The sequence below is a fragment of the Leucoraja erinacea genome, chromosome 15 (assembly GCF_028641065.1).
Source record: "Leucoraja erinacea ecotype New England chromosome 15, Leri_hhj_1, whole genome shotgun sequence".
In the NCBI taxonomy this organism is placed as follows: domain Eukaryota; kingdom Metazoa; phylum Chordata; class Chondrichthyes; order Rajiformes; family Rajidae; genus Leucoraja; species Leucoraja erinaceus.
This window is the reverse complement of record NC_073391.1, coordinates 41,955,321-42,079,598: the sequence shown is the minus strand read 5'-3', so window position 1 is coordinate 42,079,598 and position 124,278 is coordinate 41,955,321. Positions and strand designations below refer to the sequence as shown.

At 41.8% G+C, this 124,278-nt stretch overlaps 1 protein-coding gene across 2 annotated transcripts; it reads left to right on the top strand.

The window, feature by feature from the left end:
* The first annotated feature begins 64,410 nt into the window (after window positions 1-64,410).
* On the top strand, window positions 64,411-124,008 carry sgms1b (sphingomyelin synthase 1b). Of its 2 annotated transcripts, XM_055647256.1 has the most exons (7): window positions 64,411-64,498; window positions 83,233-83,299; window positions 95,292-96,182; window positions 98,337-98,454; window positions 115,295-115,448; window positions 120,862-121,028; window positions 122,433-124,008. In XM_055647256.1, the coding sequence occupies exons 3-7, from the start codon at window positions 95,557-95,559 to the stop codon at window positions 122,616-122,618; spliced, it is 1,251 nt and encodes a 416-aa protein (XP_055503231.1). In that variant the 5' UTR covers window positions 64,411-64,498; window positions 83,233-83,299; window positions 95,292-95,556; the 3' UTR covers window positions 122,619-124,008. The 2 variants fall into 2 exon arrangements, with proteins under 2 accessions (XP_055503231.1, XP_055503230.1); XM_055647255.1 differs by lacking the exon at window positions 83,233-83,299.
* Window positions 124,009-124,278: the final 270 nt, after the last annotated feature.

The following is a 124,278-nucleotide window of genomic DNA, read 5'->3' as shown; positions in this document are numbered from 1 at the left end:
ATGGAGAGAAGGCAGGTACAGGATACTGAGTTGGATGATCAGCCATGATCATATTGAATGGCGGTGCAGGCTTGAAGGGCCGAATGGCCTACTCCTGCACCTGATTTCTATGTTTCTATGTTTCTATGTTTCTTCTTTGACAACTTTGTTCAGGATTGCTATATAATGGTTTTGTCAGTTTAATTCAGTTTGTTTTTCCTACTGTTACCTTTCAGTTTATACTGTAAAGAAACTACCAGCAATGTTACAGAATAAAATTATGCCTTTATTCTAAAATTGGCATTTATTCTAAAACTGCTTATATCTGAAGCAATTTCACTGCTACACTGATGCAATTCTGCCATTCGTTGCAACGTAATGTTTCTCCACAATGTCATCCACAGAGACCCTTTCATGCTTCTGCTTTTGCAACCTCCATCTTTCACCTGGTATGCCATAACATATATTGCAGTACCAAACCAAAATTAAAATTGGGTAAATACTTTGCATTTGCATATGGTATTTATCTTCTAATTAAGCCACTTTAGTTTAGTTTAGAGATAGAGCACGGAAACAGGCCCTTCGGCCCACTGGGTCCGCGCCGACCAGCGATCCCCGCACATTAACACTAACGTACACCCACTAGGGACAATTTTTATATTTGCCAAGCCCAATTAATCTACAAACCTGTACGTATTTGGAATGTGGGAGGATACCGAAGATGTCGGAGAAAACCCACGCAGGTCACGGGGAAAACGTACAAACTCCGTACAGACAGCACCCGTAATCGGGATCGAACCCGGGTCTCCGGCACTGCATTCACTGTAAGGCAGCAACCACACCGCTGCTCCACCGTGACTTCTATTAAGGTTTAATAGAAACCTTAAACATATAGGGGCGGCGCAGCAGTAGAGTTGCTGCCTTACAGCGCCAGAGACCTGGGTTCGATCCTGACTACGAGTGCTGTCTGAATGGAGTTTGCATGTTCTCCCTGTGACTCCGTGGGTTTTCTCTGGGTGCTCTGGTTTCCTCCCGCATTCCAAAGTAGACACAAAATGCTGGAGTGACTCAGCGGGACAGGCAGCATCCCTGAGAGAAAGAATGGGTGACGTTTCTGGTTGAGACCTTCAATGCCTGAGAGTACAATCCAGTTGATGGATTGTACGGAAATTATAGGGAAATCAACAGTGAAGGAGCAGACAGTTGCTTCTGTACCTGCTAACCCAAGTCTTATCTACTATAAACCTACCAACTCACACTGTTATCTGGACTACACTTCCTCCCATCCTGCCTCTTGCAAAGACTCGATTCCCTATTCCTCCATCTCTGCTGCATCTGCTCTTAAGATGAGACTTTCCATACTAGGACATCTGAGAATGTCCTCTTTCTTTAGTAAACATGGTTTCCCTCCTGTCATAGATGGTTCCATCACCCTCATTTCCACTGTGACCTGCAGTTCTGCTCTTGCTCCCCCTCCCCAAACACAGCAAGGATAGCGTTTTCCTGTTCTTCACCTTTCACCCAACCAGTCAGATCTTTCCACCTCTACACCTTTCCATTTTCTGCTGAGGCCGTTCCTCTCAAACGCCTTGGTTCATCACTTCCCACACAAAGCGTCGCCTATCCATGTTCTCCAGGGCCTGACCGGCTGAGTTACTCCAGCACTTTGTGACTTTTTTGATAAACCAGCATGGGCAGTACCTTGTTTCCACACTAGTTCGATGTTACACACTAGAGACCCAGGGAGCTGTTGGTGAGAGGGGAGGAGTACCTGCGCTGTAAGTATAAAATACACCGCGGGGCTTGTTTCCACAGAGGCCCAGGGAGCCGTTGGTGAGATCGCCAACGCCAACGTTCCAGAGAAGGAGTCTGGGGGAAGCCTCTGATTGGTTTACATTTTTACATTTCTGCCTTTAGGTTAAGGATTCTGGGAGTTAAAGGGTACAGTATTTATTAGTAAAGTTTAACGGATAAAGTTTTGTGTTTTTTAATATTTAATATAGTTAAATTGGGAGTAGGATATGTCGGTGGAGATTGGCCCCGTGGTTTGCTCAGCCTGCAACATGTGGGAGATCAGGGATATGGTCGGTGTCCCTGGTGACTACGTTTGCAGGAAGTGTGTACAGCTGCAGCTCCTGGCAGACCGCATTGAACGATTGGAGCTGCGGTTGGATTCATACTGGAGCATCCACGACGCTGAGAAAGTCGTGGACAGCACGTACAGTGAGTTGGTCACACCGCAGGTAAAAGGTAAGAGGACAGAAGGGGAACGGGTGGCCAATAGTCAGCAAAGCAGTAGGCAGGTAGTGCAGGAGTCCCCTGCGGTCATCTCCCTCCTAAACAGGTATACCATTTTGGAAACTGTTGAGGGAGATTGCTCATCAGGGGAAGGCAGCAGCAGCCAAGTTCATGGCACCATGGGTGGCTCTGCGGCACATGAGGGGGGGGGGGAAAGGGTGGAAGGGCAATAGTAATAGGGGATTCAATTGTCAGGGGAATAGATAGGCGTTTCTGCGGCCGCAAAAGAGACTCCAGGATGGTATGTTGCCTCCCTGGTGCAAGGGTCAGGGATGTCACTGAACGGCTGCAGAACATTCTGGAGGGGGAGGGTGAACAGCCAGTTGTCGTGGTGCATATTGGCACCAACGATATAGGTAAAAAAAGGGATGAGGTCCTACAGGATGAATTTAGGGAGCTAGGAGATAAGCTTAAAAGTAGGACCTCAAAGGTAATAATCTCTGGATTACTACCAGTACCACGGGCCAGTCAGAGCAGAAATAGGAGGATATTGCAGATGAATACGTGGCTTGAAAAATGGTGCAAGGGGGAGGGATTCAAATTTTTAGGGCATTGGAACCAGTTCTGGGGGAGGTGGGACCAGTACAAACAGGACGGTCTGCACCTGGGCTGGAATGGAACCAATGTCCTTGGGGGAGTGTTTGCTAGTGCTGTCGGGGAGGATTTAAACTAATGTGGCAGGGGGATGGGTACAAGAGCAGAGGGGCAGGGGGGTGTAAAATGAAGGTAGAAGCAATAGGTAGCAAGGTGAAAAGTAAAAGTGGCAGGCAGACAAAACCAGGGCAAAAATCAAAAAAGGGCCACTTTTCAACATAATTGTATAAGGGGTAAGAGCGTTGTAAAAACAAGCCTGAAGGCTTTGTGTCTCAATGCAAGGAGTATTCGTAATAAGGTGGATGAGTTGAACGTGCAGATAGCCATTAATGATTATGATATAGTTGGGATCACGGAGACATGGCTCCAGGGTGACCAAGGCTGGGAGCTGAACATCCAGGGATATTCAATATTCAGGAGGGATAGAGAGAAAGGAAAAGGAGGTGGGGTAGTGTTGCTGGTTAGAGAGGAGATTAACGCAATGGAAAGGAAGGACATTAGTTTGGAGGATGTGGAATCGGTATGGGTAGAGCTGCGAAACAATAAGGGGCAGAAAACGCTGGTGGGTGTTGTGTACAGGCCACCTAACAGTAGTAGTGAAGTTGGAGATGGTATCAAACAGGAAATTAGAAATGCTTGCGACAAAGGCAAAGCAGTTATAATGGGTGACTTCAATCTACATATAGATTGGGTGAATCAAATTGGCAGGGGTGCTGAGGAAGAGGATTTCTTGGAATGTATGCGGGATAGTTATCTAAATCAACATGTAGAGGAACCAACGAGAGAGCTGGCTATTTTAGACTGGGTATTGAGTAATGAGGAAGGGTTAGTTAGTAGTCTTGTTGTGCGTGGCCCCTTGGGCAAGAGTGACCATAATATGGTTGAGTTCTTCATTAGGATGGAGAGTGACATTGTTAATTCAGAAACAATGGTTTTGAACTTAAAGAAAGGTAACTTTGAGGGTATGAGACGTGAATTGGCCAAGATTGACTGGCAATTAATTCTAAAAGGGTTGACGGTGGATATGCAATGGAAGGCATTTAAAGACTGCATGGATGAACTACAAAAATTGTTCATCCCAGTTTGGCAAAATAATAAATCAGGGAAGGTAGTGCATCCATGGATAACAAGGGAAATCAGGGATAGTATCAAAGCAAAGGATGATGCGTACAAAACTAGCCAGAAAAAGCAGCATACCGGAGGACTGGGAGAAATTCAGAGACCAGCAGAGGAGGACGAAGGGCTTAATTAGGAAAGGAAAAATGGATTATGAAAGAAAACTGGCAGGGAACATAAAAAACTGACTGCAAAAGTTTTTATAGATATGTGAAAAGAAAGAGATTAGTTAAAACAAATGTAGGTCCCTTGCAGTCAGAAACAGGTGAGTTGATCATGGGGAACAAGGATATGGCGGACCAATTGAATAACTACTTTGGTTCCGTCTTCACTAAGGAAGACATAAATGATCTGCCGGAAATAGCAGGGGCCCGCGGGTCAAAGGAGGTGGAGGAATTGAGTGAAATCCAGGTTAGTCGGGAAGTGGTGTTGGGTAAATTGAATGGATTAAAGGCCGATAAATCCCCAGGGCCAGATAGGCTGCATCCCAGAGTACTTAAGGAAGTAGCTCCAGAAATAGTGGATGCATTAGTAATAATCTTTCAAAACTCTTTAGATTCTGGAGTAGTTCCAGAGGATTGGCGGGTAGCAAACGTAACCCCACTTTTTAAGAAGGGAGGGAGAGAGAAAACGGGGAATTACAGACCAGTTAGTCTAACATCGGTAGTGGGGAAACTGCTAGAGTCAGTTATTAAAGATGGGATAGCAGCACATTTGGAAAGTGGTGAAATCATTGGACAAAGTCAGCATGGATTTACGAAAGGTAAATCATGTCTGACGAATCTTATAGAATTTTTCGAGGATGTAACTAGTAGCGTGGATAGGGGAGAACCAGTGGATGTGGTGTATCTGGACTTCCAGAAGGCTTTCGACAAGGTCCCACATAAGAGATTAGTATACAAACTTAAAGCACATGGCATTGGGGGTTCAGTATTGATGTGGATAGAGAACTGGCTGGCAAACAGGAAGCAAAGAGTAGGAGTAAACGGGTCCTTTTCACAATGGCAGGCAGTGACTAGTGGGGTACCGCAAGGCTCAGTACTGGGACCCCAGCTATTTACAATATATATTAATGATCTGGATGAGGGAATTGAAGGCAATATCTCCAAGTTTGCGGATGACACTAAGCTGGGGGGCAGTGTTAGGTGTGAGGAGGATGCTAGGAGACTGCAAGGTGACTTGGATAGGCTGGGTGAGTGGGAAAATGTTTGGCAGATGCAGTATAATGTGGATAAATGTGAGGTTATCCATTTTGGTGGCAAAAACGGAAAGCAGATTATTATCTAAATGGTGGCCGATTGGGAAAGGGGGAGATGCAGCGAGACCTGGGTGTCATAGTACACCAGTCATTGAAGGTAGGCATGCAGGTGCAGCAGGCAATAAAGAAAGCGAATGGTATGTTGGCTTTCATAGCAAGAGGATTTGAGTATAGGAGCAGGGAGGTTCTACTGCAGTTGTACAGGGTCTTGGTGAGACCACACCTGGAGTATTGCGTGCAGTTTTGGTCTCCAAATCTGAGGAAGGACATTATTGCCATAGAGGGAGTGCAGAGAAGGTTCACCAGACTGATTCCTGGGATGTCAGGACTGTCTTATGAAGAAAGACTGGATAGACTTGGTTTATACTCTCTAGAATTTAGGAGATTGAGAGGGGATCTTATAGAAACTTACAAAATTCTTAAGGTGTTGGACAGGCTAGATGCAGGAAGATTGTTCCCGATGTTGGGGAAGTCCAGGACAAGGGGTCACAGCTTAAGGATAAGGGGGAAATCCTTTAAAACCGAGATGAGGAGAACTTTTTTCACAGAGAGTGGTGAATCTCTGGAACTCTCTGCCACAGAGGGTAGTTGAGGCCAGTTCATTGGCTATATTTAAGAGGGAGTTAGATGTGGTCCTTGTGGGCAAGGGGATCAGAGGGTGTGGAGAGAAGGCAGGTACGGGATACTGAGTTGGATGATCAGCCATGATCATATTGAATGGCGGTGCAGGCTCGAAGGGCCGAATGGCCTACTCCTGCACCTAATTTCTATGTTTCTATGTTATACCACTTTCTAATCCACTCCTTACGCACTAGAGACAATTTAGAGGCTACAAATGTCATGTCATATGAGGAAAGATTAGGAACGACTGTGCTTGTATTCACTGGAATTTAGAAGGATGAGAGAAGATCTCATAGAAACGTACAAAATTATAAAAGGACTGGACAAGCTAGATGCAGGGAAAATGTTCCCTGTGTTGGGGGAGTCCAGAATACAGTTTAAGAATAAAGGGGGTGCCATTTAAAACTGAGATGAGAACAAACATTTTCACCCGGAGAGTTGTGAATTTGTGAAATTCTCTGCCACAGAGGGCAGTGGAGGCCAATTCACTGGATGAATTTAAATGAGAGTTAGACAGAGCTCTAGCAGAATCAAGGGATATGGGGAGAGCTTTTACTATTCTTGGCTTTTGGGTTTTGGGTAATTTAATACTTAATACTGGAAGAGAATGGGCTAATTTGGGATAGCGGGCATGGCTTTGCACGCGGTTGGACAGGTCTCACTATCGGTTGCATTTTTTGAGGAGGTAACAAAGGAGATTGATGGAGGTAGGGTGGTGGATGTGTCCCTCATGGTAGGCTGATCCAGAAGATTAAGATGCATGGGATTCACAACGACTTGGTCGTATCGATTCAGAACTGTCTTATTCATAGAAGATAGAGAGTTGTGGTGGAAGGAAGATATTCTGGCTGGAGGTCTAACCTGTGGTGTTTGTGATATTTATAAATGACTTGGACGTAAATCTAAATGGGTTGGTGAGTGGGTTTGCTGACGACACGAATATTGGATGAGTTGCAGACAATGAGGAAGGCTAACGGAGGATACAACGGGATATTTTATAGGGGATAATAGATCACATGCAGAAATGGCAGGGAGCTGAAGTTTAACGAACGAGCAAGTATGAGGCCAGCAGGATTATTGTGCACTTTGGGAGGGAAGAATGTCAGGAGAGAGTATATCAGTTAACCCATGGCAAGATCCTCAACAGCATTGGGATGAGCATTAGCTGCAAAACCAGGGATCTTGGAGTCTTCCCCACAGTTCATAAATGCTCATTAAGTATGCGCAGCACAAGCCACTGTTGTGCCGCTGAGGGTGTTGAATTTTAGAAGGTATTTGATATGCTTGCCTTCATTGTTAGGGGCATTGAATGTCAGAGGGAGAGAGAGAGAGAGTCTTCATGCAGCTCAATAGGACTTTGGTTAGGCCACATTTGAAATATTGCATGGAGTTCTGGTCACTCCAATACGGAAAAGATGTGTACGCTCTGGAATGTGTGCAGAGAAGGTCCATCAGAATGTTGCCTGGATTAGAGGCAATCAGCTACAGGGAGAGGTTGGACAGACTTGGATTGTTTTCTCTACAACATCGGAGGTTGAGGGGAGACTTGATAGAAGTATCTAAAATTATGAGATGCATAGATAGGATAGGGAGTCGGAACCTTTTGTAGTAGGCATTTAGCTTAACTCAGTATGTTATATCGGCCCGAAACGTTGCCTATTTCCTTCGCTCCATAGATGCTGCTGCACCCGCTGAGTTTCTCCAGCTTTTTTGTGTACCTTCGATTTTCCAGCATCTGCAGTTCCTTCTTAAACACCTTTAAACTTTATCTGCCTGTAATTATGTGGGTGGGATTTAATACATAGTCGGGGGCGTGTTTGCGGCTGGGATTCTCGCGCAGATGCCCTAGTAGTTTTTAGTTTAGTTTGCATGAGTTCGACCATGCACGAGTTTGACTACGAGTAAGATCAAAATGTACTTAAACACGAAGAAACTACGACAATAAAGAAACTATTAATTAAGAGACTGTGTTTTGAAGCTTCATCTTTGAACGGCATTGAATGTCTCGTGGAGAGCTCGTGAATACATATCGATTATTATCTCCTAACCCCTGTCTTCAAACATAGTGACGAGAGGAAAGATTCCTTGAACGATAAGAAAATCTGTCAATACACCTTTTTCCCCCAGGGTGGAAATGTCCAACACTCGAGGGCATAGATATAAGGTGAGAGGGAGAAAATATACTGAAGATGTGCAGGGCAAGCTTATATTACAGGGCATGGTGATGGGGGCTTGGAATGCATTGTCAGAGGTGGTGGTGGAGCCAGATATGATAGTGGCGTTTAAGAAGCTTTCAGCTCTGCACATGGATTTGCAGGGAATGGAGGGCTATGGATCACTAGCAGGCAGTTTGGATCAGTTCAGCTGAGCATCATGTTCAGCATAAACATTGAGGGCTGAAGGGCCCATTCCTGAGTGTACTATTCTATGTTAAGGTCATGGGCTCCGGAGATTTACCATCAGGTAAGTCACACGCTGCATGCATATATTAAGCATAATGATTATAATTGGTAATAATTAAACAAATGTATTTCAGCACTATGGCCTGCGGTCCTATCTTAACAACTGCACCTGTTATGTTGCTGTGTTAATAACACTTGCAGTAAAAAATTGTGTCTGGATTGAGTCCAAAACACATCAGAGTTCAGCGTTTGGTGCAGGTTCAGAGAACATTATTTCAGTCAGCTGTGATTTAATGACCCTGCCTTTGAAACGCAAAGATCTCTACCTAACTCACACTCACCAATCTTCCAACACCCGCAGTCTTTTTCTCATACGTGCTCCAAAACCAAGATCATAGTTTTGTCTAATTTTTTTGTTTTAGACACACAGCGTGGAAACAGGCCCTTTGGCCCACCGAGTCCAGCAATCCCCGCAATTTAACACTATGCTACACACACCAGGGACAATGTACACTTATGCCAAGCCAATTAAACCTACAAACCTGTACGTCTTTGGAGTGTGGGAGGAAATCGGAGCACCGGGAAGAAACCCCATGCATGACGTCACGGGGAGAGCGTACAAACTCTGTTCAGATGGCACCCGTAGTCAGGATCGAACCCGGATCTCTGGCGCTGCGAGGCAGCAACTCTACAGCTGTGCCACCATGTCACCCCAGCTTCAATCCTGACCTTGTTACTACTGTCTGTGTGGAGTTTGCATTTTGTCCCTGATAAAGCGTGGGTTTCCTTCAGTTTTTCTAATGTCCTCTCATCTTTACAACATAAGATTATAATATCATAAGACACAGGAGCAGAATTAGGCCGTTCGGCACATGGAGTCAGCTGTCATTCGATCGTGGCTGATCTATTTTTCTCTCAGCCTTCTTCCGTAAATATTTGACATAATTCCTAATCAAGATACTTTCTATATCTGCTGTAAAAATACTCAATGTCTTGGCCTCCACAGCTGACTGTGGCAATGACTTCCACAGAAAGCATGCAGATTGATTTGCTAAATGGTGTCTGTAAAGGGCCTGTCCCACTTGGCGATTTTTTTGGCGACTGCCGGCGTCATATCAGTGTCGCCAAAAGATTTTGAACATTTCAAAATCCAGTGGGGACAAAAAAAATGTTGAGGAAACACCGTGCATCAAACGTCATCACCGCCGCGAATTTTTCAGTGACCGATACATCAGTCAATTATACCGGCAGTCGCTAAAAAAAAATCGCCAAATGGGACAGGTCCTTAAATACCTCAGTGTATCTTAGTCAATGTCCCACAATTTCTTCCCGAGCTTCCCACAATGTCCAGGGGTTCATTTGATCAGGTTTTGGGGATTTATCTACCTTTAAGCATCAAAAGTAGATGGGACAGGGTTGAGTGAAATATCTCAGTGTGATCTTATATTTAGTCAGATTCAGATCCCATTCAATTTCTTCCAGTACAGAGCTTCCTCACAATGTCCAGGGATTTCATTTGATCAGTTGTTTTAGGTGATGTTCCTCGACCTGGTTCGGCAACGCAGAGGACCTGTAGCGCCTCCCGATGGTAGGAGGGTAAACAGTCCATGGTTGGGGTGGAGCAGTCCTTGGCGATGCTGAGCACCCTCCGCAGACAGCGCTTGCTTTGGGCAGACTCAATGGAGGGGAGCGTGGAACCGGTGATGCGTTGGGCAATTTTCACCACTCTCTGCAATGCCTTCCGGTCGGAGACAGAGCAGTTGCCATACCATACTGTGATACAGTTGGTAAGGATGCTCTCGATGGTGCAGCGGTAGAAGTTCACCAGGATCTGAGGAGACAGATGGACCTTCTTCAGTCTCCTCAGGAAGAAGAGACGCTGATGAGCCTTCTTGATCAGAGTAGAGGTATTGTGGGTCCAAGAGAGGTCATCGGAGATGTTGACTCCCAGGAACCTGAAGCTAGAAACACGTTCCACCTCCGTCCCGTTAATGTGGATGGGGGTGTGCGTGCCGCCTCTGGACTTCCTGCATTCGGAGGGTGGTTACTGTGGTCTGGAGATCAATGTAGACCTTATCGCTAAAGGAAAGGTCATGGACAGACCTGGATAGGAATAAGCCTCCCTCCTTCCTCCACTCTCTCCCTCCACTCCCTATGTCCCCCTTCTCCCTTCATCTCTCTTCCCTCCCCCTCTCCTCCCTGCCCCACACTCCCCTCCCCCTTCTCCCCTCTCTACCCCTCCTCCCCATCTCCTCTCCCTCCCACCTCCTCTCTCCCTTCTCCTCCCTCCCCCTTCTCCCCCTCTCTCCCCCTCTCTCCACTCTCTCCCTCCCTCCACTCCCTATGTCCCTTACCCCCTTAATCCCTCCCTTCACCACCTCCAGTTTAAATTCCATTTGGAATAATTTGGAGGACCAAGAAGAAACAAGCCCATTAGTTTATGTTTAGAGATACAGCACGGAGACAGGCCGTTTTGCCCACTGAGTCCGCATCAACCAGCGATCCCCTCACACTAACACTATCCCACACACACTAGGGATATTTGACAAATTTACCAAGCGAATTAGCCTACAAACCTGTACCTCTCTGGAATGTGGGAGGAAACCGGATCTCCCGGAGAAAACCCACACAGCACCGGTAGTCAGGATTAAACCCTGGTCTCTGGCACTGTTGGGCAGCAACTCTTACCGCTGCGCCACTGTGCCACCGCTTTATGTCAGTAATGAGAAATATATTTAAGGGTGCCAGGAGGAATACAATACAGAAGTGATATAATCGAGATGGACATACTGGAGTCATACGTTCATTAAAAAGGTTTGATTTTTGATGTGCACCTTCCCTGGCTGACATTGGGCTTACCAGGCACCTAAGATAGAAGCAAAATGCTGGAGTAACTCAGCGGGACAGGCAGCATCTCTGGATAGAAGGAATGGGTGAAGTTTCAGGTCGTGACGCTTCTTCAGCTCTGCCTGAGATCATTTGTGCCGACCTTCATCGGTTCTGGTCATTTCTCGCCTCCAACCCATCAACCCCCACCCCCTACGTTCAGTCTGAGGAAGGGGCCCGACCCAAAACATCACCCGTTCTTTTTTCTCTAGAGTTTGCTGCCTGATCATTCTGAGTTACTCCAGCATTTTGTGTCTATAATTGTGAGGTTGTTCAATAAAGGAATGCTAAATGCCTACTGTTCCAGATTGGCTGCTGGTTAATTTAAAATTCTCATCCTTATTTTTAAATTCCTCCACATTCACGCCTCTTCCCACGTCTGCATTCTCTTGTGCCTCCGTAACCCTCCACAATAATCGCACACCTCCATTCTGGCCTCTCCAACGTCTCTGAATTGAATTCAAAAACTGTAAATGCTGGAAACACTCTGTAGTTCAGGCAGCAAGTCGAAGCAAAACAGAGTTGACATTTCAGGTACAAATCCTTTAGTCAGAGCTGTGAGAGAGACTTCAATATTAACTACAGTAGATTCCTTTCCCAAGATACCAATGCTGTGCTGAATGTTTCCAGTATTTTCTATCAGCTCATAATTCCAGCATCTGCATTATTTAAAATTTTGTTTCCAAATTTAATTCCACCAATACAAGCTGCGTTTTCAGCTGCAAATTTTCCAGCACTTTTCTTCCCTATCTCCTTTGGGGCAATGCTTATAATCAGACACTTTGACCAATTTTTAGGTACTCTGTTCTAAAATATCTCAAAGCAGCTCTGCATCTTTTATTTTGGTAACGCACTTACAAATTTCCTGCCATGTTAAATTCGCTCTATGTGGGTTTGGTGTAGAAATCTTTGGAGAAGATGACTCTTCGCCCATAAGACATAGGAGCAGAATTAGGCCGTTCGGCCCATCAAGTTTGCTCTGCCATTCGATAACCGCTGATCTGTTTTTCCCCTCTTAGCCCCATTCTCCTGCCTTCTCCCTGTAATGTTTGACACCCTTACGAATTAAGAACCTTTCAATAGACAATAGGTGCATGAGTAGGCCATTCAGCCCTTTGAGCTAGCACCGCCATTCAATGTGATCATGGCTGATCATCCACAATCAGTACCCCATTCCTGCCTTCTCCCCATATCCCCTGACTCAGCTGTCTTTAAGAGCCCTATCTAGCTCTCTCTTGAAAGTATCCAGAGAACCGCCCTCCACCGCCTTCTGACATGGAGAATTCCACACTCACAACTCTCTGTGTGAAAAAGTGTTTCCTCATCTCCGTTCTAAATGCCTTACCCCTTATTCTTAAACTATGGCCCCTGGTTCTAGACAGACCCAACATCGGGAACATGTTTCCTGCCTCTAGCCTGTCCAAACCCTTAATAATCTTATATGTTTCAATAAGATTCTCTCTCATCCTTCTAAATTCCAGAGTACACAATCTCCAATTTAAAAATCCCAATGACTTGGCTTCCAATGCCCTCTGTAGCAATGAATTCCACAGATAGGCCATGTGCCAAGCCCTGAAATTCTTTCATTCCATGATCCACCTCTGGAAAGTACTTTACTCTACTTTTAAAGTCTTTTGGACATGATGCTGTTAAAGGACTAGAATGTTCCCATGTTAAAAAATTTGGACATTCGTGAGAAATTCATGTAAAATGGGGCTAAATTTCTTCCCTGGGTCAAGTACAAGCAGAAGCCAACACACAGATGATGATGGCATAACTGACCAATCAGGAGCACTGTATAAAAAGGAACACAGGAATTGGCCAATCAGCTTCTCTGTGACAACAGAGTGATAACATGGAGTGCTGGATGCACTGAGTGGTCTCTAAAGATACTGACAGAATTGTTATTTTTTCTGAACAAGTTAGGAAAAATTCAGTGGAAATATCTCAGGTCCACAGAAGGGGAAATTGTCAAGAATGCCTTTGAAAAATTTTATTTGAGTTTGGTTTTGGCACAAGAAATCCTTGATGTACCTCCAACATCAGTGGGTTATCACCGTGCATGTTTCATGCGTTTCAGGGACAAATCGACGATTGAAAGAGCCCAGAAGAAGCAGTAAAGGGAAAATCAGGCAAATTAAGGTAAGTAGATTTACAGAGAATATATTTTCCTTGATTATTTACACCCTCCTACATAAACAGTGTAGCCTGAAACAGTTTTTTTGTGCATGTTCCACACACCTGCGGGTTCCTAAGTACAGCCCACACACACTGAAATTCGTGTGGCCCAATGAATCAATACCATGCCTGCCTCAGTCATGTCAGTGTCTGTTTTGCCTCTCTACCTCCCTCTCTCTCTCCCTCTTTCTCTCTCTCTCTCTTCTCTATCACCCTTTTCACCCACTTTCTCAACAATTTTATTCAATTCGCAGCATAACGCAATTCAAGTGCTATTAAACATAACTTTTACTTTCTCTTACTTGGGGCCTTATGCTTCACACCCCCTCAAAAAAAAAGAATACCAAATCATGATGCAGGGCCTAAGTAAAAAGAGTAAGACCTCGCTGACATTATGTTGACGTAATCATGTGTGTTTTTTTCTAATCAAATTGGTCTAGACTTTGATTTATGTTCTATAGAATAGGTCTTATTTTTATAGGTTTTGATCTAGGTTATTGGATGTAATTTCTTGCCTCGTATTATCGTCATAAAGTGTGGACTGGGGTACTGGTACATGTCATCATCTTGGCATTATTGTGGAAGTTGACCCAACGATAGCAGCAATATTTTTTTCTTTTGTGGCACTGAATGGTTGGCAACCTGGGTAGAGACGGTATAATTTTTAAATTTAACTCATGATTGGTACTAACTACTGAATGACCTCCATCAGCAAAATGTAATAACAAACTTAAACACTGTTTTATGTGCCTCTATAAAGGGCTTTATTCTTTATTAATGGTTTTAGAAATTGGGGGTTGAATAAATTCTGTGACATTGCACTTATGATACTCTTATCATTTTGTTTTGTTCAAGTATTGACAAGTACAAATATTGTTCACATGCACACACAAAATAGGTAGTTACGATCAGAGACAACCCTGTCATTTTGTATCGAACATCAATGAAGTATCAAACAATGAAGAGACAGTAGTAGTGACTAGTAATTGCACTGTCACAAATTGGAGATACATTTTGATACGTCCATCCCAATTCTTGAATTTCTTTGCAAATATTGATACAGAAGTGAAGATATAAACAAGAATGATCGCAACATAATGACAATATTGTGAAAGTTGTCCACTCATCCACGCCTAATGGAATGGAATCATAATTTTGTTTTCCTGTTATCTTCTTTGATATTGAAAAAAATAATTACCTCGGGTTTTTTAATTTATTTAACCCCATGAGAGCTGAAATACTTTTTTTCAAATGACATAATTATCCATCTTCATAGGTCACAACAGAGTCTTTAATCACTTCTCTTATCTTTGTACAATCTTTGTATTTTGCTTTGTTATTTTTTATATTTCAATCCAGCTGCGACCACCAGTCGAAGAAGAAGAAGAAGTTCCCTCCAAGGTCAGGGTTCAACGCGTAAAGGGATCTGATCCTCCTGTTGCATCCTCTCACCGCAGATCTGCCCACCTTCTGCCTCCTCAGTGCATCATATGCAGAAAGGACAAGACCATCACTGAGCGGTACTCAAGAAAAAGGAAAAGGGAGAAACTGATACAATGTGAAACTTTAACCGCTGGTAAACTTCTCCTTGCTGCAGAAATGCGAAAAGATGAGGGAATTCTCCTGCACATTCGGGGGCAGGATCATGTTGCACTAGAAGTAAGATATCATTTAAGTTGTTATCAAAGCTACACAACGTTTCTTAGTAGGCAGCAAAAAGAGAGTCCAGAGAAAGACAACAGAGTGATAACATGGAGTGCCGTATGCACTGAGTGGTCTCTAAAGATACTGACAGAATTGTTATTTTTTCTGAACAAGTTAGGAAAAATTCAGTGGAAATATCTCAGGTCCACAGAAGGGGAAATTGTCAAGAATGCCTTTGAAAATTTTCATTTGAGTTTGGTTTTGGCACAAGAAATCCTTGATGTACCTCCAACATCAGTGAGTTAACATGCGTTTCAGGGACAAATCGAAGATTGAAAGAGCCCAGAAGAAGCAGTAGAGGGAAAATCAGGCAAATTAAGGTAAGTAGATTTACAGAGAATATATTTTCCTTGATTATTTACACCCTCCTACATAAACAGTGTAGCCTGAAAGTTTTTTTGTGCATGTTCCACACACCTGCGGGTTCCTAAGTACAGCCCACACACACTGAAATTCGTGTGGCCCAATGAATCAATACCATGCCTGTCTCAGTCATGTCAGTGTCTGTTTTGCCTCTCTCCCTCCCTCCCTCTCTCCCTCTTTCTCTCTCTCTCTTCTCTATCACCCTTTTCACCCACTTTCTCAACAGTTTTGTTCAATTCGCAGCATAACGCATTTCAAGTGCTATTAAACATAACTTTTACTTTCTCTTACTTGGGGCCTTATGCTTCACACCCCCTCAAAAAACAAGAATACCAAATCATGATGCAGGGCCTAAGTAAAAAGAGTAAGACCTCGCTGACATGATGTTGCCGTAATCATTTGTGTTTTTTTCTAATCAAATTGGTCTAGACTTTCATTTATGTTCTATAGAATAGGTCTTATTCTTAGAGGTTTAGATCTAGGTTATTGGATGTAATTTCTTTTTTTGTTTTTGTTTATTTTATTAGAAGTTAATACAGCACAAAACAGTACAGTGGAACCTAATTTTAGGTGCCAACTATGTAATACCGTAATCCATTCTATGTACAACCTCTAGTTTTATGTTATGAGAAGGAAGTAAGCAAGACAAGAAAAAGAAAACAATAGAAAGAGGAGTATTGGATGTAATTTCTTGCCTCGTATTATCGTCACAAAGTGTGGACTGGTATCATCTTGGCATTATTGTGGAAGTTGACCCAACGATAGGAGCAATATTTTTTTCTTTTGTGGCACTGAATGGTTGGCAACCTGGGTAGAGACGGTATCATTTTTAAATTAAACTCATGATTGGTACTAACTACTGAATGACCTCCATCAGCAGAATGTAATAACAAACTTAAACACTGTTTTATGTGCCTCTATAAAGGGCTTTATTCTTTATTAATGGTTTTAGAAATTGGGGGTTGAATAAATTCTGTGACATTGCACTTATGATACTCTATCATTTTGTTTTGTTCAAGTATTGACAAGTACAAATATTCTTCACATACACACACAAAATAGGTAGTTACGATCAAAGATTATAGATCCTCTAGGATCTTTGGTTACAATCAGAGACAACCCTGTCATTTTGTATCGAACATCAATGAAATATCAAACAATGAAGAGGCAGTAGAAGTGACTAGTAATTGCACTGTCACAAATTGGAGATACATTTTGATACGTCCATCCCAATTCTTGAATTTCTTTGCAAATATTGATACAGAAGTGAAGACATAAACAAGAATGATCGCAACATAATGACAATATTGTGAAAGTTGTCCACTCATCCACGCCTAATGGAATGCAATCATCATTTTGTTTTCCTGTTATCTTCTTTGATATTGAAAAAAATAATTACCTCGGGTTTTTTAATTTATTTAACCCAATGAGAGCTGAAATACTTTTTTTCAAATTACATAATTATCCATCTTCATAGGTCACAACAGAGTCTTTAATCACTTCTCTTATCTTTGTACAATCTTTGTATTTTGCTTCTGTTATTTTTTAATATTTCAATCCAGCTGCGGCCACCAGTCGAAGAAGAAGAAGAAGAAGTTCCCTCCAAGGTCAGGGTTCAACGCGCAAAGGGATCTGATCCTCCTGTTGCATCCTCTCACCGCAGATCTGCCCACCTTCTGCCCCCTCAGTGCATCATACGCAGAAAGGACAAGACCATCACTGAGCGGTACACAAGAAAAAGGAAAAGGGAGAAACTGATACAATGTGAAACGTTAACCGCTGGTAAACTTCTCCTTGCTGCAGAAATGCGAAAAGATGAGGGAATTCTCCTGCACATTCGGGGGCAGGATCATGTTGCACTAGAAGTAAGATATCATTTAAGTTGTTATCAAAGCTACACAACGTTTCTTAGTAGGCAGCAAAAAGAGAGTCCAGAGAAAGACATGTATCAGGAAGGGTATACTCGAATTTGTGAGTCAGTTGTAGAGAGTGGAATAATTTGAAATTGAGAAGTGTTGAGGTTAAAGAAATTACTAACCTTGTTTCGGAAATGTGTTCAGGATGTAGAGGGAGTAACCATTCCAGGGTATAAATCATGGAATTTGAAAAAGAGGCTGCAAAAGACGTATCAATTTTTGAGATTCATGAAATCCTCACTTAGCAATGAGAGTGATTTGGTGTTTGTAGAAGATTTGAGTGCTGCCGAGGTTAAAGCACTGACTCAGTAAAATGATCTTGGCTTATTTTTGAAAGGTGCTTATTTCAAGCTTTACGTATTGGTATTTTTCCTAGTGTGACTTGATATTGAGACTGGTGTGTAAATGGTAGCAAACGTTTTTGCTGAGAAATTGTATGAGAAATATAGCATTTGGAAATGTGTGGATGGGGGGGGGGGGGTGGGATGTGTGTGTGTGTGTGTGTGTGTGGGGGGGGGGGTCATTTGTTGTGTAAACACATTTTTGCTGAGAAATTGTATGAGAAATATAGCATTTGGAATGTGTGGATGGGGGGGGGGGGGGGGGTGGGGTGTGTGTGTGTGTGTGTGTGTGTGTGTGGGGGGGGGGGGGGGGGGGGGGGGGGGTCATTTTGTTGTGTAAACACATATCTAACAAATTTAGTACATTTTTAGGTAATTTTAAGGTACATATGTTACCGTTGCTAAGGAGAAATATGTCCTTAGCAACCAAATTTAACTTTTTCTTTATTTTTGACCGTTAATCCTTAACGCCCAATTTTCAAACGTGGGAGCATTTTATGTATCCTTGATATACCCTTTTTTGACACATCTAACACATATGTAGGTACTTTGCAGGGGTGTATCACGAAACTCAAAAACTAAGCCCTAAATCCTGCCTCGGCCCATGGTCTAAGATTCACCACCCTCTGGTCTCTTTGAGGCAGAGTTGAGGCTGACCCTGGGTGCTTTTTAATCTGTGTTGTCTCCAGTCAGCAGTGATGACCTATAGATATCAATGTCACAATCGTTGGTCATGTGTGATGCCCTTAAAGATCAGGACTGAGATGTGGGAATCACATCATCCACATTTGGAGAAGATGTATGGGTCGGTGTATAGGGTGATTTCACCAAATGTCAAATGAGCGTAGATCCCCCCTCACGTGACCAAAAATTTTAACTGGAGGACATATGTCACTTCGGTACATGTTAGTGAATGGGGAAACACGCACTTTCACACCCGTTAAAAACATGGAAAACGGCCGATTTTTGAGCTGAAATTTTATGTGCTAGTCGGGGTGACCGTGAAGCACAGCGACCTAAATTTTCAGGCAAAAAAAAAGATAGAAAGTAAGGTAATTACAAGAGGGAACTGAAGGTGGAAAACAGCGGAAGTGAACAGCAGACATTTGCCGTGGAGATTTAAAGATCCAAAATATCGGGAATTATCGCGTTTGCTCGCTGAATTTCATCAAAAGTAAGTTAATAATGCCTTACTTTTGATGAAATTCAGCGAGCAAACGAATGGAACTAATCAAAGTCCTATAAAGCAGCTTCAGGTCTTCATGACTCTTATATTCAATTACCTAACCTATGAAAGCAAGTACCTGAAGAAGGGTCCCAACCTGAAACATCATCTATCTATTTTCTCCCGAGATGCTGCCTGACCCACTGAGTTATTCCTGCATTTTGTGTCTATCAAGGATAGGCACAATGACAGTGTTTGAATGAGATTCATACAGGTACATGGTTAGGGGAAAGGTATGAAGGGAAGCAGGGCGAATGCATCGATCAGCATTACAGACGGCATGGGCAAGTTGGGCCAAAGGGCCTGTTTCCGTGCTCTGCCATTCTATGACAGTGTACAGGCTGGAGGGGGGGGGGGGGGGGGGGGGGGGGGACTGAATCTTGCTCCCGTCTTTCACATTGTTCAGGCGAGTGACTCAGGATTTGCAGACCAGGACATGCGTGCACATACGGGTGGTGAACGCATTTGCAGGCCAGGACTCACGTGTGCACGCGGGTGGTGGTCATGTTTACAGAACGGGACACGCGTGTACACAAGGATGTGTTCACATTTTTGCCTGCAGAAATTGCCAGAAAGCAACACTTCGGGCCTTACAGGTAAAGCATGGGTCGTGGAGGTCACCTAATTGCACCCAGGCAACTCGCTCGGTGCAAGCATATATTTAGCATAATAACTATTAATTACAATAATTATGCATAAATATGTCAGCAATATCCCTGTGTTACTATATCAACATCAACACCTATTATGTTTCTATGTTAACAACACTAACATTAAAATCTTGAGAGTCAACAACACTTTACAGTTCAGGATTCGGTGTGGGATCACTGGTATTATTTTATCCCACACTGATTTAATGGCCCCACCTTTGCAGTGTACAGTCTCCCCCTCCATTTTAACACATACTCGTCAATTTTCTGAGTCTGTGGTCAGATGTTTCTTCTCTGCGATTGATGAACCCTGTGGTGTTCTGCAGGGGACTTCCCCATGGTCTCCTCCACCACCCTGCTGCTCGTCTATAACTATACCTCACGTCCCTCTGGGTGTGGAAGGTTCCCAAGAGGAAGTCCCAGCGGAACACCACAAAACCTCACCCTGAATGGCAAATAGTGACTCAGTGAGAATTTAGCTTTAGTTTAGAGAAACAGAGTGGGAAACAGGCCCTTTGGCCCACCGAGTCCACGCCGACCGACAACAGTACTATGTTATCCCAGTTTCGCATCCTACACACTCGGTACCTAGCATAGTACAATCGCAGTTCCACACCCTACAATTTCATAGAAGCCAATTAACCTCCAAACCTGCATATCTTTAGAGTGTGGGCGGAAACCGGAGCACCCAGAGAAAACCCACATGGTCACAGGGAGAATGTGAGAACTCCGTACAGATAGCACCCGTGGACAGGATTGAACCCGCATCTCTGGCGCTGTGAGGCAGCAGCTTTATACCACTGTGGCGACAGATAGATGCTTTTTTTCTTGTGTTTCTCGACGTGTTGCCAGGACTAGGGGTCTGAGCTACAGAGGTTGAAGGGGTCTCTTCACTTGAGGGGTGTCTAGTTTATAAAATATGAGAGGAATAGATCGGGTAATGCACAGAGTCTTTGCCCAGAGTGGGGATCGAGGACCAAGTTGAAAATTATTAACAGGAATTAGCCTTTTCACACATTTGTATGGAACAGATGCTAGAGAAGGTAGTTGAGGCAGGTACTATTACAACGTTTAAGGAACATTTGGACAGGTACATGGATAGGACAAGTTTGGAGTAAAATGGGCAAACGCATTCAGGTGGAACTAGTGTAGCTGGGACATGTTGGCTGGTGTGGGCAAGTTGGGCCGAAGGGCCTGTTTTCACTCTGTATCACTCTATGATTCTGACTAAGTATACTAAATTGTAGCTCCAAATGCAGACAAAGTGAGCCCTCCTACCACCACACTGCAGTCATGGCAGATGCAGTTACTAATTTCTTTTAGTCATGGATGGTGCTAAATGTGAGGTTATGTTCAAGATCACAATGGGCAACCACCACAATCACCTGTGAGGAAATTCAACATATTCATGTCAAAGAGACGGTAACATCGAGTGCTGCTGACTCTCCCACTAGCGTCATCAACTCGGTCCACTCTATCCAGGCCTTTCAAGATGGCAGGTTTTTGTGATCCCCCCTGATCCCGAGCGTTGTTCCGTCACCCAGACAGAGCGTGATGTCCGTCAGGGAAACAATGTTTCAGCGGTTACACAAAAAAGCTGGCCCGCTGCAGACATGGAGCGAAGGAAATAGGCAACGTTTCGGGCCGAAACCCTGAGGGGATCGGGGGGACGGGACAAGCACTGAAGGCTGGGGGATGCAGCAGGGGGGCTGAATGCCAGCAGGCTAACGGTTCGATGGGGAGGACCACAGTTCTAGGATCCCTCCGCTGCTGGACAATGGGGGAGGTTATTTTAAATTGTATGGAGGTGGAGACGAGTGCCCCTCGGTGAAAGAAGGGAAGGGAATGTATCCCACTGCCAGGGGTGCCACATTAGTGGCAAGCCAAGTGGGGGGACAGATTTGGATGAAATCTGAGAAATGTATATAGACTGGATTGAACAATTTGTATAGCCTCCGAAAATGTCGGATGAATTTTTCGCACGGTTCATGTCTTGTATATATTTATTACCTGAATAAAGTGTATTTTGAAATTAAAAAAAAAAAGCATTCTTCACTGTGGTGGAAGGCAACAAAGTTTAGTCAGCCCAATTGTTAGATAGAACTCTTAAAAATAGCAGAGTTAGGGATATGGGGAGAAGTCAGGAACGGGGTACTGATTGTGGATGATCAGCCATGATCACATTGAATGGCAGTGCTGGCTCGAAGGGCCAAATGGCGTACTCCTGCACCTATTGTCTATAAGGGAGGTGTGATGGGCAGTCGGAACCAGATGGGAAAGGTGACCAAAGATGGAGAAACCCAGGGATATATGTGTGTGGGTGATGAGCAAATGGAACCAGGTGGGGAAGGTGATGATTCTATGTAACAATAGGGGGTAGAGTGTATTTGCTTACACTGTAAATGGATCGATTGTACTAATCATGTTTTTTTGTTGTTGTATGCGTGACAATAAACTAAACTGAACTGAACTGAAGGGAGGAATGGAAAACACAAAGAAAGGGAGAGAAGCCCCGGAAGAACTCGTGGGATTGGGAGAGGAGCACAGGGGGAGTGGGCTACCTGAAATTTGAAAATAAAATGTTTATAATATAGGGCTTCTATTTTCTTCAGTGACCAATCTTCCCGTGGTGGTTAATAGACACAAGGAAGTACAGATACGGAAATCTTGAGTAAAGGGTCAGACATCATCTGTGGAATGAATGGATAGGAGATAGTACAGTCTGAATAAGGGCCCCGACCTGAAACGTCATCTGTCCATTCCTTCCACTGTCGCCCTCTTTGCAAATTTCCTTTCAGAACTCAGCATCTATCAGGAGCGTGGGATGTTAGTGCAAATTAAACGTTGCAATGCCCTCTCTCCCAAACACGAATTCTGAGGCCCACATTTGAGTTACGTTATGGTCATTGAACAGTGGTATTCATATATTGGAGTCAGCACAGGCATCCTGGTGAGTTAGATTTAGCTCTTAGGGCTAACGGAATCGAAGGATATGGAGAAAAAGCAGGAACGGGGTACTGATTTTGGATGATCATCCATGATCATATTGATTGGCAGTGCTGGCTCGAAGGGCCGAATGGCCTACTCCTGCACCTATTTTCTATGTTTCTACAGTAGTGTGTGTCAACTATTAATCTTTGCTTAAAGCACAAAGTGCTGGAGTAACTCAGTGGGTCAGAGATGCTTCTTGACCTGCTGAGTTTCCAGGTTCAGAAGCAGCTTCTTCCCTAACATCATCTGGCTGTTAAACAGGCACTGAACTATATAGGGTGATTGCACGAAAGGTCACTGGGTCATAGGGCTCGATGCATGGAGCCGCTAAATCCAACTGGAAGACATCCGTCACTTCCGGTATATGTTATTAATGCTAGAAACGCGTACTTTCCTACCTGTTAAAAACCGCCAAAATGTTGAATTTTTGCGCTGAAAAAAATTGTGGGAGTCAGGGTGAGTGTGAGAGACATGTTCCCAACTTTAGAATTCCAAACGTGAAGCGAAATGAAGGTATAGAGAAGCGAGAACTCAAGGGACTACAGCAGCTAAAGTGCTTGGTAAACATTGAAAATATTGGGAATTATCGCGTTTGCTCACTGCATTTCATCAAGTAAGGCATTATTTGTGTTTTTTCTTGATTCCTTTGGTATCTAAAAATTCTCAGAAGTGATAAATCTGGCTGTAAATTTTTCTTCAGATGCGTTTTCATTTTGTATGTAAAAACCCACGGGAACCATGGGCGATTTATACAAATTACAGCCAGATTTATCACTTCTGAAACTTTTTAGATGCCAAAGGAATCAAGAAAAAACACCTTACTTGATGAAATGCAGTGAGCAAACGGCCAATGTTCGCCAAGCACGATGTCTGTTGTTGTCCCTTTCGCTTTCGCTTCTATCTGCCGTCATTTCTCCTCACTTTTGGAATTCTGAAGTAGGCTAAATGTCTCACACGCTTATCCCGATTTCCATAATTATTTACAGCGCAAAAATTGACAATTTCAGCGGGTTTTAACGGGCCCGCTACGCTGGAAACAATGGTAAGTGCCTACCTGCAGTTCATCGCGTGTAATCCATTTGGAGTAGCGTAGCAACAGTACGGGTCATGGGCCGTGAAACCTCCCTATAGACTTGGGGACGTTATGTCCACCAAACAATAATTCTAAGGACCACATTTGAGCAGTGGTATTCATATCTTGGAGCCATCACAGGCACCCTAAAGGTGATACACTGGCGTGAGTCAACTATGAACCTTGGCCTAAAACACAAAGTGCTGAAGTAACTCAGTGGATCAGACACATCTTCCCAGATTCCGCTTGACCTGCTGAGTTTCTTCCCGAAATTAAGTTGTGAAGAGGACAAAAGGAAGCTACTGTGGAAGGAATGGATAATTGACGTTTAAGGTCGGGGACTGCTTCAGACTGAGTGAGACGTTACCTGTCTATTCCCTCCACAGATGCTACCTGACCCAAAGAGTTCCTCCAGCACACAATTTTACAACAATTTTCCAAGTGGGACATTCCCCCAGCACACATGCAGAAGTTGCTCAGTCGAACGGGTCCCAGGGGCTCAGCCGGCAAGCTCCACGCGTGCCCCAGTAAGGAAGAGTCAGGCTGCAAATTAAAAACAAAAACCACCCCCGTCTCCGGTTCACCTGGCGTCGCCTTTGCAAAGCTGGTAAACCGCCCACACCACCTGCGTTGTCCTCAATGAGAGAAGCGCGTCCTGCAACCTGATACTGGTCCCTAGGGGCCGAGCGGCTTCCTATTCACACATATACACACGGGGGGGGGGGGGGGGGGGGGGGGAGGAAGAGAGACGCACACGTGCTAGGGAGATGGACACATGCACATGGGAGGGGAGGATGCACATGCATGTGTGTGTGAGGGAGATAGACACATGCATGTGTGTGTGTGGGGGGGATAGACACATGCATGTGTGTGTGGGGGGGGGTAGACACATACATGTGTGTGAGAGGGGGGTAGACACATGCATGTGTGTGTGAGGGGGGGTAGACACATACATGTGTGTGAGGGGTAGACACATACATGTGTGTGAGGGGGGGGTAGACACATGCATGTGTGTGTGAGGGGGGTAGACACATACATGTGTGTGTGAGGGGTAGAGACACATACATGTGTGTGAGGGGGGGTAGACACATGCATGTGTGTGTGAGGGGGGGGGGGGGGTAGACACATACATGTGTGTGAGGGGGGGTAGATAGACACATGCATGTGTGTGTGTGGGGGGGTAGACACATGCATGTGTGTGGGGGGGGGGTGTGTAGACACATACATGTGTGTGGGGTAGACACATGCACATGCGGGTAGGATGCACATGCATGTGTGTGAGGGGGTAGACACATGCACGGAAGATACAGCGCGGAAACAAGACCCGCTAGCAAAAGCACGCACGAGTGAGTGAGTGAGGGGGGGGGGGGGGGGGGGGGGGGGGAGGTAGAGAGAGGTGAGAGAGAGAGGAGGAGTGAGGTGAGAGAGGGAATGTGAGGGGGAGGAGTGAGGTGAAGAGAGAGGGAGGTGGCGGCGGCGGCAGAAGCGCGTGAGCTGGTGTGAGGGGGGAGGAGCGCGCGCGCGTGCACGAGCCAGGCTGAACCAACTGGCGGCGGCGGCGCGCGGGCTCTGGGGGCTCTGAGAGCGAGAGAGAGAGCGCGCGCGCTGAGCCGAGTTGAGTTGAAGGGAGCGGGTGGTCAGGCAGCGCGCGCAGCCCCCGGCTCCCGTGGAACATTCGCGACCGACAGACAGACAGACCCGGCGTCGCTGCACCGCCCGCCGACGGTGAGTGGGTGAGTGAGTGAGTGAAGACCGACCCACCCACCCTGTCCCCCGGTCAGCGGGAGGGACGTCTCTTCCCCGTCCTCTCTACCCCCACCCGCGGTCGGCGGAGGTTGCGCAACAGGGGGATGTGGAGGGGAGGCAACTAAACTAACACTGAGTGAGTGTCTCCTTCACCGCGCTGGCCCTGGGAGGATCCGGGGTGGACGACCCCACGTCTGCCCGCCGCCCGTGACGGTAAAAGTTTCCGTCCACTCCCCGCCCCAACTCCACGGGGAGGACGGTGACAGCCCGGTGGTGGGGTTCACCAGCCAAGTTGCTGCCTCGGGAAGCTGAAGCCGCTCGTCACTTTTCCCTGGGATCCAAATTCTCGGCGACTTCCATCGCGGACGCAAGGTTTGCAAAAGTCCGCACGCAGTTAATTAAACACACGGCGAGTTAATGCACGGCCAGCCCGCGTGTACAAATATTGTATTGCCAAATTATTAATCGCCTTCCTGGAAAGTGTGTGCGAGAGCGAGAGAGAGAGAGAGAAAATATATTGCAAGGCACACTTATTAACGTCTTCGTGGAAAAGTGTGTGTGGAAAATTATACAACGCCAAATTATGAATCACCTTCCTGGAAAAGTGTGTGTGTGGAGATATTGCAATGCACAATTATAATCACTTCCCTCCAACAGTGAAAATATTGCAATGCACAAATATTAAGATTCTCATTCTTGTGAAGCAAGACCCTCACCCCTCGCTCTGCCTGTCATCTCCTCGATTTCTGGTGACCCCCTGAAATCTCTGCCCGTTGATGTTCACGATGTTGGTGGTGCTGCATAAGTATTGTGTTCAGATTTACTCACCAAGCTATAGGAAAGATGCCAGTCAGATGGAAAGAGTGCAGAGGAGATTTACACGGGTGTTGTCCGAACCTGAAGGACTGAGATAATCGGTGAAATTGGACAGGAACTTTATTCCTTAGATTGTGGAAATCTGAGAAGTGGTCTTCGAGATTTATAATATTCTGAGGGACGTAAAGAGAGAAACCCCACATAGTCCTTTTGCCACGGTATGGGAAACTGGAGGGCATGGATTTGAGGTGAGACGGGAAAGATTTAATAGACACCCAAGTGCCATTGTTTTACATGGAGGGTATATGGAACGAGCTAACTGTGGAAATAGTTTAGGCAGGCACGATCATAATAGTTAAAGACATTTTAGGACATTTAAGACATATGGGCATTTTCTAATTTGAGGAAGGACATTCTTGCTATTGAGGGAGTGCAGCGTAGGTTCACATGGTTAATTCCCGGGATTGTGGGACTGTCATATAATGAAAGAATGGAGCGACTGGGCTTGCATTCACTGTCATTTAGAAGGATGAGAGGGTATCTTATAGAAACATATAAAATTATTAAGGGATTGGACAAGCTAGATGCAGGACACATGTTCCCGATGTTGGAGGAGTCCAGATCCAGGGGCCACAGTTTAAGAATAAGGAGTATGCCATTTAGAACTGAGATGAGGAACAAACTTTTTCACACAGGGAGTTGTGAATTTCTGGAGTTTTCTGCCGTGGAGGCATTCGCTGGATGTATTCAAAAGAGAGTTAGATAAAGCTCTTAGGGCTAGCGGAATCGAGGGATATGGGGAGAAGGCAGAAACCGGGTACTGATTGTGGATGATCCGCCATGATCACATTGAATGGCGGTGCAGCTCGAAGGGCCGAGTGTCCCACTCCTGCACCCATTGTCTGAAACTATGTATTAATTTTCTTCATGCAAAAGTGTGTGCGAAAATATTCCAATGCACAATTATTAATCACCTACCTACAAAAATGCGTGGAAATATTGCGATGCACAATTATTACCTGCAAAAGTGCGTGGAAATTTTGTGATGCGCAATTGTTATCTTCCTGTAACGATGTGTAAATATTGCAAGGCACAATTATTAATTGCCTTCCTGCAAAAGTGTGTGTGGAAATATTATAAGATACAATTGTTAATCGCCTTCCTGGAAACATGCGCTTTGTTGTGGAGTGGGTGTACGGCATGGTCACTGGTTGCGTTCACTGGGACAAGTCGCTGACGTGTTGTGTATGTGCAATCTCGGCCCTGAACAGGGTTGGGCTGAAATCACTTCCATATCTTACCATTTAAGTAAATCGTTTGAGCGTGTGGACTTGCGGGTCTGGGTGTCGACAGATTAGGTTACAACCTACATAGATGCAGCGGTTTGGTTAACTAATGAAGTTCCTCCCGATGAAGCAAATTTAACTTAAAAAGCCGATTTTTTTTTCTTCTGATTGCTGGAAAGTGGTAAAATCACAACTATAGTGTTAGCTGTGCCTTCACGCGGCCGAGGTAAGTTATTTTAATGTAATGAAAACAGTTCACTTCGCCCGGACATCGGTTAGTTGATAATTTTAAACTTGTAAACTTGATGCTGTTGTGTGCGGAAACCAGGATGTTGCCGCTGTCGTTTGACCCGTGCTGTGGGTGTGGTTGATCGCCGTGGTGTATATCGTGGCCAAGCAGCTGCTAATTTTGTCAAGCTGCCACTTAAAGAAGCAAACGGACAATCATTGCCATTAAGGCTTAGATTTTCTTCGTGATACTTTAACTTGGTAGTAATTACACCGTTCTGAACCTTTACTACAGCAAAACAGTGCCAGAGATTTTATTGTATTTAATCATAGAAACATAGAAAATAGGTGCAGGAGTAGGCCATTCGGCTCTTCGAGCCTGCACCGCCATTCAATATGATCATGGTTGAATATCCAACTCAGTATCCTGTTCCTGCCTTCTCTCCATACCCCCTGATCCCTTTAGCCACAAGGGCCACATCTAACTCCCTCTTAAATATAGCCAATGAACTGGCCTCAACTACCTTCTGCGGCAGAGAATTCCAGAGATTCACCACTGTCTGTGTGAAAAAAGTTTTCCTCATCTCGGTCCTAAAAGATTTCCCCCTTATCCTTAAACTATGACCCTTAAATTATAAACACATTATTGTGAAGTTTATGGTGATACTATTTGATAGCTGTTGTCCTGGTCCTGATAGAACACCAATGAGGGGAAAAAAGATACATGTTCCATTGAAAGATTTAGTGTCATTTGTCTGTAAAATGCTTGTGTAAAATACTTGCATGACAAATTGTCAACAAAAACTTAATTTCTCATCTGGACTTTTCTGTTTACCATTTAGGTATGCCTTTTATGCTGTATATGTAAAATATCTCCTCAGTTCATCAATATCCCTTCCTCTGCCTTTACATTTCACTCTTCTTTCCTTATGTGATACTTTGATTCATTTTCACCTCTAGCCTTTGTCACCATGTCCAGTCCCCTTGCCCTCTCTCCTTGGCCCCTTTGAATCCCACCCCTTCTCACCCATGCTCCTTCCACTCATCTCTCACCCTTCCCTCTTCAGAATCCCCTTTTCCCTTCTTTCCCCTTAACCCAGCTCTCTTGCACTCATATTCTGCCCTCCCTCCCAGCTTTACATTTACATAAAGCTTTTCACTGTACTTCAGTACACGTGAAAATAAAACTAGACAGAAACTGAAAAGTTTTACTCCTGTGTTTCTTGTGCAATGCCCTTTGCCTTCCATTTCACTTTAAATTGGGGCATGCAGTTCAACCCTTCCAAATGTGAAACTGCGTGTCACCAGAAAGAGGAATCCAGGCGAAACATCTTACAAAATACTTGGTACCACCCTTGAAGAATCCAAACAAACCAAGTATCTTGGCATCAAATTGCAGAATGATCTGCGTTGGAATGGTCAGACTCATCATGCAACGGTGAAAGCAACAGGTGTCCTAAACTTTCTGAGGTGCAACTTTCATCATTGTTCAACTTCTGTCAAGGAGAAGCTATACTTCACCCTCGTTAGACCTCATTTGGACTACGCAGTTGCAGCATGGGACCCATACACAAATAAAAACATTCCTTCCATCGAACGTGTCCAAAGACAGGCAGCTCGATTTGTTACTTACACCTATGAGAGAGAAGCGAGTGTCACCAAACTTCTGAATTCTCTGGGGTGGAACCTTCTCCAAGACAGACGTGAAGCTCACCGTTTGACCTGTTTTTACAAAATGTTAAATGGTCAGCTCGACATAGACTACAAGTCCTACACCAAACCCAAACCAATTAGGAGTGGACGAGGGCATTCGATCCAATTTGTGATCCCAGCTACAAAGACAGATGTATACAGCAATTCGTTCTTCCCCTGCACAATTAAAGCATGGAATAATCTCCACCCAACTATAGTTACCCAACCAGATGCAACCAAATTTAAAGTAGCTCTTTCTTCCCAATAACCCTTTCTGGCTTAAGCCCTCCCTTCACCACCTCCAGTTTAAATTCCATTTGGAATATTCAGGAGGCCCAAGAAACCATGTGCTAGGAACTACCTGGGGATTGAAGTTGCCAACCTGAGAAAATTTGTGGACGTTATATTTATTATGTATCCAAACTGTGCTGCAAATTTACTCAACAATAGACAGCTGCATTGTAAGCTCCTGGACCTAGATTGATCTGTTAACTATATATAGCGATGTATAATTCTTCAGCCTTGTTTTTTTGGCATTTGCAACGTTGGCAGATTCGTGATTAAAGATTATGGATTAAAGTAAATAATGGAATCACAAGACCTGACCCACTTCACATTTTGCATGCATTATGAAGGACATTGAGTTCTACCGTAGAAGTTCTCATTGTTAGTAAATTTATGAAATTGTTGGCTGTTGCACACTTTTGTTTGAAATGTTTATCATTTGTTTTTGCTGCATTTGATATAGGTAGTTAATCTCTGTTACTGTGTGAGCAAAATATGCATGTGACCTGGGTTGATTGCACCATATTTTCTCTATTTGTATGGTTCACTGGTTTGGCTCAGTAAAGATGCTTTTTGGCACAATGGCTGGGGTGGAACCTATTGTTTCACTGTGCAGTAACGTTCTATTAAAATTAATAGGAATCATTGAAAGTCAGAGTTTCTAATCTATAACGAAAGCCACCTGTAATTTGGTACTAAGTACATTTTAACTTTGTCTTTACCTGTGCTTGCTGGCTTATTTACTCTTGGTTCATATTTTCATTCCTGGGCTTTTATTTCTTCTTGATTGATTGATACTTTTCTGGCTTCACCTACCACAAGATTTTGCACCCCTACATCAGCTAACCTTCTATATCCTGAACTCCTTTGCCTCTATGCTCCTGTACTAATGAAGGAGTGCAGCGTAGGTTTACAATGTTAATTTCCAGGATGGCGGGACTGTCACATGCTGAGAGAATGGAGCGGCTGGGCTTGTACACTCTGGAGTTTAGAAGGGTGAGAGGGGATCTTATTGAAACATATAAGATTGTTAAGGGTTTTGACACGCTAGAGGCAGGAAACATGTTCCCGATGTTGGGGGAGTCCAGAACCAGGGGCCACAGTTTAAGAATAAGGGGCAAGCCATTTAGAACGAAGATGAGGATTCAGATTCAGATTATTTAATGACCACACAGTCAAGCTGGTGGAATTCAGGTTCAGTACAGGACGTTACACAATAAGCTGATTCCCGTCAAACATAACATAAAACACAACAACATACAGTATACAGTACATGCATGAGGTGGCTATGTGATGTTGTCATAGAGTGTTCAGAATTCGAATTGCATGTGGATAGAAACTGTTTTTAAATCGTGATGTTTTGGCGGGCAGTGAGCTGAAGCGCCTTCCTGACGGCAGCAGGTGGAAGATGTGGTGAGCTGGGTGGGAGGGATCAGAAATGATTTTCTTCACCCTTGACACGGACCGTTTGAGATTGAGTGATTCTATTGATGGGAGGGGAGTGCTGATGATTTTGGATGCTTTGTTGACTATGCGCTGTAGTTTATTACGGGAGTGAGTGTCTAAACTGCTGTACCAGACTGTTATTGATGTAGTGAGCATGCTTTGGATGATGGCTGTGTAAAATCGGATTAGGAGATGTTTCCTCACTCTGAACTTCTTGAGCTGGCGGAGAAAGAAAAGCCTTTGGTTGCCTTTTTTATAAATGTGATCTGAATTGATTTTCCATTTGAGGTTATTGCTTATGTGAGTGCCAAGAAATTTGAATGAGTTGTGAGCCTGTGGAATTCTCTGCGTCAGAGGGCGGTGGAGGCCGGTTCTCTGGATATTTTCAAGAGAGAGCTAGATAGGACTCTTAAAGATAGTGGAGTCGGGGGATATGGGGAGAAGGCAGGAATGGGGTACTGACTGGGGATGATCAGCCATCATCCCTTTGAATGGCGGTGCTGGCTCGAAGGGCCGAATGGCCTACTCGTGCACCTATTGTCTATTATACTGTTTTTGGCTCAACATTGGTAACAATGCTTTAAATTTTGATATTTTATCCCTTAAACTTCTTGAAAACTTGCTTCTGATCAATTACTTGTCCCTTTTAATATCTGTAGTGACGGTGTAAGTTTTTGTTCTTTGAATGTTGTGTGAAGGGTCTTGGGCATTTTCTGTTTATAGATGTATTCAAGAAATTGTAATTTAGTGTGTGAAAATAATGACTGCAGAGATATCCATTGTTTAAGTATGTTGTGGGTGGTGTTTGACACTGTTCAAATTTTGATTTAATAAATCATTTCATCATATCTGGCTTCTGAATTAGATCATGTGGCTTGAGAAAGTTTTATGCACTATTGTGCAGAAGGGGTCACAATGACAATTATAATTTTGGCCTGATAATAACCTGACAATTATAATTTTGTGCATTTTACTAGAATTGTGTGATGGTGGATTAGAGGAGAATGGTGTTTGACATCAGGATATTCCTTTGCAGTAACATTACTTTTAATGGGTCTGAGAATCAGAGTGGGAACTTTTGAATTTGTTCAACACACTTTGGAGAAGTTTTCTGTTTCGGAGCATATGGATGTAGGAGGAAAAGTGTTTGTGCAAAAGACTGAAGCCATTGTTACAGTTCTGACTCGAGCATGCTGCCTAGCCTCTTGCAGTATAACTCTTCCTGACCACTGAGTGGTTGAACTAGACTGTCTGTGACCTTGATGTCTTAATAATGTATTGAGCCTCTGACCCAATATCCTCCCCAGTACATGAATAACGTCCATCTTCATTGCATGTTCAATTTATAACTTGAACTCACCTGCTATCTAAAGACCTTCATATGCTCCTTTTAATTTATTTTTCTCTCTGCCCTATGGTGTAACAGTCTACCCTTGCAAATATGAGCTCATCGGAAGTAAAAAAACAGTGGGTCAGCCAGCATCTGTGGAGGGAATAGATAGAACCAAGTACAGGAACAAGCCATTAGCCCACGATGGCAGTTTCGAAGATAATACCAAATTTATCTCCTCTGCTTGCAAGTAATCCATATTCCTCCATTCCCTGCATATCTATGTGCCTATGCAATATCTGCCTCTGCACCACCACTGGCAGCACATTCCAGGCACCATCGTGCTCTGTATAAAAATAAACTTGTTGCTCACATCTACATTAAACTTTGTCCCCCTTGCCTTAAAGCTATGCCCTCCAGTATTTGACATTTCCACCCTTTAAAAATTGTTCTGATTGTCCTCCCTAAATGTGCCATAATTTTATATACTTCCATCAGGTATCCCCTCATTTTCCAATGTTCTGGGGAAAACAATCCGAGTTTGTCCAATCTGGAATACAATGTATTACAGCTAATATCCTCTAATTCAGGCAGCCTTTTTGCTGATCTGGTAGATCAGCACCCTCCTTTAGACTGATGGAATAGGGGAGAGAAAGCTGGAAAAGATGGGTGGGACAAAGCCCGGCAAGTGATATGTGGATTCAGATGGTTGATTGGTAGGCGGGTTGAGATAATGACAAGAGCAGGAAGTGAAAGAGTGTCGCATAAGGAAAGAGGAGGATTGAAATATAAAGCCAGCAATAGGGATGTAGGTGGAAGGGGAGGAGAAACCGAGGATAAAAGAAAATATGGGCTTGGGAATGGCAGATAGCATGAGGGGAGAGAAAGAGCAGTGATTAGAGTTGTGGGAGATGTAGGTTCACATGGGAGAGTAGCGGGGAAAAGCCGTGGTGGGGGGGGGGTTAGTTGAAATTGGAGAATTCAATCTTCATACCATTGAGTTTAGGCTCTCCAAGTGGAATATTGAGGTGCTGTTCTTCCAGTTTGCATGTGGGCTCATCCTAGCAATGTCAAGAGAGTTTATTGTCATGCGTCTCAGATAGGACAATGAAATTCTTGCAAGGGGCAAAGGACTGAAAATTACGCATGTGAATGGGCTGGGGAGCTCGGAACTGTGTGCTCCAGAAGGCCAAGGTGGACTGAGCGCCTGTTCAGTGAAATGGTTGCCTTGTTTATGTCTCGTAAACCTCTCATCTGGAGGAGCTGTTGGATTCCCTGGATGGAAGTGACCGAGAAGAGGTGTTGTACCTCTTGTAGTTGCAGGGAAAAGTAGCTGGGGAGGGGGTGGGAAGGGATGAGTGCACCAAGGAATTGTGGAGTGTGTGGTCTCTGGAAAGGGATGAGAAGATGTGATTGATGGTGGGATCATGTTAAAGATTGTGGAAATGTTGGGGAATGAGATGTTGGTCACAGAGGCTGAAGGGGGGGGGGAAGAGAAAGGAGAGGATTAACAAACTACTATCATTCCATCTGGAGAGAGGGCGAGCGAGAGCCAAACTCTTGTTCTCTGTTTCTTCGCTTCCGCCACATGTGCTCTCAAGATGAGCCTTTCTTCTCTCGGCCAGGGGTCTCCAATCTATGGCCCGAGGACCACATCCGGCCCGCCACAAGATTTTTTTCCGGCCCGCAGCAAGCTCTTAGCATAATCTGTGCGGTGGGCTATTCAGCGGGTTCTGTGGTAGCGCAGATTTAGAGATACAGCATGGAAACAGGCCCTTCGGCCCATCGAAACTATGCCCGTACACACTAGCACTATCTTGCACACACTCGGGACAAATTCAATTAACCTGCAAATGTGGAGTGTGGGAGGAAACTAGAGCACCCGGAGAAAACCTACGCATGTACAAACTCCGTACAGACAGCACCCGTAGTCGGGATGGAACCCAGGTCTCTGGCATTGTGAGGCAGCGACTCTACTGCTGCACCACCATGCCACTGCTCCTGTGCTGCAAAGGCAAGTTGTGTGGGGTGGTAGCATACGATGGGGAGTAGAGCTGGGGTGGGTGGAGGGGGGGAGCTAGTTGGTGTCGGGTAGGTGTGTAATGGTCTCCCCCCTCACGGGGGCAGGGAGACCGCTATACACCTACTATGCCGTGAATTGAGCCCCCCCCCCGTCTCTCCCCATATCCCTCCCTCCCACCTTTACATTGAACTCTTCCTTCCTTATCTGACACTCTTTGGGCTCCTATGTCACTTCCTCCACCCATCTGTCAATCAAACCTCCATCACTTCTGAAGAACGATCTCCACCCAAAACGTCACCCATTCCTTCTCTCCAAAGATGCTGCCTGTTCTGCTCAGTTATTCTAGCTTTTTGTGTCCCCCTATCACTTGGAAAGTTTTGTCCTACTCTTTTCCAGCTTTTCTCCACCCCTACTCCATCGGTCTGAAAAGGGCCCTGACCCCAAAGGTTGCTTGTCCATTCCTTCCGCAGATCTGCTGAGTTCCTCCACCACTTTGGTTTCTGCTTATGATTCCACCATTTGCAATTTTGGGCGTCTTTTACAACTCAACTGAAACTGTTAAGAAAATTAAGATAACATCACATCATTGCTGTTGACTTGCCTGGACTTCTGTCAAATTCCATATACTTTCCTTCGGATCCCTCATTCTTTTCTCCCACCATGTGTCTGTGAGCTCCTCTAACTCGACAATCTTCTTGGCACTATCTGCCCCTCCAATTCTTGCAGCGTTCTCATTTCTGATTCTAGTAGTTCTTCCATTGCTGACTATGGCATAAGCTTTGTGGCCCATAACATTTGCTCAGGATCCTAAAATATCTCCTTTTAAGGCATTGCTTAAAATCAAATTATTTGTTTTGCCCTGATATATTCTTGAATGACTGGAATCAGTGATGCTTGATGAGCTTTGTGATGCTTCACTGCATTAAATCTAGCAACAGTCCTTTGCGAGCAGCCATTTCATTGAGAAAGCGTCTATATAATGTAAAACCGACACAATTAGTAGTTTGAAGAAGTCTGAAGAAGGGTCTCGACCTGAAACGTCGCCTATTCCTTCTCTCAATAGATGCTGCCTCACCCGCTGAGTTTCTCCAGCATTTCTGTCTACCTACAATTACTAGTTTAATTTGTATTGTTAATAATTGTATACTGATTATTGATTGTGCAGTCGTTAGTTTTGCACAAAGCACATGGGACATTCTCTATCGAACTGATGTGCTACAATGCTATGGGCTAAATTCTGCACTGTATCTTCCCTTATTGTACTTGGATTTGATTTGATTGTAATATGTTTAGCATAATCTAATCTGCTTAGATAGACAATAGGTGCAGGAGTAGGCCATTTGGCCCTTCAAGCCACACTGCCATTCAATGTGATCATGGCTGATCATCCACAATCAGTACCCTGTTCCTGCCTTCTCCCCATATCCCCTGACGCAGCTATCTTCAAGAGCCCTATCTAGCTCTCTTGCTAGTATCCAGAGAACCGGCCTCCACTGCCCTCCGAGGCAGAGAATTCCACATACTCACAACCCTGAGTGTTTCCTCATCTTCGTTCTAAATGGCTTACCCCTTATTCTTAAACTGTGGCCCCTGGTTCTGAATTCCCCCAACATCGGGAATGTTTCCTGCCTCCAGCGTGTCCAAACCTTTAATAATCTTATAAGTTTCAATGAGATCCCTTCTCATCCTTCTAAATTCCAGAGTATACAAGCCCAGATGCTCCATTCTCTCAGCATATGAGTCCTGCCATTCCAGGAATTAACCTTGTGAACCTATGCTGCACTTCCTCAATAGCAAGAAAGTCCTTCCTCAAATTTGGAGATCAAAACTGCACTCAATACTCCAGGTGTGGTCTCACTAGGGCCATGTACAACTGCAGAAGGACCTCTTTGTTCCTATACTCAACTCCTCTTGTTATGAAGGCCAATATGCCATTCGCTTTCTTCATTGCCTGCTGTACCTGCATACTTACTTTCATTGACTGATGAACAAAGACCCCCAGATCCCGTTGTAGTTCCCCTTTTCCCAACTTGACATCATTTAAATAATAATCTTACTTCTTGTTTTTGCTACCAAAGTGGATAACCTCACATTTATCCACATTAAACTGCACCTGCCATGCATCTGCCCACTCGCCCAACCTGTCCAAGTCACCCTGCATTCTCATAGCCTCCTCCTCACAGTTCATACCGCCACCCAGCTTTGTGTCATCTGCAAATTTGCTAATGTTACTTGTAATCTCTTCATCTATGCAAAACAAAGCTTTTCACTGCACCTCAGTACACGTGACAATAATAAACCGAAACCCAGACCTAGGATTGAGAATTTGAAACTCTCTTGTACATTGTTCTGTGGATGTTAAATTGATTATATAAATACCTGAGTATAGCAAGATGTAATATTTGCAAAGCTGAAATAAATTTGAAATGCCCTAAAAGAAATCCATGATAGAGGATGTTTTTCAAGATGGTAGATTAAAAGCTGATGTAAATCGCCATCTGTCTGTCTAAGAGGAGGATCAGTTTAATTGTGCTGTCCTCGAGGCATAAATATTTTTCTGAGCTGTGGCTTGATGCTGTAAAACTAATCACAAAAATGAATCTGCATACCCAGAGCTATTCTGTTTTATAGTGTTGGCAGCTGTATTGCAAATATTTTTTATTGATTTCATTTAACATATTTAAGTACTTCACTATATACACAAGTAAGATGAAAATGTGGGAGGAGAAGACTGAATGGATTGAGCTGTACAAGTGTAGAGGCTGAAAGGGTTAAATTCACAGACAGCCGTCTTAATCACAGCTTTGCCATATTACCAGAGCATAATCCATGTCATCTATAGTGACCTGCCTTTTGCTGAAGCTTGCATTCATCCTGCTAAATGGGGATTGGATTTCAGGATGAACTAGTCTTTTTATTTTGCTCGAGGGCTGCTTTGTGCTGGACGTGGCATGCCACCTGTTTTGCCTGACCACCCACACAAATTGATCTAGATATGGATGGTGACTGAGCTGACCTTCTTTATGCTAGAGTTGTGCGGTGAAGAGGACTAAGCCATGTGGGGTAACTAAGGCTCGGGCATCCTAAACTCTGTCGTGGAATGCACTGAAAGCCTTTTGTCAGTTGATTGCTGCCAGAAACTTTTGCACTATTGTAGTAGATTCTAATCGGAGTAATTGCCTAAATTCAAATCTTTTCAGATAATTTGCTGCTGTAAATGTTATGTGTGAGAAATTAAAATGTTAAGATAAAGACAAGAAAAATAAACCAACCATTTGCTGCTCTTTTATTGAAGGATGGTGACTGCTTGAAATTAATGGGTTGTTGCATGCATGCCTCTCATGACTGGCATGAAGCTGAGGGACGAGAGACAAAATACATCTGATTCCCGAGTACATCTCTGTTCTGCCTCTAGATTCAACTGTGGTATATGAGGTCAGATGGGTCAATTAATGACTTCTGCTTTTTGCCATGCAGGTTTGGAAGGGACAGATGTGCTTGACCTCTGAGGAACATACTGCTGGCTTCTCTAACTACTGCTTAATTAAGGCAAGTATGATCTGGTGCATAATTTCGAAAGTTTCAAAGTATCCCTGCACCAAGGAAATTTGTATTTGTTGGTGGAAAGTCAACGGAGTTATAATGAATATTCTTTTGTTAATAAATCTTAGAGTAAGTAGAATAGGGGGAAAAACTTTTTCACCCAGAGTTGTGAATCTGTGGAATTCTCTGCCTCAGAAGGCAGTGGAGGCCAATTATCTGGATGCTTTCAAGAGAGAGTTAAGTTCAAGTTCAAGTTCGCATTCATTGTCACATGCACCAATTAAGGTACAGTGATATTTGAGTTGCCATACAGGTAAAAAGAACACAATACACAATAGAATTTAACATAAACATCCACCACAGTGGAACCAGCATTCTTCACTGATGGAAGGCAATACAGTTCAGTCATCTTCCTCCTTTGTTCACCCGTGGTCGGGGCCTTGAACCCTCCGCAGTCACCATTGCTACAGATGTTCAGGCCCTCTCGTCGGGATGATTGAAACTCCGATGTCGGGATGGATCGGAGCACACTTCCGCTTGGAGTTCCCGAATCGGGCACTTATTACCGGAGACCGTGGCTTCACGATGTCCACAGGCCCCGCGGTCGGAGCTCCAACACTGGCGATCCTCGGCAAAGGATCGCAGCTCTGCGATGTTAAAGTCCGCGCCGCGCCCGCGGCTAGAAGCTCCGCAGACCGCTGCTCCACAATGTTAAAGTCAACAAGCACCAACACAGGCGATCCTCGGCAAAGGATACTATCACCTGCTCCGCGATGGTAAGTCCGCGCCATGCCTGCTGCTTGAAGCTCTAGGCCTGGAAAGGTCGCACCAAACCAGTTGGTCGGCCATATCAGACATACTGAGAAACATTAAAACATTAAAAGATAGAGCTTTTAAAAATAACGAAATCAAGGAATATGGGGAGAAGGCAGGAACGGGGTGCTGATTGTGGATGATCAGCCATGATCACAGTGAATGGCTCGAAGGGCCTACTCCTGTACCTATTGTCTATTGTCTATAGAATATCATTACAAGTCACAATCATTTTTCTTCATGGCAGTCCCTTAAGTTAGGCTGTGATCCACTTGGAACATTTTCTATATTGCTTATCCAGTTTGGTTCTGTGCCTTACGGATGCTAATAAAATATAGAGAATAATCATGGCACTGTAAATGCTAATCATAGCTTCAAGTTGATCTTGTGGTTATTTTTATGACCTCTCTGAATAAGAGCAATGTTGCTGCATTCTGTTCTTTTACAATGTTCTTTTTGAAATGGGTGTGTATAGAATTTCAGTATTTTTGCCTGTTAGTAAACATAGATCAGGTTGCCAAATGTTGTGTTGAAAGGCTTCCTACTCAGTTATGGTTGACTCTTGCCTCAGAGGCACTTTTCTAAATTAATCCCATTTAGCTTAATATTATAAAATGCATTGATCTCTATCTTGAATATGGATATGCAGGGGATGGAGGGATATGGATTCTAGGCAGGTAGACAAGAGATGGTCTTGGCATCATGTTGAACATGGACATTGCGGGCCAAAGAGTCTGTTGATGCTGTTTTATGATTGAGCTTCCCCAACCTAAGGCTTTCGTTTTCTTCTTTGAGACACGGATCTTTGGTTCTCGACACTTCAGCCAGGCAAACATTATTACATTATCTACCCTGTTGCCCTTAGATAGCCACCCGTTCTACTAAATTCCAGTATCGATAGTGCTTAAGTTCTCAATTGGACAGTCGTCCCTATTCCAAAGCTTATTGGGGTGCCTTTTGTTGCATTTCCTCTAACATAAGTATTTATTTTCATAGATGGGGCAAATATGGGCTGTCACATCAGACCCCTATATAATTTAACTGACATTGATACTCTTGCATTCAATTATATACTGATATAGTAGTGGCCAGAGGATCTGGGGTGACAGAGGAACTGAAGGAAATCCACATTAGGCAGAAAATGGTGTTGGATAGATTGATGGGACTGAAGGCTGATAAATCCCCAGGGCCTGATGGTTTGCATTCCAGGGTACTTAAGGAAGTGGCTCTAGAAATTGTGGATGCATTGGTGATAATTTTCCAATGTTCTATAGACTCAGGATCAGTTCCTGTGGATTGGATTATAGACCAGTTGGCTTGACATCGGTGGTGGGGAAGATGCTGGAGACAATTATAAAAGATGAGATAGCCGAACATTTGGATAGCAGTAACAGGATCGGTCCGAGTCAGCATGGATTTACGAAGGGGAAATCATGCTTGACTAATCTGGAATTTTTTGAAAATGTATCTAGGAAAATGGACAAGGGCGAGCCAGTGGATGTAGTGTACCTGGACATTCAGAAAGCATTTGATAAGGTCCCACATAGGAGATTAGTGGGAAAAATTAGGGCACATGGTATTGGAGGTAGAGTGCTGACATGGATAGAGAAGTGGTTGGCAGACAGGAAACAAAGAGTAGGGATTAACGGGTCCCTTTCAGAATGGCAGGCAATGGGGTACCGCAAGGCTTGGTGCTGGGACCGCAGCTATTTACAATATACATCAATGATTTGGATGATGGGATTCAAAGTAACATTAGCAAATTTGCAAATGACACAGAGCAGGGTGGCAGTGTGAACTGTGAGGAAGATGCTATGAGAATGCAGGGTGACTTGGACAGGTTGGGGGAGTGGGCAGATGCATGACAGGTGAAGTTTAATGCGAATAAATGTGAGGTTATCCACTTTGGTAGCAAAAACAGGAAGGCAGATTACTATCTAAATGGCGTCAAGTTGGGAAAAGGAGAAGTACAACGGGATCTGGGGGTCCTTGTACATCAGTCTATGAACGTAAGCATGCAGGTACAGCAGGCAGTGAAGAAAGCGAATGGCATTTTGGCCTTTATAACAAGAGAATATAGGAGCAAAGAGGTCCTTCTGCAGTTGTACAGAGCCCTGGTGAGACTACACCTGGAGTATTGTGTGCAGTTTTGATCCCGTAATTTGAGGAAGGACATTCTTGCTATTGAGGGAGTGCAGCGTGGGTTTACAGGTTAATTCCCGGGATGGCGGGACTGTCATATGCTGAGAGAATGGAGCAGTTGGGCTTGTACACTCTGGAGTTTAGAAGGATGAGAGGGAATCTCATTGAAACATATAAGATTGTTAAGGGTTTGGACACGCTAGAGGCAGGAAACATGTTCCCGATGTTGGGGGAGTACAGAACCAGGGGCCACAGTTTAAGAATAAGGAGTAAGCCATTTAGAACGGAGACGAGGAAACACTTTTTCTCACATAGAGTGGTGAGCCTGTGGAATTCTCTGCCTCAGAGGGCGGTGGAGGCAGGTTCTCTGGAAGCTTTCAAGTGAGAGCTAGATAGGGCTCTTGAAAATAGTGGAGGCAGGGGATATTGGGAGAAGGAAGGAACGGGGTACTGATTGGGAATAATCAGCCATGATCACATTGAATGGCGGTGCTGGCTCGAAGGGTCGAATGGCTTGCTCCTGCACCTATTGTCTATTGTCTATCTTTCTGACTACTTGCTGCACATGTTAACTTTTAATGAATTATGCAGTTCAAGGGTGGTCAGGTTCCTCCAAATGTCAACATTTTAAAATAATTTCACCATTTAGAAATTGTTCTGGTTTTCTGTTTCTGTCCACCCAAAAATGTAATACTCTGGAAAGTCTGATCCCATTCCCACCTTGAACTGTTCTGCCACTTTTGCATTGCATATAGGATTCTTTGATAATGCAAAATGGTGGAAAATAACCTTTTAAACTGTCTTTGTAATCCTATCAATGTTTGTAGTGTATGGTCAGAATTTTTAAATTAAATTTGTCAACAACAGAAAACATAGCCTTTATGAAATCCATTGTTGAAAAATTAAGGATTATTTGAAACTATGCCATATGATTAGATAGAGATTATAGATTTGTCAACATTGCAATGTAAGCTTTGAGAGTTCATTTCAGCTATAAATTGATTGTAAAATATATATTAAAATTTTTGTTAAATAGTTCAGTAACCATACGTTTAAAAAATTTTAAAGAAGAATTAACTTTTTATTTCATTCGTGGTTATCCTTAGGAATTATCTAGGGCAGCAGGAAGGGTACCAGGGTTAGCCTCGAGTTCATGCTCTTAATCTGAAATGCTGTTTGTCCATTCCTTCCCTAGATGCCCGATTTGCACAATTTACTTTGTGTTTGTGTAAGATTCCAGCATCTACATTTCCCTGTGTCACCTAAATTATCGATCTGCATTGGAGCTAAACACTGAAAATGAATTGGTAAAACTGGTTTGGAATTTTTTGAGTATAGAAAATGGAAATGGCTTGATGCAGTTGGATGAAACCTTCGATAGCAAAGTCAATATTTAGGAACATTTTCAGGATAGTGCAGTGGGCTTTTTGTCAAAATAGCAACACCATATAAGTGAATCCACAGTCATACCAAAGACTAATTTCTGTTCCTTTGCCTATTTGAGGTGCTCATTACTGGCTATTGATATAACCTGGAATCTGGTCAAGCCCACCTTGATCATGGCTTTCCTCTTGGAATGTAAAATAGAGCCACAAGACCGAAATAGGCTCTTTGGCGAGTCATCTATGCTGACCAAGGTGCCTTCTGGGTTAATCCGCTTGCTTGCATTTGGCCCAGATCCCTTTAAACCTTTCCTATCTACGTGCTTTTAAGTATTGTAATTGTACTTGTGACTACCACTTCGTTAATTATTGTCCTGTGCACAGAGACGCATTGAAAAACTTCTGTTTTATGTGTTGTCCAGGCAAATTATACCATACATGTGTATAACAGTGCAAAAGAGAAAATAAATACAGGTGCACAACCTTTTATCGGAAAGCCTTGGGACCAGACACTTCTCGGATTTCGGAATTTTTCGGATTTCCGAATGGAAGATTTTTAACGTAGATTAGGTAGGTAGTGCGGGCGGCTTGAAAAGTCTGGAGCGGCTGCCTCCTGCCCGGAGACCGGGGAATCATTGTAAATCATTGCTTAAATGTTAGTCAGTTAGTTTGGAGGGATTGTATGTGGTGGGGGGGGGTGAAGGTGGAAACTTTAATTCTTAGCCCCCTACCTGGTCGGAGAGGCGGGGAGCGGGCAATGCCTTACCGGGTCGCCGTGCAGTAAGCTCCGGAGTGCTGTGACCGCCGACTCCCAACATCGCAGAGCTGGGGACTGCGGGCGTCTGGCCGCGGGTGGCGCCGGTTGGAGCTCTGACCCTGGCAACTCTACCCCTGGCTGCGCGGCGCTCCAAATCCAGCACCGCCCGCGGCCGGACGCCCGCAGCCCCAGCTCCGCGATGTTGGGAGTCGGCGGCCACAGCGCTGGGATACCAGCAGGGAGCGGGCAATGCCTTACCGGGTCGCAGTGCGGTAAGCTCCGGAGCGCTGTGGCTGCCGACACACAACATCGCGGAGCTGGGGCTGCGGGCGTTGGGCCGCGGGCCGCGCTGGATCTGAAGCGCCGCGCAGCCAGGAGTAGAGTTGCCGGGGTCGGAGCTACAACCGGCGCCGCCCGCGGCCGGACGCCCGCAGCCCCAGCTCGGTGATGTTGGGAGTCGGCAGCCACAGCGCTCCGGAGCTTACTGCACGGCGACCCAGTAAGTTATTGTCCGCTCCCCGCCTCAACGACCAGGTAGGGGACTAAGAATTAGAGTTTCCCCCTTCACCCCCCCCCCTTTACATAAAAGCCCTCCAAACTAACTGACTAACCTTTAAGCAATGATTTACTGATGTTTATGTGTCTCCCCAGTCTCCGGGGAGGAGGCAGCTGCTACAGTAGTACAGACCTGGGTTGACAGTGGGTCGTATCAGGTCAAGTTTGGCGCCAAACACGAGCTTTGGTGTGCAGACGACATCCTGGAAAAAATGTCTGGTTTTCGGAGCTTTTCGGTTTCCGGAACTCCGGATAAAAGGTTGTGCACCTGTAGTATAATATCACGTTATAGCTGCACGTTATAGAGCAGATATAAAAAGATGCAAGGGCCACGACAAAGTAGATTGGACCTCCCGGCATTATGCCTAACATGTAAGAGATCTATTCAAGATCTGATAACAGCAGGGAAGAACTTGTTCTGAAATCTGGTGGTCTGTGCTTTCAAACTTTTGTCGTTTCTGCCGGACGGGATAATTGGTTGTGTTCTTCCTCAAAAGGAATTATCTCCCTCATCAGGATGACCGTTCCAAAGATGCATGATGCTGCACCATATCTTTGTCAGATTAACAGGAAACTTTATTATTTTTAAACTACAATTAAACTAAATTGAAGACTTGCTTAAGCAAGATCCAACTTGCAAGAAATCTGCTTGATTGACATAAACTGACAAGTACACATCTCTTTTACTGTCTAGCTGTATCATAAAGGATATTTTGTATTTGAGTGAGACTATTGTAATGCCAGATGGCCTTTATTTTGACTAATCAAACAACTCTGAACACTTCTGTGTACCTTTGTTTTATGTCTCAATGATGCACTGTCAAATCTGCTTTTAAACAAAGTTGTTGCATGATCATTGCTGCTTCTTTGTATTTTACATCTTTACAAAATATTTTGAGGTAAAGCCTGCTGTCCAGAAGATTGGGTCCTTGATGTGCTGGCTGCATTCACGAGGCAGAGTGAAGTACTGGGCATTTGTGCAATGATCCCACAGTGCCTGCATCCAAGCCAATAATGCCATACAAATATACAATATAAATGTTTGTGGATGATACCAAACCACCTATGACTACACCAGGATCAGGATCAACTTGAAAAGTGGGCCAAAGAAAATGTGGCAGATGGAATTTACCTCCAAATGCAGAGCGATGAATTTTAAGAAGTTGAACTAGGGCAAAAAGTACATTGTCAATGATAGGGCCCTGGGGAGTGTAGTGGAGCGGAAACTTAGGGGTACAAATATTTAACTGAAAGTGGCAACACATGTGGACAAGTTGGTGAAGAAGGTATATGATTCACTTGTCTTCTTTGGACAGGTCATTGAGTACAAGCAGATAGACACAAAGTGCTGGAGTAACTCAACGGGTCAGGCAGTATCTTTGGAGAAAAATGATGGGTGACGTTTTGTGTCGGGACCCTTCTTCAGACTATACAAGAGTTGAGGCATCATGTTAGGGTGGTGGAAGACATTGGTGAGGCCACACTTGGAATATTGTCTGCAGTTCTGGTTGCCATGCTATGGGATTGATGTGATTAGGCTAGAGAACACTGAGAAGATTCCCAATTATGTTGCTGGGGCTGGTAGGCTTGAGTTATGAAAAGACTGGGCAGGTTGGGACTTTTTATTGAAGTGAATGAAGCTGAGCGGTTATTTTATAGAGGATTTAAATCACGAGCGTCATTGATAAGATGGATTGTCACTGAATTTTTTCTCGGTTCGAGAGTCTAAAACTGGAGGACGGACACAATCTTAGAACTAGAGGTAGTAGGCTTGGCGAGAGGGTGGAGGTGGGGCAGATATGGGCCAAGTGCAGGCAAATGGGAGAAGCTCAGAAGAGCACCTTGGTCTGCATGCACAACTTTAATTCAATGCTGATAATACCTGACTAAGTGGTCTACCCGTGATCCCTCTTTAAAGACATTGATCTCCAGTCAATTTAATTTATTCCTTGTGATATCAGGAAACTGCTGAGAGCACTGTATCCAGCAAAGGCTACGTGATCAGACAACATCCCAGCCATAGTGGTGAAGATCTGTTGTCCAGAATTAGCTGCATGTCTCAGAAGTTATAACGTCTGACAATGTGGAAGATTGCCCAGCTGTGTTCACAAAAAGCAGGACTAATCTGATCTGGCTAATTACTGCCTTATTGGTCTCCTCTCAATCATCAGCAAATTGATGTAAGTTGTCAAATGGCTATTAAGCCTGCTTTCTATCAATATCCGATTTGGACTTTACCAGGACAACTTGGTTCCAAAATTGATCACAGCACAGAATTTGAAGGCTAAAGTGAAAACGACAGTCCTTGGCAGCAAATATAAATTTGATTCTGTGTACCATCAGGAACCCTGAGGTTGGCTGTGACCAGTCATCGCAACAGGAGTTCCTCAGAACAATATCCAACACCCAGCCATTTCATGAATTATTTTTTAATATGGTCTGGGGAGGGTACTGATGATTGTGGAATATTCAATTACTTTGTCAGCTCCTTGCCAAATAAAGCAACCCATTCCTGCACACAGCAAGAACTAGACCACATTCAGGCTTGGCCTGTTAAGCAAAATTGTCCAGCGAGATTGTCTAAACACCTACCATTGACATTCAGTGGCATTATCATGACTAAATCTCCCTTGAATATCATGGGTGACACCACGGACCAGAAGCTCAACTGGACCAGCCACTTAAACTTAACCATGTAAGCAGCATGGTTACTCGAGCAAATCATTAACTGGCTCTTCTGTGACAAGTGGCTCATGTCCTGAACCTCCAAACCCACTCCATGAATTGCAAGGAAACAAGTCACTAGTGTGATGGAATGGTCTTGTTTGGATTAATGCAGCTCCAATAGCACGCAAAGTCCTAGCCAGTCCTAACACGCTAGTCTGATACCAAACGCAGGCTCGGCGATCGTTTTGCTGAGTCTCAGTCTGCCTAAACCTACCTGATCTCCCAGTTGCTAATCACTTTAACTCCCCCTCCCATTGCCACACTAATCTTTCTGGCCTGGGCCGCCTCCATTGTCAGAGTGATGCCTAGCACAAATTGGAGGAACAGCACCTCATATTTCACTTGGGCAGCTTGCACTCCAGTGGTATGAACATTGACTTCTCTGACTTTAGGTAACTCTTGCTTTCCCTCTCTCTCCATCCCTCCGCTTTCCCAGTTCTCTGACCAGTCTTACTGCCTCCAACTACATTTTATCTCTGCTTGCTTTGTTGGTACCTACTTCCAGCTAACAATGATCTATTCTACATTTTTCTTGACCTCCATTCCCTTTGTCCTATTTTCACACCATGCACTTCCTAATCTATGTATCTCCCTCTCCCCTGAGTCTGAAGAAGGGTCTCAATCCAAAAAGTCACCCATTTCTTCTCTCCAGAGATGCTGCCTGTCCCACTGAGTTACTCCAGCATTTTGCGCCTTTCTAAAGTTCTACAGCATCCTGGACAACATATCTTGTTTCTTTAAGAAGGAACTGCAGATTGAAGGTAAACAAAAATGCTGGAGAAATCAGCGGGTGAGGCAGCATCTATGGAGCGAAGGAAATGGGCAACGTTTCAGGTCGAAACCCTTCTTCAGACAGGTGAGGGTGGGGGGGCGGGGTGGCGGGAAGAGGAAAGGAAGAGGTAGAGCCAGTGGGCTGAGGGAGAGCTGAGAAGGGGAGGAGAAAGTAGGGATTACCTGAAATTAGAAAAGTCAATGTTCATACTGCTGGGGTGCGAACTGCCCAAGCGAAATATGAGGTGCTGCTCCTGCAATTTACGGTGGTCTTCCCGCCACCCCACCCTCACACCAGTCTAACATATCTTGTTTGATGGACATCCCACCAACTGCTCCAAACCTTCATTCCCACCATCATTAGTGGTGCAGCCTGTATATCTGAACTGTGATTACTGGCCCAGACAACTCTGATAACACCTTCCAAACTGGCAATCTACCCAGAACATGGCAGTAGATGCATAGAAACATCAGCATCTGCCCGCTTGTCTCCAAGTCTCATGCCATCCTGACTTGGAAATGTATTGCCTGTCTTTCACTGCTGTTGGGCCTAACTATCAGAAGTCCCTCCTAACGGCACTGTGGGAGACTTTCAGCTGAATGACTTCAGTGGTCCAAGAATGTGTCTAATCACTGCCTTGAGGGCAGATACGTATAGGCAATAAATTCTGGGCTTGCCTGTAATTTCAGATTGGCCCGATCCCAAACATTGTGTAGGGGGAGCATCGTCTAAAATTGAGTTCATCAAAAATTTAATATCTATTAATCAATGGCACGCATGAATGTAATATTGAGTGGCTTATAGGTTTGAAGCAATCATGGCTCACCAGTAAATCCCTGGCTTACACAGTGATTGGAACAAACAGTCATGCAATGAGTTGACCTTTTGAATAGTCCTCCTGCTTGCTGAGCAGGGCAGTATTAATGCGTATTGAGTTGTTGACTAGTTCCTGTAACTTGGTCATAACAGCTGAAGGATGTTGCTTCACAGAGAAACTAGGGAAACGAAACGAGAACAAAATGTAAAAACCTGTTTGATTTTGCAACTTTCATACTTGCCTGTGTAAGCAATTGGAAGTTCATTTCAAGTTATATGTTTACTGTAGTATTTTTCCTCCAACTTGCAAAATAGCTTTCCTTCATTTATAGTAAAGTTTTATTTTATACTCTCCTGTTTTTATTGGGCAACACTTTTTATTGGATATCACACATTTAAAGTCTGACTAAAGTTATCACAGTCTCTTATTTGGTAGTTAACGTTATTGCTTGGGATATTCTTCAAAAAACAAATTTGATTGTAGCGTTAGCAAGATGCATTGCATTGAAAAGCAAAACAAGATTGGACTAATTTGAGCCACTTGATCAGGAGGAGTTCATTAAAGCTGCAGTGTGTTTAATTGCCATTGTAGATAGTTATACCATTGGAACTGAATAAACCTGATGTTTGTATCCTATTGAAACAAAAAACAGCAAAGTAGATTGTTTTGATAGATGAGATGTGTGTAATAGAAAGAGATTCATTCAAGCTCTGCAACACTTACAATTTCATGGGGAAGGGAAAATATATGAAATCTGCCAGTCATATTCACATGAGGTTAGTTTCAAGAAACCAGGCTCTTTTACCCTCTTTTACCCTGTGATAGCTGACACTTAACTGTGCTTTAGTCAAACTAAGTAGCTCTGGATTGAAAGTTGAAAATGTATTTGTGGTGGTGTTATTCATGTACTGTAACATACTTAGGGGGTCGAAGGAGCTGAGAGGATTGGATTGATAACTGAATGATGTGCTATAGTTAGTTGAGACCAATAGGGTCAAATTGACCAAATCAATAGAACAAATATTTTAACTTTTGAAAGATTTAAAGCTGGATACTACATTTCAAGTTTACTCAAGAGGCAGAAAGTTTGATTATCAAAAGATACCAAATCTTTGGTCTGATCATTAGATAAAATGATTAAATTTATTTCAAAACTGAGAAGCTATCCTTAAAGAACAGCACATAACATGGCAAAGCTTCCATTTCTGTACATGATATTTTTTTAGGTAATGCATGTGTCGTGAGTAATTACTCGGGGTAGGCAGTCAGTCGGCTTTTTAAAAAAAAAGTCTTAAACCGCGCATGCGCAGATTGTTCTCCTCTCCGTAAAAATAAAAAATAAAAATAAGTAACAATTCAATTTGCCCGAGGCTTCCAAATCTCCTTCATTTTGAATTACTGAATGGGTGGGGAGTGGAGGATGACGGCAGGTGGAGAGATGGTGGGATAAACGGGAGCACACCGGGACAAGTTGAATCAGTTGTGATCTTATTGAATGACAATACTAGTTCAAGGGACCAATTGGGGGGAGAGTTCCTTTCACGGCGTGTTGAGAGTCTAGCCAGGGGTTAAAGTTGCGGGGAGGGCAGGAGTTGAGAAGGAGTGGGTTGGGGATCATACCAGTAACTCTCTCACCGCTACCGCGGCACTCCAGGCACGGAGCCACCGCATTGTGGCCGGGGAAGGAAGCAGCTCAGGTGGCTGCGAGCAGCCGCCGGGACCTCAGCGCTTTCTGCCAGCCCGCTTTCCTCAGGCAGTGCTCTCCGTCTGAACATCTCTCACCTGCCGCTCGCCGGCTTCGCTCATGTCAGCCGCTTCCCGCAAATCATTAAATTCTGACAGACGAGTAACCTCAATTGGTCCCTTGATCGTGCTGTCAGCAGAAGGAGCTGTCTGGTCCCGGCGGCCGCTCGCAGCCACCAGAGGTAATTCACTCCCCAGCCTCAATGCGGTGGTTCCGTGCCCAGAGCGTCGCAAGTGGGTTACTGGCATGATCCCCGATCCCCTACTTCATAACGCTCCTGCCCTCCCCGAAACTTTACCCCAGGCCAGACTCCCCAAACGCTGTGGAAGGAGCTCCCCCCACCGCGGGAAATATGGTATTTAAAAACATATAGCACCAAGAGATTTACCTACCACATTATTGGTACACAAACTCCATTCTTCTCTCTTCAACCCTCACCCTGAACACCGGCGTTCCACAGGGCTGTGTGCTGAGCCCCCTCCTCTACTCCCTCTTCACCTATGACTGCACACCTGTACATGGTACTAACACCATCATCAAGTATACAGATGATACAACGGTGATTGGCCACATCAGCAACAACGATGAGTTGGCCTACAGTGAGGAGGTCCAGCACTTAGCAGCATGGTGCGCTGACAACAACCTGGCCCTTAACTCCAAGAAGACCAAGGAGCTCATTGTAGACTTCAGGAAGTCCAGAGGCGGCACGCACACCTCCATCCACATTAACGGGACGGAGGTGGAACGTGTTTCTAGCTTCAGGTTCCTGGGAGTCAACATCTCCGATGACCTCTCTTGGACCCACAATACCTCAACTCTGATCAAGATGGCTCACCAGCGTCTCTTCTTCCTGAGGAGACTGAAGAAGGTCCATCTGTCTCCTCAGATCCTGGTGAACTTCTACCGCTGCACCATCGAGAGCATCCTTACCAACTGCATCACAGTATGGTATGGCAACTGCTCTGTCTCCGACCGGAAGGCATTGCAGAGGGTGGTGAAAATTGCCCAACGCATCACCGGTTCCTCGCTCCCCTCCATTGAGTGTCCCAAAGCAAGCGTTGTCTGCGGAGGGCGCTCAGCATCGCCAAGGACTGGTCTCACCCCAACCATGGACTGTTTACCCTCCTACCATCCGGGAGGCTCTACAGGTCTCTCCGTTGCCGAACCAGCAGGTCGAGGAACAGCTTCTTCCGGGCGGCTGTCACTCTACTCAACAACGTACCTCGGTGACTGCCAATCACCACCCCCCCCCCGCCACTTATTATTATTTATTCAAATCATTTGCTATGTCGCTCTTCCAGGGAGATGCTAAATGCATTTTGTTGTCTCTGTACTGTACACTGACAATGACAATTAAAATTGAATCTGAATCTGAATCAATCATGAAGAAATTCTGAATAGCATGTTCTGCCTAAAAAGATTTTGCAATGATGTAAAATGTAACGAAACAGCAATGATCATACAACAACTTTGTTTAAAAGCAGATTTGACAGTGCATCATTGAAACATAAATCAACAAAGGCACACAGAAGTTCTGGCATTGTCCAGAGTTGTTTCATTTGTCAAAATAAAGCCTGTCTGAGATTTGAAAATAAAGTAGTACGTTAGTCTATTCACGCAAATACAAAATATCTTTTTGATACAACTAGACAATAAAAAGTGCTTCTTGTTAGTTTATGTCAATCAAGCAGATTTCATATGTAAGCAAGTTGAATCCTGCTTAAGCAATCACTCAATTTAGCTTAATTGTAGTTTAAAATAATAAAGTCTTCTGTTATTCTAGCAAACATATGGTGCAGCACCATGGATTTGTGGAATGGCCATCCTGATGAGGGAGAGGATCCCTTTTGAGGAATGCAGACAGGCCTAAATTTATAACATTGTGGGTACAAATAGAGAGGAGAATGGCCAAGAGTAATAGCTATTGAGCATTTCCATCGTCAAAAGAGCAGATGTTGGATGTTTTGTAGTCTATTAGTTGGATGGTATGAACTCCTTAATCAGCAATGTTATTACTGAGCTGCTATGATAACCTCAGAAGGGAAAGGATGAACAACATGAATCCTGGCCTGTATGTAAACCAGTGACATAAGTGGAAAATTCTGAGTCATGGAATGCTATGTGCCAGTGGGTAGAGAAATAGAAGGATACACATGAGCCTTTAGTTGGAGGTGATGGTGTAGGAGCTCTTAGATTCTTGTGTCATTGACGCTGGTCTTGGCAAAAATGGAACCCATTCAGTGGTGTTTGGATCAATATCTTTGTAGACAACTTTGACAGAGTGTCTAACCTAGTTTGGCAGCTGGACGAGAAGCTGAGCAAAGATTGTGAAGAAAGAAGAGCAGATCTGAGAATACACAACAAAAAATACGAGTTTGAAAGGCTGGGGAGAAGTTTGACCAAAATGTTTTAGACCGGAGTCTGCCTACACTCAATGGTACACACCTAAAAGCAAAAAGGAGACAGATGAGGTGAAAGGACATGAATGTGTAATTGTAACTATTGTGGAATTGTGGCTCGCAAAGGAACAAGAATTTGTAAGTTTCCAGCCAAGAGGCAAAGCAGTAAGAAGATTTAAGATCATTGTCAGAAAGCTGAGCTAGTGCATTTCTAGCCAGGAGGCAGAACAGAACAGTTGGAGGGAAAGCCCACATTTGTTAGGCGTTGAGGAAACCTATCTGATTGGTGGATTTGCTTCATAATAAGCCAGGAAAATAAGGCAGGGTGTAGCAGAGTGGCTGTGATCAAGGCTGAAGTGCTTGTTTTGAGGAATAATAGCTGATGCTTTGGCTTGTGAGTCTTTTGCGAAGCGGCTGAGCAGAGCTATAGATAGGGCCTTTTAACTTTTCAGACTTGGTATAGTCGGGATAGCAGTGATATGGTCCTTCTGCAGGAGATAGAAGAAACCCCCAGTGTCTCTGATGACTACATCTTCTGGGAAGTGTAACCAACTGCAGCTCCCAGGAGCTGGAATTGGCTGCACTCGGGATCATTGAGGATGCTGAGGGCATCGTGGATGGGAATTTTAGGGAATTTGGTCACACCAGAGGTACTGGCTGCATCACCAAGGAAATAGACAGTCAGTGTTGGGTTCTCTTGTACTCATCCCCCTCAGTAGCCGGTATGCCTTTTTGTTTTGGAGAATGTTGTGGAGGGAGGGGGGATTGATGATGACTTTCAGATGGTAACGGCAGCACTGCCAGATCTGTGGAACTATGACTTCCTTTAAGGTTCGGTGGGGAATAATGGAGATGGTGAAAAGGTTCAGTTTTTAGAAGAGCTAAACCAGATTGGGGGCAGGATGGTGAAAGTTGTCCATCTGGGCTTTATTAAGGCCTTTACTTCAGCTTTTTTGTCTACCTTCGATTCTTCCAGCATCTGCAGTTCTTTCTTAAACAATCCTACACATTAGGGATATTTTACAAATTTTACCCAAGCCAATTAACCTACAAACCTATACGTCTGTGGAGAGTGGGACGAAACCGGAGCACCTGGAGAAAATCCACGTGGTCACAGGGGGAACATACAAACTCTGTACAGATAGCACCCGTAGTCAGGATCGAACCTGGGTTTCTGACTCAGCACTCAAGGCAGCAATTCTAGGGTGCCTTTAACAAATTCCCCCACAATTGGAAAGATAGATTACCTGATGAGATTTGGGGAGAGCTAGCTAGTTGGATACATACAGTGGCTTGCAAAAGTATTCATATCCCTTGAACTTTTCCATATTTTGTCATGTTACAACCACAAACGTAAATGTATTTTATTGGGATTTTATGTGATAGACCAACACAAAGTGGCACATAATTGTGAAGTGGAAGGAAAATGATACATGGTTTTCAAATTTTTTTACAAATAAAAAACTGAAAAGTGTGGCGTGCAAAAGTGTTCAGCCCCCTTTACTCTGATACCCCTAAATAAAATCCAGTGCAACCAATTGCCTTCAGAAGTCACCTAATTAGTAAATAGAGTCCACTTGTGTGTAATCTAATCTCAGTATATATACAGCTGTGCTGTGAAGGCCTCAGAGGTTTGTTAGAGAACATTAGTGAACAAACAGCATCATGAAGCCCAAGGAACACACCAGACAGGTCAGGGTTAAAGTTGTGGAGAAGTTTAAAGCAGGGTTATGTTATAGAAACATAGAAATTAGGTGCAGGAGTAGGCCATTCGGCCCTTCAAGCCTGCACAGCCATTCAATATGATCATGATTGATCATCCAACTCAGTATCCCATACCTGCTTTCTCTCCATACCCTCTGATCCCCTTAGCCACAAGGGCAACATCTAACTCCCTCTTAAATATAGCCAATGAACTGGCCTCAACTACCCTCTGTGGCAGAGAGTTCCAGAGATTCACCTCTCCCTGTGTGAAAAAAGTTTTTCTCATCTCGGTTTTAAAGGATTTCCCCCTTATCCTTAAGCTGTGACCCTTGTCCTCGACTTCCCCAACATCGGGAACAATCTTCCTGCATCTAGCCTGTCCGACCCCTTAAGAATTTTGTAAGTTTCTAGAAGATCCCCTCTCAATTTCCTAAATTCTAGAGAGTATAAACCAAGTCTATCCAGTCTTTCTTCATAAGACAGCCCTGACATCCCAGGAATCAGTCTGGTGAACCTTCTTTGCACTCCCTCTATGACAATAATGTCCTTCCTCAGATTTGGAGACCAAAACTGTACGCAATACAATATGTGGTCTCACCAAGACCCTGTACAACTGCAGTAGAACCTCCCTGCTCCTATACTCAAATCCTTTTGCTATGAAAGCTAACATACCATTCACTTTCTTCACTGCCTGCTGCACCTGCATGCCTACTTTCAATGACTGGTGTACCATGACACCCAGGTCTCGCTGCATCTCCCCTTTTCCTAATCGGCCACCATTTAGATAATAGTCTGCTTTCCTGTTTTTGCCACCAAAATGGATAACCTCGCATTAATCCACATTATACTGCATCTGCCAAACATTTGCCCACTCACCCAGCCTATCCAAGTCACCTTGCAGTCTCCTAGCATCCTCCTCACAGCTAACACTGCCCCCCAGCTTAGTGTCATCCGCAAACTTGGAGATATTGCCTTCAATTCCCTCATCCAGATCATTAATATATATTGTAAATAGCTGAGGTCCCGGCACTGAGCCTTGCGGTACCCCACTAGTCACTGCCAGCCATTGTGAAAAGGACCCGTTTACTCCTACTCTTTGCTTTCTGTTTGCCAGCCAGTTCCCTATCCACATCAATACTGAACCCCCAATGCCGTGTGCTTTAAGTTTGTATACTAATCTCTTATGTGGGATCTCTTATATTATAAAAAAATATCCCAAGCTTTGAACATCTCACGGAGCACTGTTCAATCCATCATCCGAAAATGGAAAGAGTATGGCACAACTGCAAACCTACCAAGACATGGCCGTCCACCTAAACTGACAGGCCGGGCAAGGAGAGCATTGATCAGAGAAGCAGCCAAGAGGCCCATGGTAACTCTGGAGGAGCTGCAGAGATCCACAGCTCAGGTGGGAGAATCTGTCCACAGGACAACTATTAGTCGTGTACTCCACAAATCGGGCCTTTATGGAAGAGTGGCAAGAAGAAAGCCATTGTTGAAAAAACGCCATAAGAAGTCCCGTTTGCAGTTTGCCACAAGCCATGTGGGGGACACAGCAAACATGTGGAGGAAGGTGCTCTGGTCAGATGAGACCAAAATTGAAGTTTTTGGCCTCAATGCAAAACGCTATGTGTGGCGGAAAACTAACACTGCACATCACCCTGAACACACCATCCCCACTGTGAAACATGGTGGTGGCAGCATCATGCTGTGGGGATGCTTTTCTTCAGCAGGGACAGGGAAGCTGGTCAGAGTTGATGGGAAGATGGATGGAGCCAAATACAGGGCAATCTTGGAAGAAAACCTGTTAAAGTCTGCAAAAGACTTGAGACTGGGGCAGAGGTTCACCTTCAGGGAGGACAACAACCCTAAACATACAGCCAAAGCTACAATGGAATGGTTTAGATCAAAGCATATTCATGTGTCAGAATGGCCCAGTCAAAGTCCAGACCTAAATCCAATTGAGAATCTCTGGCAAGACTTGAAAATTGCTGTTCACAGACGCGCTCCATCTAATCTGACTGAGCTTGAGCTATTTTGCAAAGAAGAATGGGCAAACATTTCAGTTTCTAGATGTGCAAAGCTGGTAGAGACATACCCCAAAAGACTTGCAGCTGTAATTGCAGCGAAAGGTGGTTCTACAAAGTATTGACTCGGGGGCTGAATACTTTTGCACGCCACACTTTTCAGTTTTTTATTTGTAAAAAAATTTGAAAACCATGTATCATTTTACTTCCACTTCACAATTATGCACCACTTTGTGTTGGTCTACCACATAAAATCCCAATAAAATATATTTATGTTTGTGGTTGTAACGTGACAAAATGTGGAAAAGTTCAAGAGGTATGAAAACTTTTGCAAGCCACTGTAATTGGCTTGATGGTAGGAAATAGTTGGTTGGTGGAGGATTGATTGTTTCTTGACCTCTGACTAGTAGTGCGCCACAGGGATTTGTGTTGAACTTGTTTCTATTTGTCAATTATATAAATGATTTTAGATGAGAATGTGCAAGGTATGGTTTGTAAGTTTGCAGATGGCACTAAGATAAGTGGCATTGAAGACAGTGTAGGAGACTATAACAGGTGGTGAAAAAGGTGTTTGGCACACTGGCCTTCATGTCAGCATTGAGTATAGAGGTTGAGAAATTATGTTGCAGTTGTACAAGATGTTGACTGCACTTGAAGTATTGTGCAGTTTTGTTACCCTGCAATGGGAATGATGTAATTAAGCTGGAACGAGTGCAATGTAGATTTAGGAGGATGTGTTATAGGGAGAGTTTAGGCAGGCCAGGACATTATTCCCTTGAAGCGTAGGAGACTGAAAGATGTTCTTGGCGAAGTAAATAAAATCATGAGGGGCATAGAAAAGTTGTATAGAAAGTGATATTTTCCCAGGGGAGGGGAATTAAGAACTCGAAGGCGCAAGTTTAGGGTGAGGGGGGGAATGTTTTAAAGGGGACCCGAGGAGCAACCTTTTGCACATGCATGTGGTGTTTATAGTGGAATGAGTGCCAAAGGAAGTGGTTGAGGCAGGCACAGTAACAGCTAACTTAGATGGGTATCTTGGTCAGAATACGCCTGTTTCTATGCTGTTTTATTCTAAGTCTCAACTGTAGTTTAACATTCAGGCTTGCAGAATTTTTGTTTGAGATGGGGATTCTAAAAAGAGGAAGTGTGTGGTATTGATTCAAGATGATAAATCAGTTGTGAAAATCAATCATATGTTGCAAAGATGAAATTAGATGATCTTTTTCAACATGTCATTCATTCTGAGTTAAAGTGAAAAAAGAAGGTACAGTTGTGGTTGGAAATGTGGATGTGGGAAAATTGATGAGCAGATGTGCAAGAGTGTATTTGACGAGTGTAACTATACTAGGATAGAAATAGTTGGTCAATTGTATGTTAACTGAAATGCCATTAGTACAAATGATATATAGGGCACATGGTTGTGCACATGTACTTGAGAGAATGCTATTTGGCAAGCCCAGCCATGAAGTGGCTTTGGAATGGAGGTGGGTTCAATTGTGGATTTAGTTTTGGGGGGAGAAAAGGATGGGTGTTCCCCAAAAACTAAATATTATCAACAAAATAATGTTTTGAGTAGTGTTGATAATTCCATTCTTTTCAACACAATTATGGAAATTTAATAAGATATAGTATGGGATAAGTTCCTATCCGGGATACAGCTTTACTAGACTGAAGTGATTGAGCAAAAGTAAGCTGGAACCCTCAAGTTGCCAGTGAATCAGTCTTAGCAAGGAAGGCATTTAGAAAGGAATTCAGAGGTTCAGGCTAAACAATGAAAAAATGTGGGTTTGCCAAATGTAGAGTCCTTGGACAAAGAATTCCATGGAACATGGCAAAGAAAAAAGGGGGCTATTTATACAAGATATCAGTAACAAAATACTGTAGAACACAAAGAAGAATATTGAAGGTGTAAGATTGAAATTAAAATGTAAATTATGAGAGCAAAGAGGTCAAATTAAAAAAATTAACGGGTAAAATTGAAAGAAATCCAAGAAATTAACATAAAAAGCAGGAAGTTATATAGGGAAGGAGAAGAGCATGTTAGGAACCAAATGATATATGAACCCTATGGCGAGATGATTATTAATATTTTTCAGTACTTTGCAGCTGTTTTTCTGGAGAGGGTGACCGTTGATGTAGTTAAGGAGGAAGTGAAAGAGATGTTGGAATGGATAAGTATAGTAAAATTGGAGGCAGTGAAGGGTTTAACATCTTTGAAAGTAAAATTGCTACTGGACTAATCTGATCTCTTTGTCAACCAAACCTTTCAGCAGCACAAATAGATAAGGTTGTTATTTTTAAAAAGGCACATGTGAAACTTGCTTTTATTAAGTGATCAGAATGCAAAACTAGTAAGTGTCTGAAGAAGGTTCCCCACCCAAAAAACACCTTTCCTTTTTCTTCAGAGATGCTGCCCGACCTGCTGAGTTACTCTAGCAACCATTTTTTTGGAAGGCAGGATTTGCTTAGGTAGATTTGTTTTTTTGACTGGCACAAGTCCAATCAGGTGAATGGTCTTCTGTGTCAGCATTTTATAAGTGTGCGATTCTATGATTTAAAAAATGCAATTAGTTTTAAATTCCTACCTTCCTCTTATTTTGCAATTTTCTTGCACTCAATGTAGTGATATCGCTCCACTTCTGGCCTCTTGAATTCTGAAAACCAATTAATCTATATGCAATCTTAATATCAGCAGTCATGGTGCTGAGCTCTGGAATTTCCTCCTTGAACCTGTCTGTTTCCCAATTTCTACACAGGGCTATCTCTTTGACGAAGAGTTTGTAGGAAAGAGCTGCAGATTCTGGTTTAAATCGAGGATAGACACAAAAAGCTGGAGTAACTCAGCTGGACTGAAGAAGGGTCTCGACCTGAAGCCTGACCCGCTGAGTTACTTCAGCATTTTGTGTCTATCTTTGACCAAGAGTTTGGTTGTGTCCAACCATCAACAGTTTGATGTCAATTTTTGTTGCAAGTGCAGTAGGTCTTGGAGTCATAGTTATACAGCATGGAAACTGGCTTACTACCCAACTTGACACGCCAACCAACATGCTCTATCTACACTAGTCCCACTTACCTGCGTTTGTTCCATATCCTTCTAAACCTATCCCATCCATGTACTTATCCAAATTTTTTTTAAACGTGATAGTACCTGTCTCAGCTACATCCTCTGGCAGCTTGTTCCTTATAACCACTATCCTTTGTGTTTATATATTTTTTTAAAGTTGCCCCTATTACAACTTTAAATCTGTCATCTGGTTTTTGATTCCCATACTCTGACTAAAAAACTGTGTGCTTACCCTATCCATTCCTTGCTACTTTAAATATGCTATTTTGCTAGAAGCTATTGTTGCTAATAGATAAACCAGAACTTGGCACTCTGCACACTTTGCCACTAAAACAAAAACCTATGGAATCTGCCTATGGAAGTTGAAGATAGACACAAACTGCTGGAGTAACTCAGCCAGACAGGCAGCATCTCTAGAGAAAAGGAATAGGTGATGTTTCGGTTTGAGACCCATCTTTGTTGTAAACCAGCATTTCTGCAGTTCCTTCCTATGCATTTGGTCTCCTAAAAAGCCTGTCTTCAATGCAGCATTCCCTCAGAATTGCAGTGTTGGAGGGGCAGAATTTTGGATGTGATCGTTTGGGATAAGACAAGAATCGTAGGCACCATCTCAAAACAGTCAGGGAAATTCTCCTGTGCCCTGACTAATTATCGCTCTGCCAACATCCCAAAATAGGCTAACTGGTCATTAATCTAAATGTTGTTTATGCAATGTGCTGTGTGGAAATTAGCTGCTGTCACTCAACATTACTCCACAGTGATTCCATTTCAATGGTAGTTCACTGGCTGTGAAGTGATACAGGCTCCCCCAAAACACTTGGCAGCCAGTCAACTACTTTTGAAATGGAATCACTGTTGAGTCATGGCTGTAATGTTGAGTGGCAGCAGCTAATTTGTACGGAGCAAACTCACATAAACACACAGATTAATGACCAGATAAACTATAAACATAGAGTAGTGGGGAGAGATGAACATCAAACCACACTTTAAAAAGAAAAGTGCTGAAATAACTTTGGGTTGGGCAGCATCTCTTGAGAACATGGTTAGATGATGTTTCAAGCCAAGACCCTTCAGTCTAATTGTAATGGGGGTGGGGGGAGAGCGGGGAGCTGGAAAAGGTGAAGTCGAGACAAAGCTAGGCAAGAGACAGGCTTTGCACTTGCCAGGCTTTTTCCACCCCCATCTCTTTTTCAGCTTTCTTCTGCCTGCTCAAATTAGCCTGAAGAAGGATGCTGACCCAAAACATCCCCTATACTTGTCTTCCAGAAAAGCTGCCTGACCTGCTGAATTACTTAACACTTTTAAAAATATAAACCAGCCTCTCCACTTGTTTATGAAGATGCTGCAGATGCTGGTCTAAACCGGAGATGGACACAAAATGCCGGAGTAACTGAGGGGGACGGGCTGCATCTCTTTAGAAACCCATTCTTTCTCTCCAGAGATGCTGCCTGTCCTGCTGAGTTACTCCAATATTTAATGTCTGTCTACAATTGGTCGTGTCTATATTTTAAACCACATTTGTCTACTTTTTAGGAGCATGCTGTACTTGGAAATATTATGGGTTTTATTTCTTTTGAGAGCCAGCTGGTGTCCCTTTTTCCATCCATCCACCAGAGTGACACTTGGCAGTGTGGGTGGAGACGGGCTGATTTATTCCCCCTCCCTAGATCTGCTGGGGAAGGTGTGGTTCCTGCACACAACACTCTGCAGACCTAGGAGTAGGTTCAACCATTGGCAGCTCTTTGCCAGAGGGCAGACTGACTTCCCAAAACCTTCACATGCAGGCCACTAAACCCCAACTTTCCTTGCTCTCTTAATTGTCACATCAAATGATCTGATCAAACCATTCTGCTTCTGGCCAGCACAAACAGATTTTGTCATGCTTGCCTACTTCTTGCCATTTTTATTTTCACTGTCTCTCCCTTTCTCACATTTTCTGACTAAGGTCTAGGAGGGTGAGTGTGCCAAAATGTGTTGAAGGCAGGGTGGCACTTGGCATTACTGGCTCAGGCTAACAAGTTGCAGCAGAATCGCAATGATGCACAATCTGAAATTTATACAAAATTCCAGTTACTTTTACTTCTGAGTGCTCTGTGGAAGATTGAGTTATAAAATTGGTATGCAAATACTGCGAGTAATATTTTAGATAGAATGTTGATCTTAACTGGGTAAAGGGAATTAAGTAAGTATGAGAGCAAGGAAATCTTTGTTGCACCTCTACAAGGCGCTGTTGAAACTAGTTCTGCTGTGCTCTGCATAGTTTGTCTCCTTATCCCCAGCCAACTGCATTTACTTGAGCTGAATGAATTTGGTTAGTAGGTGAGGTATTGTGTGTCGCTTCCTGTTAAAGCTGGGAGATGTTCTAATTGTTTGTGAATTTCTGATGTTCAGAGACGCTTACAATCTGAAGAGGGTTTGACCCAAAATGTCACCTATTCCTTTTCTCCAGAGATGCAGCCTGACCCACAGAGTTACTGCAGCATATTGTATCTAGTTTACAGGTGCTAGTTTACACCAAATATGGGTACACAATGCTGGAGTAACTAAGCGGGTCAGGCAGCAAATCTGGAGAAAAGGAATAGGTGATATTTCGGGTCAAAACCCTTCTTCAGTCTGAAGAATATCGCACTTCTCGAGAGTCTGAGAAAGTGGAGAGTATCCTCTCGTACTCCTTTCTTGTGACTTGTAAATGCTAGAAAGGATTTTGTTGTTGAGGTAAATTGCTTGCCATAAGATACCTAGGTTGTAAATGTTGTAGCCATAGTACTGTGTGGCTGTTCTGATGGAGTTTCTGTTCAGTGGTGGCATCTGAAAGGTTGATATTTGTGAACTATTGGGCAGCATAGTTTTGACACACATGTCAATTGCTTTTTTTTTTAAAGCATTTCTCTGAATAAAACTATTAAAAATTATATCAACATTTTAAATCTTCTGTACTTTTAAAAATGGACAAATCTCCCAAACTGCTTCAAAACAAAGAATTATTTATTAAAAAATAAAAAACATGTTCGAGCAAGTGCAAATTATTGAGCAAAATAAACTTTTATTTGCAGCCCGAACTAAAATGGTCATTGAAATAAATATGCTCATGGATCCCGAGTCAGATTTAAATGCTGGTGAAATCTCAGCAAGGTCCAGCTGTTGAATTCTGTGGATTCCTGTTGATGAATGCAGCCACTGTATTATTTACAGCATGGAAGCTTATTTTTGGAAAATAATAGGAGTTGATTGCTTGTGAGGCTTTGTGAAGATGCTGCATACAGGATATGGACTTCACTTGTCTTGCAATGTGACTTTCTGGTGCGCCTTCCTCCTTCCTTCCTTGGAACGTGCGCCTTCCTCCCTCGGAACATGGACCCGTTACAGTTCGCATACCGTCCGAACAGATCCAATGACGATGCGGTCTCCCAGGTCTTGCACACCGCTCTCTCCCATCTGGACAGCCAGAAGGGGGGGCTACGTGAGGATGCTGTTCATAGACTACAGTTCAGCTTTCAACACGATAGTCCCCACCAGTCTGGCCGGGAAGCTAATGGAATTGGGACTCAACACCTCCCTGTGTGCCTGGGTCCTGGACTTTCTCACCGCCAGGCCCCAGGTAGTCAAGATGGGAGGGAATACATCGAAGTCCCTCACCCTGAGCACAGGATCGCCCCAGGGTTGCGTCCTCAGCCCCCTATTGTACTCCCTGTACACACATAACTGTGTGGCTAGGTTCAGCTCCAACTCAATCATTAAGTTTGCTGATGACACTGTGGTGGTGGGCCTGATCTCAGACAACGACGAGAAGGCCTACCGGGAGGAGGTGGCTGATCTAGCACTGGTGCCAGGATAACAGCCTCCTCTTGAACATCTAAAAAACGAAGGAGCTGATCATGGACTTTAGGAGGGCACATCATCCGAGGACGTACACTCCATTGAGGATAAATGGGGATCCTGCGGATAGGGTGAACTGTTTTAAATATCTGGGAGTCCACATCTCCGAGGATATGACATGGGCATCACACGCCTCAGCACTCGTGAGTAAGGCAAGGCAGCGCCTTCACCACCTCAGGCAATTGAGGAAATTCAGAGTGTCTCCGAGGATCCTCCAGTGCTTCAAGCAGCGGCGGTGGAAAGCATCTTGTCCGGGAACATTACCATCTGGTTTGGGAATTGCTCTGCCAAGGACAAGAAGGCTCTGCAGAGAGTAGTGCGTTCGGCCGAACGCACTATGGGAACTTCACTTGCCCCCCTGCAGGAACTATACATCAGGAGGTGCAACTCCAGAGCGAACAATATCATGAGAGACCCCTTCCACCCTTGCAACGGACTGTTCCAGCTGCTACGGTCAGGCAAACGCCTCCGTTGCCATGCGGTGAGAACAGAGAGTTTGAGAAGGAGTTTCTTCCCAGAGACCATTCGGACTGTAAACGCCTATCTCACCAGGGACTAACTCTACTGAACGTTTTTCCTTCCATTATTTATTATGTAAAGGCATATGTGTGTTATGATTGTGTTTATAGTTTGTTTGGTTGTTTGGTTATTTGTCTTTTTGCACAAAAGTCCACGAGCATTGGCACTTTCATTTCACTGCACATCTCGTGACAAATAAACATGACTTGACTTGGTTTAAGAGGGAACTGCAGATGCTGGAGAATCGAAGGTTACACAAAAAAGCTGGAGAAACTCAGCGGGTGCAGCAGCATCTATGGAGCGAAGGAAATAGGCAACGTTTCGGGCCGAAACCCTTCTTCAGACTTGACTCAATGACTTGACTTGACTTGGTGCACTTTCAATGAGTGTCTGGCTGCTTATTCTCTCGGACTTGGCTGAAAAAGGAGCTCGATCCCTGAAAGTGACCGGTCGTGGCTCCTGAAATACTTTCACAGCCAGTTAAATTATGCCCCAATGTTTCTAACCCCAAAGAAATGAAATGTTTGTGAATGTTTCTGACATTATCAAAGGTTGAAAAATATTCAAAAACTTTTATTTTAAAAAAAAAGATAGTATTCAAATGCTTAGACAACACACAAACAATGATCTCTATTGTGGAAAGATTAAAATTGCTTGAAATTTTCTTACAATTCCATTTTGTTTGAAATGAATGAAAATGCTGAAGATTCAGCACCCAAATATCCAATGCAACTGTTGGGAAACTAGGATGATGTTGTTCTGCCACATTGTAAGGCAATTAGAAGAAAAGTGGTGAGATTGGAGACCTCCACTTTTGCTTCAGTTTATCATTGCCTCTCCTACACCAAATTGTGTACCATTTATTTAGCTGATCTTAGTCGATGATTAGATTAAAGCTCTCTATGTATAAAATGAATGAAGAATAAAAAAGCTTCATGCAAGCCTTTCAATTATCCTGTCATTTTTATAGCATGGTAGAAAGACCAATAACATAGGAGACAGACTTGCAGAAATCAGAAGTGATTTTATTTTTGGCCAATGAAGGTGCCGTTGTCTTAAAGAGAATTATCGGTGAACCTCTCGCTGAAATTACTATGAAACTAAAATCCTATTTTTATGCTATTTCAGATCTGCCATTTGCTGGATTCAAGTTGCAGTTCAAGAAATGTTCATCCACTAGTACCAAACTGCAACGGTAGACATTGTTTTAGGTATGTACATGTGTGTGTTTATTTCTATGTAAATTTAGGTTCTTTGAGTTCCAAGTTTGTTGTGCTATTAGTCAATGTTTCTAAGCAACCCAGGAAAATAAGAAAGATTTTTCTCCAGAGTTGAGATTCTGGTGAGATCTTTATACAATACCTTTTTAATAGATTAAAATGTATTAGCAAGATGTAAGCCTCAGAAGAGATTGGGAGGGGGACAAAAGCATGGCTGAAGTTTTTACGAGCTCCTAATTTTGTGGCAGGAAATTAAGCTGCATTCTAGATTTTTCCAGAAGGCTACGAAATAATTCTACATTTTGGATCTGGAGGATGAAGGCACAATTGGCACCAGAGGAGTGATGCAGGGAAACCGAGATCTCAGAAAATGATTACACAGAGGGATGGGGGGAGGGGGTTAATATAAAAGATTGCGAGGGGTGCTGGCATCAAGGGATTTAAAAGGATGTTTTGCCAGACTAAGACTCAAATTTATGTTTGCCAGCAAAACGGCACCGATAAACTGAACTTAAACCAAATTAAGGTACAGATAACCACATTCTGGATAAACTCAAATTTATAAATGTATTCCAAAGGGAAGATGGGATTAGTCATGTCTAAATGTGACAAACTCAACGATGAAAACACGTTTAAAAACAAACTAATTTAGAAAAGTGAATTCCTAAATACCTCCAGAGAAGATATTACGGTATTCACTTCAAAATTGAGCTTTTACCTCCATCACTGTAATAAATAGGATAGTAATTTATCAGTATTCGGATACATTGGGAGGAACGTTGGTTGTAAAGTCTTGGAATTATCCATTGAATATAGTATTCGTATGACATTGGCACACAGCCTGACTGGAAATATGCACACAATATTTAGAGCCAGGTTTGGCAAGAACAGTGACTGCAATTTGAATTTTTGTTAAAAAGGGCATTGATTATTTGTAGGCACTATTGTGAGGATAATTGTCTTGGTAATTCAGTAAAAAATAGTCTTATTTGAGGTTATGGTGATTAGACAAAAGCCACAGAGAATCTTTTGAGGCTTGAAAAGATTGAGGCCATTAAAGACTGAATTAGGACTGAATTAGGTCGCTTGCAACAATATAATTCATCAAAAGCATGTGCAAATTCTCATACTATCTCTAATTTGTATTGCTCCTCGGCAGAATACAAGTACAAGGCATGTGTTAAAATGGCAATCGTAAATTTGTTGCCAAGTATTTCAAGTTAAGAGTAAAATCACTTGCTGAGTGTGAGCCTGTGTTGAGCCTCAAAAAACAGTAGTATTTGTGTAATGAGTTCTGGTTGGAGTGGACCATTGGAGTTGTTTGTGAATTTCAGCAGTTGTCAAAATGAAATATTGTCTTGTGACTAAAGCATTTTAAGGAACGATCGGTTTAATCCCACTGATATCGAAATCATGCAGTAATTTTATAATGTTTTTTGCAATGTTTTTCAAACTAATACATCTATGCATTCATAATTTGTTATATCCTATTTAAACCTGTTTTTAAAAAAAATGTGTTTAATGTATTGTAATGTTCCATGTTTTGAGATTAAATTTGAAGCAAGAATTATAATGTACTTTTTTTGTATTCTGGTGTCCTTGTGTATTTTATCTATTTTTTAATGGCTCCAGCCACGTAGGTTCTATATTGACCTCCTGAGCTGCCTGTGCAGAGTTTGCATGTTTTGCATGTTCTTCCTGTGATCATGTGGGGTTTTACTGAGTGCTCCAGTTCCTTTCCTATCCCCAACCAAGATGTGGGGGGAGGGATGGAGTTGGCGGCAATGTGGAAAGCATAAAATGGATTTGAGTAGGATTAGATATTAAAGGGATGTTTGGTGTTCTTTGCGGGCCAAAGGGCCTATTTCCATGCAATATCTTTTTGACTAACATTAAGTGATCGGGAATTACATCCCTTCAATTGATCTTGTGGCACAATCAATCAAAAAAAACTTGCATAACTTGATTTGCGACCCTTGCTGTACAAAACTTCTGAACATTTAGTGTAGTAAACTGGTTAATAGCCCCACTAAACTAACAAGTAATTGTGTGGCCTGTGGCAGTATTGTGGGGAGGATGAAATGAGGCAGATATTGACAGCAATGTATACTTAATTACATGTTCAGTTTCACTTCTAAGATAACCAAGGGAGTAAAAATCGGTCTTAGATTACATTCAGTATTTAAATCAATGGTATCAAATATCTGAAGCAGGTTTAAGTGTACATATGCAATTATATTATACAATACGTGCATATGACCAAGGAAGAATTTTGGCTTCCAAGTTTATAATTGGTAGCATTATTTAAAGGGTAGATTAAAATGCATTTTTAATATGAAACACAAATTTCAGTTGTATTAAGTTGTTTAGATCCAATAATATCTCATTCTTGCCCAGTCATTAAATTAATGGGGGAAATCATTATTTTAACATTTGAAGAAATGCACTTTTATTTTAATATTCAGGAGTGTCCAAAAAGGAAGGGCATGGGAATGTTTCCATTCTGGTAAATTTCATCCAGAGAATGAGTACCCAATCCACCTTGAAATAAATGCATAACCCATGTTTGATTGATTCTGTAAACACTGAATTACTCCCCAGAGAGGTGGGAGCTTTATGAGCATTGCTTAAACATTCAACATTTTTTTGTGCCAAATAGGGTGTAGTGAATGCAACTGATGCTGACTCTACTTTTCTATGGTGTCTTTTAACATTATTAAATGTCCCAACACATTGCACCTAAGAGAATTCCTATGCATTGTTTAAAAGGGAAAGTTGGCGGCATGTTTGAAAGTATTGGTTATGAGGAGGCTTTTTAAGGTCATTGATTGGGGACTGGAGGGCCCCCAAAGTGGTTGGAAGTTCTGCTAACAGATTGAAAAGAGGATGAAGTAGGAATAGCAATACTTCATTCTCCCATGTGACCAAGCAAAGTGAGATTCTTTGCTTGCATACACAATGTATACAAATAGCAGCCACCGGGCTACAAATTCTCTACAAATAGTAAAGAATGGTGCTGAGCAGGAGAAAGTTGGTGAGAGAGAGATTGCAGTAAGGTCAATGAATACTCAATAACGCCATGAGCAAATATTTTTAGCAATTATTTTCACAAACAAGCATCCCCAAAACAGAAAGTCTGCACATAAATGGAAATGAAGAATTTCAAATAAAAACACTCACTTAATCATAAAGTTACTAGGCAAACAAAAAAACATTTTAATGTCCAGTTTGCACTACCTGCAGTCCCTCCCTTCACTTAGCTGGGATCCTGGGGTAGAAAATATTTGTAATACTATAAAACATGTGTATTGTTTGAACATAAACCAAATTTCATGCCTGTTGTAGCATTTGGATTGATCTTGACTGTCCTGCAACTCTTTACTTGCCTTGAATTCAAATTCGAGTTGACCTCAGGCATCTAGTATTTTGGAGGCTATAACTTGATAATCCTACCATGTTCATTCATAAGTGGTCCAGTTTCAGTTTTTAAATTGTTTTTATTCTTGTATTCTGGAGTGTGTTCTAAATCTTTTAAATGAATGGCCAATTAGTGATTGGCATCCTTGTAACCTACTCCGGGAGAAGCATCCTCAAATAAAAATTGTCAAGCGCTATCTTCCCTTCATGAAACCAGAATATGTAAGTTAATGATTTTTTAAATTTTTTTATCATGACTTTAGCAGTAAACTTCAACATTTTGCTGAAAATAACTGTCAGACTATACGTGGTAAAGTTTATTTTTTTTAATTCCCTTTGTACCTAATTGTCGAAACTCCATGTATTTATATACTATGTTATTCACTCGATGTGCCTTTCAGTAGTTTGCATTTTGAAATATTTTGAAATAATTTGTTTTGAAATTGCAGTGTTATAAAATTGTTAATCTAATACCACACTTAATCTCCTTAACCATGGGTTGCTATTTTTGTACGGCGTTTTTCTCCTTGGAATTTTTGAAATATTTCTTTAAAAACTTTCCATTATTTATCTTAAATCTTTGCACCTCAGGCCATTTCCCCTCAAACCAACATTTTAGACCTTACATTCAAAATTCTAGCCTTGATTTATGTGTCTCTCTTGAATATTATTGTTTTGTCACTTTTCCCTGGAGGGTCTCTTGCTTATAGGATTACTAATTAGCTCTGTCTGACTACATAGGTTAACACCAAGGATATCCTACCCCGCAGTTTTAATCATAGCCCCTTCTATCAGAAAATTATTGTTAATGCATCTTCCAATCCACTTCAAATATTGATTTGCTAAATTTTTGTGGAAAATCAAAGTTCCCTTGATGTATCATCATTAATACATGCTTTACTTATTACTTACTCTAATTATGCTGTGCAGGAGTTGATTTAAGCCTTTTTTTTTTTTGCTCTTAATTTATATCTGATTGTATTTCTCATTCTTCTAGACTAAAATCATGCTTCACAAAAGCCTATTTCATTCTTTATTATGAGGCTGTGCAGCTTTTTCTCCTTTTTTAACTTTGTCTGTGCAGCTTTAATAGGTTTAGGTGAAATACGTCACATTTTTTACATTATGTATCTACGCAATATTAAACTTTTCAACCTTTTGAAATCATATGTTTCTCAAAATGTCAAAAGTAAAATGTAAAGTGCAGCATTTGCCGTGGCAAGTTTTGAAAACAGCATTGTGCAGTATCTGCCAACTGACCCCTTCTGATTACATTTGGTGATTGCAACACAATTCTGGAAGTAAGATTTGTGTGGGAAAATGAAGATAAATCTTACCTTTTCAAATCTGTGAATATGGTGCTCAGCTATATTTTAAATTTATCTTGAAACGACAGTTATTAATGATAAATTGTACCGCATTTTATGATGGCATTATCAGTATTCGATGAAAATCAAAGACTGCAAATACTGGAAATCTAAAATTAAAAGCAGAAAATGTGAGAAGTACTCATCTTGTTACATCAGGCCTCATTTATGTTAGTGTTGCAGAACGGTAGTGAAGGAAGAATGATTACTTTTTGCCTGGAATGAGTAAACTCCATGTTGAGGTTATGGGCCAAAATACAAATTAAAGTGTCATAGATCACAGATTCAGCTTCTTCAACCAATCAAGTCTATGCAGGCTATCGAGTAGCTATCCCCACTAGTTTTATTCTTCCCTTGCTGCAGTCAACCAGTCACCTTCATGCTCGGGGCAGTTTAGAGCAGCCAACTTCTACAGATGCACCATAGAAATTGGGATGCATCACAGCCTAGTATGCCCAAGACTATAAGAAATTGCAGAATTGTAGAGCAGCTCAGTCCATCTTGCAAACCAGCCTACATGGTTTATCTCTGTCCCCACCCTCCTCAAACCCTATCGACTCATTCTATACTTCACACCACTTGGGGAAAGCAGCCAATGGAATCAAGGACCACCTAAGTTGTTCTCTCTTCTCCCCTCTCCTGTTAGCAGAAGATACAAAGGTTTGAAAGCACATTATCAGACTCTTGTATGCATAGTTTTTCACCGTGTCTGTTTTGTGTCAATATTAGTACCAATTAATCTACCCAGCCCCATACCTATTGAATCTGTGATAGGAACCCAGAGCACCTGGAGGAAACCTCATAGCTGCAAGGTGCAAACTACATAACTTGCACCGGAGACCAATGTTTGATCTATTTTGGAACTGTTTCCATTTTCTATTTATAGAAATTCATTTCTGGAATGTTCTTTTTCTGCTTAAAATTGTGCATGGTAGGTATTTTTCGAGCAAATTATTTATTAAGAACTAATGTGGTGTTTCTGAAGAAAATAGTTTGAAAATTCCATGACAAATTTTCAGTGGACCCAAGCAAATGGGTCTAACTCATGACCATCTTTTGCCTAGCTGTCGTCATTCATGCCGGTATCGTCTTCTAGTCACCACTGTTAAAAATAGTTAGCTTCTCCACTTAAAATGCATTTCTGGGGCTATACTCTTTAGTTTGAAGCATGAATACCCAAACAGGGACCAGCAGCCATATTTGGCCTAGTTTATCTCTTTGATCTACTAAAGCGTCTTTGCTGATCGCCATCTTGTGCATTCTCTGGAGCTGGAGACTTTGTTTGCTTTTTTTTCATAGATTGGAATTTTAGGACATGAAGATTTTAGCCCACATTTGGCCCATATCCTTCTAAACCTTTCCTATCAATGTGCCTGTCCATGTCTTCTAAGCATTGTACCTGCCTCAACTACTTCCATATGCCTACAATCCTCTCTGTGGAAAAACACACACTGCATTCACCCTATCTATTCTCATAATTTTGTATACCTCTAAGATTACAACTCGTCCTCCTGCAGTGGAATGAATTGAGTCCTTTGTGTTTAAGAAGGAACTGCAGATGCTGGAAAATCGAAGGTACACAAAAAAGCTGGAGAAACTCAGTGGGTGCAGCAGCATCTATGGAGCAAAGGAAATAGGCAACGTTTCGGGCCGAAACCCTGTCCAACCTCTCCATGTAGTTCAAGTTCTGGCAACATCCTCAGAAATCTTCTCTGCACTCTTTCAAGCTTAATGGGATATTTCCTATAACTATATGATTGAACCTGACCGCAATACTCCTCATGCACCTTGAGACCTATTGTTTTCTTTGAATGTCCTGCCTTGATTGACCTCCTAAAACACAATATCTCACACTTATCTGCATGAAACTCCATTTTCCTTGGCTATCTTGCCCAGCTGATCAAGATACCATTAGAATTCTTGATAACCATCTTCACTGTCCCCAATACCACGATTTAAATGTCATCAGCAAACTTACTATTCGGGCCTTGTACATTTTCAACCAAGGAGTTACTATCGATGACAGAGCATTGGGCCCAGCATTGACCCCTGAGGTACTGGCCTCTGGACTGAAAAACAACATTCCACCACACCGTGCTTCCTACCATGAAGACAATTCTGTTTCCAAATTGTTACTTTCAAATATTTTGTTAACCAAGAATATTAGGTAGAAAGGACAGGTATGGAAAATTCAGTCATGTATCAGTGATCATATTTGCAGACAAAGGGTCAAGGTTCAATACACCTAAGAGAATGAAGTAAATAGAATTGTCATCAATGTACTTGACCGTAAATTAATGTTGCTGAGGGCAGCATTCACATGTGGAGGTTAATAGAAGGAAAGTGCATGCACTGGAGAGTAAACGTTACTGATGGTTCCCTAGCTATAAAATCAAATTAAAGTTCTATCGCAGTCGCGGCCTCAAAAAGGCTGGCAGTATCATCAAGGACCCACACCATCCTGGCCACACACTCATCTCCCTGCTACCTTCAGGTAGAAGGTACAGGAGCCTGAAGACTGCAACGACCAGGTACAGGAATAGCTACTTCCCCACAGCCATCAGGCTATTAAACTTGGCTTGGACAAAATTCTGAACATTAATAGCGCATTATTTGTTATTTGCACTTTATCAGTTTATTTATTCATGTGTGTATATATTTATATAATGGTATATGAACACACTGATCTGTTTTGTAGTCAATGCCCACTATGTTCTGTTGTGCTGAAGCAAAGCAAGAATTTCATTGTCCTATCAGGGACACATGTCAATAAACTTACTTGAACTTGAAATTGATAAGATGAAGTTGGCTGAGTGTGGTAAACCCCATGAAATGGAAAATAGTATGGTCAACATTTACAGATGTAAAATGTAAATTGGTTGGTGAGAGCACAATGATTTTTGTCATGATTACACTATTAGTGGCTTAGTTTGCTGCCTTTGTGGTGTGGTGGTGGTGGTAGTGGTGGACGTGGTTCAACTAAGGAGTTGAAGGTACACATTGACTTCTGAAGTTCCAATAATTTGAAGGGCTGTACACTGAACCACATGGAACATGTATATTAGGCTATCATTCACTGCCTAGAGCGTGGCATTCAACACCAGCATCATTTCAAATATTTTATTGTCAAACTCGGGGAACTGGGTCTCTGTTCGATCCTATGCAACTGAATCCTCTAATCCTCATTGGCAAACCTCAAACAGTATGAAATGATGACAACACCTTCTCGCGGATCATTAGCACAGGCATCTCAAGGCTGTGTGCTTAGACACCTGCTCTATTCTAAATCCATGACTGTGTAGCCATAAGCAGCTTCTATATCATCGTCATTAAATGCACCGATGATACCACCTTTGGACGAATAATATTTAATGTCAGAGTGTAGGGAGGGGGAGATCAATAATCTTGTTGAGTGGTGCCCCAGGTATAATCTTGCTCTTACCGTTAGTAAGACCAAGGATCTGATTAGGAAAGTTGAGAGACCATGCACCTATCTTCATCGGTGAGACGCTGGTGGAGAGAATCAACGGCTTCATGCGTGCACGTCAGATCTGTCCAGGGCACAATGCCTCTACTTCCTCAAAAGTTTGAAGAGATTTGTCATGTCACCAAATTTCTACATGTTTACAGTGGAGAGCATACTCACTATAGCATCACAGCGTGGTTGAGAAATTTGAATACTCAAGATCGAAAGAGGCTGCAGAAACTGGTAGGTGTTACCTGTTCTATCACAGGGATTATTCTCCATGCCATTGAAGGGAAGGAAGCATTACCTCCACAAATGCTTTCTTTCAGCCTCTTGAACCATCTGAAGAAGAGTCCCAATCCGAATGATCAGCATTCATCTTTTCCAGAGATGCTGCTTGACCCGCTGAGTTACTCCGGCACTTTGTGTTCATTGCAGGATTTAAGCTGTAGCAAATAAGAATTTAATTGTTCCTGTCCCAGTGCTTGTGATGATTAAGTACTTATGAAGAAATTAAGGTTGGTGATGAGATAGTATTTTGCATAGGTGGTAGGACCCAAGCAAAGGATGATGGTGGTAGATCAGAAGATATGGGCATCTACTTGGAGGAGGGAGAGTGTACATTAACAAACTTGCGTAGATCGTGGACCAGGATGAAACATTTAGACGGTAGACAGGTCATGAGAGTAGGGTTCAAAGAGGGTATGAGTGAAGGAACTGGTAGATCAGTTCACTTTAGTAATACAGCATGGAAACAGGATGTGGGAACTCGACCCACCAAGTCGACACCATTGATCAACCACATACTGGTTCTATGTTGTGTTTTCACATCCTACAAATTAGAGGCAATTTACAGAAGCCAATTAACATAGAAAATTGGTGCAGGAGTAGGCCATTCGGCCCTTCGAGCCTGCACCGCCATTCAATAGGATCATGGCTGATCATCCAACTCAGTATCCTGTACCTACCTTCTCTCCATACCCCCTGATCCCTTTAGTCACAAGGGCCACATCTAACTCCCTCTTAAATATAGCTACAATATACTAAATTAACCTACAAACCGGCACGTCTTTGGGTTGTGGGAGGTAACCGGAACACCAAGAGCGAACCCAATTGGTCATAAGGTGAACATACAAACTCCACAAAAACAAATCCGTAGTCAGGATTGAACCCGTGTCTTTGGCAATGAGGCAGCAACTCTATGGCAATGCCACACTGCCGCCCTTTTTAAGGGGAAGAATGATGTTGAGGGAGAAAACAGAAAATGTGAGCTAGGTTTGGGAGAATACAAACGGAACCCAAACCTGCCATGTAATAATATACCTCTTTTAAAAAAGCATTCAATGTGACTATAATACATGGATTTACATACTATTTAAGTTTGTCAGAGGGGGCGGATTTTTTCCTGCGAGAACGCTTGGTTTGCTACTGAAAATTTACAACAATGAGCTGTTCAGGATCTGAGCTTGCAGTAAAAGGGTGGAAGTCAGTGGAAGGAAAATAAGGTTGTGTGGAGGAAAATTCATTTTAATCTGTCTGGATTGCACCGCTATCTCGTATTTCAAGATGAAACAAGGCGGATTGTCATTGCTGCCAAGTCAGACCATCCTGATTTCTAGCTTGGAATCGAATTATTTCTTCGTCCTGCGATTGAGGCAGTAGAAGACTGCGGCAGGGTGATGCCATCCGGTTCGATATCTGTAGCTTCCCGCCTTAAAAAGGCGCATGCTCCAGGTTGGCGCTGCTGCTGTCTCTGTTTGTTGTTGTTCGCCTGACTGAGGTCAGTTGACAGGGCTCACCACGGGGTGGTCGACAATATGAGCCCCATCAAATTATTTGTAAATGTTTCACATAAGTTGCTCTTTACTACATTGCTTTACTACATTGTTTCACTAAGCTGCTCTTTACTACATTGAGTGTTTTGTCTGACTTTTAACCGAGTTATTTAGTTTGTTCATATGTGGGCTCCATGCAACTCTTTTTTTTCTTGAAAAGCTTATGACCTTTTCTCCTCTGATTTGACGACTTTGCAGTTCAGCAAATTTAAATTTGAGTATCATCAATACCTGCCCAATTCATGATTTAAATCAATTCAAATTTAAAATATATGATTCGGTTTTGCATAATGAGTGACAAACATGTTTCCTTAAGCACCAATAAATCCACATTACCTGACACTCAACAGTGACATTTTAAAATACCTATTGGTCTCAAAGCACTTTGGTAAAGCTGAGGTCATAGACAGCAACATTGGATGCATAGAAAGAAATTGCAGATGCTGGTTTACACCGAAGATAAACACAAAGGCAGGAACGAGGTACTGATTGGGGATGATCATCCATGATCACATTGAATGGCGGTACTCCTTCACCTATTGTCTATCATCTTTTGTCTAAAATGCTAGAGTAACTCAGCAGGCCGAAGGTCTGAAAAAGGGTCTCAACCCAAAACGTCACCCATTCCTTCTCTCCAGAGATGCTGCCTGTCCTGTTGAGTTACTCCAGCATTTTGTGTCAGATAATTGGATTTTCTCTTTTCTCATACAATGCTGCAGTTGTGTTCAACATTACAAGTATGCAGTTTGAGCTAAATATTTCTCGTATTCATCTTGCAATTAAAAGTTTTATTTGCTGCCAGTGTGTTTTGTACTATGATGTCCAAGGTCTGAATCCTGGACCTGCTACCAGTTAAGCTTATTTTGTTTTGCTTTTATATTTTATTACTGATGCATAATTTCCTTTTTATTCCTCCATGGGATATCATTTGAGGAAAAATACAACATACGGGTAAAACAATTTCAAAAAGATATATGGAAAATATTATTTAATCCAGTTTGTGCTTGGACAGGAAATTGGCTGGAGAGGAAGTTGGAGTGTGAGGGGCAAGATTGACATATCAAAGATAATGGAAAAGGCTCTGCTAAGATTTGAGTGGCTACATTTAAAAGAAGAATTCTGAAGTTGGTAATATTTTCATTGTTACCTAAACCATGAGCAACTCATCGAGGGTGGAAGATTGCAACCTTCATGTGGTCCGCCCTGTTTTGACTAATGCATTCAACTCAACGTGCACAAATGCAAGATCAGATAGAACAAGTTGTCCAACAACTTTTGGCTGTGCACGCCATACGAAAGTAGAAGAAGAAGCAACTCATCACAGTATTAATCGGGTTGAATGTTGATGAGGTAAAGTTTTGTTTTGACACGTGGGGCATTAGCATCAGTGCTGGTTAAGTATATAGCTGTTCCATTGAGATGATGCACACCTGAACCACGTTGCGACCAGAGTTCTGAGTAAGGCAGTAAAGATTCAATAGATTTTAGATGCTGAATACTGGAGCAAAAAACAATTGTTAAAGGAACTCCGTACATCAGGCAGCATCTGTGAAGCAAACATTGTGGGTCAAGACCATGCATGAGGACTGAGTGCAGAAGGGAGTTGGCGAGTATGAAGAGATAAGGAAAAGGGGCAAGGCAGGAGGCAGTAGACAAACTGAGCGAAGAGGCAAATAATGGGCAGATCAAGCCAGGTGATAGATGCTGGATAAGTAGAGACAGCAAAAAGCTGCAGTCTGGAATTTGTGGGAACGGTGGTATATGTGGAGGGAAATCTATAGTGCTAAAGGAAAATGACAATACAACAATCCAGCAAAGTAATCGGACTATGGGTAATCAAATTGTGTCAGGAAATGATAGAGCATATAAATGCTAGATCATTTATATGCACAGAGCATTGTGACAAATTGGTTCCAGTCAAAGAAAATGCTAACAGGACAAATAGGACCATAATACAAAAGTTGTTGATGAATAAAACAGACTAATATAAAGGTGTAATGGTTGAATACAAGAAACATTTGTAACTAGGCTGACAAAGTAACAAATAGATGTAACTGGATATGGTATAATTGTCATTGCAGAGAATTGGCAGGATGACCAAGGCTGAGAAGTGAACATCCAAAGATCTGAAATACTTTGAAAGGATAGATGAAAAGGTGACGTGGCATTGGTGACAGAGGCATGTCTTTGTCCAAGGCAGGGCATGGCTTAGAAATTGATTGCTTTTTTGAGGAGGTAACAATGCAGATTGATAAGGATAGGGCAGTGGATGGTGTGGATTTCAGTAAAGTATTTGATAAAGTACTCGTCCATAATATTAAAATATATGGGATCCACAGAGCACTGATAGTTTGTTTACAGGACGGTCTTGCTCATAAAAGACAGAAGGTAGTTGTGGGAGGGTGTGATTTTGGCTGGAGGGCTGTGACCAGTGGTCCGCAGGGATCTGTGCTAGTACCACTGTTTGTGGTATGTATAAAATGCTTGGATGTAAATTTAGATCAGTTGGTTAGTAAGTTTGCAGAAAATGCCAAAATCTGCAGTTGTGCAGACAATGAGGAAGGCTGTCAAAAGATGCAGTGGAACATGGATCAGTTACAGAAAAGAGTGGAGAAATGACCGATGGAGCTTAAACTGAGCCAGTGTGAGGTGATGCACTTTGGGAGGTTGAATGAAAGGTGAAAGTATAGAGTTAATGGCAAGACCCTTAACAACATTGATGTACCGATGGATCCTGGGGTCCAAACCCATTGCACCCTGAAAGTGGCAACGCATGTAGATCGTGATGAAGAAGTCATATGATATGCTTGCCTTCATTGGTCGGGGCATTGAGTGCAAGAGTCGGGAAGTCATGTTGCAGCTTTAAAGGACATTGATTAGGCCACATTTGTGTATTGTATACAGTTCTGGTTGCTCCATTACAAGAAGGATGAGGAGGCTTTGGAAAGGATGCCGAAGCAGTTTACCCGAATGCTGACTGGATTAGAAGGTATTAGCTCCAAAGGAGAGGTTGGAAAGATGGATAGTTTTCTCAGCATTGTAGGTTGATGGGATAGAAATATACAAAATTAAAAGGCCTAGGTATAGTAGACATTCAGAATCTTCCCTCCCCACCCCTCCCAGAGTGGAAATGTCAAATAGAGAATATAGCTTTGAGAGGGGGAAAATTTAAAGGAGATATTAAGGGCATTTGTTTTAAATACTGAGAGTAGTGGGTGCCAGGCATGTGTTGCCAGGAATGGTGGAGGAGGCAGATAGGAGCATATATGAGGCTTTTAGATGGGCAAATAAACATGAAGAGATTTGGATCACGTGCAGGTATGGATATTAGTTTAACTTGGCATCATGTTTGGCATGGACATTGTGGCCATCTGGCCTGTTCCTGTGCTGCGCACTTCTATGAGCCCAAAACACTCCAGCCCAACAGTCCACTCAAAACTACCTTTTGACCATTAACACAATTGTTTTTATAATGTAATTTTTCTAAACACAAGGATTTTTAGGAATTCTTCTTGCTTCATTGCAGAACTATCTGTATTTCTAAGTTTGCCAACAACACAAAACAGGGTATTGATAAGTTGTTAAGTGGCCTCCCTCCATTGGCTGCCTGTGTACTTTAGAGTTCATTTTAAGATTATTTTATTTGTTTTTAAATCTTTAAATGGTCTTGCCCCGCCTTACCTCTCTGAGCTGCTTCATCCCTACGCTCTTGCTCGGTGCCTCAGGTCAGCTGATCAGTTGCTCCTGGAGGTACCGAGGTCTAAGCGGAAGCTCAGAGGGGATAGAGCCTTCTCTGTTGCTGCTCCGACATTATGGAACACTCCCTTGCACATTAGACAGGCCCCTTCACTGTCCATTTTCAAAACTAATCTTAAAACCCTTTTCTATTCCTTGGCTTTCGACCCTGCATGAGACTTTGCTCCTGTTTTAGTGTTTCTATTGTTTTTTTTAATTGTTTTTACTGTTTTTTAATGTTTTTGTTGTTTTTTATGTTTATGATTAGTCATGTACAGCACTTTGTTGCAACAGTGGTTGTTTTTAAAGTGCTCTATAAATAAAGTTCAGTTCAGTTCAGGAAACAAGAGGCTTCAAGGCAGCTTGGATAGGTCGAGTGAGAGGGCAAATACTTGATAGATACAGGACAATGTTGATATAATGAAGTAATCCACTTTGGTATTTCAAAACAAAGGCAAGCTAATGTTTAAGTAGTTCCTAAATGGGAAATGGTGACGCACAAAGTGATCTGGGTGCCCTTGTACATAAATCACTGAAAATAAATATGTAAGTGCAGCAAGCATTTAAGGATACGGCGTACAAAAACTTCAATGCTTCAATTAATGAGGTTTTGAGTATGACAATCATACAGGGCCTTGGTGAAACCATACCCAGAGCACTGTTTTGAACTACAGAACGTATATTTCCCATTGTGAGAGTTTGACAAAGTTTACCAGATTGATTCTTTGAATGGAAAAGCCATTGTATGAGAGTGGTCGGGTTGACTTGGCCAGAACACGGAGGGATTGCTGTGAGTGCGGTGATCTCAGTGTTTGCGGTGACATCGTGCCATGAGAACACCTTGGAGTCTGGTGCGAGTGTGGACAGCTTTCTGACTGTTCGGGCAGACAGAGACTGCAGACAGAGTGACAGCGGTCGGTACAACTCTGGTCCCTTCACAGTGAAGGAGTGTGTGTGTGGCCTGGACATTGAACTGATGGCTGTGGGTCTCTGCTTATACTGTGTGCCCTAGAGATTCTCACACGCTGGTATGGTGGCTGTTTATGTTTAATCTGTACGTAGTTTTGTATTTTGTTGCTTTTTTGGTTTGACTGTATGGTAAATCAAATTTCACTGTACCTCAGTTCATGTGCCAATAAAGGACCATTGAACCATTGATTATTCAAACATTTGAAAAAGATATTGGTAGTATTGATAACCTATTTGGCCTTTCCCTGATGCAAAGATCATAAAAGCTTAACAGTTAGGGATACCAATGACAGCATTATATTCCAGCAATATGGAAGACTATGAATGGGATTTGTTATGGACAGTGCTTGTTATGGATGGAGTCACAGGGCTGCCAGTTAACAGAAGATCCTTGGAGCAGCCAAAATGAACCACATTAATTTCTGTAACCATGGACTTTATTTGAAATAAGGTGAAGTAAAAAATCAATAACAAAATACAGGGCTTACCATTATAATATTTGAAATACGACCTTTAAATAAAAAAAATACAGCCAATTCTGAAAAAATACGTAAGCTCTTTATAAAAGCCTGCTGTCCATTGTCAGGCGCTGTAGTGTATCTTTCCTGTTCCAGGTTAGCAGTCTGAACACTTCCTTCCTGTCCAAAACGACCATCCTTTTTAGTTGGCTTTACCTGAGAATCTGTTGGCAATGGTTTATTATTGTTCTATCAATTTCATGTACGTATATCTGTCACCAACAAAAGTAGAAGAGACTCTAGGATAGGGATGGTAATTCAAGGAATCCAGCTCATCCATTGTGCCTCCAACAATTGTTTTAAAGAGCTCTTTAAAACTGCATGTAGTGCCAGATTGAATGGCTTCTGGTACTGCAGGCCTGGCATCAGGCGAGCGGCAGTAACTGGGGAACCAGTAAATGCCAGCCACAGTCTTCACAGACATGAAGTGTAAAATGGTTGATTTTATCGTTGGTCGTCACTTTCTGGAGTTGTAACAAAGTTGAGCACCCCGGCCCTATTGCCTCTTCTGCTTCTCATGAAAATTGGCATCCTGAATCGTGTCTCAGTTGCTCTATTGCACAAAAGGACTTATTTTGCTAATTCTTGCAAAGCTTCACATATTTCTTTGTGTTTGGCAGCCAAACCTGGAGACAATATTTTGGTTTGGCTAGTTTTATAAAGATTTATCACGTATTCTATGCATCTATTGATAAAGCCCAGGGTTTACCAACCACTTTCTTAGTCTCTTACCAATTTCAATGAATGGTGCTGGTCTATCTCTTTAATAATTGTGCCCTCTAGTTTATATTGTTTGTTCTCAGCTCTCGTACCAAATGCATCTTTATCATCATTTTGCTTTCTTTTTGAAGACTTTTACAATTGTTTACACGGCTATTACAATCTTTTTCTACGTTTTGTCACCTGCAAATTTGAAAATTGTGCTCTCTGTACTTGTAAACAAATCATGAAAATGTTATACTTGTAACCAAATCATGAAAATGTAAATTAAGAAAATCACTGGTCCTTTACTGTTCCCAGGAACGAAACGGTTCCAGCTGAAGGAATCATCTTTCACAACTATTGGTTCTTGTTACTTAGCCAATCAATTTGGAACTAGCAGAATAGAACAGAATGGAAAAATGTTGAAATGTTAGATCAAGTTAACGCTGGGCTGATTAAATGAGGGCGAGGCAGTGGATCAATTTTTGTATGTGGTTATTTATGGAAGTGGCCAGTAAAATCTGTATCGGTTCTTTATTGACATGCTACTATGCATGAAAGGAGAATTATGATGGCAAATTTTGAGGAATATTAAAATGTTGGTGTTCTGTGGAAGCCGTGTCTTTAGGGAGGTTTTGATGCAGTAAGAAAACAATTAATGTGCTTGGCAGCAAGTTAGATTGGGAGTTGAATCAACATTTAAATTGAAATTTAACTCAACCAGTGAAAGCAAAGCTTGAATGGTGACCGTTCAAATGTGTGAAGTGTCATTCTTTGAAAAAAATTTAAAATATACATTATTCAAGAAATAAATATATACAATACATGATCCTTAAACTCCAGCCCACATTCTCTGCGGCTATACATAAATTCAATACTGTTTACACAAATCATAATTCCCCCCCCCCCCCCCCCCCCCCCCCCCCCCCCCCCCCCCAACCGTGCCCACTAGCGCGGAATCCCTTCCTTTATTTTGAGGGGCGTCTCTACCGCACCCTGTGCATTGGGATCAGTGCTGGGCTGTAACTGTGTGCAGAAATCATTTGTAGCTAGGAACTCGCCCAAAAAAGTGTAAATGACAGCTTATACCAATTACAGCGTCAAACAACAATGAAGAAACAGTCTAAATAATAAAGGGATCTGGGTGTTTTTTATTACATTTCATATGGTGCTGAGAAAGTTACGAGTAAATGAAGTAATTGGCTTGAAGCTGTAAATGCAAGGATAAGGTTTTGATGGGTAATTTTCTATGTTTTACCACCAGGGGCGCCGGGGAGATGGCAGCCCTGCCAGCAGTCTGTTCGTTTTTTCATCTTTTGTTATTTTTTAGTGTGTTAAAAGTTTGTTTTAATGTTCTTCGGTTTGTTTTATGTGGGGGGAGGGGATCGGGGGAAACTTTTTTTTTCTTACCTTCCCGGAGATGTGATTAATTTTCGGATCACATTCTCCGGGCTCTGTGGCCTACCATCGCTGGAGCTGGAAACATCCTCGGACCGTCGTGAGCCCCACCGCGGGGCGCGGACTTAACATTGGAGCTGATCCCTTGCCTGGGATCGCTACCACCGCGGAATCAACATCAAGGGCTCGCAGTCGGGAAAGGCTAGTCGGAAGTTCCAACGTCGCGGACCGTTCGACCAGCCCCGACGCGGGGGAGCTGACATCCCCTAGATACAGGAGCTGAACGCCTCGACGCGGAGGGCCCGAACGCCGCCAGCTACGGGAGTCAAGATAGTCCCGTCAACGGGGGCTCGAGGCCCACGACCGAGGAAGAACAAAGTGTGGAATGTGTAGGAGACACTGTGGTGGATGTTCATGTTAAAATGTGTTTTTAGGACTGTTGCTTTTAGTTGTATGACTGACCTGGCCAGTGAAATTCCTCGTATGTTGCAATACATACTTGGCGAATAAAATCTGATTCTGTATTATCAAAAGGAAAGCACGGACTGTAAAAGTCCAGTGTATGCAAGGGCCAAGCACAACAAGAAAATGATGTTTTTTTTATTCTATACGACCATATAGGAAGAATATTCCTAGTATAGTGCGAACATTGTTTTTTTAATTAATAATTTGTTTAAGACATTCAAACCATAAAACCAAATAGATTCAGTGTATTTATTTAGGGGGACCGAAGGATTTCAAGATAAATTGAACCCCGTTTGATTAATGTTAGGGGGGTTGTCAGTGTTTCAGAGATGGCACATGAAGACGCAGGCTCATAGTTAGCAACAAGTTAAACTCATCATTTTGATATAATAGCCAGAGCTTTCTGATTGCAATGCCAAAGGAAGCCCAGTCATTTTAACAGATTGCCATTAATATGATGTTGGAAATGCAGGGTAATTACTTTTCACCATGAGTGATGTACTTGGAGAACCCATTCAGGCAGATGTCAGAGAGAAAATTGGAAAGATATGACGGGACTGGCTAGATGGATTGCAGTCTTTTCAATTCAATGTTTGTTCTTGCACAAGGTGTGGTTTTAGCATCTAATTACTAATTTCATTACAAATTTAATCCAAAAGCAGCACCCTTCTCGGCATCTGCATACAATGGTGTCTTGTGCGCGGTGGAGGAAAGATCGGTGGAAACAGGGCCATGACGTGAACGCTCTTTCCTTAACCCCCTCGTCCAACCAAGTTCATACAATATGATTTTGGTTGGTTTAATACCATAGCTGCAATTCATATACTGACGATTGGAAACCTTTGTTTTCCAGAAATATATTATCCGGAGCCTTAATCGTCTGGTTTTGCAATACTTTTGAAGAGTGACACATCAAGTCAGTAGGTTAAAATATTTTAATCAAGTAGATTTGCTCGTAGCTTTTAAGATCATTGTTGCAGTTCTAAACTAAAGGTTCCTGTATTTTTATTTAAGATACTAGTTGGCATCAAGTTAGCAGTGAATCATTCAAGACTTGAGGAATTAAGACGTTAGATGTTTAGCGTTTGTTTCCAAAGGATGGAAGACGTGAGCGGCACTGTGGCGCAGCAGTAGAGCTATTGCCTTACAACGCCAGATACCTGAGTTTGATCCTGACTGTGGGTGCTGTCTGTACAGCGTTTGTATGTTCTCCCTGTGACCTGCATGGGTTTTCTCCAGGCGCTCTGATTTCCTCCCATACTCCAAAGACGTACAAGTTTGAAGCTAATTAGCTTGGTGCTGGTCTGTGTGGATTTGGTGGTCTGAAGGGGCTTTTTCCACACTATCTCTAAACTAAATTAAACTAAACTAAACCTACGAATACGAAGCATAGTCACAGAGTAAGTGATTTGCTTTTTAGGACAATGAAGGGATTAATGAGCCTCTCCCACGATGCGAGTTCACACGAGCTCTCCCGAGATATTTTTTAAAAAAAATCAATAAACTCGTGGTAAGTACGTAGCTGGTAAGTACGTAGCGGGTACGTCGGAGCTCGTGGATGTCTCGTAGCGGCTCATAATGTGAAAAATTTCCAAGTAAAAAAATACTCGTGATGAGGCACCACGAGTTTGATTTTGTTTAAAACTCGGGAGAGCTCTTGGGTGAACTCTCATCATGGGACTGGCCCTTAAGTCTTTGTAATTCTCTGTGCCAGAGGGCAGTGGATGCACAGACACACCACGTGGTTACCTAACCTCATGTCATATTGACCTTCATACAAAGATGAATTGCATACTGCAGCAGGAATGACTTGCTGTAAGTGTACAGGAAGTTGGTGAGGCCACATCTCAAGGATTGTGTGCAGTTTTGATCTTTTCCAGGAAGGAGGTTCTTGCCATGCTCTAGACCAATTCTTCTTATAACAGGACTGACATATGATGAGGGCTTGCATTCCTTAGAGTTCAGAAGAATTAAAGGGGGACTCCATTAATTCTTGTCAACAGATTAAAAGGAAGAAGAATGATTGTATTGAGGTTACTGTTGGAAAGATAAGAGTAAAGGCATATGAGATGAGAATTATTTTCACCCAGAATGGTTGACCAGTCAAATATCCCACTGCAGAATACAATTAAGGCAAAATTATTAATTATATTGAAGGAGGCAAATTTTGTACTAATGGCAGAAAAGATCAAGTGGTTTGGGGGGAAAGCAAGAATTTAGTTGATCATATTGAATGGTTTTCTGCAGCTCCTTTTTGTTGTTTCTATTTAATAAATCTTTGGTCTCAATTGTTTTTTGTCTGAGTGTATGTGCATGTAATGGTGCTACAAGCACGATTTTTCATTGTAACTGAACCTAATTGTATTCATGACAACAAACCTGAACTTGGAGTAGGTTTGATTGGGCCATATTACTACTTCAATTTATTTTGCTTTTATATCCTGTTCAAATGCCACGATAAACAAATTAATGGCTGGGGGCATTTTTAATTTTTATTTTTTAGCAGTGCAATGATGTTGTTCGCCTCTGACCTAAAGGTTGATTGCAAAGGTCATCTGCTCTTTGTGATAGAGGTTTCACCTTTTTAGTTTCAGTTGCTCTCTGAGATCTCATGGAGAAACTAGCAGTGAAAATGTCAAAGGCTAAACAGTGAATTCTCATGCAGCACAAACAAAAGCCTTTTTCTTTTGGGAGAGTGAAATACAAATCAGGTTGCAATTGCATAAATGTATGAAGTCAAATTGAACAACGGGAATTATTATCCAAATTTAAATCTGGATTTTAAGCAGTCAGTTACGTATCTGAGTGGTAATTATGGCTGAGTATTTCTTTAGAAGATATATTTCATGCAATGAAATATGCTTTAGAGCTTTTTATAATGAGAATACTTTATAAATATCTGGAGTAGATTGCAAAACTATCTCTATTGAACAGAAAATAACTGATGTGCTATGTTTGTGTCAAGCTCGCATCTGACTTTCTAATACGTGCATCTGGTATCTAATTTGATTGTTTTTATTTGGTCGCGGCTCAACAACATTCTGTAACGTTAGATATATATCAAAATATTGTTTTTGGAACATGCACTGAATGCGAAAAATGAAAACATTTAATAATAAAAATAGAAAAAGCTGAAAGAACTCAAGAGGTGAAGCAGCATCTGTGGACAGAAAAACAGTCAACCTTTTGGAACAGTGAGAAATCATGCAACTTATATAGTTGTTAAAAAAAATGCTGGTGAAAGTCACTCCAGTGTTTTTTTTTCCATCTTCAATTTTTCCAGCACCTGCAGTTTTTTCTTAAACATTCCAGGTACCGGAGATGACGGAAGTCTGCGGGCTGGATGATTGCTGAACAAAAAAATACGCCTGTGGGCCAAATTATTTCAGGTTAGGGGCCGGATTCGGCCCGTGGGTCATAGGTTGCCGATCCCTCATCTAAAGAGTGCACTGCAACATTTTTCGTCAGCAATTCCCAAATGCAAAGTCCGACCTGGACATGATAACATGGTTACTATATTAGCTGCAAGTTAATCCTGGAAACTGCACGAAAGGAATCCATTCAAAACAGGCTGATGGTTTATAAAGGCAACTCACTAGCATAATACCAATTAATTTGTAAACAAACTCTGTCACTGAACAAGTCAACATTTTGGTTCTGTGTCAATTGTTCAGAAATTAAGACAGATATTTGAATCAATAGGTTGCAGATGCTGGTTAAAAGCAAAGTGCTGGAGTAACTCAAGCAGGCGGCAACTCTGGAGAACATGGATCAGGCAATGATTTTGGTTGGGACCCTCCTTCAGACTGATTGTACGAGGGGTGTCGAAAGCTGGAAGAGATGTAGGGATGGGACAAGGTCTGGCAAGTGATCAAAATATTTGATTGGACAAAGGCCAAAAATGAAAAGGCAAACTGTGAGATGAGATATGGATGGGAAGGGAATGGAGGGTTATGGTCTGAGCGCAGGTATATGGGACTAGGGGAGATTATGTGTTCAGCACGGACTAGAAGGGTCGAGATGGCCTGTTTCCGTGCTGTAATTGTTATATGGTTATATTATATATGGTTATATGGATGGAAGATGCGAAATGTGAAGCCAAAAGAATGAAAATGGATGAAAGAGGAGTGTGGTTGAGGGGGGGGGACACATCTTTAGTTTAGTTACCTAAAATCGAATAATTCAATGTACATACAGTCGTGTAGTGAACAACCCAAATCCTGCCCCCACCCTCCCTTTCCTCCACTCTCTGTGCACCACCTGCTTGAGCATCCATCGCTCCCCTTCCCCATCCCCTTCTGCCTATATTCCTCTGGGTTCACAGTTCATGCCTTTTCTATTGTTACTTCCTTATTGCGTACCTTGTCCTTTGGCCTTTGTACAGCTATCTGCCAGCCAAAACTCCCCTCACTCCATTTATCACTTGCCAGACTTTGACCCAGCCCCTCCTCACATCCAGCTTTCTTCCCTGCTTCCCCCCTCCCCCACTACAATTAGCCTGCAGAAGGGACCCAACCTGACCTAACCATGTTCTTCAGAGATGCTGCCTGATCCACTGAGTTGCTCGGGGATTTACTTCAAATCAGTGAAGTTGGTGCGAAAGAATCAACATATGCTCCAAGTTCACCAGGTTAATTCCCGGGATGGCGGTACTGTCATATGTTGATAGAATGGAGCGGCTGGGCTTGTATATTCTGGAATTTAGAAGGATGACAGGAGATCTTATTGAAACATGTAAGATTGTTAAGGGATTGGACACACTTGAGGCAGGAAACATGTTCCTGATGTTGGGGGGAGTCCAGAACCATGGCCCACAATTTAAGAATAAGGGGTAGGCCATTTAGAATGGAGATGAGGAAAAACGTTTTCACCAAGAGAGTTGTGAATCTGTGGAATTCTTTGCCTTAGAAGGCTGTGGAGGCCAATTCTCTGGATGCTTTCAAGAGAGTTAGATAGAGCTCTTGAAGAGATGGGGAGAAGGCCGGAGTACTGATTGTGGATGATCAGCCATGATCACAGTGAATGGCGGTGCTGGCTCGAAGGGCCTAATGACCTACTCCATCTATTGTCCAAATATGGAAATGTTAGTTGGGTTAAAGGTCTCGCAGACTATTTCATGTACCAGCCTCGTGCCTAAATTGACTGGTAATCTCAGTTTTATTTGAACGAAAAAGATCAAATAATATCTGCCAATGATTTTTGTTTAAATTGCAAAAACCCATCTATGATTTTAATAACCAATGTATTTATTAATCAATTATTTTGAATACATGATACATGTATTTTTTTTATTTCTATTTATTTTTCATGCACACTGAATGGACACTGGTTGAGCAACGTTTTTTTGTTTCCTCTGGGTATGCGAATACTCAGGAAATGACAATAAAGATATACAATACAATACAATACAATTTTGAAATCGCCAACAAAGCTAACATATTTTGTTCTATCTTTTTACTGAACTTCAAATATCCATTATTTTCATTTGTTTTTGTTGAAGGCAGTTGTCTTAATGGGCAAAGATAAAGCATTGTTTTGTGTGACATTTTGTCATTTTACTTTTCCCGTGTAAAACAATATTCTTGAATATTTCAATATTTTGAAAGGAATATTTGACTAGTTCAATTTCGCTTTTCTGTTTCCACGATTTGGCAAAGTGCAGTAATTAAATATGCTTCTTTGTTTCAAAGTCAGTGAATACATTTTTTTTCAAACACTGCAGATTAGAATTTCATAATCCTTGTGCTTTCTTGCTTTCAACCTGTGGATTCAAATAGCATTTGTTGTACTGATCATGAAATCTTATTGTACTGGTTAATCCTTCTACTCAACCCTCTCTAAAATGTTTGGTTTGTAAAATGAGTATTGTACAAAACAATATTTAATTATACCATGTTACTCGAGGAGGAAATGTTAATACACTTCTGCAAGCATCTTGTCAAAAGATCATGACTAATTCTGCCAACATTACAGATATTGCCAAAGCCCATATAAAATATTGAAGTCAGTGTGGTTGTATAACACATCCTGATTACGACATCACCTAAACCTTTTGATAGGATTTTAAGACTAAAGAACTATAGAAGTAAACTGTTTTGAGGTACGTAACAGTGTAGATTAGCATATTGTTCATATCCATAATATTTGCATCTTTATATCTCTTCTTTAAATAGTGTTAAAGCAAATTTGCATTTACTTTTGATCATTTTTGTTTCTCTGTGGTGAATTGATCTCTTAGTTTTGCATGCTTTTGCATCCTGTCAAGACCAGAGACCTACCTGAAGAAACTACTATTGTTTATGGATATGAATTTAATGCCTGAATCTTTTTTCTAACTGCTACTTTTTGGATTAACACCTCCATTTAAAGCATACGGACATCTCAAATGCTTGAAAGTATCTATTTATTTGTTTAGGCTGTAGGCTCCTTGGGTTCTGTTCAGAGCTTGCTTTGTTATGTTTATCTTGCCATATTTTATAGGCCTTTCAGAATATTCCATTAATCGATTTTGACAATTGACTTCTGCAGATTAGACTGCAGAAATCCAGCTAGTGCGAGTTTATGAAATGATTGGCCTCGCTCAGTTTAAGGACATTTTTGTAAAGTGTGATTGCTTTAAATGGGCTTCATTGTGAATTGTTCTTGATTAAACCGTATTTTTGTGTGGAGAATTGGAAAGGTTATCTGTGGGTGAGTGCTGATGCGCCTTCAGTTCAATTTTGTTTATTTTGGATTTTTGTTCAAAATGAAAAGTGCTGCATTAACAAATGACCAGTAACAACATATTTCAGGAAAAGGGACAAAGGCAACAAGTATGCTTGTGCTATAAATGATAGCTGCAAGACAGATGTTGGTTGCTATTTGGATAAAAGCAAAAAGTCAGTTTAAGATGTGTAGGAAAGAACTGCAGATGCTGGTTTAAATCGAAGGTAGACACAAAATGCTGGAGTAACTCAGCGTGACAGGCAGCATCTCTGGAGAGAAGGAATAGGTGACGTTTCTGGTCGAGATCCGTCTTCAGACTGACCTTCAAATTCAGTCTGAAGAAGGGTCTTGACCCAAAAGGTCACCCATTCTTTCTCTCAAGAGATGCTGCCTGTCCCGCTGAGTTGCTCCAGCATTTTGTGTCTACGGTCAGTTTAAGATGTCATCCATGGGAACTCGGTTATGATTCATTATCTTCATTTCCGCTGAAATCTCTAAAAGACCATGAGATCTCCAATGTGTGACGTTTCGGGTCGAGACCCCATTTCAGACTAGTTAGGGATAAGGGAAACCAGAGATATAGACAATGTAGAGAGATAAAGAACAATGAATGAAAGATATGCAAAAAAAGTAACGATGATTAAAGGAAACAGGCCATTGTTAGCTGTTTGTTGGGTACAACTTGGGTGGGAGAGGGATAGTGAGAGGGAATGCCGGGGTTATTTGAAGTAAGAGAAATCAATATTCATACCACTGGACTGTAAGCTACCCAAGCAAAATATGAGATGCTGTTCCACCAATTTGCATTTAGCCTCTCTCTGACAATGGAGGAGACCTAGGACAGAAAGGTCAGGGTGGGAATGGGAAGGAGAATTTAGCAACCGGGAGATCAGGTAGATTCACGCAGACTGAGCGAAGGTGTTCAGCGAAACGATCGCCCAGCCTATGTTTGGTGTCGCCGATGTATAAGAGTCCACATCTCAAACAACGGATACAGTAGATGAGGTTGGAGGAGGTGCAAATGAACCTCTGCCTAACTTGAAAGGATTGTCGGGATCTCTGGACAGAGTCGAGGGAGGAGGTATACGGACAGTTGTTACATCTTCTGTATTTGCAGGGGAAGGTACCTGGGGAGGGTGTGTTTTGGGTGGGAAGGGATGAGTTAACCAGGGAGTTGCGGAGGGAAAGGTCTATGGAAGGTGGAAAGGGGTGGAGATGGAAAGATGTGACTAGTGTTGAGATCCCGTTGGAGGTGGCGCAAATTTCAGAGGATTATGTGTTGTATGCGACAGCTGACAGGGTGCAAGGTAAGGATGGGGGTGGGGGACTCTGTCTCAGTTGCGACTGGGGGTGAGAGCAAGGGTGGAGGTGCGGGGTAACGAGGAGACACGACTGAGGGCCTCATCTATGATGGGTGAGGAGAACCCCCGTTCCCTAATGCCTGTCCCGCTGAATTATTCCAGCTTTTTGTATTCACCTTCAGTTTAAACCAGCATCAGCAGTTCCTTCTACACACAAGATCTCCAATAGCTGAATCTGGCATTTTAAAGATCCTTCATTATTGCAATAAGCATTGATTTGCTCTCTAGTTATTTATCACTATGGATATGCTGAGCTGCAGTGTAATAAATTAGATACATAACTAAGTTGTGAAGTAACTTGTGTCTTTCTCTGTAACTTTCTTCTGAAGTTGATTCTTCCTACACATATTGTCAGCATTATGTACAAATCTATTTGCAGGGAGATTTGCACTCCCAGGGCTCTGGAGTGAGCAAAAAGTTGAAGGATAATACACAGTAATCATATTTCCCCCAGAGTCAATTTCATTTTGGTTGAGATCGTGTCATTCAGTGATAGTGCTGGAAGAATAATTAGTTTTAGCAGAAAGCTACATGAAAGATGTTGATTTGAGAGGAAATGATTTGTTCAGACATGTTTGTGTGGTCTCTTACTATGTAAGAGTGAAGGTTTTGAGCTTTCTTTTCCTTTGGTGACCCATGTTTGAAAGGGAGTAGATAGTATAAGGAGAGAAAGTTATTGTATTATCAGTTAACCTGCCAGCCAAGAAAGGAGATTTTGAGTTGTAATGGAGACAAATTGGTAAGAAGTCATTGGTGACTGCTGATGCTGGAATCTAGAACAATGCTGGGAGAACTTGGGTCATTCAATGAGAGAAGTAAATCCTCACTCTTATAAATCCTCTTTGTAATGCAATATTAATCAGTGGTTCCAGGGTACAGATGGAAGTTTTGATTGATAAGTCTTGGATACTTATCTATTTTAAAATTCAATAATATGATTGTGAAAAATATTTTAGGTTTGGTTTGGAAAAATATCAGATATTATATCAAGGCAAACTTGGTGCTTTAGTTCCATTATCTTGAGAAACCATGGTGCATCTTGAAGGACACCTACTAGATTTATTTTTCACAATTAGGAAATTGTTGTAATCTGTTCTTAAATTGGCCCAGCTCGTCCATGCTGACCAAGAAGCCATCTAAGATTATCCCATTTGCCTGGGTTTGCCTTTCCTATTCATGTAGCTGTCCAAGTATCGTTTAAATACTGTTATAATATCTAACTCATCTACCTCTTCTGACAGATCGTTCCATATACCATCAATTTCTGAGTGAAAAAAGAGCAGATTGAGCATTCATTCTCACAACTTCAGAAGAATGAAGGGCAATCCCATTGGAAAAATTTAGAAATCTTAAATGATTTGTCAGGATTGATGTAAAGTTAATGATCCACCATTGTCTATTTAATTTCTGATGTGGTTTTTTTCCCGTTGCTCGACGCGGTTTCCTCCCACACTCCAAAGACGTACTTGTTTTCTAGGTTAATTGGCTTCTGGAAATTGTAAATAAAACTTGCCCCGAGTGTGTAGGATAGTGCTAGTGTGATTTCAGGTCAGCGTGGACTAGGTGAGCGATGGGCCTGTTACCATGCTGTGTCTAGAGATTACATCTTAAAATAAGGAGTCAGTTTGCAGGTGAAAAAAAACCTGCCCATACGTGAGTGAATATTTGGTTTTCTATGCGCTAGAATGCTGTGGTGGCATTGTTGCCATGTATATGCAAGATGGGCTGTAACGTTTTTAAGTAATAACATTGAGGAATATGTAGTGTTGTAAAAATATGGTAATGAGGGTAGTATTGACTTATTATTGTCATGTGCAGAGATGCAGTGAAAAACATTTATATTAACCATGCATGTGAATAAGGAATTGGGAAATTCTGCCATGACTATTAATTAATGTGGTCCAATAGGTTAAACTGGTTCCCAGCGTGATGTTACCTTGTAGAGTGTTGACTCTAGTGTCAATCTGTTCATTTGCAAGTATGTTTTCTTCCCACCACAAAACAATAGTTGACATCTTCTCAAGCTGCACAGTGCTGGAAATCTGCCCAGATTCTCTACTCCACACTTCTGCTCTGCGAGGATCCTACTATGATTACCCTATGTAACACACTATGTGTTGTTGGGCTAGGAACATAGTATGAATATCTCCCTGCCCTTGGTTCTCCAGTGGCAATGAATTGCCAACAGTTCTACGTAACTGGCTGTCATGCTTGGTTTGGGAAAGCTGGGCTCTAAGCTTGCTACCACAGTAAAATCTCTGGGCTAGTGCGAAATGTATACCAAAGAAGGGAAGGAGACAATCAGCTTCTTTCAATCATTAGTAGTTGATGAGAGAGACTGTATGATCCAGACAGTCTGACACATGGAGAAGCCGCTGCCTGCCCACAGTAATGTGCTGCTTATAATGTGTCAGTCAGGGTGTTGCCCTGAGCTCTTGTAAATGTCGGGAAGTGAGTTAAAAATCACAAGATCTGCTTCTGACGCAACTACAATTTGTTTCCAGTCATTTGCAGCATGTTAATCGTAGGACACTTAGCAATAGTAATGCCATTAACTGGCTTCTGGAGTTTCTGAGTGGCAGTCCTGTTGGTTAGAATGGTTGATAACATTTCCTCCACCCTAATCCTCAAACGCTGATGCCTCTAAGGGTTGTGTGCTCAGTCCCTAGATCTACTCTGTACACGCATGTTATGCCAACTCGATCTTTAAATTTGATATTGTTATTATTCTTGTTGGCCGGGTTAAGAACATCAAAGCGAAAAAGATTGAGAACATGGTTTCAGAACAGCAACCTCGCCCTTAACGTTATCTACACAAGTTAGTTGTTGACTGAAGGAAGTGAAGGGGTGAATATATCACTGTCATCCATGGAGCTGCTGTAGAGTTGTTGACAGCTTCAGGTTTTGCGACATCCATATCACCAGCAATGTAATCTGATCAGATGATCAAGAAAGTTCATCCATGTATTTACTTGGGCATCTGAGAAAATTCTTCATGTCCACCATGAGCTTCTTGAACTTCTACAGATGCTCTATAGAAATTATTCTGTCAGGCTGCAACCCTGCCTGGTATAGCAAGTGCTCGGCTCTTGACTGCCTTAAACTGCATAGTGTGTTGAACCCATCCCAGTATATCACAGATTCATCACTTCCTTCCATCCACTTCATATTCACAGTGCACTGTGTTAGGAAGACTGGTAATAATGTCAAGGATACCTGAAATGCAAGGACTGATTAGGGATTGTAGGCGTAGCATGAAGTGTGAGAAATTGTGTCTCGCATTATTTACCTAATCTCTTGGTCAAAATCCTGGAACCCCTGCCTGTAACAGCATTGCGGGTATTCCCACATTGCGAGAACTGCTGCAGTTCAAGAAGGCAGCGCACCATCACTAATTTCTCATGGGCAATTAGGGATGGGCAATTAAATGCTGGCTCAGTCTGCGAAGCCCATAACCATTGAATGAATAAAACAAATTGTGTGCTTCATAACTTTGTATCCCTGAATATGATCATCAACCTGCTGCAAAGGAAACAAAGTTTGCCTATTCCAGTCAGTCCTTGTTGGTGAAACATTGTACATCAGACAAGTTCCTGATGATTTCCTCTGCACTCCCCAGCCCCATCACCAGTGCATCACTTCCTTCCTGCAGTACCACATAGTACTACAGCTGTGGCCAAACCAATATTTTCCATAATTATACCATGACATCCATGCTCTTTTATTCTATGCCCTGGCTAATGAAATATCCCATGTGCCTACTGAGCCTGTGCCGTGCTCTTCAGGGCTCCTTGAACGTGTATACCAAGATCCTCAAGTACCTCAGTACTTCATAGCGTCCTGCCATTCATTGTGCAAGTCATAGCATTATTAGTCCTCCCAAAATGTATTACTTTATTGGTTTGGGTTTAAATTCCACCTTTAATTTATTTAACCAACTGATTAATATTGTTTTGTAGCTGAAGACTGCTCCCCTTATTGTCAATAAAACCACAAGCCTTCATGTCAGCTATAAATATATGCCTCCTCTGTTAACATCCAGATTGTTTTCATAATGTAGCGCTCATAATACGACCAGTTGGCCTATAAAATAGAAATTAAAAATCAGCCATGTTACTATGAGTTAAGATTAGAGTGGGCAAGGATGGTAGATTTCTCTCCATGAAGCACATTAATGAACCAGGTGGGGTTTTGCTGATCATAGCTAGGGAACTTTTAATCTACATTATTAACATTATCTTCTATTGCTCAGTGTGGGATTTAAACCTCTTGATTCTGCATCATTGATCTAATCCATTAGATTATCAAAATGGCAGTTTAACCCACATCTAATGAATTCATGGATAGGAACTGAATTTTGTGATAGAGAAAGTGTAGTGCTTTATTTTACAGTAGCATTTAGTAAAATGCAGTACAATAATGGCCAGTTGCTAAAATACAAGAATAAAAATAGGGGAATTTAACAAAATAAATGGATGTGAACAGAGCAACTCACATTTTGTGTTGGATTATACAATTGTGGGATTTCGTGGGTAGTTTTGAGTTTTGCTCTGAGTGTTTGATGACTCTCATTCCTGCCTATAGCTTCTGTAAATTTTATTGAATTTGGACCAAAATTTTCATTAATGTAAAGCAAGTTTTCTTCACAGGCCTTAATGAATAATTTATGTTTCTTTTATTTGACTTGCATTCAAGTTTTACAACAATATCTTCAGTTTAAATTGGAACTTCTGTTACAGGGGTATGAAATTATCCTGCCGACTTAATTTAATTCTAATGTTATACTTGCTTTTGTCATTTTTGCAGAGATGTTCAGTTTTTTTTTTTTTTGTTTCCTACCCCATAGGTTCACTTTTCACCTCACAAAATACGAAAATTGCACCTGAAAAATGGAAGCTCTTTAAGGATCTGCTAGCTGTGAGAAAACTTCAAACCAAATCACCAGATAAACTTTGTGCCAAACAGGATTCTTCAGACGTTTTTCTTAATGTGCTGTTACAATGAACAAGCCATGGGACGACCCCTTTTTTAACCTGAGAAGGGGAGTTATTCTTGAAGATGCTGCTGCCAATTAGTACTTGTTTTTAGTGCACCTGAACTTTGTTACTGAAATGAAGGAGGTGGTGGAATGGTCATCCAAAGATGTGCTAGAATGGCTGACGGAACATGGCATGCAAGAATATACTGATGCATTTCAGAATAAGCTCGATGGCCTGGGCTTATTAAGACTTTCTCGAGAGGATTTCCATAGGCCACCGCTGTCTCTTGTTGCATCAGATAATGGACAGCAATTGCTGGAAAAAATAGAAACACTAAAGATGGAACATCACATAGAAGTGCACAAGAATGGACATGCCAATGGTGATCTTCACATGAGTTCCCTGAAAGCCGACAGCCAGAATGGCATCCATAATAAAACCAAAAGAACTGGGTTGACCAATGGTTACCGAAAAGAAATGATTCAAATCATTATGCCAGAACAGGAGTGGCTTCCATCTTCTCTGGAATGGTGGAAGACTGGTGTGGCTTTCCTTTATGCACTTTGCTGTTTTATACTTACAACAGTGATGATATCAGTTGTCCATGAACGTGTGCCTCCCAAGGAGGAACAGCCACCTTTACCGGACAAATTTTTTGATTATTTTAACCGGGTGGAATGGGCCTTTTCCATCTGTGAGATTAATGGCATGATACTTGTGGGATTATGGCTGGTTCAGTGGGTGCTAATGGAATACAAGTAAGTAAAATAAACTATGTAACACATGTTGTGTTTTCAGGTGTGCCGATTTAATTCCATTTATGTTTTAAGAGGTTCCACTTCAATAACCTAACAAACTAGCCGATTATATTTAAGATCCAGATTTTACCCTCAAATTTAGTAATAAAAATAACGTGAATTTTGGTTTTATGTCTTCGAAGGCACGTTCGTATTCTAAAAGGGTAATCTAATTGAATTTGCACTTGAAGAGAGTAGCATTAAAAACCGTGCTAACCATAAAATGGATTTAATTTGGAATGTAATTATCTGTTTCAATTGAATATATTGTGGAGTGCTGATGTACAGGAATTTAGATGAGATGCAGTTGGCAGTCACATTGGTGGAGTATGTGGTCAAAAGTCTGCCAGACATGTGATTACGTTCAAAGTTAGGGTATTTAGTGAAAGCAGACTTTTTCTCAAGCTATATTAAATTATGCAATCATAGTCAAGGTGGCATAGCGGTAGAGCTACTGCCTTACAGAGCAAGAGACCCAGGTTCAATCCTGACCATGCGTACTTGTCAGTACGCAGTTTGTACGTTCTCCCCATGACCTGCATGGGTTTCTCTGAGATCATTGGTTTCTTCCCACACTACAAAGACGTACAGATTTGTAGGTTAATTGGCTTATATAAATGTAAAATTGTCGTGTGTGTGTGTGTGATAGTGTTAATGTGCGGGGATCGCTGGTCATTGTGGACTTGGTGGGCCAAAGGGCCTGTTTACGCGTTGTATCTCTAAACTCAACTATCATAATCATAATAGACTCAGCATATATATTCAATCATGTATAAAGATATTATCTGTCTGGAGGGGATTTGGTGGTCAATGATTAAGAATGTATTGGACTGGAACATATTTGCAGGTGAGAGGAATAAGTGCAGGATTTACAAACCTCACTGTGGAAAAGATAAAATGGAAAAAGACTGAAAATAACTGATGCTATTTTGATTACAGAGAGGCTTGATAAATATTTGATGAGGGAGAGCAAAGGCTTAAGGAGTAAATGTAGACTTAAATATGCATAAATGATTACAGTGCCAATCCTAAGAGGACTGGAGTTGAATAAAATTGCATAAACAAACTCTAATTCTGTCTTGGGTTTAAACACTGGTGTGGGCCATAAAGAAAATGTATTTTTACTCCTGTAAATATAATCTGGCATAATTCACCCTGACTAAATCGAGTATTGACAAAGAGGTAGATTCTGGGCATTATTATTTATTTGTTATTTATTGTTAATTTTTTTTATTTTATTATTTGTATTATTAATAAGTTGCCAATTAATTGATTATCAATGGATAATTATTAACTAATATTGAATATTGTTATTATTTAAGTTATTAGCCTATAAAACACCTTTCCAGTTACATTGGTGTAATATATCATATACAGTGTTTTCTCTGGACACCATATAGGTTAGTAGTTTAATGAAATACCAGATTTTAAAAATAACCTGAGCAGATGTGCAGAGTTTCACTGGAATATGAATCTGGATAAAGAATGATTTCTGAACCCTAAAGAATACCAGGAGAAATTATATTAAATCTTATCAAATATTTTTGTTTGGTTTGCATGTTGCTTGAAGATAGTTTACAGCAATATCAGTAACAACGCAACTGTACAAGAAATTGCAGCTTCAGTGCATGTAAAGTTAATTGTTTTGAACCGGAATAGTCCCACAGTTGCATCACAGCCTGTGAGCAACAAGGAGATCTAGTTGGACACTCTATTTTTGATTATTCTTGATTAATTCTGCATTTCGGCAGCTTAAAATTGGCACTTTTTTCCTTATGAGGAGAGGTTTGCTTTGGTTGCACTGCCTCCACGTAGGTAGTCACCCTCTGAGGTGTCTGTCCCATTTTAAGCCCCTTAAAGGTATAATAATTGAAAGCATTTTTATTTATGTTTGTCGGAGGGGGGGGGGGGGGGGGGGGGGGGGGGGGGGGGGGTGGGGGGGGGGGGGCAATTTTGATATTTGAAATGGGGGGGGCCTTTTGATTGGGGGGGGGGGGGGGGGGGGGCAATTCAGCCTTAATTGCAATTTTGATATTTGAAATGTTAATGTTTATTTTCCCTTATCTTTTATTCTTATCCTTCACTCCCCCCCCCCCCCCCCCCCCCCCCCATCAGATCCATTGTTGGCAGGAGATTCTTCTTCATAGTTGGCACCCTTTACCTATACAGATGTATCACAATGTATGTAACAACACTCCCAGTGCCTGGCATGCATTTCAGCTGTTCTCCAAAGGTGAGTTTTCCCACAGTAAAGTAAAACGAAAGAAAAGCTCTAAATTCCCGAAAGGTGCAGAATTGTGTTCCATGCTCTTTGTAAATGTAACATTAAATGACCAAGTAAAATTAAAACAAAAAAAAATTCTAATCACACCAACTGAACATTTGATCATTTTCAGTGAAATTGCTAGCCAAAGTATGCATTTGAAATATGTTCATCCTAAAAATAAAAAATATTATCTTACTCTTAATAAAATTTGACTAGTTTCTGCAAATTACATGCAAATTTATGTGGAAGAATACTGAGGAGCATATAACTCATTGACGATTGAATATATCTCATTAAAGTAGAACAAACATTTAGTGGGAAAAGTTGCGTGATGTTTAACTGTTAAATAAATTATTGCTATTAATTTCTTGTTCCAAAATAATTCAATCAGGGAAGCAGTCCCCGACTTCCCTACATTGAGAATATAATGACTTATTTGATCTGATGTTGAAGTGGTTTAAATTCTTAATCCTAAATTTCTAAATTTTGAATTTGAGTTTGACAATTGCAGTTCCTGCAAGTGCTCAGTCTGACAGCTCACTTGGTGGCTGCATGGAATACAGGAATGGAACAATCCAAATTATCAACATTGGAACTAATGGTTTATTGAATTTTCCATTGACTGTGGATTTGAGCTTTTCCAGTTTATGAAAAGGCTGAGTAATGGGATTAATTAATGCTTTTTCCATTGATTAGTTTATATATCGTTCCTTGCTGGTATTTCTTAATACATAATTCAAACGCTAAAAAAAATATTAGTCTTAAATTGAATGAATAGCACTCCTATTAACGCCAACTTGATTTAATGTTTTTAAAAAAAAATCAGTTATTGTCCTATGTAATCCCAAGAATGCTTCATACTTTAAAGAAACAACCCAATGTAGTTGAATGTAATCAATTATGTTGAAGCCAGATCTGGATTAGTTGTAAATTATAATTTGTTCATTAACAATATGTTCTACTGGATTTGGACTGTCCAAAGCCAATTCAGTAATCCATTTTACTATTCACTATTTGTGCAGTGCTTGATTTTTGGTTTGATCAGTTGAACCTCGTATCATTTTAATCTTATTGAAGGAAGTGCTCTTGGGTTGGTTATATGTTTACATGTTTACATGGCAAATATATAAATAGCTGAGATCTCAATCACTTGATATCTAGAAGGTCTTGTGATCATTTGAAGCTCCGTATAATACAAAGGAATTTGTCCTTTGAAAATTGCTTTTGAAACGCTTCAACTAATTCCATATGGTACTTGGTTTTACCTGTGTTTATCTAGTGGAATCCTGAGAGGAAAAGAACCAGGCCATTATAAATGTCTGTGGTTAAATTTGTGGGATTAAAATGCATCAACATTGATGAGCAGTTCAATTTACAAAACATATGTCTTGATAGAGGAGGGGGGGGGAGGAAGTCAAATAATGGGAGCATTACTGTTTTCATCTTTATATTGTGATGTCAGTGTTTTTCTAGTTGTAAAACTAGCCTCAATTTTTGAGTGTTTTTAAAATTTGGAATTGGGAAGGATGTGTAGGAAAGAACTGCAGATGCTGGTTTAAATCGAAGGTAGACACAAAATGCTGGAGTAACTCAGCGGGACAGGCAGCATCTCTGGAGAGAAGGAATGGGTGACGTTTCGGGTCGAGACCCTTCTTCAGACTGATGTCGGCAGTGAGTGGGCAAGAGATAGAATATAGTCGGAGGCAGTATGACTGGTGAGAGAACTGGGAAGGGGGAGAGGATGGAGAGAGAGGGAAAGCAAGGACTATTTCGTATTTGAAGTTAAAGAAGTCAATGTTCATACTGCTGGGGTGTAAGATACCCAAGTGAAATATGAGGTGCTGTTCCTACAATTTGCACTCTGACAATGGTGGAGGCCCGGGACAGAAAGGTCAGATTTGGAATGGGAAGTGAAGTTAAAGTGCTGAGCAACCGGGAGATCAGGTAGGTTAAGGCGGACTGAGCGGAGATGTTCAATCACTGAGCCTGCGCTTGGTCTCGCCGATATAGAAACATAGAAAATAGGTGCAGGAATAGGCCATTCGGCCCTTCGAGCCTGCACCGCCATTCAATATGATCATGGCTGATCATCCAGCTCAGTATCCTATATGTAGCAGATATTTGGAAATGGGAAATTGTGTACAATTTGATAAGTCCACGGAAAATAAATGGGAAGATGAGATGGGATTAAGGCTAAGGATTGGAAAGTTTTGGAAGAATGGGTCTTTTATTAATTAAAAGAGGTGGGTAGGGACTGACATTGTTGAGGTGGTAGAAGGTAGCAGTCGTGTGAAGAACCTTTGGATATATTGGAGAATCAGATTTAGAACCAATGAAAGTGAATCTTGGAAATATTGCGGAGGAACAGCGTGTTGTTCTTGAACCAAGGCTTGAGAGTTCTTCCAAAGTGACTTTAGAGCCTCCACTCCACTAATACAAATGGATCATAGTTGGAGATATAATGAAGATTGTTTCCTTGAACAATGGAGGGTGATGAATGAAGGTGTTTGGTCTGAGTTCTTCAAGAATTTCCACCTTACTGAAATTTGCAAAAGGCTCTTTAAAATGTAATGTAGTTTAATATAATTAATTTTATGGAAAAAATCTCTGATTTCCAGAAACACTGGAAAAAACACTGGTTAAATGGACCTGCTGAATTTAAAACCGAATAGTAATTTACAGGGACGGTGGGTGAATATTTTTGGATCAACTACTTACTTTGGCATTGTGTTCCATATACCCACTATCCTCTGTGTGGGAAATAAAAGGTCAGATTCCTATTAAATCTTTCCTCGCTCACCTTACACCTATACTCTCTAGTTCTTGATTCCACTGTCCCAGGAAAAAAAAAGACTGCATTCGCCCTATAAATTCTGATGATTTTATACATCCTGAGCATCCTGTGTTCCACAGTATAAAGCCCACCTCTCCCTATATTTCAGGTTTTCAAATCCCAGCAACATCCCGTTAGATCTTCTCTTCCCCCGTTTCCAACTTAATGGCATTTATCCTGCAGCAGGGTGAGCAAAACTGAACATAATACTTAAAATGCAGTTTTGCCAATGTTCTTTACAACTGTAACATAATTTCCCAACTTCTATACTCTATTCCCTGACTGATGAAGGCCAGCATGCCGAAAGTTTCTACCTGCAACACCACTTTCAGGGAAACTATGTACCGTATTTCCCGGCAATGAAGATGCACCTTTGTTGAAGACGCACCCCCAATAACTACCCGACAACCACTGTTTGCGCCTGTGCCAAAGGACACTGTGGCTAGTTGGCAGGCAGACGAGCAGAAGGCGCTGATGTGGCGGCTGGTTGCGCTGTCTGGTCCCGGCGGCCGCTCGCAGCCACCCGAGCTACTGAGGGAGTTGCTGGCATGATCCCCCGACTCCCTCCTTTTCAACGCTCCTGCCCTCCCTGCAACTTTACTCCTGGCAGCCCAGCCTAGTTTGCTACTTTGTGCTGACCCGGGCCAGACTCCCCACACAATGTGAAAGGAACTCTCTTTTCCCCCCCCCCCCCCCCCCCCCCCCCCCCCCCCCCCCCCGACGCGACGCTGTCCTTTTAAATCAGCTGCCAGCAATGAGGGATAGACTTGATATCGTTCTTGATGTTGCTGTACTGAGGGATAGCCAAGTCTATCTTTCTTGGCTGACAATCTAAACTTTGGCCTCCACAATGCAGGTAAAATTTTGAGTCTTATTTTAGGGTAAAAAATAGCGTCTTCATTGTCGGGAAATACAGTACTTGTACTCCTGAATATCTGTGCTCTTCAACACTCCCCAGGGCCCTACTTGTTTACTGTGAAGGTCCTGCCCTGGTTTGACTTCCCAAAATCGAGCACCTCACATATCAGAATTAAACTCCATTATCCATACTTTGTCCCACTTAATCAGCTGGTCAAGATCCCGCTGAAATTCTTGATAACCATCTTCACTATCTGTAATACCACTATTTTAGTGGATCTGTAAACTTACTAATTACGCCCTGTCCATTCTCATCCAAATCATTAATATAGATGACAAACAGCAATGCTTCAGCACTGATCTCTGAGGCAGACTGGAATTAGATCTGACATTTTATATAAGATTTCTACTGTATTATAATTGTAGGATGTGCGCATCTTTACAACAAGACATTTATGTTATGATTTTGGACTGATTTTATGTTGACATTTTCCTTTGTGAAAATGAATCTAATCAGTGCACTAAAGAAATAGATCCGTTTGATGTGAGGTTTTTAGCTAACCTCTTGACATGTATGTTAGCGAAAAATGGTCTTTCCTAGCACATATAAATTGCTTCATCGGAATTATTAACCATGTAAAATTTGGTAGAAAAGATTGCAGAGTCACAAATTGCTGGTAAGAACACAGTTTGAAATGAGTTGCCTTTCATTTTTTGTTTGTCCAGATCAATGGGTTTTGATTAGTATTTGCGTAATGTTGAGAGATTTTGTTTTTGGGGGAATAATTTATTTATGGAAATATGCTTTATTTGAGATGATTTGATTTCTGTCAAATGGGGGGAAAAGGCTAGTCAATTCCCCATGTTCATAAATAGTAGAAAAGATAAAACTCATTTATAACAGTGATGTAAGTGTTGTGTTCTTTTGTCATTGGATATTTAAGGGTGCATATCTTGAATGTGTATGTAGCCAGTCAAGTTGTAACCATTGCAATCTTATTTTCTGCTGCCTGAGAGATTGCATATTTTATTTTTGGTATTGCTTAATTTCTAAATACGCCACAAGGTCAAACAAACACAAAATATTTGATGCCCAATATGCAAAAACTGCAAGCATGTCAGTGTGCAGTTTGACTCCAAATATTGTTTTCCTATCACGCCTCGCTTCCCACATTCTCTCCTTATCTTTGGACCCTCTATCCTCTTGAGTCTGCCCCTTGCTGTGCCTCTCCCAACTGTGAGAATCCCCTCTTGCCAATGAGTATAGATTTTAGCTCTTTCTTGGATGCCAACTAAAAATCGTCATTGTTATTACTTGCTTTCCATTAACTGTTCAAATATTAGTTAAGCCACTTATGATGGAACAGGCAACATGAGGATATAAGCATTGTAATACCTTGTCTTGAGAACAGGGCCCCGCTTAGCCATTCTGCCTCTTCTTATAATCCATGCCAGCTTGTGAATGACTAGACTCGGGCAGATGCATCCTGTTAATAAAAGTTTAAGGTTCTGCAGATGCTCAATACTGCAACATAGCTTCCTGTACTTTCCTCAACCCATACTTGTAGCACCAAATATACTGTAGTTGAAAACTTGTCTGCCTTGCTGCTCGAAAAACAAGGAACTGCTAGAGAAACAAGGATCTGCAGATGCTATTTTTTTTAATGAACACGACGCTGGGATAATGGGGCTTTCTCACGGGGCGACTTGACGCAAGATGTAACCAGAGTGAAGTGGTCTTGGTCTAGCACGATATCACAGATATAACGGGGGGTAGATAAAGAGTACGGGTACTCGGCATTTCTGTTATTTGTGCGAGTGACTTGTCCGTCTCCCGAGCTTTCCCGTTAAATCTTGAATGAACATTGTGAACTGTGAAGTGTTGTTAAATCATCACGTGGCACAAATGAACACTCAAAAATGAAAAAGAATGAAAATTGGATTATATCACCTCCCTTCAACTATTTTGTGTTTCAGCATGAGAGGGATTATAACATTAGAGACATTCATCTTGTAGTGATGTGTTAATGAAGAATTGCAGACATCAATCTGATAGTAAAAAATATATTTATTTAACAATGAGGTAAACAAGCACTGACAATCAAACTGCTGAGTTAAAAGCTTTATCACACTACAGGCTATAATAAAATGTGGAGCCTCCAACAGAAACAAAGTAATGCCCAAGAGGAAAAAACACACATTAACATTTATACATTTATAAGGACTCTAGATGTCACACAAAATGGTGAGTGGCCAACAACTAAAATAAACTAAAACTCAAACGGTTAAAGACTACATAAATAATTCTCAACGTCCGAGGGATAACTGGACTAATTGACGTCAGCGAAACCATCTGCCCCTTCTTGAAATTGTGTTTGTGCACTGCCCTCTCTGTAAACAAAAGGCAACGATGGAATTCTAGCAGGCTGCTGCTCTGTAAACATCAGTGGTGATGGTGAGTGTCTCTAGAAGGAAATTAAGAAGTACATATGAAATATTTCTCACGGACCATAAAAATGCGGGACCTTTCAGTAGAGTCCCTTTTAAAGATTATAGTTATTTTCTTGAATCTCATTAACATAACTCATGAATAAGTTGATGTCCATATGCGGATGCAAATCTTTATTTTTTTTTAATTCAATCCCACAGAAGACAATTGTTTACCTGTTCAGCACGGAATTGTGGCTGTGCTCCCATTGCACGCGGCACTCCATATGTCCTATCTGTATATTTTCGAATCACGGAGTGATGTATTAGTCAATGCATTAAAAAAAGACAGATTATGAATTAAATTTGTGAGAACACAGATTAAAGCGCTCACTGCTCACCGCTCAGCTCTGTCCAGCTTCCGGGTTCACCGTTCGCAGGAGTTCCCACGGTAAACGCAAGAGTTATTACGGATATCGCACTGGCCACTACGTCCATATAATGTTTCAATGTTCAACCACAAGTGTACGTCACTCTTGGAGAAATTCAAGCTTGCTTGAATTTTCTCCCGAGTCAAAAAGTTACACGAGTACCTGCTGTTAGCGCCACGGTGGTCCACGAATGCCGTACGGTTATCGTACGAGGTTCCCACGATGTTCAACTCTGGTTACCTCTTGCGTCGTCGCCCCGTGAGAAAGCCTCATAACTGATTTATTTTTAAAAATAAATAAATAAATAAAATAAAGTTGAGCAGAATTTCCAAATTAAATTCCTTTAAGACTTGTGTTAATCTGCTGCTGAGTGCTGCATCAGTCCTCGGGCACAAAGGACAATTACTGAATCTTTCACTACATTGAACTTGAGGCCTAAATAGCAGTAACTGCACACGTGTTGATTTGACTGCCCTGTGTTTAATTTGTCAAATTATCTTTTTAATTCTTCAAGCATTTTCACTTAAATAAAACACGTTTTGAAAAATCTCATATAGTCTGTTACTGTTTTTAATAAAACTATACTGCTAGATTTTGTAGAAATTGACAAGTGTTGCCATATGGTCCTAAATTACATTTCATAAGTTTTTTGATACCTTTAATCTATCTGTCATAATGACACCAAAAGAAAGTTTTGATTTACTTCCCCTATGTCTATTCAATTTCACTTTGAAATTATTGATGGTCATCATTTCTACAACTTTTATTGGCATTAAGTTTTCTTAGTTTATTTTAGAGTTACAGGTGCACACCCTTTTATCTGGAAGCCTTGGGACCAGACACTTCTCGGATTTCGGAGCGCTGTGGCCGCCGACTCCCAACATCGCGGAGCTGGGGCTGCGGGCGTCCGGCTGCGGGCGGCGCTGGATTTGGAGCGCCGCGCAGCCAGGGGTAGAGTTGCCATGGGTCGGAGCTACAACCGGCGCCGCACGCGGCCGGATGCCCGCAGCCCCAGCTCCGCGATGTTGGGAGTCGGCGGCCACAGCGCTCCGGAGCTTACTGCACGCCGACCCGGTAAGGCATTGTCCGCTCCCCGCCTTTCCGACCAGGTAGGGGACTAAGAATTAAAGTTTCCCCCCTTCACCCCTCCCCCCCCCCCCCCCTTCACATAAAAGCCCTCCAAACTAACTGACTAACATTTAAGCAATGATTTACAGATGTTTAAGTGTCTCCCCGGGGAGGAGGCAGCCGCTACAGTAGTACAGACCTGGGTTGACTGTGGGTCGTTTCGGGTCAAGTTTGGCGCCAAACGTGAGCTTTGGTGTGCAGACGACATCCTGGAAAAAATGTCCGGTTTTCGGAGCTTTTTGGTTTCCGGAATTTTGGATAAAAGGTTGTGCACCTGTAGTGTGAAAACAGACCTTTTTGCCCACTAAGTCCAATGCTGACCATCGATTATCCATACATCCCACCTTCACATCCTACACACATTAGGGACAATTTACAGAAGTAAATTGAGCTACAAACCTGCACGCCTTTGGAATGTGGGAGGAAACGGGAGGAAACCGGAGCACCCGGAAAAAAACCTTCGTTGAGGTACAGCCTGCCCTTTAGAATGGGTGTCTCATGCCCACCAGGACTATTTTCAATTCTCCACAAATCTGAAACCTGCCTTCTCTACACCATGCCTTAAGCAATGTATCGATGTTCCGCATCTTCCAGAGATTACCTCCAGGGTCCCTACTTTTTAAAAGCCTGACTATAAATTTTAAATATCTGTCCTCACTCTTTTGTTGTTATCGACATGGGCTATAATTTCTGTTTTATTTCAGTTAATCCTGTAGAATATTCTGCACATTTTCCATGATGCCCTTCATTCTGCCACGGAAAGGCAAAATATTGTGAGGATGGTTACAGAAATGGCTGATTGTCCATCCAGCTATAGTATCTCCTGTAGGACAGCATTCCTATATTTTGCTGTTCTTTAGGCCTTACCATTGGTTCTATGGTCTTTGCTGGGCTCCTTCATGTCAGCATATGAATGTGGTACATAAACAGAAGAATGTAACATTTTCTGTTTCCTACATTTCCATTTACTATCCATAACCCACTATCTTTATTGGTTGCATACTGTTTTACAGTGAAATACTTTGTGGTATCCAGGCACATCATACCACACATGAGTACAACAGGTAGAGCAAAAGAGAAAATAAAGTGCAGGTTAAAAAGTGGCCCAATTAAATAGACTTTAGATCCTTAATATATGTAAACTCTGTTCCAGTGTCTGATAACAGTAAGCACAAAGCTTTCAAGCTTTTGTTTATTCAGCCTGATGGAAGACGGGAGAAGAGAGAACGACCATGGTGTGGGTGGTCCTTGATTATGTTGATTTCTTTTCCAAGGTAGAGTGGTGGATGGAGTCGATTGCGTGGTGGTGAGGTAGAGGGGAGAGGCTGATATCTGCAATGTCCTGGGCATGTCCGTGACTCTCAAATTTCTTGCAGTCTTGGGGAGAGCAGTTGTCATCTCAAGGATGTGACAGGATGGTTTTGATGAATCATCAGAAGAAATTGGTATGGGTCATTGGTGACATTTCCATAGAGTTGAGGAAGTAGAGGTGTTAGTGTGCCACGTTATTAGGCCACGTTGTTGTTTTTGGTCCAGGTCAGATTGTTGGTGAAATTTTCCCCCAAGGAATTTGATACTGTTAACCATCTCCACCTCAGTATTATTGTATAGGCTGGAGCATGTAGTTCTTCTTGCTTCCTGAAGGTGATCACTAGCTTTATCATTTTGTTGATAGTGAGGAAGAGCTTGTCTTGACATCATGCTGCTAAACACTTATTGTGCTCCACGATTCAGCCCACTATGGTGTTATAAATGGAGTTGGAGTGGAATTTGGGGTGTATAGTAAGCTGAGGGCGCAGCTTTGCAAGATGCTGGTGTAGGGAATTATCGTGCTTGTTGCCGAGTCATGGAACATGTACAAATGCAGAGGCCTGAAGTTCCTCAGTGGCACAGAAATTGCAAATGACAACCTCAGCTACACATCCATGAGCTTAACGCGGATCTCTATTCTCCATGTAAGAATTTAGTTACTACTTTGTTTCAACTATTTTAATTAATGCATCCAGATCTCTACTGTAATCTAGCTGGGATTCAAAAACTATAATCCTCACCTGCATCTTTGTATTCTTCCTATGTTTTTTTTTCTCTCCTTTAGTTCAATATTCCCTATAAAGTCTCATTGCAGTTAAAAAAAAGTCTTGCCTTTTAATCTCCAATCCCATATACTCGTTTTGTTTTTCAATACTCTGCCTTTCATGGTTGCCACCTAATTTTTACTTTGTTTTTAGTTTGTTTGGTCAACTGTTTAATTTCAATCATCAATCTATTTGATAACCTTGTGTTATAAATCTTAGTTGTACACTTTTATCATTGGGCAATAGTTTAGACCAAACCCCTTACTGTAAAGAGAGGAATATGAAGGCTGTTATACTAGCTAACCAGTCATCTCACAGCCTTCCTGTAATGTCACACTGTTTTTCTCTCTTTTTCTCCCCAAACTCAAGCACCTGGGCCTCAGTTTATCTTCTCCTTGCTGCTCTCGTTTCCTCTCAGGTCCACTCCTGCTGCTGAATCTCTTGGTTCCAGGTAACTGGTGGGTAGCTTGTTAACTTTTAAGCTTTAGTGGGATATTCTGTCTTGTACGTAAAACTTGGTAATCCCCCAGTAACTTTACTACTTGCAAACCAGATTTTTTTATCAGTGTAGATGAATTATCATTGGACTTGAGAGAACAGTTGAAGGGCTTGTCCCACCAGCATGCGATAGCATGCGTCTAGTGCGACCAAACGTGGTCACTTGAGGCGTACGGCCTCACGGGGCCGGTCCCACTTCGATCGCCGGAGGCGTATGGAGTTGTGCAGGGCTGGTCCCGACATCGCACGGAGCTCCAAAAATCTTGCACTGTCCGAAAATCCCGCGCGATAACAGCCTGTCAGCCCGCAGCCGCATTGAGGCCGTACGCAGTGCCTCGACGGGCGTACACAGCGTCTTGCCGTCGTGCGGGATGACGTCACCGCCCGGCATGCCGTTGCGTGATGACGTCACCACCCGACGCCGTGTGAGGTACAAATTCAATCGGCCCACCTCCTACTCAGCTGATTGGTGAGTATGATGTCGGGACCAGCCCCGCACAACTCCATACGCCTCCGCGGTTGGAATTGGGACCGGCCCCGCGCGGCCGTACGCCTCAAGCGACCACGTTTGGTCGCGCTAGACGCATGCAACCGCATGCTGGTGGGACAGGCCCTTGAGTTTCTGATCTAACATGTCAACTTTATTCCTGCACAGAAACTGTATTTCTGTCTTTTTCAGTTTGTGTTTTAGATTTACAGAATTCAGGTGTTAGCTTTTCTCCTCTTTTAGTGGCAGAAGTGAAACGTGTTGAATAATATCAGCTGTGATTCACTGACCACTGACACCTGCAATTGTACTGCACCTCATATCATGCACATTAATATGCAGGAGCAGTTTAAGCTGGGCTGCCTCAGGTTTACCATAGTTACAAGCATTCTGCTTGATTTGTAACAACCATAAGTTATCTAGTTTTTAATTATTATTGTGACAGGTTTATTGTAACTTTTTTTCGATAAGAGGTTGTATTTGTGTTAGAGGTTGTAAGGAGGGAATTAATTAATTCAAAAAGGATTTGACGTCTAACTTGGTTCATTTTTTAGCTTGCTATTCTTGCACAGATCCATTTAGCCAGAAAATCTTTTTATTTGGAAGCATTCATTCTTTTTGCTTGGTTAAAATGTAATTTTTGGATTAATAGTTGAATTATCTTCGAGAAGTGACCAAACCCTGGAGCGAAGCATTGAGATGTGGATTCATTTTGTTCAATGTAAAAAATCTAGTGGAAATATGACCTTTTGTAGATCTACTTATTAATTAAAGTGGGATCAAAATAATTATTAATTGAAGATTTATCCTCTTTCTCCATATTTAATACACATACCATTTATTGCAAATAGGTGTTTACTGTTCAGGTTAGTGTGTACCATAGCAGCTCATGGGGAATTGTTATTTAAAAAAAAAACATTTGAAAACAGTCTCCTGTCCCTCTCCTTATTAAACAATACAGCTGTATTTCATGGTGAAGCTGTGTACAGATGGGCCATTCTTTGGAAAGTGAATCGAAATGTCACACACGTTATCAAATGGCATCACATAAATAAAGTAATGCATTTAAAAATTCTTGTAAGAGATTAATCTTATTCATTGCTGTTTTCCTACCTACAGAACTATAATGCATGTCTGCTAAAGATATGAATATTCTAGCTTTTTAAATTCACAAGTTTGTAAGGTAAAACTGAGTGATGGAAAAAAATGCTTCCGTGTGAGGCCACACATGACCAATCATATTTGACCGCTGACCGTAAACAAACATTGTCAGCCTAACATAAATATTTCACTTGATAAAATTAAAAAAATATGAATCATATATACAGTACAAAACAATCTACCTGTAATAATTTCAGAAGTAGAAGTGATGTATTCCACTAGTTTTCACATGTTTGGTCACACACGTGACTAAGAATGGGCATGAGATGTCTCAGGCACGTCTTCATGGGAAACGTTTAATTTAACACAATTTCAGAAATCAAAAAACTTGTAATGCATTGTGAGTATGTTATTGTGTATTCTAATGGGAGCAGGGTGATACGTTATTCATTGCGCTGACAATAGATCAAATATTCATACCTTCAAGAGACAATGGTATGATAGCAACGATTCATAAATCAAGGACTAGCTGCTGTATAACTGAGGATAGCTTGGATAGAAATTCTCCAATATGTCCCTGCTCTTCTACTTTTGAGATTTCCTATGGGTGGTCATGAAGATTGAGGGGGGGGTAAAAAGTACATGTACTCATTTTTGGGTGGGCTTGTTGAAACGTGATGTAAGTAATGCAAGTGTTTCATTTGTGTCTTGCAATCATTTACGACAGGGCCTGTTAACTTCTCATCTAACATTATAATAGATATTTAAATGTTTTGCTAGGTATGTAATCCATGCTGCTTCTGCTCTGGGTAGGATGGTATTTGGCAAGTGAATCTACGGCCCATCAACTATGTTCAAGGGATGATCTTTTTCATTCTGTCGTCAATGTTTATTTTGTGGTAAGACGCTCATTTCTGGTGATGTTGGTAATCACATTTTATGAAATTATTACATTTTTGGAACAAAAAAATGTCAGCAAACATTAATTAGATAATAGTAATGCCTACAGTGGTGCCGTTGGAAAAGTGTTCCGAGCATTTTAATGAGCAAAAGTTGATATAGGAAGAGGCGGAGAAAATAAATGGTAGATAGTTGAGTAATGGGGTGAAGGATTTAAAATCCTGTAGATTGCTTTTCAGTGCATGGTAGAAGATAATACTGAAGGATTTCCCAATGGTGCTCAAGGGTTAAATATGTAGTAACTGAAATTTCACCAACCAGATGATGAGAAAACAAAGTGTCAGGCGGGGGAAATGACAGGCAGGACTAAAGCTGGAAAAAAAAGTTGGAAAGATGGGTTATTCCCAGCCAGCGTGGCAGTTAAAATTGTTAAAGAATTTGACATTGATTTGTCGAGCATATAAATTGAATAAGATCTGCTAAAAGATTGGTCTTGAGAGTTAATTCAAGCAGTGGTCCAGTGTTTGTGCTCACTCTGTTGCCCCTGAATCAAGCTCTTCTCTCCCCAGTCTAAGATTGCATGCATAACTTTATCTGCTATTTTTCTGGAAGAAAGTTATACTGTGTTATGATTAGCCTGTTAAAAGACTGAATAGCTGGAAGGCATGGTGGCGCAGCGGTACAGTTGCTGCATTACAGCGCTTGCAGCGGCAGAGTCCCGGGTTCGATCCTGGCTACGGGTGCTGTCTGTATGGAGTTTGTACGTTCCCCCTGCGATTGTGTAGGTTTTCTCCGAGATCTTCGGTTTCCACCCACACTCCAAAGACGTACAGGTTTGTAGATTAAATGGATTGATGCAAGTGTAAATTGTCCCTACTGTGTGTAGGATAGGATTAATGTGCTGGGATCGCTGGTCGGCATGGACTTGGTGGGCTGAAGAGCCTGTTTCCACGCTGTATCTCTAAATTAAACTAAACTAAGCTCTACTTTCAATGTTGCTGTGCCAATTTTTAACCCTAAACAAAGCCCATCAAAGTAGATTATCTAATTATGGGATCTAACTTACAATTTGATGTTTTTTGTTAAACTGGTGATCAACAAAGCAACAAAAAAAAGCTTATATGCCAATTAAGCACTTGGACAGAATTATCACATGAAAGGCACTAAACAAATGTCTTTGTTCACTAAGTTGTTGGTTAGATGGGATGAGAGTTAGATGAAAACTAAACAAATTGGACAATTATAGAGTATAGCATATAATCTTAATGATCACGGAGAGGGTAAGGGATATTGAATATGACATGAGCAGTATTTTGTTGAGAGAAGAAGACATGGTGTGAGGGAGGAGTCAAAGTCTAAGGAATAATGTTGCTCTGTAACTGAGGTGACAATGGGGAAAGTGGGTAATTTGGCTTGCTGGCTTCCCTCTTCCGGTTCTGCAGCAAACGAGCGAAGCCTGCTAACAGGATATGGCCATGGCGCGCTGAGACCTTTGGCCTCTTGTGGCTTGCTGGCCCTGTGCCTATGTTATGCACTGAACAGATTTACTGTTGCACTGAAGAGTATAGGGAGCAACCTTTGGAGTGAAGGGTTAAATTGAACTGCAGAGTTGAGAGTCATGAATGTGCAAATAAACATGATCCTAGAGACTGTTCCAAATATTATTATCAGGATGTAACTAAGGATCACAGCTTAAGGGTAAGGGGGAAATCCTTTAAAACCGAGATGAGAAGAACTTTTTTCACATAGAGAGTGGTGAATCTGTGGAACTCTCTGTCACAGAGGCCAGTTCATTGGCTATATTTAAGAGTGAGTTAGATGTGGCCATTGTGGCTAAGGGGATCAGAGGGTATGGAGAGAAGGCAGGTACGGGATACTGTTGGATGATCAGCCATGATCATATTGAATGGCGGTGCAGGCTCAAAGGGCCGAATGGCCTACTCCTGCACCTAATTTCTATGTTTCTATGTTTCTATGATGGTAGTCAGGGATATGTATGTAAATAGAGATGTTTTTGAAGGAAATGGCCTAAGCAAAACAGCACTGTGTATCGTATATTTTACACAATACAAATAGTTGCATTGGGTATATCTTGTTCCCATCTTGAAGGATATTAAGCAATTAAACAGCTTTCAAGGGTATTTTTCTACTGTGCCAGCTCACGATTTTCAGAATTTATTGAATTAAAAAAAAATAATTCTGGTTTGAACTCTATTCAATGCCATGTCGACACTATACATTCCTTTAATTCCAGTATAGTTTAAATACAAACATAAATATTAAGGATTGTTTAAGAAAGAACTGCAGATGCTGGAAAAATCGAAGGTAGACATAGATGCTGCCTCACCCGCTAGAGAAACTCAGCGGGTGAGGCAGCATCTATGGAGCGAAGGAATAGGTGATGTTTCGGGTCGAGACCCTTCTTCAGGCAGATGTGGGGGTGGGGGGAAGAATAAAGGAAGAGGCAGTAACAGTGGGCTGTGGGAGAGCTGGGGAGGGGAAGGAGGGAGAAAGCAAGGATTACCTGAAATTGGAGTTCAATGTTCATGCCACAGGGGGGTAAACTACCCAAGCGAAATATGAGATGCTGCTCCTCCAATTTGCGGTGGGACTCACTCTGGCCATGGACGAGGCCCAGGTCAGAAAGGTTGGATTGGGAATGGGAGGGGGAGTTGAAGTGCTGAGCCACGGGGAGATCAGTTTGGTTAATGCAAACTGTGCGGAGGTGTTCGGCGAAACGATCGCCAAGCCTGCGCATGGTCTCATCGATGTTATGGGATCAGTAAAATCTTATGTGCACTGTTCCACAAAAAATAGATAGGCAAGGAATAGAGAAATAAGGGCCATGTGCAGGCTGATGGGAACAGTTGCCATTGTCATTGTGGCCGGCACTAATTCTAGTTCTGTTGGTTTTTTAGTGAGAGATGAAACAAAATTGAGGATCTTCATAAAGAATGTTAAATCTAGCGAAAATTTTCAAATCCTGCATAACAGAAAATGTTACAGATATATGACTAGTCTTGTCACAGAGGAAACAAGGAACTGCAGATGCTAGTTTACAAAATAGATACAAGGTACTGTAGTAACTGGTCAGGCAACATCTCTGGAGAACATGGATAGGTGATGCTTTGGGTTGTTACCTATCTTCAGTCCAACCCAAAGCGTCACCTACCCATGTGTGACCATGGAGTTACTCCAGTACTTGTCTGGCCTTGTCACTGTGTGCCTTCCTTCACAATGGGATGATCTGTTGCCCATCCTCTCTAAAAATATAGATGGATTTTTTGATGAATATTTTCAGAACTCTCACCCCTAAAGTGTCGGTACATTATGTTGAATTGCTTAAAGTGTAATAAATGTGTATCAAACGCAAAGTTGGATGACTTTCCTTGTTTTGCAATGGTTCCTCAAAATTAATCTCATTTATTTTTGGAAATGTTTAACATTAATTGCTATCCAGAAACTTATTCTGAAATGTTTCAAAATACTGTTTAAATTCCATATCAATCAATGTAATAACATATTGGCAGGATAACAAAAGGTGTTTTTTCAAGTTGAATATTTTGGTTCTCAACCAGAACAGTTTGTTAAAACTGTTTTAAAAAAAGACTGGCATTTTTGAAAAATCCAGTTAGAAAGCATGGTTCCTCAAATTTGTTACAAATTTGGCTGATTTATTCCATCAAAACGATTGAAACCAATTGCCAAAAAAAATGATGAAACACTGCAAGGAAACTGGGAGGATTTGTGTTAATGCATCTGGTAACATTTTTGGAAGGATAGAGAACCTTATGCAGAGGAAGAACTGAGATTAACCAAACAAGACTTCACAGCAGAATTAAAACTACATGTTTACGGCCAGTCTGTGAAGTTTAATGTCCCCAGTGAGAAACCCTCTATCATTTGAACTAATTTATTGTATACAGCATGGTAAAAATATTTATTATGTTCCAATGCGGCTTGTTGCATGATAATGTTACTTTACATTTTCCATGTTTTGGATTTGATTATTCCATGTAACTTTATTTCAGTTTGTTTCAAGATGCTTTCTGTCCATTTCATTTTGCAGCTCTTTGGAGACGTGGAAGCACAGTTTAGGAGAATTATGAAGATGATAGCTGGAGGTGGGCTGTCTATCACAGGAGCGCACACCATGTGTGGAGACTACCTGTACAGTGGGCACACAGTTATGTTAACACTCACCTACTTATTTATCAAAGAATGTAAGTTGCTACTTTCTTGAAAAATTTACATTGACTTATTTCCTTAAACATAATGAATTTTGTTAGGGTACAACTAACTCATTGATCCCTCAACTGATTTAAGAGGTAGCAAGTATTGTTTTTAAAGTAAAAGTTATGCACCAGCATAAGTTCATGTAATCTGATATGTTTGCTTGCAATGCTAGCTGCACTAGAATATAGATTATACTAGCCGCACTAGAGTATAGATTATACTAGCCGCACTAGAGTATAGATTATATCTTGCATTCAATGTGGAGCATTTGCTGAAGTAGTACAAATTTTCCCAATCGCTTCAAGTCAAGGAGATCAGAATATCAAGATGGGTAGATGCTGGTCAGCATTTTACTGCTTGAACATTGATCACTTGCGGTCGCAAAAGAGAGTGCAAACTCCATGTAGACAGCATGCCCTTGCATTGGATTGGACCTGGGTCCATCTAGCTGTGAAACTGCTGTGTCAACTGCAGCATCAACAAGATATCCCTTTGCACTTGTACCCTGAATCTCTTGCAACAATTGCTAAATACGATTCGCCTTAGTAATTGCTTGATGCATTTGTAGATTTTTTATTAAGAGTGGCACGGTTGCACAGCGGTAGAGTTGCTGCCTTACAGCGCCAGAGACCCAGATAAGATAATGACTATGGGTGCTGTCTGTATGGAGTTTGTATGTTCTCCCTATGACCATGTGGGTTTTCCCTGATTACTCCAGTTTCCTCCCACGCTCCAAAGACGCACAGGTTTGAAGGTAAATTGGCTTTAGTAAGAATTGTAAATTGTCCCTAGCTTGTAGGATAGTGCTAGCGTTTTTGATTTTTTTTTTGCATTGTTTTCATATATTTTAGACTGCAAGATAAAAAGATCAGGTTGATAAATCTGATGCTAAGTTTATCATTTTGGAAATCATCCTCCAAATAGTTACACTAACCTACAACACATTGTTCAGTAATGCAATAATAGGTAAAGTTGCTGAATAATCTATTTAATGCTGTCCTACATTGCTCCTCTCTATCTAAAAACATCTCATATTTTCAGAGCAGATTTTCATTCATTTAATTTTTGACTGCAAGATTCCCTTCTGAGATTCCCTTCATACTATTCTATTAATTTTCATTTACTCAAGATTTTAAACATTTTTGTGGAAATATGTGAATGTGGATATTTCTGTTGTGCAGATATATGATCAAAGCTTTTGCCATTCAGCACATTCATTGTTTCCCTAAGTGTATAGTCTGTCTTAATAATGACATTGATGCAAAATATTCCATATTTGATCTCTTCTGTGCAGAAATTACTCTGCGGGGGATGTTGAATGTTGCTGGAAATAATAACTGTAGCTATTGAGTAGAGAATCAATCAATCAATCAACCTTTATTGTCATCTTGCAAGCAACAGTTGTACAGTGCAAAATGAAAAGACGTTTCCCAGTGAATAGCGGAGCATCGCACATGAAATTTAAAACATTTCACACATAATAACACTAAAAACAATCCAGTCCCTGATGGAACAGTATAAATAGTTAAAAGCAGGTAAAACACAATGTTAAAATACAATAAACCAATCATAAAAATGTCCGGGGCAGCTGATTTGAGTGGCCAGTGCCAGTTATTAAAGTGTCCGTGCCAGCCGCAGAATCAAGTGACTGTGAGTACAGAGTGACTGTTTAGCAGCCTCACAGCCTGTGGTAGGAAGCTGTTTAGCAGTCTTGTAGTCCGGGCTTTGATGCTTCGATATCTCTTGCCTGATGGCAGGAGATCCAGGTGTATGTGGAGGGGGTGCAGTTTGTCCTTAGCAATTCTCTGAGCTTTTTTCAGACAGCGGCTCTGGAACAGTTCTTGTACCGAGGGTAGGGAGACGCCAATGATCCTCTCTGCTCCCCTCACTACCCTCTGCAGAGCCTTCCTGTCCGAGCAGTTGCAGGTGCAGTACCACGTATTTATGCAGTACGTGAGTACAGACTCCACCGTACCCCTGTAGAAAGTCCTGAGGATGTTGGTGGGGAGTGAGGCCTGTTTTAGTTTCCTCAGGAAGTGCAGTCGCTGATGGGCCCGTTTGACGGTCCCAGTGGTGTTCCTGGACCAGGTGAGGCTGTCTGTAATTTGCACACCGAGGAACTTTAACTTCCCTCCTTGTTCTCCCTCTGCACTTAGGAAGCTCAATTGTTCTCTTTTAGGATAAAATTCATGTATTGAATATTTGGTATACAACATCTCGGAGATTGGCTTTTGACTTGGAGATTAAGATAGGAAATTAATTTCAGTTTATGCCTGATATATTTGCCTCCTCATCCTTCAGATCCTCCTCTCCAATTTCTGGGGCTTACTAATTTGTTTGTCCTTCGATAACATCAGCCTGGACTATTGTACGATTAGATTTAATCTATTCATACAATCTTCTGTAGTTTTGTAAAAGCATGGAGAAAAAGGATTTGAGGCAAGAATAAATTCGGAGTGAATGCTAGAAGTTAATCATTGAAGCAAGATAAAATTGCATAATATGAATTTAGTTTTGGGGAAAAGATTGCTGTCATTTTAAGTTTTCTGAATAAATGGATAGAAAACATTCCTGGTTACAAGATCTGGATCTCTGCTTTTCTCTTCAGTGCATAAAATTCATAAGTATAATGCCCTGCTGAGTGCCCCCCACCCCCCATGGTCTGTCTCCCTCGGATGGTCACGTCGCACAGACACATCTGCACTTCAGTCTGTTTGAACTGTTTTACTGTTGTAATGTTCTTTTTACAAACCATGTTTCTCGGGGTATCTAAATCTAAATTTTATTAGTTATTTAAGTTATGACATCGGATGGAAGCTGCAAACCCAAATCTCGTTGCACTTATGTGCAATGACAATAAAATATTATTATTATTATTACGTATGTTTAATCTACGGCAGCAATGTGTAATACGGCAGATCTTGAGTTCCCAATGGACAACATCCATGGCAGTCTCCTGTAAAGTAATTCAATTTAAATAAATAGATTACTGAAAAAATACAAAGGAATCATTGTTTTATCTATGTACTGTATCTATACACTGTAAATTGAACGATTGTAATAATATTTAGGAAGGAACTGCAGATGCTGGTTTAAACCGAAGATAGACACAGAAAGCTGGAGTAAATCAGCGGGACAGGCAGCATCTCTGGAGAGAAGGAATGAAGTAGTCTGATGAAGGGTGTCGACCGCGAAACAGCACCCATTCCTTCTCTCCAGAGATGCTGCCTGTCCCGTTGAGTTATTCCAGTTTTTTGTGTCCAGTTTTAGATTAGATTCCTTTATTGTCATTCAGACCTTTCGGTCTGAACGAAATTATGTTGCCTGCAGTCATACACAAAACCAATAAAAACAAAACATACAATAAACACAAATTAAACATCCACCACAGTGAGTTCACCAAGCACATCCTCACTGTGATGGAGGCAAAGTCTTTGTCTCCGTCTCTTCCCTCCTTGTTCTCCCTCTGCGCTGAGGCGATTGATCCAGGCCGGAGATACCGCCCTCCAGTCCAGCGGACCTCTGTGGTGATGTCGCCGCCGCCGAAAGCCAGAACGCCGTCTCCGCTCCGAGACGGCCCGCCACAGCTTCAGCTCCGGGCAGACGCCCCAGCTCCAGGCCACCACCCCAGCTCCGGGTCCCGCAGTCTCCGCTCCGGTCCGCCGCCCCAGCTCCGGGTCCCGCAGTCTCCGCTCCGGGCCGCTGCCCCAGCTCCGGGCAGCCGCCCCAGCTCCGGGTCCTGCAGTCTCAGCTCCAGGCCGCTGCCTCAGCCCCGAAGACGGCCAGCCTCTCGTTGGTGAGTCCTGGCTGGCTCTGCCTCCGGAGCCTCGGGGTGTCGCAGGCTGGAGGCCGCCAGCTCCGCCATTAGGCCTCAGCGCAGACGGAGGCAGAGAAGGGGGATACGACACAAAAAAGTCGCATTCCCCCGAAGGAAGAGACAGAGAACATGTTTCACCCCCCCCCCCCCCCCTCTAACACAACCCAACAAACTAAAACTTAACCAAAACAAGACAAAAAAAACCAACAGAAAAAAGTAAAGACAGACGGACTGCAGGCGAGCCGCAGCTGTCAACAGCGCCGCCACTTCCGGTATTGTCTTCCTGCTGACTGGTTAGCACGTAACAAAAGCTATTCGCTGCACCTCAGTACATGAGACAATAAACTAAACTGAACTTGTTGAGCAGGAACAGGAAGTAAACCAAACATCAAAGATACCTGGGAATTAAAAGCAGATGTTGATGATCTGAAATAATAACAGCATCCTGGAAGGACTCAGCAGGCCAGGCAGTTTCCGAAGAAAGAGGAACAATAATGCTTCAGATCAATTACCTTTCATCGGATATTTTAAGTCTCCCTTATCCTCTCCTTTGATTCCATCAGCCTTTACATTCAACAAATCATCCTGCATCTCAGCCACATTCTCAGCCACATTCAGCATGACATCTCTTGCTGTCCCATTCCTTTTTAGTGTCCTGAAAGGACCATTCCCGTTGTGACTCCTCTAGTTTATTCTTCCATTTTCATCAACCACTCTTTCCCCATGCATCTGCCAGAGCTGCAGCAATTCACTCGCACTTCTTATAAACAAGGGTTGAGGGTACTCATGGCATGGCGTTCTCTACATTTGATAAACTAAATGTAGATTAAGTGACCGCTTTGCAAACCAGCCGTTAGTGTGCAAGATGAACCTGAGCTACCATTTTCCTGTCTTTTTTAATTGACTACCCTGTTTTGTCTATCTGCATTACACTATTCCAATGAAGCTCAACAAAGCTCAATCAGCACAGCCTCTGATCATCTAGGCACTTTGCAGATGTTGGGTTTCACAATGATAACCATTTTGGATAACCATCCTCGCCAGTTTTTTCCTCGATAGCTTAACTTTGTTTAGTCTCTCCATAGATTTTTCCTGATCTTGCTGTTTCTATCATTTTCTTTTATATTGGTTTTTCAGCAATTGCTCTCTTCTGCATCGTATAATTTCAGCACATTTTGTTTTGACGCCTATAAATTAAATGGCTCCAAACCATAATGTCACCCAGACAGCTTTAATCTCCACTTGATCGCTGATGTTCCCTTTATTTGTTTCACTCCTCTTTCCCAATCCCTCTCCAGCTTTTTTTTCCTCACTTTTCCAGTTCTGATGAAGGGTTCTAGTCTTGAAACATTACCTCTGCTACCCTCATCTCCACAAATGCTGTCTGAACCTGCTGAATTGGTGCTGACGATACCTAATAAATTGTATAAATATTTCCTTTGAAAATTAGGATATTGTGTGTAAGTTAAAGCTGCATTTGTCATGTACTTTAATTGCTAATTAAACATTCAATTTCTATGATTTTAACGGCAAACTTTACTCTGCAGACCACTGATACATTCAACGAGCTATTTTTGTTTCAGATTCTCCGAAAGATTGGTGGTGGTATCACTGGCCTTGCTGGATTCTCAGTATTGTTGGGGTTTTCTGCATTCTTCTGGCACATGACCACTACACTGTGGATGTAGTGGTTGCATATTATATCACTACACGTCTATTTTGGTGGTACCATACCATGGCCAACCAGCAAGTAAGTTTCTGCTTGTGAATCAATATATTGATTACATATTGAAGTGATTGAGCTTTTGGTGGCACTGGGCCTCTACTCGCTGGAGTAAGGAGGGGACCTTATTGAAACGTACCGAATAGTGAAAGGCCTGTATAATGTGGATGTGGAGAGGATGTTTCCACTAGTGGGGGACACTAGGACCAGAGGCCATTGCCTCAGAATTAAAAGGACGTACCTTTGTGGAGGAATTTCTTGAGTCAGAGGGTGGTGAATCTGTGGAATTCATTACCACAGAAGGCTGTGGAGGCCGTCAATGGATATTTTTAAGGCGGAAATTGATTAGTACCAGTGTTGGGGGTTACGGGGAGAAGGCAAGAGAATGGGGTTGAGAGAGATAGATCAGCCATGATTGAATGGGGGCGTAGACTTGATGGGCCGAATGACCTAATTTTACAACCTATGAACATTAGTTTTTTTTAAGTTTTATTTATTTAAAAACTTAGCCTTGTATGTTTTTATAAATGCCCCAGTTAACATGTGCAACTATAATTGATCAAAGATGATTCCAGTATCATCCTGATTCTGGACAAATAAAGTTATGCAAACCTTGTCTTAGATATCTTTCTTTGTACTGTCAGTTGTAAACTGGTATGGTCCTGAAATTGAAGTGATCCTGGATTGGAACTGACTATAGCGATGCCATGCATCGGTTGTACAATAACAAAATTTATAGCCACGAATCCTTTTAATAAATAAATAAATGGATAAATAAGCTAAACAAATCTGCAAACAGCATAAAAATACATGATCAGTTACCCTAGCTCAAACAGTGGGAAGCTTCGATTTTAATGGTGTACTCGCTCTGTACGATAAGGTGTTTAAAAAGCTTTTAGGTAGATACATTGATATGATAGAATTGGAGGGATATAGACAACATGCAGGCAGAGGTTAGTTTAACATGACATGATGCTCGTCACAGACATTGTGGCCAAAGGACCTGTTCTTGTGTTGTATTATTCTCTGTTTTATAAGTTTGGGGATGTGGATATCCGTGGATCATTTAAGAATGCTACAATTAAACTAGTGTCTGATGATGGAGGAATCCCTCGTTTTTTTCTACCTCAGTTCACAGACAATAGAAACGGACATAATTAAGGGCCCTCAAAAATCTGGCATACTTTACCAGTGTTAGGTTTAGTGATTGAGGAAATAATATGCAAGTAACTAAGAATATCTAACTGTTATTTCTCTCTTTAACTGGCAAATGATTAGAAAACTAAGTATCTGGGAAGAACACGTTTAGTTGATATAAATTGCGGCTGACTGAAATAATAGTAAACTGTGATATGCTCCTAAATTATTGTAATGTATTTAGTTCTTACAATATTTCTGTATAAGTAATATTTATCTTTCATGTGTTTCAAGGTATTAAAGGAAGCCTCCAAGACTAATTTTCTATCTCAAGTGTGGTGGTATAAGTTATTTTGTTTTTTGGAAAGCAATGTTCAAGGCATCGTACCTCATACATACCATTTGCCATTTTCCTGGTCATCCATATCACAGTTCTTCGGAAAAAAAATGAAATACAGCAGATTAGTGACTGATACATAACACTAGGTACCTTCGAGGACTGTGCCATGTGCTGAAACATCCCTTTGAGCTGATGCCATTTTGAAGTTTCTGCTAATTCATGTCTTGCAATGTTCATTTTTACTAAAATGTTCCAATTAACTGGTCAGCACTGTGATTTATCCAAAGGACTCTAGAACAAAAGCGGTTGACATGCACTGTATAATCTTTTGTTAATTGTTTGTTGGTCTTTGATATTTGCCATAAACACAAAATCATGTTCAATTGTGTTCGATATTTACCACAACATTGGCAATTGTTCTGTCTGATCGTGTCTTATTTAGCTTATGTTTGCAAATGTGTGTGGGATAAATTGTATTTTTTCAATCAGAAATTTATCTTCAAAGAATCATGCCCCAAAGACTGGGCTTAAAGCCATTCTCTTAGAAATCTTTAGCTATATAAAAATGTTGGTGAATATAAGAATTGGGTTCTGTATGTATTTTAGAACCTGTGGCAAAAGAAACGTGCAAAAATATTTTATAAAAATCATTCTTGATATTTATGTTAAATGAATGTGGCAGTGCAAAAAAAACAAACAAATCTTCACAGTAATTTTCCAAGTACTGAGAAGTCTGCATAAAACACTCGTAGCAAGAATAAAATCAACACTGGGTGGAAATTTTGACTGATAGTTTTCTAGTGCCTTTTCATGTCCTGATTGTAGTCATTAGGTGGTCTCAGATATAGTATATGAAAATTCAAAAACCTAAATGTATGTTACTTTGAGTATCGAGTTAATAATTAACTGTTGCAGAATTGCAAAATGTAAGCTCAACAGTGAGCATTCAATTATGTAGTTATTATTTTTGCACTCCTTGTCTTTTGGATACTTTGAGATATTGGGTGCAAAATAAATTATGGTAATATTCAATTCACTAACTGTGGGCATGTCCTGTTAGCTATATTACTGTACAAGTAAATTATTTTATTATATAAATGGGAAGTATGACACAGCAAATCTAACTGTTAGTTTTTTACTTCCTTTTTACAGATTTTGCATTTTTCTTAAGTATCAAGTCATAACATGAAGGTGAAATATATTTGTGTGCAGAGGTTATTGTACTAGCAAAGTATTCATGCTCCTCCGACTTGTTGGTAAAAAAATCAGCTGCAGAGATACTCTATTTCTATAAATTTTATTATATTTGTGCAAATAATGCATGTAGTCTTTAAATCTCACCCAAATCAGAAGTCGTGAAAATGAAGTCTATACTTGCCAATGTGAGAAATAGTTTTTTATTGCAAAATATATGATCTCCATTCTGTATTTTATGTGAAGGAAAATTCTTTTCTGTAGTTTTGTGAATACACGAGGTGATATTTGTATTGTAAAACAATTATGAAGGATGAACAATAAAAAGCTTTAAATGTAAGCATTTTCCTTCTGTTCGTGTTATTTGCTTGGATACAATTTTAATTTAAAAAAGAGAATTGAGTTTCAAATGGGAATGGATTAGCCCATATGCTTTCCCCGCAACTGTTACTGAAACCCACTATAGATCAACACAGGAGCAGGTCCTTCCGACCACGCCCATGCCAAATATAATGTGAAGACCAACTCGTACCTGCCTGCACATAATCTATTTCCCTCCATTCCCTACATATCCATGTGCCTATCCAAATGTCACTTCAATGCCAC

Coding starts and splice junctions, on each gene's coding strand:
- sgms1b (XM_055647255.1), top strand. CDS start 95,557: ATGAAGGAGGTGGTGGAATGGTCATCCAAAGATGTGCTAGAATGGCTG. Junction 98,455..115,294: donor ATTTCAGCTGTTCTCCAAAG/GTGAGTTTTCCC, acceptor TTCATTTTGCAG/CTCTTTGGAGACGTGGAAGC. Junction 121,029..122,432: donor ATACCATGGCCAACCAGCAA/GTAAGTTTCTGC, acceptor ATGTGTTTCAAG/GTATTAAAGGAAGCCTCCAA.